General features: G+C 41.8%; 1 protein-coding gene across 2 annotated transcripts; it reads left to right on the top strand.

Moving 5' to 3' along the window:
- The first annotated feature begins 56,378 nt into the window (after positions 1 to 56,378).
- On the top strand, positions 56,379 to 129,657 carry LOC148034810 (uncharacterized). 2 transcript variants are annotated; one of them, XM_087679786.1, is made up of 8 exons: positions 56,379 to 56,609; positions 102,754 to 102,884; positions 102,976 to 103,053; positions 127,950 to 127,994; positions 128,461 to 128,505; positions 128,613 to 128,664; positions 128,768 to 128,857; positions 129,150 to 129,657. In XM_087679786.1, the coding sequence occupies exons 1-8, from the start codon at positions 56,501 to 56,503 to the stop codon at positions 129,233 to 129,235; spliced, it is 636 nt and encodes a 211-aa protein (XP_087535912.1). In that variant the 5' UTR covers positions 56,379 to 56,500; the 3' UTR covers positions 129,236 to 129,657. The 2 variants fall into 2 exon arrangements, with proteins under 2 accessions (XP_087535912.1, XP_087535911.1); XM_087679785.1 differs by having other exon boundaries at positions 56,386 to 56,609; positions 128,761 to 128,857; positions 129,150 to 129,637.
- Positions 129,658 to 144,179: the final 14,522 nt, after the last annotated feature.

Here is a 144,179-nt window from a genome sequence, read left to right as displayed (position 1 = left end):
CCTTAGGTTCATTTGCAGCAAAAAGACAAGTTTAGTTGGTGTGTCTTATTATATTTTCCATTGATATCTCAAAAACACCCAATTTTCCCATATTTTGCATATTTACGGGTTTTTCACTACTAATTTCACCCACAACACTTATGATTTTCTGATTTTCTGAGCATAAACAGTTGAAAGACATTGCAAACAACATTATAATGCATAATCATCTCATGGGAACAAGAATTCATGAAGCAAATTGCATAAAAACACCATTTTCCTTTGTAAAAATGAGATTACCGTTCTTTGCGGGTTGCGGGTTTTTATTTGCCATATCTCGGGACTGATTTCCAGCCACCATTAATGCTCATGACAGTCCACAATCAGCAATCTTCATTTCTCTTGAACCACGAAGCAATCCGGTCTTTATTGGACCAGCATCCGTCATCCATTCTTCTTCTTCTTCTTCACCACATGAATCTGCCCTTAGAGGAGAGAGAGAGAGGGAGGAGAGAGAAAGACTAGATTTCTATCTCAGCATTCAGGCCACCATTTGACAGGCAAGAGGCGGCGATATGACCAGCAGGGAGAAGGAAGACAAGGCCAATGATCAGTTGGGTGGGTTGCTTGCAGCCCCCCATCTCCCTCATCCTCCCACATGGCGCATTTTTCGGGCGCATCTTCTCCTCCTCTTCTTCACGGTTTTTTTCCTTCTTCTTCATGCCACGATTTTTTTTGGGCATAAAATGCCTCCCAAGACCCCAAGGGTCACTTACCATTTGGCCCAACTCATGTCCACCTCTTCAAATCTTGACCAATTCTTGGCTATTTCCCCGTCCGGACTCGGAATTGAGCTCTGAAAAATCCTGGGCGTCCGGCTCGGTATCCCACATTGTCCCTAACTCTTGTCAACCCACATGACTGCCTAAAAAATTATAAAAAATCAACAAGTGTCGCTCGGGCGCCTTTAAAGCACTTTGGCGCTTAAAATCGTCCTAGATCGAGACGCCGCCTTTGACATTGAATATTTTTCCCTTGATATTCATAATTTTTAGTTGTTTTTAAGCACTTCTCGGCACCAAAATTCCACTCTCATTCACTAACCAACTGAGGGGGTTGAGAGATAGAAGTGGTAGGAGATGGAAGTGGAATAAGTAAAAGTGGATGAAAAGATGGGTAGGCAAAATCATAAAAGGAGGAATAGGTTAAAGAAGGAGTGGCTGAAATTTTTAGGGAATCACTTAGGAAGGGTGTTAATTGATAAATAGACCAAGCCCCACTCCAACCATCCTCTGGAAGAGAAAGATCCATTATTGAAAGCTTCATGTAAAAGGCCAACTTGTGCAATTGATAGTGGACAAAGAAAGAATGGTCCAGAGGAACATATTCCTGGAAATGCTCAAATGTAGACCATAGCAGATCCATCTTGGACTGCAATCTTTCCACTTTATCTTGGAATAGAGGACACAAGGTAGCCTGTCTCTGGAGAACTGCCAAGTCCTGCTGTGAGAGAGAAGGAATCAGGGGAACATTAGGGCTTGGAGAAACAGACCGTGACTGTGCCAGTTGGTCTTGCAACTGTTTGATTTGGGAAGCTTGTGATTCCACTGTGTCATTAGCAGTCTGTAAGGCTAAAAATTTGACATCATAGAGAGTTTGAAACTCTTGCGCTTCCTGGGACATCCTCTCCTTCTCCTTTGAGATTCTAGTAACCTGTGATTGAGCCTCTGTTAATAACTGAATCTTCAAAGAAGATATCTCATCTCGTTGGGTTTCAATCAGTTGGGTTTTTTGCTCCATCTGCTTGAACAGATCTGCCATGGTGTCCTTAGTAGAGGCTAACTCGGATGTTGCCTTATGCAACTAGTCTTTAGACTACATCAGTTCTTCATAAAAGGAAGCATACAGCTGTTGAAGACAGGCTGTCTGACAGTTTAATTGAACTCTGAATGTCTTTACATAGGAAGGGAATGGCATCCCCTAAGACTAGACTGTTCAGTGAGGGGACTGATATGTCCAAGGAACCTTCTCGATGTGCTCTGAACAGGTTGTTACATGTGAGATAAGCAGGGAGATCACTGCCAGATGTAGTAGGAATTGTCACAGAAGGAAGAACTGAAGGAGCTTTATCTACCACCCGCTTCAAGCGTTTGTGCTGTATGACCAGGGGAGGAGGAGAATCCAAATCCTCTATATCAATTGGTTCTGACTCATCTCAAGGTGGAGGAGGAGGTAGGGATCAGATGGAGGAGGTGGAGGCACACTCTTCTGTAAACCTGAGTAGGTCAAGAAGGCAGACAAGTAGGATCCATAGGTGACATTAGTAACATTGCCCCTGGTTACTTTAACGAAATGTTGATCCATCTTAGTGAGTAGGTAAGTGCTCCAATCAATAGCTACTCCTTTTAACACCATCCTTGAAGCTGTAAAGAGCTCTTTGGACAAGTAATGGGACGGCGTTTTTGCAGGCATAAACCTGTCTTGGAGGAACTGGCAGACCAACTTCCACACAGGATCAATGATCATGGAAAAGGAGACTCCTGAAGTGTTGATCACCTTCTTAACATCCAGAATTTCCTTGGTCTGTTTTTGTAACAGCTTCAAAATCTCATCATTAGAGAACAGCTGGCGAGCTGTAACAAAGGGTTCACCTTTGTAGGGAAGAGAAAGAGCCTTCCCTAATCCTCGAGGTGTCAAAGTCATGGAAGTACCATGGACCAGTCCCGACTTCTTGCTGTATGAGGCCAGGAACTCATCACACATCGATGGATCCTCTGGAAGCAAGGGAAAGGAGGCAACCATAAAAGTCGCAAGTCTCGCCTTCGTGAGAGGCTCAAAAGTGAGTAGGGAAGAGTAATCCCTACTGACCAGTGGGACATACTGGATAGGGGGAGGAGCGTGAGGCGCCATTCAGATGGTAAACACACACACCACAACACAGAGAGTCACAAAGAATGCCTGCAAAGCAATCAAAGGGCTATCAAAAAGGAATCAATCCAAAAAGAAGGACACACATACATACATAGACGTAACTAACCCAGTTACCATCCCAGACAATACACAGCCTAGAAAAATTTCGGCATGACCTCTACACATATGCGACTGAAAGCTTCATGCGATGCAACATGCAAGCACCCAAATCCCCGTATCAGGCAATAAAAGAAAAAAAACTACACACCATACCCGTAATCGTAACACATAGACAAATCAGACTACCATAAAAATGTACAGCGAGACTGAACCATAACCGTGACCATCAGTGTCAACTAATAGACTTTTATGCGCCCATCCCACGAAGCGAGTTCATTAAAAAGGGAAAAAAGTGCAGTGAGGGGGAAATATTTTAATGAAGGGTTCATTTTAATAAATTATTAACAATGGGTGACATGTTATTAGGTTATAAACCTTAATAAGAAAACGGCGATTCCTTCTTAAAATTTTAATTACAAATTATTAAGTTGAAACAGAGCGTTAACGCAACCCGGACTACGATGCCCAGACTGGGTCTCTAAATGCAAATTCCTTAATTAAAAATTAAGAGTGAGGTGGAGTGCTTTTTTGCCAGCGCTTGCTCTTGTGACGGCTGGTTCATTGTTAGTACAAATTAAAGTGCCTCTAAAGCGCACGTAGCGCGTGCAAAGTGAACGGCTGGTTGATTTTTATTATTATGAAATGGTGTGTTTAGCACGAGTGCACGTGGAAAATGTGGGTGAATAAATAGTTCATTTTAGCAATTAATTTGTGATTAAGGAAAAATGAAAAGAAATAAAGCACACAAAATAAATACCTAGAAGGGGTGTATATGCAATGGCCTGAAGAGCACGGAAGAGTCCCCCAAAAGCAATGAATCCAGTCAAAGAAAAGTAAAGACCACTGACTGAACAACAAAGACAACACCTTAGTGGATGTGTCGATTTTTATTTTTTTAAAAAAAAAATATTATGATTTATTAATTTTTTTTATTTTTGAATTTTATATTTTGTGTGTTTGATATTTTAGGGGTATGATGTGTGGTGGTTGGAGTTATGTGTGTGTTTCTGAATTTGTTTTTTTTAATAAGTTGTATGTGGTTGTTTTTCTTTTTTAATTTCTAAAAGAATAATAATTAAATATGGATAGGTGATAAAGGAAAAATAAAATTTCAGCCAGGAAGGAAATATCCACAATTTATGTTAGGAAAATAAGATTTGGATTTTTATGTTTAATATGTTATGTTTATTTGTTTTTGTTTTTGTTTTTTGTTTTTGTTTTTTTTTGTATTTTTTTGGGTTAAAATATTGGTGTCTTGTATGAAAATATTGTAAAGTGAAAAATGAATGGAAAAAAGTCGGGGGGTGGGTGGAATTTTCTAGAATTTTTCAAAATTTTTTCTAAATATTTTACTAATTTTAAATGAATTTTCTGCATTTTTGTAGGTAATTTTGAATAAATTGGCAAATATTTAATTTTCTGTAATTTTGGGGGTGGAAATTTCCACCATACAAATTTCCAAAAATTGGCAAAAATCTAAGGAAATATTTAGAAATTTTTTTGAAATTTTTCTGAGTGAAAATGAATGTATAAATTAATTAAATCAATTAAATCAGGAAAATCAGGTTAGTTGGGTAAGTAGGGTCAAATCAAGTCAGCTAAGTCCTGTTAGTCTGTGTAAATCAGGTAAGTCGGACTAAGTCAAGTCAAGTTAGTCAAGGGGGACTAGGTTAGTCTGGGTTAGTCTAGGGCAGTTAAGTAAGCTAAGTCAAGGCAGGTCAGGTTAGTCTGGGTTAGGCAAAGTTAGTTAGGTAGGCTAAGTGAGGGCTAACTAACCTAGGTTAGACTAACTAACCTAGGGTTAGTTAGTAAGGTGGGGACTAACCTAAGGTGGGTTAGTTAGATGAGGGTTAGGTTAAGGAAACTAGGGTTAAGTAACTGAACTAAGGTTAGTTTGACTAACTTAGGATAACTAACTAAACTAGGGTTAGCTTAACTAACTTAGGGTTAGATTAACCTAAGTAGGGTTAGGGGAACTTAAGTAAGGTTAACTAACCTAAGTAGGGTTAATGTAACCTAACTAAGGTTAGTTTGACTGAATTAAAGTTAGGTAGCTTAAGTAGGGTTAATTAACTTAAGTGTGGTTAGTTGACTTAGCTGTGGTTAGTGAAATTAGCTGTGGTTAGTGAACTGACCAGTAGTTACAGGGAGGAGGAGGAAGAGGAGGAGGAGGAGGAAGGGGGGAAGGAGGAGGAGGAGGAGGAGGGAGGGAGTGGCGGCAAGGACGACGGCGCGGGGAGGTTGACACCAAGGAGATTGCAGAGCTGGGAGAAGGTGGCGGAGCCTGGGCAGCGCGAGCGCGGCCGGCGGGAGGTGACGGAAAGGAGGGTGCAGAGCCGGGGCAGCGGCGAGGAGGGGAGATGCCTCGGTGGGGCGCGTGGGCGGCGGCGCAGGAGGGGAGGGAGCGGGGGAGACGCCGAGTGAGGGAGAAGTGCCAGCAGTAGGGGAGGGCGCCGGCGTGGAAGAGGGCGCTGCGGAGCGGGGAGAGGGGCGCCGACAGGGAGGCAAGAGGGAGGGCGTCCGGTGGAAGAGGGCACTGCGAAGTGGGGAGAGAGTGGGGGGAGGTTGCAGGAGGAGGAGGAATGGGGGGCAGGAGGAGCAGAAGGAGGAGGAGGAATGGGGGAAGGGTGGAGGGAGGAGGTGAGGAGGTGAGAGGGTGGGGGAGATGGTGGGGAAGGGTCGGGGAGAGAGAAAGAGGGGTAGGAGAGAGAAAGAAGAAAGAAGAAGAAGAAGAAGAAGAGAGAGGGGGGTTGGTTGGGACGCGGGGAGGTGCCCGTTTGGGCTATTTTTAAAAAAATAAAAGTAATTAATAAATGAATTAAGGATGGAAGAAAGAAAAGAGAGGGAAAGGGGGCACGGCACGCGGGGCGGGGGTAAAAAAATTTGTGTTGATGGAACCCGACGGGGCGGGGACGTCGAACACAAGTCACAGACGCGACGGGGGTGTCTCGAGACACGGAAAAATGAAAACGCACGCGTTCACGCGCAAGGTGAGGCACGCGAGAACACGAAAAAACAAAGAAAAATTAATAACTCATAAACCGTTCGTCGAAACGAAAATTCGTAAAAATAAAAAATGGGCCAAGAGAGGAGGGGAAAATGATGGAAAAGTAAGATGGGGTGTCCGGAGGAAAAGGAAGGCATTCACATGGGAAAAATGCAAAAAAATGTGCAGAATGCAGGACGAAAATCCACGCGCCGGAATGCAGGGCGGAAAGAAGGAAAAAGGTGCAGAACAATGTGTCCAACAACTCGATCACGTCAAAACACAAGTTTGACCGAGATAGGACGTGGTCACATGGAAAAAACCCCAGAAATGGGCCCAAAAATGGACTCGGAAATTAATACGTGAAGAACCGTGCGTCAGAATAGCAAGCGGTAAAAAGGAAAAATGTCCGAGAAAAAGGAATTCACAAGACTGGAACATCAAAACTCAGTGTGGGGGAAATTAGGATGGGTTCACGTGGAAAAAATACAAAAAATACATTAAAAACGCTCGAAAAAATTAATAACTAAAAATTGGACAGTTAGAAGAGGGAGGAGGAAAAAGAAAAAAGTGGGGGAAAGGCTGGCAGGACACGGTTGTCAAATCAAACTGGAATTTAGATGAAAATAGGGCAGGTGCACATGGAAAAATGTAAAAAATAGGCACGAAAAAGGTCCGAAAACCCACAAAAATTAATAACGGATGAACCGTGCATCGGAATGATAGGGAGTAAAAAGAAAAAGTATCAGGGAAAAAGGGTAGGACAAGGATATCACATCAGATCACCGTTCCGAAGTAATAAAGGTGCGTGCATATGGAAAACCGGTCAAGTTACGCAAAATACTTCAAAAATTAATAACTTTAGAACCATTTGTCGGAACAAGGGTCAGTAAAAAGAAAAAATGGTCATGTCAAAGGGATGAACAGGGATATAAGTTTGGATTGGAATTTTGGTGAACGTAGAGTGCGTTCACATGGAAGGACAGCAAAATCAGGGAATGAGAAAAACTGCAAGGGAACGAGCCCAAGGGTGGGTTGAAAATGGACGGGTGGGTGGGGAAGGGACCCCATTAGGGTAAAAGTAGGGCACGCATAGATGCATTATCAAGTTAAGGCAAATGCAGAGAGGTATGCAATGTAGACGTGCATGGACGTGTCCCCACACTTAAAACCTTAACGGATAGGGTTGACCGAGCAACAGGGACCTAGTACCACACAACAGACCAACCGCTAACGTCCCCACACTTAAAACATGACCGTCAGTGACAACAAAAAGTGTAGGGTTAGAAAAACCTGGCCCATGTTATCGAGAATCAAGGTTGACTGTCGATGGCACGTCCACTGTTGTTGTCGGCTGCTGCAGGAGGTACCAAGGTATCTTCACAGCACACATCCTTCATGGCAGGGACCACGCGGCAGCACCCAGGGAGGTAGTGGTTGAAGGAATCGCAGGAAATTCGTCGATGATGAGAAATATTGCACTCAACTCACGGTCACTTAACTAGAATGAAAGAACCATCACTCGCCCCCATTACTGACATCACTCGAGTGTATGATGAGGAAACCCATAGCTCACACCCGATTTTAGGAATTGACAAAAGAATGATACAGAGGAAGTATGCCAGAGTGCACAATTGATGGTGCATCAGTGCATCTAACCCATCTGGCATAGGTGCAAGGAGAAAGGCCAGGGAGCCTTGTAGGGCAGTGTATAGAACAAAGTGATGTGTCCTGTACTGATGGCAGAAACCCAGCCCATGGGTGCATAGGGAAACGGGAACGTACCTGACTCCAAAGGTCGTAACGTCCCTCAATCCTCACCTCTCGGTAATTGATTGAAGAAACTCCAGTCACACTCAACCCACCCTCTAGCTCACGCTCTGTTGAAAGATACAGAGGGCAGCCATGTCCTGAAACCCGTTGATGTAATCCTCACGGTCACTTGTGTAAAGGTTGTATGCCTTGTACGCATTTGATGGTGCAACTGTGCATCCCGCCCAGTGCCGACATACAGTGCAAGAAGGAAGGCTAGGGAGCCTTATAGTGCAGTGCACAAGAACAAATCATGCTTTGTGCATTGAGAGGCCCATCCCGTGCGTGCAACACTCCGTTCACACTTCTTACCTCTCATTTGATTTAAAGGGAAAGACTGGTCACTCACCCCACCCTCTGTCTCACTCTCTGATAGATACAGAGGGCAGCCCATGCTCACATCCCCATCCTATTAGGATGAAAGCTCACATCACTCAAGGGGTTGGTGATGAAGATCATGTTGAGTATTGGTGTTATCAGGATCTTCAGGAGGAGGCATACCCAGGGAGGCAGCCTACAAATCGCGTACGTCAATGATTTGTAAGAAGAGGCGTTTGTTAAGAAGGGCAGACGGACTAATATTGAAAAGACAGCGCACCAAGGGAGGTGGCTTCAAATTACTTGCTGAAGAGGTTCTGCTAGTGAGTCAGCTATCCTGAACTGCGGGGTGTTACTACCTTTTCCACAGTCAGCTTCTCGCCCAAGGGTCTTTCCACCTTTTCTTGGAATGAGGCCTGTTATGACAGGGAATTTCTTCATTTTCTCCCATAACAGTTTTGTTTGTTTTTCTTGTTTTTTTTAAAAAACTTTCTCTTTTCTTTTTTTTTCTCTCTTTTTTTTTCTTATTTTTTCTTTCGTGTGTTTTTTTGTTCTCTTAAGAAAGAGAATGGTAGACATACCATATATCAGGACCAACCTCGCCACCATTGTTGGATCAGACGATAAGAGAACAATGTTGGATTAAGATGTTTTTGCGAGGGGGTAGCAAAACAAGACCGCCTCATGAGGAGAATCATAAGGGCTATCAGAAGCACGACCAGAAGGACAGTGCGATGCCCAAAAGGGAAAGGGTAGGTCGACTGTGATTGTCAAGATCCCCAGGGAGGGAAGTACTTCTTCAGGCAATATCCATTAATCAGGAAAGGATCATCAGAGGCATCAACGGTCTGCACCTGAATAGAGCCGTTAAGATTGACGGCTAGTACCTTGTACGGGCCCATCCACGTTGTTGGAGCTTGCCAGGAAACTTGCCAAATCTCGAATCATAGGCTAGAACAAGATCGCCTTCTTTGAACTCCTTGTGCTTGATGAAACTGTCATGATAGGCCTTGCGTCGCGCTTGAGTGGTTTCCATGCACTGTAGAGCCATCCGCCGGATCTCATCTAAGCATTCCAAGTGCAGGAGACGACGTTGCAGTGACTCACTATCTCCCAAGCATTCTTTAACTGCCACTCGCAAAGAGGGCAATTCCAACTCAACAGGGAAGACAACTTCTGTACCATACACTAGCTGGAAAGGGGTTTGTCCTGTAGCTGCCTTATGGGAGGTTCTGTATACCCAGAGGGCCTCTGTAAGTCGATCGTCCCAGTCGTGACGATGTGCGACAATCGTTCTTGTCAGAATCGAGCAAAGGATGCAATTGGTGACTTCAACTTGGCCATTGGCTCTGGGGTAATAGGGAGTGGACTTACGATGGCAGATCTTATATAGTTCCATCAACTCCTCCATGATTTTGTTAAAGAAATAAGTACCTCTATTACTTACTAGCTCGAGGGGACTGCCAAAAGGGGTGATAATATTCATATGAACAAGGCGACACTATTATCATCATCCCGCTTTAGGGCTTTAGCTTCACACCACTTTGTGACATAATCTGTACATACTAAGATGTATCTGTTCTACTTCCGTCAGGTCGGTGGGTCAATGGGACCCACAAAATCAATCCCCCACTTCTCAAATGGCTTTAGGGGGAGAATGGGTTGAAGTGTCATGGCACTTGTTTTGGTGGATTTCCCCATTCGCTGACAAGCATCACATCTCTTGCAGTAATCATATGTGTCCTTGTGGAGGGTCGGCCAGTATCCTGCTAACAGAGCCTTCCTGGCTATCGCTTCTCCTGTGAAGTGTCCACCACATGGTTTGTCATGGCATGCTTTCAATATTATGCCGATTTCATCCCCTGCAATACATCTTTGCAGCACTTCATCTTTGCCTTTCTTGTACAGGGCTCCGCCTAACAAGGTGTAGGGGGCCGATTCTAACAGAAGCTTCTTCCTCTCACGACTTGAGATGCCAGGAGGATACCATTGAGTTGCTAGGAGATTGGCTATGTCTACATACCAGGAAGTAACTGTTTCAACTAGAAACAAGGAAGCATCAGGAAGGTCTGGATCATCCTGTTCCTCTTCTTCTGTTTGAGGGATCCGTGATAGATGATCGGCTAAGACATGGGAACGACTAGGCTTAGTGATTACTTCAAAGTCGAACTCCTGGAACAGGAGCAACCATCTCATCAGTCGTCCTTTAACATCTGCTTTGTTCATCAAGAAGGACAGGGCTTCATGATCGACATAGAACTTGAAATGTGTGGACAATAGATAGTTCGAAACTTCTCCAGTGCAAACACCATTGCCAAGCACCCAAGCTCTGTCACTGTGTAGTTCCGTTCCCTATCAGTGACCTTTCAGCTTGCATAATATATCGGTTGATCTAATTTAGAGGGGCCCTTTTGACATAGGACAACACCTAGCCCTTCAACTGATGCATCTGTATGCACATGAAACTCCTTTCTCCAATCAGGAGGCTGTAAAATAGGTGCTTGGATCAGGCATTGTTTTAGGGTATTAAAGGCTTCTTCATAGCCATCATTCCAAAGGAAGTCAGCTTCTTTTCTTAAGAGCTTGTGTAGAGGGGCTGCTTTAGTTGCAAAATGTGCAATGAATCTTCTGTAATAGCCCACATGGCCAAGAAATCCTCTGAATTTCTTGAGGTTCGTCGGTGCTGTTAAGGCGGTAATCTTTTCGGGTCTGTTGCAATTCCTTGTGCAGAGACAATATGGCCCAAAAGCACGCCCGAGGAGACACCAAAGACACATTTGTCGGGGTTGAGAGAAATCCCATACTCTCGGCATCTTTCAAAACATTGCTCTAGGTGTCCCCAGTGCTCTCGGATCAAACTATAGACACAAAAGTCATCAAGATACACCTCAATGAAACCATGAAGATGATTCTGGAAGGCCACCATCATTACTCGTTGGAAGGTGGGAGGAGCATTACAAAGTCCAAATGGCATCACTCTATAGGCATAGATCCCCCATTCTGTGGTGAAGGTTGTTTTAGATTGGTCCTCTTCTGCTATTTGGACTTGGTTATATCCGTTGAATCCATCCAAGAGAGAATAAAGCTCATAGCCTGCCACTGTGTCCAACAGTTGGTCTGTAAAAGGGATAGGGAAATGATCCTTCTTCATCTTCGAATTGAGCTTCCGAAAGTCAACACATATTCGAAGTTTCCCATTCTTCTTGGGCACTACCATAATGGGTAAAACCCATTCACTGTTAGCCACGGGATAAATGAACTCGGCTTCAAGGAGTTTCAATAATTCGACCTTCACCAGAGCAGAATAATTAGGATTCATCCGTCTTTGCCTTTGCCTTACAGGTTTGGCATCGGACTCTAGGTCAATGTGATGTTGGCATACTATGGGATCAATCCCCTTTAGGTCTTTGTAGGACCAAGCAAACACATCTAAGTTCTCCTTTAGTAGGTCTCGAAGGACCACTAATTCTTCTTCTGGAAGATTGAGACCCACTTTCAGGTGACGTTCAGTATCCTCAGCATCCAGGAACATTACTTGTCTTTCACCTTCCACTTCGCAAATAAATGTCCCACGGATTACTTCTGGGTAGAGGTCTGAATCTTTCAAGAGAGTCGTATCCTCGTCTGATGTCCCACTAGAACCAGTGTCCTCCTTCTGAACAGCTGACTCATTTGTCTGTTTAAGGCGCTGGAAGGGTATCAGAGCTTTGTTTGCTTTTGTTTGAGTGGTGACCTCTTCAAGACTCAAGGCTTCATCTTCTGAGGATGCGTCCAGGAATGTCACATAGCACGGACTTGCTAGGGGCCGTGGCTTTGAGGGCTTGGGCTTCTGTTGGCAGGGTGCATCATCATCATCTTTTCTTTGGACGACACAGTCAGGATGACAGGAGCCACTGGTGAACTTAATTTTTATGCTTTTAATCCATTGCTTATATAGATTCTGCATACTTTGTGGTCCATTGACCAACCCAAACAGAACCATGGTCATTTCATCCAATACCCTGAGATATTTGGCCTCTAAGGTTTCTGTAGGGACATCAACCAGATCATCCTCTATCAGAGGGAATTCTTCATCTGCACTTTCATAGCCTACTTCATTTTTTTCCTCATCAATTTCATCCTCATCCCTTGGAGGCTCTGTCTCTGCTTCTGTAGAGGCTCTGTAGGAGAAGAACAGATCTTCTACCTCTGCATGCGCTTCTGCTTCTGTCACCAGTTCTGACTCTGCTTCTGCCTTTGGCTCTGGCTCTGTATCTGTTACTGTCTCTGTAACTGTCTCTGTATCCGCTCTGTCTCTGTTCTGTAGCCGCTCTGTATCTGCTCTGCCTCTGTACTGTCTCTGCTATATAATTGTACTGTCTCTGTACTGACTCTACTATGTCTCTGCGACTATCATGTAACAGGGAGAACAGTACATCCATGCTTCTATTTCACTGTTAGAGGTGATTTCAGAAGTTAATTCTAGTTGAGGCAGGAGGTATTCACCCATGGACAAGGATTTTACATCCCGTGGCAGTTGGCTTACAGTGCCCACTATTAGGGACTGTGCCTCTGTTTTCTTAGGAAAGATTTGCTTAACAGCTTCTTCATCTCCTGATGTACCATTTGTTGCCACGTTAGAGGAGTCAGTTATGACTTCAATGGATATGGATCCATTGCCTTTTTGCGATCCATACAGCTTTAACACCGCTTTGTTGGGTCCTCTTCCTAAGGTTAGGGTTTCTTTGAACCAGTCCGTCCTGGCTCTTGCTTCAAAAAGCCAAGGTCTTCCCAACAGCAGATGGTATGAAGTCCCATAAGAATTTGGTTTGACCACCAAATATGTCAGCCAATAGTCTCTTCCTGCAAGGGTTGTTTTTACGTATGGGAGGATGCCCAATGGTTTGACTCTACTTTGGTCTGCCAATCTGATAAGCCACTGTGTAGATTGAATTCCTTGCAACCCTAAGTCCTTCATTGTGACATCCGTCATTATGTTGACTGATGATCCTCCATCAATCAATGCATCTGAAATAAAGCATCCTTCTATCCATACACTAATCTCTGGGGTTCCAGAATCTAGGAAGGCATTAGCCACATCTATTTCCTTTACAAGCTCCAGGGCCTTATTGGTCTTGGTTGCTGTTGAAGGAGCGATCCTTAGTCCATGCCTTCTTGTCAAGATGCTTTTGAATCTTTTTCGACAGCTGGGAGATAGCATCAACAACTGCCGGAATGTTAAGTTTGGTTTAAAAGTTTCTAGGTCTTTGACCAAGTCATAATCTTTAATAGGATCCACATGCTTCTCAAGCCGGCTGAGGAATGGGGCTACACCCATTTTCATCTTTTCTTTTTCTGCTAACAATTACTGCATCGGCACTTCTTCTATTTCTGGAAGTGCTTCTGTATCATCTATCTCCTGGGCCTCTTGTCCTGTCTCTAGGACTGTCTCTGTAGCTCTCTATGGCACTGTAGTGCTCTGTACTGTACTGTTCTGTTCCGTACCGCTCTGTCCCTCTGTAGGTAGGTTGAACTTCACAGTCTTGGCAGGAGAATCATTTCCATTCTGAACCACTGGTTCCTTCTTCTTGGTGCACGTAACAGTGGCAACTTCCAACTCTACCAAATTGGAAGCAGGTTCTTGTACCTTCTGTTGGCTATCAGTGGCATTGGCCTTTACAGGGGCTGGACTGGGACAGTCCTTTACAGTGTGACCTTCTCCCTTGCATTGGTTGCATAAGGGCTTGTAATCCACTGATCTTCTAGGATTTGGAAAATTTGGGGAGATATATCCCTTTTCTCCACACCTATAACATTCCACATCTGATCTCGACTGTCGTCCTCTGTAACTTTGAGAGGGAAACCTCCTTGGACCAAAATTAGGACCAAACTCTCTAGGCTTTGGTCCAATATCCTGTGTTGTCATTTTGGATTCTAGCAAGTTGAATCTTGCATTTTCATCCTTCTATCTTCGTTCATGCATCTCTTTCAGAGAGCAAATATCCTCTGTATGGTTCTTCCAAACAGTAGGAACAGAAGGCTCCAGAAATGGTTGGTTTTCGAGTACATTCAATGGCTAAATGTCCCGCTTGATGACACTTTCCACACCATGTATTAGAGTGTATCACATCTCTTCCAGCTCCTGCAGGAGTGGATATATTGGCGGTATTCACCTTTAACATCTGTAGCTGCTCTATAATCACATCCAGAAGCTCTTTCTTGATACTTGCAACTGAGTTGGATAAGTAGTCCTTTAGATTTTCACCTCCTGAAGTGCTTGTGGTAGGGTTTTGGGAAGCTTCTGTAATTACTGCATACACTAGTTGGGTAGATCCAGAAGGTCCTCTACTCTGGCTCTGATTCAGAGCTTCTGTTGAGACTTGGGATTGTTGATTCCAGTTGGTAGGATTCCACTATTGTTGAGTCGCCATTGGAGGAACTGTTTGAGGCCACTGTTGTTGTGGTTGAACCATCATTTGAGGCACTGTCGTCTGCGGTGACCACACTAGATTAGGTGCACTATACTGTGGCACTGTTTGCATCTGGGGATAGGGGTAGGAAACTCTCCCTTGGACTGCATTTGACGGGTATACCATTCCAGGCATATGAGGGGGTAAGACTCCTCTTCCTGGAGTCATTGACAGCCTTGCTTCAACTTCGTCATACAATCTTGCACCTTCCACTGCAGCTTGTAGATTGACTGGTCTTCTCAATTCCACGAACTTGCGAACTTCTGGTTGTAGGCCCCTGAGAAACACTCCTTTTTGTATTCCTTTGTCCAAATGATGGTTAGTCTATCTCTTCAGGATGGATTCCATTCGTGAGACATAAGCTTCTACTCTTTCTCCAAAGGACTGACTTAAATTCATGAACTCCTCTCGCATCCGCTTTTCAAAACCTTCACGCCTGAATTTAGTGAGAAAGGCCAACTTTAGGTCGTCCCATGTGCCAAAAGTTCCTGCTGCTTGTCTCTCATACCACTAAAATGCCGCACCCTTGAAAGTGGCAGGGAAGATTGCTAACCAATGCTCAGGGGTTCTTGCATTGTTAGCCACACATGCTACCATAAACTCTGCTACATGAAGATCAGGGTCTTCATTGTACTCTCCCTTAAAAACTGGCAATGGGACTACCTTTGCTAGCCTGTCATCAATATTTCCAATACGAATCTGACTAGGAAGGGGACCTTGAGTTGCCATGGGGACTTCTGTAAAGAGTGCTTTTAGGGCGTCAAAGGAGGCTTCTGCTGCGAGCTCGTTCTCAGCTTTGATTTTTGCCTTATCTCTTCTCACGTACCTCTGGACTCGTTCCAATGCTTGCCTCTTTATTGCATCATTCATCAAGGGGTTGGCTTCAACCGGTTGGTCTAGACTCAACAGGATAGTATCAGAGGGGGCTTCAGTCTCTGATGGATTCTCTGGCCAACATCTCTTCTACTTCCTTCTTTTCAACATCTCTAAATTCAACTTTCAAACCACTACAGAGGGGAAGATATTCTGTTCTGAAAGTATCAAAACTCATTCTTCTTAGGATGGTTGTTACGTCATTATAATAATGCCAACTTCTGAGGGTTTCAACAGTGTATATTGTGAAAAACACTCTGTCTACCAACTTTCAGTGGGTTGCTAATTGAACAAACAGAAGATTATCAGTGCACCAAGCATCCCACGTATCTTGCTATTGAGCATCCATGAACAAATTCCAACTCTTTTCCTTCTTGTCTTTGTGAACCTCCACAAACCACGACTCCTGAAGCTTCTTCACAATCTCCCACTTGATGATGTCTGGAAACTTCTCAATGAATGCCAAATCTTCCATGGATGGTCATTCTCTCTATTTCTGCTCTTTAGTTTATTCCCAAACAGTTTGCCACCAAGATGCAAGTTTCAGTTGCTTCAACAGGAAGAGGAAACAGCCCACCATATAGAGCATGCATCATGATGGTGATATGTTTCCGCCATTGTGGGATGAACTTCTTGTGGAAAGTGGCTTTGATTATGAGAAATTCCAACTCTTCAGTGGAAGAAGGAACTTTGCAAACATCCATTGAATTCTTTTCTTCTTGGCAATGCCATTTCCTTCATTTTCAGCCTCTTCTGGTGCTTGTTGATGGCAAGTTTCCCCGGCTGTGCACCAAAAACATGGAGCCCCAAAAGGAACACCAAGGAAAAGGGAATTCTCTTGCAATAAAATCTATCTTGTAACATCAACAAGCTTTTATTTCATTGTTTTGATCATCAAAACAAAGAAAACATCAATTCTTCACGCAGCATCATAGTAAATATCTCCCACGGATTTGATAAAATCAACCATAATCTTCAATATCTTCATAAAATCCATCAATAGAACAAAGAACACAAAGTAATACACCATCTTTGAATGGAAATCAATCACATATTATCCATCTTCAATGCCTTCGTAGTTCTCTCTCTCAATACAGTTACACTATTTTAATAGAATTGACTATCTCTCTCTCTCTCCATCAATAGTACATCATATCCTCACTACAATGCTCTCATAATAACTCTCAATAACTCTTCTTAGGTCGTGGATGCACCTCCCAAGAGGTATGTCTGATATGAAGAGTCACCAGAGCCACTACAGTGTCTTTTCACAACTCACTACTGTCACTGTCACTTAGTCTTCTCTTCAGTCTTCAGCAGCTATTTCTTCCACTTGTTTTAACTCTTTTGAACTTAGATTCATCCTTTCCAAAGGTTAAAAAACTTTCCCAAAGTCACACATACATTCTACAGAACACCTACAGAAGGTCTACAGAACAGTCACAGTACAGCACCAGAACAGCTACAGTACAGTTACAGTACAGAGACAGAGTAGAGACAGAGGCTCTACAGAGGGTCTACAGAGGGTTATCAAAACCTCATAACTCATACTCAAACCATTCCAAACTATCAAAAACTATTCAATAAGCTTTCACAAGATCTCAATCTTCGTCAATCATCATCAATCCATGCTTCATACAGAAGATAATCAAAACAAAACAGAAGCTATACAGAAGGTATACATAACCAATCAGAACCTATCAGAACATCACAAGACCTCATATCTCCATTGAGAATCATCATGAACTTCTAAAACATAATTAATATCATCCAAAACACTCTCAAATACTTCCATTAACAATCATACATCTCTCTAGATCCATCAAAAATCAATCATTCAGACCTCAAAAACAACAAAAATCAGTCAAAAATTCAGCCTTTTTCCACTCTCAACACGTCGCCGAGCTGCTCTCCCAATTGGAGAGGGCGAAGGAGGAAAAGAGAATGGCAGTGCTAAGTTGGTGGGTAGAGAAAGAGTTAGTGGCCGCCTTCCAACTGGAGAAAACCCGCATCATAGCCATGCAACAACGTCAAATATTTGACCTCAAGCAAGAATTGAAAGCAAAAGAAGACATGGAAGAAAGCTACAAACAACGGCTTGAGGACGAAAATCAAGAACTTGTGCAAATGCAGCAGGAATACAAGCTCCTCTTGATGCAACATGGGGAACTGGAGGCAAAAACCGCCACCATTGAGCAAATGATGAAGGAACTAAACGCCAAAGAAGAGGAGAGAAGACAAGAGAGGGAGCAACAGTGAAAAGAGATCGAGAGTCCATGATCGATCAACTACACCTCGGAAGGAAAGAGCACGAGAATATGAGCAAAGAACTCAGAGCCCATGAGCAGAAGCTCATAACCCTAGCACAAAAGCAGGGGGAGAGCATGGAAGGAACGAACAAAAGGGCCGAAGAATGGGCCACGCAGAATGAGAAACGAGTGAAGGCACTGGCGCAGTGCCTCGCTTGGGTGGAAAAAGAAAAAATCTTGGCAGAAAGCAAAGTGGACGCCGCCCAGATAGCCTTCACTACCCAGCAAACATGCCTTCCTCAACACATTACTGGACACGACCCGGCCGGAGGGAAAGGAGTCGTTGGAGGTAGTGTAGAAGAAACTGAGCATCGCAAGCAAAGCCCTGCATGCGGGGCTACAGATGCCACCCCAACTTGTGGAGGTTAGGCTGGGCTTAGAAGAACAACGAAAGTACCTGCTATTGGCAGGCCTAACCCCCCAGGAGGCGGATGCACTCGGCTTTGAGGAAGGAGCGCAACTAGACAACCGGCAGCAGGGGGAGGACATTGACATTGAATTTGTCATAAGAAGAACCAGCAAAGAAATAACCCCACAACCCCCCTCGCCGCACGATCAGGAACAGCAACAACTCGACCCACCCTCGGACAAACAAACCACGCTCAAGGAGCGACGGAGAAAATTAGTGGAAGAAACCAGAAGGCAGTTGCAAGCCAAACCAGTTGTGCGTCCATCCGCATCCCTCCCACCATGCCCTGATGACCTCCCAACGCAATTCCACGCGGAGCTGGTAATTTGGGAACAATAGGAAAACGAAAAGGACCCTTTTACTTTCAGTTTTCTCATGCCTAACAGCCTGAGAAGGGTCCTGCCAATTAAGGTAATGGAGGAGGTGATCGCCAGCTGGCAACCGGTTGGGCCAAAAATGGCTGGAAGACAGGGCAAAGACCCCCACTCTGTGGGACACAGAGAAATCAGAGTTTTGGCAAGACAAGGTGTTCGAGGTACCACACACTGTAAGGGGCTACAACTGCCAACCTCTCTGGAGAAGGCGAGTATGTGATATTAACATGCTCGCCTGGATGGCGTTTTGTAATACCCTACCCTACGAGAGGAACGACCCCACATTCATGGCATATCCTTGTAGGATAGGCGTGGATTTTGTTGCTACCCTCCACAGGCGGTATAACTTCCCCATCATCTACAACTCCAATGCCACCTCCTTTGAGCATGCCCTTCCTTTTGATTTAGGAAGCCTAAGTGACTCCATGATGCGCTTTCTCGCAGACTTCTCCTCCTGTCTAGATTCCGCCTTTATAACTACATGTAATTACCTTAGGATTCTTAAGCTATTACTCAAGCAAGATCCGACACCACAAGAGAATGGCTTGCCCCCCCTCTTTTTTGACCCCAATGCTATTGATAGCTGTGCTATGGCACGCCTAATGATGAGAGCTAGCCTACTCCCATCCTTTTGCCTAGCCCTCTTAGAAGACATGAATGACAGCCAGTTTACTAGGTGCAATCACCCTTTCCTCTCCATCACCTCTCTCCATGTCTGCATGAATCTGAAAGGATACATGCAAAGTCACCAATTTTTTAGCAAATCCATCTGACCCCCTTCCCCTCCTCATTCAGAGGAAGAGAATTAGACCCTGGTGGCTGTCATTCCACTACTGTAACTTTTTTAAAAAAAATTAAGTAAAGAGAAGTAAAAGTGAAGAAAAAAACAGCACGAAAAACACTCTCCACTGATTGGACAACATAGCCCACTTGCAAAAGCACTTACCACCACATAAAGCACGATCAATGCACCTAGGGGTTCTCAAGTTAGCCCGGTGGCTTCGGTCGGCCGGCTCCACTCCCAACCCCCTAGCCCTTTTGCTTCCCCACTTCACACTTAGGGCACATCAAGGGCAAGACATATCTAGGGAGGTAACACTCGCCTATGGTTAGACCTGTCACCCTAAGCCACTTGCACCGCACCTCCCTTGGCATAAGTGGGGTCCTTAAGTGTGGAACATCACCCAAGCTTGCCCGCGGTTGAACCCACCTCCCCATTCCACTAGCACGAGCACAATACACTAACACAATGAGGTAGGCACTCCCCTTAGGAACAGCACCGCACCTTCTTCCTTCAAACATCACAAAAAGCAACAAACCACCGACTTCAGAGGCCTCGTCAACCACGCAATATCTATTTGGCTTCTCCGACAAAAATCACTTCACAGCTTCCACAAGCACCTAAGTCTCCAAGTGGCCCTCAACTTTACACCACTTGGTCAATTGCCCGCAAACCTACAACAACACAAAAGTGCCATGGGACTGGCACCCGTCTAGGAGGGGGTAATGTTAACCCCAAGTCGAGATGGCGAAAAAAGGAAGGAAAAAGCAAAAAAAAACATGGAAAAAGAGCAAAGACACGTAGGTGACCTCCAAAGCTAAGCCGGGACAAAAAGCGTAATTTTAAATGAAAGACGCCTCAAAAAACTTGGAAAACTCTTGTAAAAGAGTGCCAGGCTCTCTCCTGTGCCAATTGTAGAATATTGGATGGGTGTAGGCTAGAGGCATAAGGGTAGAAGAGGGAAATGAAAAAAGGACCTTGCCACAATTGGCCGGTCATGTAAAAAAGGGATGGGTGCCCATGGGATTTTAGGGTTTGTATATATAAAGTTCAAAAAGTGAATGAGAGGTCATTCTTTGGTGTGTGGCTAACAAGAGCTCTCTTCTTCTTCTCTTCTCCTCATCTTCTTGCTTGTGTGTGCTCTTGAGAGAGGGAGTGTGAGAGTGTGAAGGAGTGAGTGTGTGAGAGTGAGGGATCAAGAGGGTGAAGCTCTTCACCATATCCTCTTCTCTTCTTCTCTTCTCTTCTCTTTTCTTGCACACGCGGCTATGGAGGATGGAGCTTGGAGATGGAGGAGGCTTGAGGATGCTTGAGCTCGCATCTAGGATCATGGAGCTACCGGGGTGTGCGAGAGAGGAGGCAACTCGTATCGGCATCAAGGTAAGCTCACTACACCCATAGGATCAACGGCGCGTCGGCTAGGTGAGAGATAGCCATTAATGCTCGGCTTGGAATGCTTGAAACAATAAGCGGTCCATGGGTCTTGGCAGTTGAGCGAAAGCTCCAATAGGAGATCTCTCGAGAGCAAGCTCGCACACAATGACTGATCATATATTATCGAAGGAGCAAAGTCTCTACAATAAGCAAGGAGCTAGAAGAGTTGACAAAGCTAGCTAATTCTGACTCTTCCTTTTTGCCAAAATGATATGCTCTCTACATCTCCAATGGGAACAAGAGGGTTGCCAAATTATGACCAACACCAAGCAGAGACGCACAATCAAAACAATTGAGTATGACCCTACCTATGTGGCTCCTACCTTGTTCAGAGTCTTGGCCATCACGCACAAACAACCTTTAGAGGAATATATCATGGCCTACTCCTATTTCAATCGTATCTTGATCGAGGAAGAACTGTATAATACTAGCAAGATGAACTCCGATGACTTCCTCACTGATGTCTTGACCTACATTACACACGTAGGCATTAGACCTCATTGTTGAGATATCGAGCTCCACTCGTGATATGCCAGGGTGATCGTTGTGCATTTATGTCACCGACTTATTAATTGCAGATGCGGTTGGTACACCGGCTATGAATAATAGCTAGATGACAGCTATCCTTATCTACTCTAGTTCGTGGCTCGGTTAGTATGCCACCTTAGTTAGTTGAGTTTGGTTTGAGACCCATATATAGGGTTCTTCTATTTCTCTGTACTTGACTTCTTTTTGGCTTATACAACTAAGAAGAGGAGAACTGTTTTTCAGCCTCCACCTGTGTGTGTATTCCCCTATTGTGTAAGTGAGAAAGCTACAAGTGAGACTCCTTCCTTCTCTCCCACAATCTTGACATGGTATCAGAGCCTAGTTCGTGGTAAGGAGCTCAAGAAAGCAAACCAAGTTCGCGATGTTCTGGTAAGAGTACCAGTGTTGCTTTCATTTTTTGAGTTTGGGAGCAAGTCTCTGCAGGTAACATAGCCGGAAAGTGCAAGAGTGCATTGTCTCAGATTGAGACACCCTTCGCGGTGTAGCAAGAGGGCAGTATATGCCGCAGGTAAGGGCTTTAGCCCTTGGTTGCCCTGTTTTTTTTATTCAAGGCCATTTTGGGACCTGTTTTGGAGGCGGAAGTTTTCCGCACGCACTCAGGAAAAGGCCCTGTTTTTTGTTGTGCGACCACTGTTCTACAGGTCGGTGAAAAGTTATCGTAGAAATTGCATCGTATGCCTGTGTGCAGAGACATTGGGAGTTACAGAATCATCCTTGTTGCCTGTTGATGCAAAATCGTCACTAGGAAGTAACTGTGTGGTCAAATACCACTTTCGTCAGTTTTGCAGATTTGCCCTTGTAAGGCTGAAGCTGTGTTTTTTGCAGTGACAGAATTCTTTGCAGTGTTCATTAATGGCGTCTGATTCTCTTTCACAGATTGTCACTGAAAAGCTTGACAAGAACAACTTCCAAGCATGGAAGTTTAGAATGACGAATTTCCTTATGGGAAAAGGATATTGGGAATTCGTTGCAGGAAATGAAGTAGAACCAGTTCTTCCTAATGTTCCCACAATCAACAGCAAATGCAGGCATTTAAAGGATGGCATGAGAGAGCCAGAAAAGTTATGTACTGGCTGTCTATCAGTATTTCAGACTCTATGATTGTGCATATTCAGGATGCAAGTATGCCAAAGGAGCATGGGATACTTTGTCAAAAATGTATAGCACAAATATGCAAGCCAGGAAAATGCAGCTCAAGCAAGAGTTGCACAATGTGCAAAGAGAAAGTATGAGCATCAATGACTACCACATGAAGGTGAAGAAGATTGCAGATGCACTTGCTTCCATTGGGTCGCCAGTGGAAGATGATGATTTAGTTTCTGTGACCTTGAATGGTCTAGGAAAGGATTATGCACAGTTCTGAACATCCATTTCCGTCCGTGAAAGATTTTCTGATTTTGAGGAGTTGATTGCTCTTCTAATTTCTGAGGGGTAGAGAAATGGTGGTGCATCTTCTTCAGGAGGAACTTCAAAAGAAACTGTCTTCTACACAAATGCTAGAAGAGGTAGAGGCAGAGGTAGAGGAGGCCGATTTGGAGGCCGTGGTAGAAATCAGAATATGCAGCAAACTCAAGAAAACCAGTCCTATGGAGGAGGATGTGGTAACTCTAGAGGCAGGGGGAGCCAAAGAGATCGTAGTGGATGGCAAAGAGGCCAAAATGCAAACAGCAATGTTGAATGCTACTACTGTGATAAAATGGGTCATATGGCTAAAGACTGCTATAAAAAGCAGAATGACATCATGAATGGAAAATTGCAACAAGGGAATTATGCATCTTCTAGTAGACAGGGTGATAACAGAAATGAGCATTTGTTTATGGTACAGCACATGAATAATTCTGTGACAAGTGCAGAAGAAAGCAACGAAGTATGGAATGTTGACTCAGGTGCGTCAAACCACATGACAGGTCATGCAGAATGGATGCAGGATGCAAGGAAAATGGAAAAACTAGGATTTGTGGAGACTGGTGATGATACTGCACATCCTATTGTGCAGATTGGAAAAAATCATTTGTCTATGCAGGATGGAAAAAAGAAATACATGTCAGATGTATTTCATGTCTCGAATATCACCAAGAATCTGGTTTCTGTTGGTCAAATGGTTGAGCAGGGCTTGCAGGTCAGATTTAATCCTCATGGAGGCTTTGTTGAGGATATGAAAAATAAAGATCGCTCGATAGCAAAAGGAAAGAAGAAGGGTAGAATGTTTACGTTGGATGCAGACATGCCTGAATTAAGTGCAGCAATGTTTGCACATGGGACCGGTGTAGTTACATATATTGATATCTAGCATAAACACATTGGTCATGTTAATGTACAGCGACTTAAATCAATGCAGGCCCAAAATATTGTTACAGGATTGCCTAAATTTAAGGTTGCAGAAATGCATAAGGTATGTGAAGCCTGTCAATTTTGAAAACAGGCAAGGAAACCATTTCCTAGACATGTTCAAGAGAGTAAGAAGCCATTGGAATTAATCCATTCTGATGTGTGGACTACTAAAGCTGCATCTATTGGAGGTTGTCATTATTTTGTCACTTTTATTGATGACTATAGCAGAAAAGTTTGGGTGTATTTTATGAAAAAGAAAAGTGAAGTGTTTGGGCATTTCAAAACTCTTAAAGCTATGGTTGAAAAAGAAACAAGCCTACAAATAAAATGCCTAAGGTCAGATAGAGGGGGAGAGTACCTCTCAAATGAGTTTGCAAGGTTCTTGCAGGAGCATGGCATAAAGCAGCAATATTCATGCAGTCATACTCCACAACAAAATGGAATTGCAGAAAGGAAAAACAGGCATATTGGAGAGGTATCTCGTGCCATGCTCAACGAAAAAGACTTGCCAGATTTTTACTAGACTGAGGCAATTGCTACAGCAGTCTACATAATGAACAGGACTCCCACTGCAGCAATACATGGCATGAATCCAGAGGAGAGGTATACTGGTAGGAAACCAGATATTTCTCATTTGAAAATTTTTTATTGCATTGCCTATGTTCATGTGCCAGATGAGTTGAGATCCAAGTTGGATCCAAAAGCTGAGAAGTGCATCTTTATTGGTTATTCTCTGTAGTAGAAAGGGTATAGATGCTATAACCCTTCTACTCGTAAGTTTACAGTGAGCAGAGATGTTTTTTTTTATGAGATGAGTAGCTGGTATAAACCAATAAATGTGATTGATAATGTAGATGCACAAAATGGTAATGTTGCACAGAATTCACAGCAGCAGTCACAAGACATTAGTGGACCTGGAGTGTCCTCTAGCAGTGGTTCACATTCTTCGCCATGGACAGGCAGATTGAGATCAGGAGAATCTCCTCAAAGCAATGCAGATAGTGGTATGCAGGTATCACGAAAAGGAAAAGAGAAGGTAGATCAGCCCATGTTTGATGTGAATGCAGGTCACTCTTATGTGGATGGTGAATCCAGTGGCTCAGAACAGAGCATTGATGATGAGTTGGATATTCCTTCTGTTGTTACACCTAGAGTAAGGAAGACCAGGGATGTTTTGAGAGCACCTGGAAGTGAGCCTACTTTGTACAAGTCTACCAGAGCTAGGTATCATGTGGATAGGCTGAAATATGATGGATTTACAGCCATTCACTATGCTTATATAGTCAAAATGATATAGGAACCAGAACCCACTTCTTCTGTGCAAGCCATGGAAAAAGAAAAATGGGAGAAAACCATGGATGAAGAAATGGATGCCTTGGATGCAAATGCTACATGGGAATTGGTACCTTTGCCTAAAGATAAGAATGCAATTGGTTGTAAGTGGAGGTCTATATGGAGCAGCCACCAGGTTATGTGCATGCTATTCATCCTGAGTTTGTTTGCAGGTTGAAGAAAGCCTTGTATGACTTGAAGCAAGCACCTAGAGCATGGTCTGACAAGATAGGACAGTATCTTGTCACTATTGGCTTTCAGATTTTGAAGGCAAATTTCTCACTTTATGTGAGAAAAGCAGAGAAAGGTATTATGCTACTTGTCATTTATGTTGATGATTTGATTATGACAGGTGATAGTGATGAAGATATTCTTCATGTGAAAATGCTATTGAATCAGAAGTTTGAGATGAAGGATTTGGGAGAGCTGCGTTATTTCTTGGGCATTGAGGTGATTAGATCACCAAGTGGGATACGACTCTTGGTTAGAGGCAGTATAGATTGGACATGCTATCCAAATATGGGATGACAGGCTGTAAGCCTATTTTAGTTCCTTTGGAGCAGAATGTGAAGCTGAGCATAGATGCAGGTGAGCTTCTGGAAGACCCTACTATGTACAGATGCGTAGTAGGAAGTTTGATTTATATGACTATTACCAGGCCAGATTTGAGCTATGCTGTGGGATTGGTAAGTCAGTTTATGCAGGCTCCAAGGAAACCGCATTTGGATGCGGCTAGACGCATACTCAGGTATGTGAAGTCCACATTGCAGTATGGACTATTCTATGAGACTGGGGTTCATATACAGTTACATAGATACACTGATGCTGATTGGGCTGGTAGTATTTCTGATAGACGATCTACTAGTGGATATGTGTTCTCTTTTGGGAGTGCTGCAGTCACTTGGAGTAGCAAGAAACAGCCTACAGTTGCCTTGTCGAGCACAGAGGCTGAGTACAGGGGTGCAGCAATGGCTGCGTGTGAGGTAGCTTTGTTGCATAAGCTACTTCATGATATGCATCAGCCTACAGATGGGCCAGTTGTCATTTATTGTGACAACATGAGTAGTATACACTTGGCAAATAACCCAGTCTATCATGCTAGAACAAAGCACATTGAGGTGCATTATCACTATGTGCGGGAGAGGGTTTTACTAGGTCTTATTGATCTAGTTTATGTCAGCACAAAGGATCAAGTAGCTAACATATTTACGAAAGCATTGGATGCGGAGAAGCTGCGCAAGTTCAGGGACCTGCTTGGTGTGCAGGAATTGGGATTGAGCTCGAGGGGGAGTGTTGAGATATCGAGCTCCACTCATGATATGCCAGGGTGACCGTTGTGCATTTATGTCACTGACTTGTTAGCTGCTGCAGATGCGGTTGGTACACCGCCCATGAATAATAGCTAGATGACAGCTATCCTTATCTACTCTAGTTCGTGGCTCAGTTAGTATGCCACCTTAGTTAGTTGAGTTTGGTTTGAGACCCATATATAGGGTTCTTCTATTTCTCTATACTTGACTTCTTTTTTGCTTACACAACTAAAAAGAGGAGAACTGTTTTTCAGCCTCCACCTGTGTGTGTATTCCCCTATTGTGTAAGTGAGAAAGCTACAAGTGAGACTCCTTCCTTCTCTCCCACAATCTTGACACTCATGAAATGGTCCATCATGCCCACTTGGAGTATAACCCAAGTTCTATGATTGGCTCATGACAAAGTAAAGCACAACTTTCATCATGTGCTTCATGCCCTTCACTCTTCATCATCCAATCCTAGGAAGGTTTTTCATCATTCTTGGGGGGGGGTAAGATGGAAAAGAAAACATGACTTGAACTTTAGAACTTCAAACTGAATTTCAAAAGCAAAAAAGGACGAATAAAGGGAACTTGTACTTGAAGAAAATCTTTTATGGAATTCATGCTTGGAATGTGTGAATCGCTTGAAGTATAAAAAGTTCCCATTCCTTCCTGGAACATCTCATCATTCCATAATGTTTGATCTTAAACTTTTTTCTTTTTTGCAAAAAATACTCTCTCAAAGGAGCTAATTGTAAACTATTGTGCCATAATAGGAACTCGAGATGGTAGTCCAACTCCCATTCTCAGATGAAGAGCACAATAAGTACCGATTGGCTACTAAAACGCAAGTCTACAACCAATTTAATTATAGTAGCATCAACAATTTGAGAGAGCTAGTGAACAAGGAAGGTGCAGTGACACAAATAGTCGGCCAATGCAATATCCACAAATACGTGGAGAAGGTTGGCCAGAAAATTGACCACCACAGTAGATGCATAGAATTCCTAAGAACTTTTGACATAAGAAGGAACATTAGCACAGTGACTATTAAGCACCCCAACATGCGCATGCAAGTTAAAATGGTCCACATCCTTTTCTCAAGCCAGGATAAAATGCTCTAATGAAAAAAATAGGCATACCATTGCTGGAGAGTCTTGCAACCAATGCCTTGGATGAGCTTAATCGGAACGCCTACGTCCAGAAGATCAGATACGTGTGGCCAATAAAAATCTTCAATTAGTGTACGCAAAGTAGAAATAATTCCTCTATGGCCTTGGTATGGGGGACAGTGAATTTCATCTAAAACAAATGATCGAAATGGAATAGTTACACATAATTTTTTTTCATAAAACATAAATCCATCAGTGTAAGACAATGAATCAATGGGAATCCAGTTATTTGCAACTAATTTATTCCAATCAGCTTGAAAACTAGGATCTTGGTTATAAGTATCTTTCATAGGGAGAAGAGAGTCAAAAGCTATCACAGAAATATTATGGATAGTCGATCTTTTACTTAAAGCTTCAGCAACAACATTCTCTTTTCCGGGTTGATATTGTATGAGTGGATGAAAACTGTGAATAAAAGCAGCCCATTTAATGTATCGGTCAGATATTTATGGTTGACTAAGGAGATGTTTAATCCTTTGTTGGCCAGTTTTGATCATGAATTCAGATCCCATTAAATAGTGTTTCCATTGACGTAAAGCTTGTACTACAGCTAGCAATTCCTTATCATAGGTAGAATACTTAAGTTCAGAGGGTTTAAGCTTGCAGCTAGAGTAGGCTATAGGATGAGAATCTTGCATAAGGACTGCTCCTATTCCAGATCCACTACCATCAGTGACTACTAGGAAAAATGGTCTATCGAGGTCAGGTAATTGCAATACAAGAGCATGAGTTAAAGCATGTTTCAGTAAATCAAAGGACTTTTGTTGATTGTCGGACCAATGATACACAATGCCTTTCTTTAATAATTTTGTCAAAGGTAAAATGCAAGCAATGAAAAATTTCTCACAAAATTTTCTATAAAAGCTAGCAAGACCTAAGAAAGAACGTAATTCGTGCACATTTTTAGGTATCGGCCACTTCAAAATTGCTTCTGTCTTTTTAGGGTCAACTTTAATACCTTCAGATGAAACAATATGTCCTAGGTATTCAATTTTTGTTTGGAAAATTTCACTCTTTTTAGGATTAGCATATAATTGATTCTCTTTCAATAATTGATTCTCTTTTTAGGATTAGCATATAATTGATTCTCTTTTTAGGATTAGCATATAATTGATTCTCTTTCAATAATTTGAAAACCAAAGATAAATGTTTATAATGCTCGTTCTCTACTGAAAACCAATATGTCATCAAAGAAAACAATGACACAATGCTGATGCTTCAAAAATATGTGATTCATCATACGACTGAATGTGGCTGGTGCATTAGTTAAACCAAAAGGCATAACAAGGAATTCATAGTGTCCAAATTGTGTTCTAAATGCAGTTTTGAAAATATCAGATGTGTCCAATTGTACGTGATGGTATCCAGATTTAAGATCTATCTTGCTAAATATTGTAGACCCTTGTAGTTTGTCCATAAGATCTTCTACCCTAGGGATCGGATATCTATTTTTAACACTGATCTTATTTAGGGTACGATAATCAATGCACATGCAATAGGTATTGTTTTTCTTCTTCACTAATAGGACAGGCGCCCAAATGGAGAACTACGAGGTCTAATGAGTCCTCGGGTTAACAATTCTTCAACTTGGGCTTGAATTTCTTTCTATTCAATTTGGTTACGTCTATATGGTGCTTTACATGTTGGTTGTGATCCAGGAATTAGGTCTATTTTGTGATCTTCGGGACGTATAGGTGGTAAGCCAGGTGGTAAGTCAGCACCAAAACAATCTTGAAATTGTGAAAGAAATTGTGTATGCCTAGGATGCATCTGATTTTCTTTAGCTTCAATTTCATTCACCCATATTAAATAAGATTTGCTACCTTTTCTTAATGCACCTTTAGCCTGTGTATGTAACATTCTCCCCCCCCCCTGTGTGCCCCGTGCCTCCCACCATAGAAAACCCCCCCTTTTTATTTTTTTCAAAAAAAGAATTCCCTCTCCCTCCCCCCCGACAGTACGTCGGGGAGAGAGAGAGAAGGAGTGAAGTGGGGAAAGGGGGGGCGTGTAGCCCAGGTGGCGGCGGACAGCTGCGCCCCCCTTATAAAGACCACCCGTCCTCCTCATCAGGCACAGGTTCCCCCCCCCCTTTCCTGCAAACACCACCCCCTGGCCGTCATCCTATCTAGCGGCCCCCCCTCCAGCATCCATGGGCCCCCCTTCAACGACTGACGATGCCCCCCACCCCAACTGTGATCGTTGTTAAGAAGGAGGAGAAGAAGAGAAGGAGAGAGAGAAGGGAGAAGAAGAAGAAGAAAAAAAAAGGAGAGGAGAAAAAGAAGAGAGAGAAGAGGGAAAGAGAAGCAAGAGAAGAAGGAAGAAGGAGAGAGAGGAGAAGAAGAAAAAGAAGAAGAGGAAGAGAGAGGAGAGGAAGAAGGAGAAGAAGAGGGGGAAAGAGAAGGAGAAGAAGGAGAGAAAGAAGGAGGAGAAGAGGGAGAGAGACAGAGATTAATATGATAGGGGAAGGGAGATATAGTTAGTGGGAGATAGAATCAGACCGTCATGCTGATAAAGAGAGAGAGAGAGAGGGGTGAAAGCTAGAGATTATCTCCAGCCAAGGCGATTTTCAAAGTCACGAACACTATCGGACTTTCATCTCCCTCATCAATTTGGTGACCACTTGCGAGCTGCCCTTGAACAAAGCCACCACATCAAGGACCCAGGGTGAAGGATCGTGTATGCAAGATGGCTCCAAAGAGAAAGCTTACTAAGAGTACTAGCGTGAAAGCCCTGGTCGAAGATAGAAACGCCAGTGGAGTCACAACCAACTGTAACATCTCGTCACCCTCTCTCCACATCCAGGTGACACGTAAAACTCGAAAGGAACTTCTATCTTCCATTGTACGCATAATTTAATCTATAAGTATGATTTATCACATGAAATGAAAGGAATTTCTAATCTATTCCCACATAGGATGCAAACTTATTAAGGCTTAGTATGAGTCATATAATGTTCAGTTGAGGTTATGACTTAGATTGCATCCTAAATAAGTTTATAATCAATATCAAAAATGCTCTCTTAAACATCTAAGTTGTCCTACACTATGATGTATCCATTTAGGAATCTAATACATACTTAAAAATTTCCTACGACACAATAGTTGTTGTGATATATGTTTACCTTTGCAAACACCCGTATAAAGGTGGATACACTAGGGTCTAGAGGTTATCAATGCATGAACTTCTCATTGCATATAATGGGGCTAATAGAGTGGAAAGGTGATAAGAGTGGCTATTGCATTGGTATGCTCCAAGCGCATGAGGAGTGAATTTGACTAGAAAAATTATGCATAGTATCACACTTAAAGATAGAAGGTTAGAAGATGTTGCATTTACTTAAAGTTGATGACCAACAAGGAGGGTTTATTGCCATACCGTGAAAACTTAAGAACCCAACTCCAAGGACTTAATCGTTTCTTTTCCAACAAAGGGTTGTCTATGGTTGTGAAACTCAATGAACTAGACACATTATCAAGTAAGTCACAACCGTCGAGGGCCACGCAAGACAAAAGGACCTAGAAGGAACCCTGCGAAGCCCTAACCCAAGGGGGAGAGAGAACTTTAGGGTAGTTGATTCATGCTAAGCATGTTGCTCGAAACTGTTTAAATGGTAACGAAGGTTGGTCTTATTAAAGATGGATTGTTGACCCAAGTTATGCTTGGTTGTTTGGAAAGGTTGTAAAAGTGTTTTGATACATACAAGTTAAATTCTGGTTGTGCATGCAATGGGATCGCGATGCCTTGAAGTAAGAGGTTGTGCATTCAATTGTTTGTTGATGTGGTTTTGGATGCTAATCCAAGTTGTTTGTGATTGATGATTGCATGGCCAGGTCTGAGGTGACTGATTGCCATGGAAATAAAAGGGATGTTTTCCCTAGTAATTGTTATTAAGCTGGTTGCTTCAGCTGTGGTTGATTTCCTAAAGGGATAATTAAGGAAGGATGGTGCTAGCTACCCCCCGCGAACCGCCAAACCATAACCAAGGGGGTTGTGAATCCGCGCCGAGAATGTGGACCAAACCCGCCGCGAGAGGTCAATGGGGGCTCTGGCCATAAATCCCAATGCCTCCGGGCCCTACACAAGTGTTCTACGTGACTCGACATGGGATCTCGAGGCTTTGATACTAGTTACGAGGCAGAATCTTGGTAGGATAAAACCTTCAGGGTTGTTGCCGGGAGACGGAAGGGTTTCTCTGCAGTGGCAGAAAGGAGCACTTAATTCTCCTGTATGGGTAGGAGACACACATTAATCCGAAGATAAGTTAAGGAAGTTTTTGATCTTGTTTTATCTTGTCTTTGTGTCTATGGCCTAAATTACATAAAGGAACCTGTGATTAACGGGTTAATTAAAGAAGCTGCCTTTATATGTCAAACATAATGTGGTAGGTATTTAGATAACTAAAACAACCCTCGAGGGAAGCGTGGTGGATGGACCGATGGGTCTATCCTACGGAAGGGTGGTCTCGGTTAGCCAAGAGCTTTCCTCAAAGGAAATGTTAACGAGAAATGTTAGGAAAAGTCGGACTTCAGGTCGATCCTAATGGGAACAGTTGGATAAGTTACGTTGCAGGGCTGACTCGAGAGACCCTAGAGTGCCAGGCAGCGTCTTCTAGATATATCTCTCGATGGACTGCTAACATGTGTCTCGTGATTTGAGGAGCGGGCACATTACAGTTGGTATCAGAGCAAAACTTCCTAATGATACATGATTAATTAATGTTCGGTTCATGGACATATCCTAAATAGAAATAACCTAAGTGGTATGGCTTGATTGTCAGGCACCCTCTGCACCCACAAATGCTGACATGCAAGAGAAGAAGTTTCTTCTCAAGCAAATTAAGCCACCTGAGTTTGATGGCAAGGGAAGGACTATTCAAGCCGACACGGAGATCTAGATTGAGTCCATGCAAGACTATTTTGAGGCAGCAGGAACTGCACCTGCTAACCAAGCCATGCTCGCCAAACTTAAGCTTACAGGCGAAGCGAGACTTTGATGGAAACAGTGGTGCAGAGACCAAGCGATCTCGGAGGGGACAATCACTTGGAATAAGCTTAAGGAAGCTGTACAAGGGAGGTATCTGGCACCTGCCTACCGTACACAAAAGATGAATGAATTCTATGACTTGAAGCAGCTAGGATTATCCCTTGAAGCATATTATTCAAAGTTCGTTTCACTCCTAAAGTATACACCCCCAATGGATATGGCACAATAGGTGTCAAAGTTCTTTGCTCGATTGAATCCACCCATAAACACTCGATTGGAATCAATGCACCCAACGGACTTGCAAGACGCATTACTCTGAGCGAATCCAATCATCCAAGAACTTAAATCAGGCAACTATGATGAAGATGACTCACAGGATCAAGACAAGAGGTGCCACAAGTGCGGAGAGATAGCACACATCCGTACGAGATACCCCAACCATCGATGTTTCCACTGCAATGAACTAGGACACATCCAAACAGATTGTCGTGAGTTGGATCCTGAGAATCAGGAACGTGCGGTCAAACGAAGCCGTCTAAACTCCACTTTTGGCTCATATTATGAACCACATGATGATGAAGCCTTGGAGCCTATTGTAACCTTTGAGGATGACTAATTATCCTAGGAAGATCCTCTTGAGGTAGTAAGTCTTGTACTTGGAATAAATCCTATTGAACCCTATGAGTTGTGACAAGTTGTTATTTTAAAGCGTGATGGGCCCTAACCCATAGGCTCTAAGGCCAAGTAGTGCTTGTCTCCCCCATGTCTTTTTGAGATGAGGACATCTCGATTCCTCTAAGGGGGAGAGGATGTAACATTCTCCCCCCCCCTTGTGTGCCTCGTGCCTCCCCCCATAGAAACCCCCCCTTTTTATTTTTTTCAAAAATTTTTTCCCTCTCCCTCTCCACCCGACAGTACGTCAGGGAGAGAGAGAGAGGGAGTGAAGTGGGGAAAGGGGGGGCATGCAGCCCAGGTGGCAGCGGATAGCTGCGCCCCCCCTTATAAAGACCACCTCTCCTCCTCGTCAGGCATAGGTTCCCCCCCCCCCCCGTTTGCTGTAGACACCACCCCCTGGCCGTCATCCTGTCCAGCGGCCCCCCTCCAGCATCCACGGCCCCCCTTCAGTGACAGACGATGCCCCCCCCCTCTATGATCATTGTTAAGAAGAAGAAGAAGAAGAAGAAGAAGAAGAAGAAGAAGAAGAAGAAGAAGGAGAGGAGAAAAAGAAGAGAGAGAAGAGGGAAAGAGAAGGAGGAGAAGAAGGAAGAAGGAGAGAGAGGAGAAGAAGAGGAAGAGAGAGGAGAGGAAGAAGGAGAAGAAGAGGGGGAAAGAGAAGGAGGAGAAGAAGGAGAGGAAGAAGGAGGAGAAGAGGGAGAGAGAGAGAGATTAATATGATAGGGGAAGGGAGATATAGTTAGTGGGAGATAGAATCAGACCGTCATGCTGATAGAGAGAGAGAGAGAGGGGTGAAAGTTAGAGATTATCTCCAGCCAAGGCGATTTTCAAAGTCACGAACACTATCGGACTTTCATCTCCCTCATCAGTTTGGTGACCACTTACAAGCTGCCCTTGAACAAAGCCACCACATCAAGGACCCAGGGTGAAGGATCGTGTACGCAAGTTGGCTCCAAAGAGAAAGCTTACTAAGAGTACTAACGCGAAAGCTGCGGTCGAAGATAGAAATGCCAGTGGAGTCGCAACCAACCGTAACATCTCTCACCCTCTCTCCACATCCAGGTGACCCTAAAACTCGAAAGGAACTTCTGTCTTCCATTGTACGCATAATTTAATCTATAAGCATGATTTATCACATGAAATGAAAGGAATTTCTAATCTATTCCCGCATAGAATGTAAAATTATCAAGGCTTAGTACGAGTCATATAATGTTCAGTTGAGGTTATGACTTAGATTGCATCCTAAATAAGTTTATAATCAATATCAAAAATGCTCTCTTAAACATCTAAGTTGTCCTACACTATGCCGTATCCTTTTAGGAATCTAATACATACTTAAAAATTTCCTACGACACAATAGTTGTTGTGATATATGTTTACCTTTGCAAACACCCGCACAAAGGTGGATACACTAGGGTCTAGAGGTTATCAATGCATGAACATCTCATTGCATATCACTTTAATGGGGCTAATAGAGTGGAAAGGTGATAAGAGTGGCTATTGCATTGGTATGCTCCAAGCGCATGAGGAGTGAATTTGACTAGAAAAATTCTGCATAGTATCACACTTAAAGATAGAAGGTTAGAAGATGTTGCATTTACTTAAAGTTGATGACCAACAAGGAGGGTTTATTGCCATACCGTGAAAACTTAAGAACCCAACTCCAAGGACTTAGTCGTTTCTTTTCCAACAAAGGGTTGTCTATGGTTGTGAAACTCAATGAACTAGACAGATTGTCAAGTAAGTCGCAACCGTCGAGGGCCGCGCAAGACAAAAGGACCTAGAAGGAACTTGCTAAATCAACCCTACGAAGCCCTAACCCAAGGGGGAGAGTGAACTTTAGGGTAGTTGATTCATGCTAAGCATGTTGCTCGGAACTGTTGAAATGGTTTTCTTATTAAAGATGGATTGTTGATCCAAGTTATGCTTGGTTATTTGGAAAGGTTGTAAAAGTGATTTGATACATCCAAGTTAAATTCTGATTGTGCATGCAATGGGATCACGATGCCTTGAAGTAAGAGGTTGTGCATTCAACTGTTTGTTGATGTGGTTTTGGATGCTAATCCAAGTTGTTTGTGATTGATGATTGCATGGCCAGATCTGAGGTGACTGATTGCCACGGAAATAAAAGGGATGTTTTCCCTAGTAATTGTTATTAAGCTAGTTGCTTCAGCTGTGGTTGATTTCCTAAAGGGATAATTAAGGAAGGATGGTGCTAGCTACCCCCCGCGAACCGCCAAACCATAACTAAGGGGGTTGTGAATCCGCACCGGGAATGTGGACCGAACCCGCCGCGAGAGGTCTCTCCATGGAAATTACTTGGCATAGGAGGACGCTTGGGTGCCAGTGGGGGCTCTAGTCGTAAATGCCAATGCCTCCAAGCCCTACACAAGTGTTCTACGTGACTCGAGATGAGATCTCGAGGCTTTGATACTAGTTACAAGGCGGAATCTTGGTAGGATAAAATCTACAGGGTTGTTGCCGGGAGACGAAAGGATTTTTCTGCGGAGGCAGAAAGGAGCACTTAATTCTCCTGTATGGGCAGGAGACACACATTAATCCGAAGATAAGTTTGATCTTGTTTTATCTTGTCTTCATGTTTGTGGCCTAAATTACGTAAAGGAACCTGTGATTATCGGGTTAATTAAAAAGCTGCCTTTATATGTCAAACATAATGTGCTAGGTAATTAGATAACTAAAACAACCCCCGAGGGAAGCATGGTGGATGGACCGATGGGTCTATCCTACGGAAGGGTCGTCTTGGATAGCCGAGAGCTTTCCTCAAAGGAAATGTTAAGGAGAAATGTTAGGAAAAGTCAGACTTCAGGTCGATCCTAATGGGAATGGCCGGATAAGTTCTGTTGCGGGGTAGACTCGAGAGACCCTAGTTGGCAAACCCCTTGTCATTCCTTGCGAGTACCGGGCAGTGTCTTCTAGATATATCTCTCGATGGAGTGCTAAGACGTGTCCCATGATTTGAGGGGCAGGCACGTTACAGTGTATGACTAAGCAATGGAAAATTATTGAAAGTGCGCATACCATGCAATGTGATTTGTTTCCCATTAGAATGAATCTTCATTAAATGCGTGGAATAATCTATATCAGGATTGTACTGATGACGCCAAGGCATTCCTAAGATAATATCGCTAGATTGCAAAGGCACAACTAAGAAATTTCTACGTTCAACATAATCACCAATTTTAATTTCTAAGTCATGCACTTCTTGTGTTCCATTGTATCTAGTGCCTAAGAATGCAGCCTTGATGCGATAATGTATAGAAACGGTATGTAAATTCAATTCTTTGACCAATTTTGCAGAAATAAAGTCGTGTGTGCTCCCATCATCATGTAATACAGTCTTTTCTTTACTATGCACAAGACATTTCAACGTTAATAAAGAATGAGGATTTGGCATACCTGGTAAAGTATCTGAAGTAGTACTGATATCGTCATCGTCTTCTGTGAAATCTGGCATTTCTTTATGTTCTTCATCTTCTGTTGCTCCCAAATAATTGATATGAACAATTGGCTTTTTGGATTGACAATTCGCCACTAGATGTCCAAGTTGATGACATTTGTAATAGACTATGGGTTTGGCTTTAGATACATTATTGGTAATAGTAGGAAGTTTAGGAATGTTTGGATTTGGCTGGAAAAATGGCTTAGAATTTGGATTTGTGTTTGATGGTAAAGCAGGGGGTCATGTCCAAGATTTACGAAATGAAGATGGAAGGAAACGATTTTGATTGAATCTTCAAAAATTTGAATTGAATTGTTTTGAACCAAAGTTACCATTAGTTTGAAATTATTGTGGTCGCTTCTCTCGTCCTCGAATTTTGTCTTCAGTATCATGGGCCAAGGAAATTGCATCTTCGAGAGTCGTTGGCTTGAACATGTTGACCTCAGCATAAAAATGTACAAGTAAGCCAGACATAAACTTGTATTTATGGGTTACCTTAGGTACATCTTTGAGCATTCGTAGTTGCAATAAAGCATTCCAAAAACGCTTAGTATATTGTGAAATAAGCTCACGATCCCTCTGTTGCAGAAGATCCCATTGTTTGATTGCTTTTTCATGGAATTGGGGTGGAGGAAAATTCAGCAAAATTTTATTTTGGAAAGTCTCCCAAGTAGTAGGACAATCAATGCTCTTGCGGACAACAGTCCACCATAGGGATGCTCTGTCCACTAGATGATTAGTGACATGCTTAATTTTGTCTTTCTCAGCATATTGTTCTTCATGGAAATAGTCATCAAAATGACTGATAAAAGCAAGTACAGTCTTTCCATCGCATGACCCATTGAAAGTACGAAATTTGAAATTTCTTTTACTTATCTAGATCGTTGCAGATTGGCCAATTGAGCTTGCAAAGTTTGACGTGCTCTTCGTTTCTCTTGAAGTTGCATCATAATCAAGTCTAGTTTTTGCTCCATCGTTGGTTCGGATAGGTCACCTTCAACCATAAAATCTTCCATGGTTTGATCAAACATCCTGTAAAATTCTAAAAGACCTCACACACTCAAAATCTTGTTAGCGGGATGAGCGTAGCTTAAAGTCGGGTTTACAAGGCTTATTTCTTTTTTTTTAAATGGCTTTTTGTAGTATTTCTTCTTTGCAGATGCGGAATTTGATATCACGGTCGTCTTCCAAGAAGATAATTCGTACGTGCAGACTGTGTATAGCAATCTGTTTGCTAGAATTTGGCTCTGTCAGTCCACAGGTGTGAACAAGGGCTTCGATGGAAGTCAAAACCCGTCTAGGACTAACTATATACGAACAGTCGTTATGGGAGAGGTTGAATCTTGAGATTTTGACCTTTGTGACTTAGTAGACTTGAAGCTTTAGTAAGCTTAAAGCTTTAAGCTTTAACTTAATCGTTTTTTTTTAAAACCAGGACGACGGTATGTTTCAAACGACGTCGACGGTAGGCAGTACGTCCTGCCGCCATGGACGTTGAAATTTGTTGAAGATAAGCTTTTTAGAAAGCTTATTAAGCTTTCTAATGAAACTTTATGAATTTGACTTATCTACTTCTCTGATCTTTGAAAAAAAAACGTGTTGATGAAGAAGCTTCTCGCGTGGTCCTCCGCCTGTAGAGGCCGGTCCTTCGCGATCCAACAGCGTAGCAGGGGGTTCTTCACTGCCAGGAACACGCTAGTATTGACGGATTTCCACTAGATTGACTGTAGAGCTCAATTGTTCCAAGAGCTCTGCCTTCGCACGAGATGGTAAGCGATTGGAAGCCCTCGATCTCAGCTTCGCTCTGATACCACTAGTGCACACATCGGATGTTGTATGCACGCGTAGTGAGCGCCAAAAGGTCCCCAAGAACAAAAGAACTCTACTTTTGCACAAAAAACAAGAGAGAAGACTTGCACGGCATGAAGCAAAAGACCAATTGAGTACAATCTCCCCCCATACCTTGTGTGAGCGCTCCATAAAGCATGTATTTGATATATTATTCATCTCTAAGCTCAAAAAAATAGCCCAATTTACAATCAGCACGCTTTAGCTTTTGTGTTTGCTTTTATCCCACCAAAGATTTAAAGCTATTGGACGCCCAAAGAGTCAGGCTGTGCCCAAATACAATGTCCAATAACAAATATTTAAATCGTGCATCCATGCATGTACAAAATAATAAATAAATGTTAGGCACTTCAATAAATAAGCGCATCAAAATAAATATTGGCACCACGCCTAAGATGTGCGCCCATCAAAAATAATAATTTCTTCTAAATAACTTGAATATACGCTATCGCCCGATGCTTCCCAACGCCACCGTTGCCTGCTCTACACATCAACAATTGAAGCATTCACAATTGTTAAAAAATAATAAAATTAAACTGACAAAAGTGAATACCTAGTAGTCTTCAGGTACAAAATAAATGAATTGGTTAGAACTCAATCCTAACATTAATTTATTACGAGTGCGCACTCTAAACTCATAACCATCTATTAATTTAAATATGTATTTTACAGAATTGCCCACTATGGAATCACCCATTTGCATATTAAATTAACAAGACGCCCAAAAAGGACAGGTGTCCCCATCGACTTTTCGCACAAGGAATCCACCTTGTGTATGAGCCCCGGCCAACAAATATAATTTTACAGAATCCACTGCAAAACCTCACGGAATCCACCGTGGAATATGCCTCCTGGCATTAGGGAAACACTAGACAAAGTATTCTTTTATTGTGATAAAACAAAGTGGAATGATGATGATCTCAAAGACTTCAAAAACCAATTGAACGTTTTTAAAAAAGCAATGACAGAAGCTTGGGGTAGTCAACGCTTCACTCACTATATGGTAAGAAGTTTGCATATGTATGTCTCTTTATTGTCTAACACATATAGGGTTTTCTAATTGAATTTCTTTATTTGTTATCTATGCAGCATATTATATACAACCATGCTTCATATTTTATCAAGAAATATGGATCTCTATCTATTTGATCAACCACTCAAGGTATAGAAAAATCACATTATCAAGCAAGAACAAAATACTTTAGACATACAAGATATAGAGGTGGAAGATACAAAGCAAACAGTTTATTAGAGGCCTGTCAATGGTTCTACAAAAAAATTTGGCACAAATTCAAGCTCAAAGGCACAATCGCATCATGTAATACATCATCTTTGACAAGGACTATATCCACTATTATCCAAAGAAGAAAAGAGGGATATTTAAACTCTTGTGCAAAGCAAAGATATTCTGAATGGTTACAAACTAGACAAAGAGATGGAAAAAGATGGGTTTCAAGAAACCCTTAACATCTTTTAGTCTGACTCTGTTACAGAAGAGTCTTTAGTTTTAGGGAATTCACTCGGTCCTCTAAATGAATCTTTTGTTTCATCCCACTCGATGAGACCTCTACATTTCAGGAACTCTTGTTTCCTATAGCCTAGAAGGAGCTTCAAATTCTTGGCAACTCCTACATTGGAGAGCAAATAAGAGGCAAGAACTCCAAAGTATCCTGATCTAGATCCACTGTATCCTAGCATGAAGCCAAAAACTCTTACAGCCCCTTTCTTCTCCACCAAAATTATATTGTCTAAACCTCTATTGAAAGCTTGGGATCGAATCACCTTGGAGATAGCTTTCAAAGCCATTATTGGTAAGCTTGGAGAAATTGACAACCTACTATGATATATTGCAACTGTTTGATTATTTAAGCTTCCAATATAATGACCAAGGTCTTGACTTTTACCAATTGATTTCTGCCAAGCTTCAATGGCCTTGAGCCCTTGGCTCTGCATCTTCAATTTCTATCTGCACAATAAACCACAATAGTATAAGATGTCAGTAGATATGCATAACATACTCTAATATAAATTACAATGGATAACTTAGAATTATCTTTCATACCTTAGGGTTTTTATCTTCTTCAAGAAGATTATCATCATATAGATTTATTGAACTTTTGGATTTCTCCTCTAATGGAAACTTCAATTTCTCTTCATACCCCATGTTATCAATACCAAGTCTATGTTGAATTTGTAAGTACTCTTCCTTTGTAGGTATCCCCCCTTTTCATATTCCATGATCTGATTAATACAAGAATGCAAGGCTACAAGACTATCTTGAAAATTCTCTCCCTCAACATCAAGAGTTGCTAGCAATTCCACTTCATAACCTATAAAATTCTTATCATTTTGACCCCATGCAACAAGGATTGCCAAGCAGTAATCTTCTCTAATATCAAAAAGGTGTTGAATATCATTTCTATCTGCACAATAAACCACAATAGTATAAGATGTCAGTAGATATGCATAACATACTCTAATATAAATTACAATGGATAACTTAGAATTATCTTTCATACCTTAGGGTTTTTATCTTCTTCAAGAAGATTATCATCATATAGATTTATTGAACTTTTGGATTTCTCCTCTAATGGAAACTTCAATTTCTCTTCATACCCCATGTTATCAATACCAAGTCTATGTTGAATTTGTAAGTACTCTTCCTTTGTAGGTATCCCCCCTTTTCATATTCCATGATCTGATTAATACAAGAATGCAAGGCTACAAGACTATCTTGAAAATTCTCTCCCTCAACATCAAGAGTTGCTAGCAATTCCACTTCATAACCTATAAAATTCTTATCATTTTGACCCCATGCAACAAGGATTGCCAAGCAGTAATCTTCTCTAATATCAAAAAGGTGTTGAATATCATTTAGCAAAACATATCTCTTTTTGTTGATGAGATAACTAGGAAATGTTGGGACACATTCAAGAGGACATGTTCCAATCTCTGCACTTAACTCTATCTCCTTTTCTTCCACTTTTGTAATGTTCTCAGTTTTAAACAAAGCAACATCAAATCCCTGCACTAACTGGTTCTCAATATCCTCCTAAAACATTTCACCATTCTCTTCAACTTCTTTGTCTTTGCATGCAATATCCTCCATCTTCTTCTCTTGTACTGTATCTGAAGAACAACTATCCATATATTGAAGATATACAAGAAATCCAACATCCTTCTGTACAAGAAGACATTGTTGTTGATTCTAATAAAAAGGGCAATCTACTTTCCACTTCTTGAATTCTTCATCAATAAGGCTAAACCTTGTTTGCAAAGTTATTCTAGCAACATTGGAAGCTTCCATTACATCCCTATAATGGACAAATCCCTCAATTTCTAGGCCTTCCACATGTCTATCATAAAACTCCCTGAAATCCTTCAATTTATCTTCAAGATCCTTCAAAAGCTCTTGCAAATCAAAGGGAACATTGAGCATATCTCTTATGTAAATAAATCTAGATGAATTTCCAGTTGCATGAAGAAAATCAAACAGTTTTTCATCACATGTATCCTACAGATCCTCCTCCTCCATTCCCTCTAAAGACAACTTCCTTTTAGTCATCTTAATTACTCACAAAACAAAGTCCAGTAAACAAAAAATTGAATTTGGGGGATAATTTACAAATAAACATTCGCTCATATCTAGTAGATTAAAGAAAGATTGTTAAAAAAATTTGGCATGAATTGAAACTTTCTGCAGCCCTACAAAACCTATAATATACAAGATGAAATGATTGAAATGAATGAATGAAATTAAATTTAGTCAAAACCTATAATATACATGATGAATGAAATGAATTGAAACTTTATGCAGTAGAGAAAACATGAAACATTCATGACTCATGAAACATGAAAACAATGATTCAGACGGCCTCACAGCTCAACAAAAACAACCAAAAACTTTGAACTAAACAATGCATCAAGAAAATAAAAAAAAACTTAATGAATTCGTGTTTTATACAACCAAAAATTTTGACCAAAACAACGCATCAAGAACATAAAAAAACTTGATGAATTCGCGTTTAACATGTGTACCAAACCGATATTGATAGAAAAACAAAGTAAAACCCTTACAGAATTTCTAAGTCCATGATGTAGCATTGTCCTCTTTAACCAACTAACATCTTCAATGCCACGAAATTCAGGATTGTAGAGAAAAATATTAAGAAAAGTGTGATACCTGATATTTACAGGCCTTGCTCTTCAAAATAAATGGTTTTTGATAAGAATGTGCTTGGTATGGCTTGTGATGCTTACAAGATAAACAGCTGGTTGAAGACAAGACAAGATACATGAAAAAATAGTAACCAAAACTCGAACCTGAGTGTTCATATATATATATATGCCAATGGTCACCACACGTTTGATCAGAAAGTACATTGCACTAATTTTGAGGAGGTGCATTTAAAAATAAAATATTAAAAATTTAAAAATTTGAGCAATAAAAGTGCTATCATGCCAAAAAAGTAAGTGACATATGGCACAACTTCCTAGGAAAAAACGGTCTGTAGTCGCACGTGTGAAATTAACTACGCATTACAACAACCACACGTGTAAACAAACATCCTTATAAACCCAATTTCTGAATCATAAAAGAGTTTTTTCGAAGACAAAGCTCTCTCTCTCTGCTCAAGCACATCAACACAACGCTAATTTGATCATAGTACAAAACTATTCTTCCGCACAAGGCTACTAAAGAAGGTTTCATCGCCCAGCATACGCATCGAACACTCGAGAATGTAAGTTTTTTGCTCAAATATAAGTTACCTTTGAATCACTTGAGAATTCCTACTAGACCATCCCTAAAAATGCCAAAAGTATGAAACGTGACAAGCCATGGCTCTTCACATCAGCAAGAGCTATTTCGCAATTCATACATATTAAACACGAGATTGTGTTGGTTTCTCTTCTCCTTGTAAGGCCTCCTCGCATATCATGCGACTTAGGCCTGCATTTATCCTTTTGTGACGTATGAAACACGATGGATGTGAGATTTTTCTTTTCCATGTGAGGGCTCCTTGGGTTTCATATGACTTACACGTGCATCGTTTCTCTACTAACGTATGAAAAGCAATATGGTTTTAAGTACTCTTGTCAAAAAGTTCCCTCGCGTTCCAACGACTTAGGCATGTATCATTTCTCCTTTGATGTATGAAACATGATATGGTGTTTAGTTCTCTAGTCCAAAAGGCCTCTTGCATTTCATACGTCTTGTGCACTATTTTATTGAATTTGGATTTAGACTATGTGATTAGTGCTTGCTTGCTTTTTACTGATTGGGTATCTTTCCTAATTTGTTTGTATTATTTATTTTTTTGGATGTTTCAGATGGCTAGAACTAAGGCCACGGCAAGGAAGCAAAAAGTTGATCCTAGAGGTCTTGCTTCAAAGATCCATCAGTCCTCCAAGCCTTCCAAGCTTACGAGAAAATCAAAGCCAAGAAGAAGGTTCTCATAGCATGTGAGGTGCCTTAAGGAGATTAGAAGTGCAATAAAGGCTCTGAATAATGCAATTCCAAAGCTATCTTTTCATAGGCTTGTCAGAGAAATTTGTGACAAGCATAGTCTACACAGTTTTAGATGGACTAGGGCAGCTCTCAACTGTATTTAAGAGGCTACATAAGTTTTTTTGATTGAGTTTTTCCAATATTCTTAAATCTATGCTGCTCATGCACATAGGCTTACACTTATGGATAAAGACATGATAATTCTTAGGAGATTGAAATACAGGTTTTCAAAGGTCCCTGAGCTAGTCCCTCTTTCTGATGTGAAGGCTTTCAATATTTTAAATGTGCCTCCATATAGAAAGAAAAAAAAAGATCCTAATATGAAGCTTGAAGATGTTATGCATGTAAAGGGCACAAGACAACATGAGAAAGAGGAAAAGGCCACAGAAGAGCATGCAGATAAATGAGAGAGTATAAAAGAAAGAAGAAAGAAGAAAGAAGAAAGGAAAGCAGAGCAACTCCCATATTTTGAAGAGGAGTTATCTACCCTTCTTGAAAGGGCTGACCCTAAGGGATTCAATGTTTGTTGCTTTTTGCCTGGTGATATTAACAAAAGATGTGATATGGTATTTTTGGACTTTGATTGTGTTCAAATTCTCAAGAATAAAGTGAGAGAAGTAAATGACTCAATTCTTCTTATTGGGATGAGGCATAGTATACCAAAATTTATTTTTACTCACCATATTTTTCTAGCAATAGACTTTCATGTGGATGCTTACTATCTCCATTCCTTTGCTAGGTGTGTAATGCATGAGCTCCCCTTTGATATACAACAAAAGATTGCGGTTCTTGATCCATCCATCTCAAATGAGTATGGTAGTTCAATATCTTCATTCTGTAAATCCATCCTCACTTAATGTAGCGTACATGATGATCTAACCCTTAGGATTGCAATAATGTCCTCATTATACCAAACATCAAGATCCACTATAGGATCTTTGTTAAAATTATCAAGATTTTGGTCTAAAGCAACCAGACTACCATCAACATAATGCCATCTACTATAATAAAAGCTAAGGATGAAATATTGAGTAGCAATCATATATTTACAAGCTATAGAGTCTTGATCTATCTTACGCATAATTTTCTCTTCTGTCCTAGTGTCCCATTCCTCATCAACAAATTGTATAACATGATTATAAGTTAGTCTCTTCACTGAAAGCATAGCCTTTGATTTTCTTATCTCAGCATTAGAAAAAAAGTCAACAAATATATTAATAGGCATGAACAAAGTAACTTTGCTTAGCTGACTTGAGATACTAGGTTTTAATGCTCTCTATATCTTAGAAAATATTTTACATCTATAGCCCTCACTAGTAGCTAGACTTGGCAAAGGCCACTCAAAGCTTGAAAATTCTAGCAAAGGAAGGGGGGATATTGATTCCCATTGGCTATGTTGCATGGGGACAATATAAGAATGGTCATAGAAGAATATTCCACTCTCTATAAGGCCTGTCTTCTTTCTACCTTTGTATATCTCTTCTCCAATCAAGCCATGCATCACATCAATCACATCAACAATAGACTCGACCGGTTTCCATTCCTCAAGATTAGAGGGATATACATCTACAAGATAAATGAACAAATGTTATAATGGAAAACCTTAAACCAAGTTCAAGAAAAGAAAGACTTTAAGAATCAAATCCTGGTTTATGCATTGGAAGATTTGAACTTTCAGGTTCTAAATATAGCTCTCTATGCATAAACACATGTTGCACAGAACCTCTTTTATGCTATTCTTATTTACTCCAAGCTTGAAATCTCGGATTTTACCCTTCCAAGCAGAGATGAACGAGCTCTCATATCTTCACCTTTTCCCACGTTTTGCATGTTGCATGATGATCCAACTGCCTTTGCTAATGATTGTAGGAATCCATCTTCCATATTTTTGGAATGAGTTAAACATTGATATGGATGTGATTTGAGAGCTTGGACGCCTTGTTGAAGGTCAAATTTATGTATACATGGCACACACACACACACACACACACACACACACACACACACACACACACACACACACACACACACAAAATGAGAGAGAGAGAGAGAGAGAGAGAGAGAGGACTAAGCTACCACAATAAAGGATAGAAAAACACGAGAGGGATAAAAGAAAGGAGGGAAAAAAATAAGTGCAAAGCTCTTTATTAAATTGAATTTAGATTAAACATGTCATTATCATTAATCTAGACATATCATTAAATAAAAGTAGCAGGGACTGTATATCATTAATGCAAAGAGTGTCATAATCACAAATATAAGAGGCTAAAAATAGATAATGATAATACAAAGTTGTAATAGTATTATATATATATATATATATCTTTTTGTAAAATAATTTTGGGTATTTTTTAAAATAGAACTTCTGTTACAGAGGCTCTACTCCTATTGATCTAGAGCACTCTCTCTATATCTCCTAAAAGGCATTTTTGAGACCTCAAAGCTCCCCTAATGTGAGGTAGACATACCCCTAAGTAGTGCACTTTCTTTTTTCTTTTCAAGTACACTCAATAAACTGCAATCAACCACAGATATTGGAGGCCCCCATTACCCAATCAAATCTATCATCAACCTTTGAGATCTGTCATTTAATTTCGTGATGCTTCTTTTTCCTATCCAATCTCCACCAAGCCCCATCATTGAGCCACATGGAAATCCTTCAACCACCCGAGCCCTCATCAACAAGTGGCCCGGAGTGCCATAGAACTAGCACTCAGCTAGGAGGGGATAATGTTAACCCCGGTTCAAAGAAAGCAAAAATAAAATTAAAAAGATGCATGGCAAAGCAGCAAAAGGTGGCCCCTGGACAAAGAAATAGAAGGAAAAAAAGCCAAAAGCACAAGGACAACCTTAAAAGTTCAAGGCAAGAGCAAAAGAGAAAATGCACATTTTAAATATAAAAATACACCCTAAATCCTTGTAAAAGAGCATTAGGGTCCCTCTTGTGCAATTTGTAAATGTAGACGGGCATGGGTGAAGGCACAATGCAAATAGGAAGGTAATAGGAAAAGAGGACCTAAGCCAAAATGGCTGGGTATGTAAAAAAGGAATGGGCGCCCAAAGGGGATTAGGGTTAGGGTTTTATATAAAAGGCAAAAAGTGAATGAAGAAGCTCTTTCTTATGTGTGGCCAAAACTAGCTCTCCTCCTCTTTTTCTTCTTCTTCTTATTGTGCTTGCTTGCTTGAGCTTGTGCTTGAGAGAGGGAGTGAGTGTGTGAGGGTGAGGAACCGTGGTGGAGAAGCTCTCCATATTCTCCTCTCGTTTTCTTCTTCACTTCTCTTCTCTTGTCTCACGCTCGGCAATGGAGCATGGAGCTTGGAGCTTGAGAATCGAGCTTGCACCTTGGATCATGGAGCTATCGGAGTGCTTGAGGGAGGAGGTAACTTGATCAAGCATGGAGGTAAGCCCACTACACTCATAGGTGTGAGAGCTCGTACAGCTATGTGAGAGGTAGCTATCGCACTTGGCTTGAAACGCTTGAAATAATAAGCGGTCCGTGGATCTTGGCAGTTGAGCGAGAAGCTCCCATAACATGGAGAAGAGAGCACAAATAGACATGGAGGTTGAGATCTTCTTATCCTCCTCTTTCACTCAAACATGATAATAAAGGTGTATATACTATAAGTGAGAATACCACATAAAAATGAGACTATGTACAGTAGCAATGTGGAATTGTTGGTGAGTGAGCTAACAAAGAGAAGTGTATCATCGCTCTTGGGTGGGGGGGGGGGAGGGGGAGGGGGTAAACCAATTTGATGTAGTCCAATTATAGTATCATTGGTAAATATCATCTTATTTGTTACCATGTGCTAGTAATAAATCTAGGTGAGAAGTCTCCTAAGCAAACCATGTATTGAGCTTGATATCTCAACAAGCATATTTAATAAAACAGACACAAGAATATGCATAAGATCTCTAATATTTATTTATTTTTATCCATTTTGCATGGATTACTTTGTTGAGTTAAAGTATTTCAAGAAACTCTCTTAACATTAAGGGGAATATGGACTCAAAAAGGGCCTCATAAGAAATTGATTAGAAATCCTTAATCTTGGATTAGTACCTATTTAATAGTCAATATTGCATGCCTTTTTGTTCCTTGGCTCCCTACATTCCTAAGCTTGACCCACTTTTTGTGATGGACCCTACCTAGAAAGGAGGGGGGTCTTCCTTTCTTTTCACCCTAGTAACTAGCCCTTTTCATCCTCCAAGTTGGGACCACTACTCTTCCAAAAGTGCACATCAACAACTCGGATTTATTTTTACCCTTGAAAATGAATTTTTATGAATTTTCACAAAAAATAAATTTCTCTTTCTTAAAAGGTACCAATCATATTGAAAGTTGAAATATTCACTTTTTATATACTTTTTTGTATTAAAGGCCCTCTACATCAATTCATCCTCCAAGAAGGGACCACCACTCTTCCAAAAGCACCACATCAGCAACTTGGATTTATTTTTTTCCTAAAAATATATATATTTTTTAAATCACAAAAATAGGTTTTTTTTTTCTCAAAAGATATCCAATCATATTGCAAGTTGAAATACTCATTTTTTATACACTTTTTGCATCGAAAGCCCTCAAAATCAGCTCATATTTTTTATACACTTTTTGCATTGAAGGCCCTCAAAATCAACTCATATTTTTTAACATCCATACATGTGATACCTGGGATCTTATAGAGGTAGTTTCACACCTACTTTATGCTTCACTACTCCTCCTAATTGCCACGTCAGTAGGGCGGACTAATTTTAACCCCAAAAAGTGACTTTTTCCTCCCTTCTCAAAACTCGGTCTTTTCCATCTCTAGTGGTACCTAACTATATTATATATGCATCTAAGCATTTTTAATGCTCTCTTTTACTCTCTAGCCCTTCCAAATTAGTGTATTATCCCATGAAAACTTAATCTACTCCATTTTCTCTTCTGATCTAATGGAACCACTTTGGGGCTTAAGTAATTGTAAGAGAAACATAGATTTGCATGTTTGTGTAGATGAAGAGTATGCTACTACAAAGTCCCCTTATAATAAGCGTGGGCTAGATGTAACAACTGCTTTCCAATATCCTTTTAGAGGGAAATAAAAATATTGAGCTTTGGGTGGATGACTCATTGTATCCTAATGATCCTAGCATTAGGTGAAATCCACCTTTCAATTCCACTTCTTCGTTGCTTACATTTGTCGAGGATGGTGGAAATGGTCTACTAGGTTACTACAAATGCTTAGATGGAAATATTCATATGCATCACTATTATCAATCAATGTTATATAGCACTCATCAATCTTTTTTATAATTCTAGGGTTCTTTAAATGTGTTACAAAAAAGACTTACAAGATTAACAAATCAAAGTGTAGAAGCCTGAAGAAGAATTGAAGCAATATAAAGACAAGGGACAAGACATGGCAATGGATACATAAAGAAATTCAACCTTGGAGAAGGAGAATACTTCATTAAAATCACTTTAAATTTGAGCAAATGAAGAAGGATAAGAACATTGCAAAAGCAAAGTTACAAAGGTGCAAGCAAATTTCCATGGGTTATAAGGAAAGAAAGCATTGATTTATTCCAATAATATCATGGTGGAGCACAAAAAAGACATGTGCAAGCATTAAAGTTTGCCATTTTCTATTGAAAGACAATCTGAATCTACTTTATTTCCTAAAAATATATAATTTTTCTTAGAAAATTTTTTGATGATGGTAGAGGCCAAGGTGAGGGTCAACAAATGGCACTTTTAAAGGCATTCTTAAAATGGAAGCATTTGATTGGATTTTTGAGAGACCCATGGTATTGAGCCATCTGGCTTGTTGCTTTGAATGAGGTTCTTATAGATGTTCTTAATAATTTATCCATAGAAGGAGTTCAAATACCATGTGATATAGTCGGGTTTAGTTGACAAGGCTATGAGCCATATACAACTTTTCATAGGTTTTTGAGGTTTTTACTTCTTCTCTCCTATCAAATATTTTTCCTTTGAATCTTGTTGAGGACCAACCTTTGGAAAGCTTATCTAGGACATACAAAGCTCTGCATGTGGATGTGGATATGAGACAATGATGATTGGAAAGTCATCACAATATCTTTTACATTGAAGATTTTCTTCTATAAGTTTATGTATATAGTGCCTACATTAGTCAATTCGTATGGTTCTCTTGAATTACTTCCTTGTCCACCTCTCAATTCTTTGAAATGGCCCATTTCAAATGAGTGGATGCTTCAGTCATTAAAAATGAAGATTGTACATGACATTCATAGCTTATTGAGATTTAAGAGAGCTTCAAGATCAGTGGTCTTTCATAGTTTATACCAATTCATATTTTTGCATATATCTTCAAAAGCGCTAATGCACATCAATGTCCCTCCATGTTCATTTGTAAGGATATAACCAAGGACTTTCTTAAATCCAATTTTGAAGAAGGATGAAATGAGATAGATGGGGTGCACAAAGGTGACATCTTTTCATCATGTAGAGTGGTGATCTCTAGTGTTACATTTCATTACTTGATTGCACATTCATCATTGTACATGCGCTTCTATTACTAATGATGTTAGATGAAGAAAGTAGGCCAATAGATTCCTTTCGAGTCCACTAAAGACATGGGACAAGCATTTGATATTCAAATTCATATGCCAGGTGGAGTATCAAGTCAATCACAATGAGTGATTGTTGAAGTCTCCTAATTCTGGAGCATCTTGTTTTAATGGAAAGTGTTCGTACTATAGGGAGCTTCAACTTCTATATTGGTGATAGAAAGGTGAGCCTGTTTAATATTGGAATTTTTTTATTTTGGTTGGGACATAGTAGTTTGACTTGTATTTTGTTTTTTTCTTTCAATGGGCAAAATAATAAAGAAAATTTATATGTTATTGAGTCCTTTGTAACAAGTCAAAATTTATTTACAAAATGATATAAAAAAATTAATGATGAATATATAGATCATGGAATTTCATTTTTTTATGCTTTATACATATTTTAGATTTTGTAACATTCTATACTTTGGATTATCTTGTGATTTTTTAAACTTTTTAAAACTATATTAAATTTATCTAATGGATTTTAAAAAGCTAAAACTCTAAGTTTATGGCCTATAAAAACCATTTACTTGGTCTCATTTTCATTTTTCAACTCTCCAACTGCTTCTTGTCTATGAAGCACCCTTGCACTTGCCTCCTTTATCCCTTCTTCCATGATGGATCACACTCTTAATAGCTTCATGCAATTCCTTCAGGGCACAAAATTAGCTGGGAGATTAGATCTTTACAATATCTTTTGTCCCAATATCAAATACTATGATACAATATTGTGGCATCAAGCCTATAATACTCTATCAAGTACATGAACACATACTTACAAGAATATACTATTGGGTTCCACGATTCTGATGAGGAATGGGTGCCATGCAATATCTTGAAGTATATCAATGGGACAGAGGTATTTCAAAAATGACTAGGTCATTTTTATGCAAATCTCACTCTTGCCTACTTCAAGCACCTCACTCCTCCGCAAGCTAGGAAATATGGCTCTAATAAGCATGGCATTGACTACCTCTCATGGAGTGCCACTTTCATTTTGTTACTCAATGAAGGTGAGGACCCACCTACAATCATAATGGATGTTGAAGAGCATATGGGAAGCTTATTGAAGGATGTCCCTGATCTAAAGCCTTCACCAATGGACAATGTTAGAGAGGAAGTAGAGACTATATAAGATGTAAAATCTCTAGACCTTATGGTTGATAGAGCTATAGCTGATATGGATAACATCTTAGGAGGTAGCTCAGATGAGTAGCAAGTTGCACCCTCTATGGTTGATGTAGATTGTCACATAGATAGCATGAGTGGTCTTCATTGTGACGATAAAAAATTCATATTTCTCCATGATGTGGAGAAAATTTTTGGAGTGAGAGAGGATGAGGTGTTGTCAATGCTAGCAATTTCCAATAACTTTCCCCTCATGTTTTAATGATCTACCTATGAAGTACAACAACTCGAAGCTAGAAGACATAGATGGCACACTCATAGCTCTTGGAGATGCCATGGACTTGGTGAAACATGCCATGGTTGGTACCCAAGAGTTTGAGGTAGTATAGGATAGTTTGGTGGTAGGACAAGTGTCCTTGAAAGAGTAGTAAGTCCCCCCTAATTGACGAGTCCAAGTCAAGTGTGGACTTGACCAAACCCTCAGATGTTGCTATCGATGTCAAGACATAAGTTTATCAATAGTCTATCTACACACTTTATTTTACTATGTATACTTTTTTTAGCTAACTTCATGTCAATGTAGACCATGCTCGACATTGATGATTTTGCAAGTTGGTGGAGCTTGTGACGGAGGCTATTAACCATCCTATAGCTCATGATCCCTCCAAGCTTTCTTCAAATGAGAAAGCCAAGTTGATGAAGGTACATGCACATTGGGACAAACTGAATGCCACATCCGTTATTTTCTCTTTCTCTCATGTACTCCAACCGTCACTACTCACATTGAGCACTTGATTGTGGCTCAAGACATATGGTTGGAGCTTGATAAGATGTATAATTAGATGGCTGTGATGAAGCCGGTGTCCCTGGAGATTCAGATAAGGACTTTAAGTCCTAACAAGTCTTCTTCTATGTGGGAGCATGTTAATAAGCTTTCTCAATTGTAGTTGTGGGTCAAAACACAAGGAAGGCCAATACTCGGAGGACATGGCAATAACTCTTCTTTCTTAGTTACTGCCTTGATTCAATGCATTTTACTTTGTCTTAATTGCTTTAGGGCAAATAGAGACTTTTCATTGGGAAGAGTTGGTTCCTATGGTTTTGGACCAAGAGGAGCAATTGAAAGGAAATAATGCTTCCAAATTAGAGGCATTGAGATAGGTTAGTCCTCTCCAAAGAAGGGGAAGGACCAAAAGAAGAAGGAGGAGGACAAATCAAAGAAGGACAAAGAGAAGGATTCCACTTGTCACGTGGTAAGATAGGTGATTGGAAGAAGGATTGACCCAACAAGGAGAAGAAGGATTAGGAGAAGAAGGAGAAGTCTTCAAAGGATTCATGAGCGGTGGCTGCTCCCTCATCAACTACCTTCTTCCACTTGGAAGTGATTGAGGCATCAATCCCTAGGGCTTTTGATGCTGCATTGACAACCCCACATTCTCGTGAGTGGATTGTTGACAGTGCTACAACTCAAGTCCTAGGGTTGCCATTTGCATGATCCCGTTAAGTGAGATGCCTACATGAGTCAAAATATTTAGTTTGTGGAAGTTCTAGCCTTAGAGGGGGGTAAGGAGCACCCCATGCTTGGAGATCCAGGAGATAGTTGGGTGCCAATGACAATACCTTTGGAGTGTGCACCTTGTGGAGATGCTTCATCTTCGGATGAGGATATTACTTTCCCACTAGCTTCCCTGCTTCCACCATCACTGGTGGATGTTCTAGAGACTTCAGTAAAGATGGTGCACGTAGAGGAGAGATCTAACCTCCTCCTCGTTGGGCACGAGATACACTCCATGATTTAGGGATTGATGGAATCCTTTAGGAGTAGCAAGTACAGGATGGACCACAGTGGTCTTGGAGGAACGAGGCACATGATACCAAGCTTGTTTGTACTAGCTATTGTTTGATGACTTGTGTCATCATACAGGAGGGAACCCACCTCCGTGAAGGAGGCTTTGCAATCACTACATTGGAAGAAGGCTATGGAGCAAGAGTCTGATGCTATTGAGCAGAATGGCACTTAGTATCTCGTGCCTTGGCCCATTCATAAGAAGATGATTTGTGTAGAATGGGTATTCAAGACCAAATATCATAGTGATGGTACTTTTGATAAGCACAAGAGGCTTGACTCATTGCAAAGGGCTTTGTACAATAGTCAGGGGTGAATTTCCATGACACCTTTGCATCTGTAGCTCGGATGACTACAATTAGAGTCGTTCTTGCATCAACTAGCCATAGGAGATGACCGGTTTATCAACTTGATGTGAAGTTTGCCTTCCTAAGTAGATCTATGTTCAGCATCCTCTTGGCTTTTTCTCATCACATGGATAGGTGTACATGTTGAAGAAGGCCCTTATGGCCTCAAACAAGCTCCACATGCTTGGAATGAGAAGATAGACTCATTCCTGCAAGGGAAGTTGGGGTATTGACGCTCCTCTTCTAATCCCCAGTTGTATGTCCGCACCTCAGCTAGAGGGCACATGTTGTTTGTGCTTTATGTGGATGATCTTATTTTGACAAAGTGACCATGCCCAAAAGGTTAAGGAGACTAAGGTGACACTAGACAAGGTGTTTGAGATGACGAATATGGGTCTTCTTCGTTTCTTTTTAGGCCATGAGATTTACCAAATTTTGAGGGGGATTCATCTCCTAGTAGGGATATGTGCAATAGCTTTTGGCCATGTTTGAGACTATAGCCTGTGCTTTCCTAAAGATTTGTTGTGGTCGAGCTCATGAATGAACCCAAGATGGTACATTGGAAGGTTGCTGTGAGGGTTTTGTGATTCTTGGGGGGGACCCCCGATCTTGGTATTCATTATCCAACAAGTACTCAAGATTCCTCTTTGGTTCTTATAGGTTGGATGGATTCAAATTGGGTCAGAGATGTTGACCATTGGAGGTCAACGATAGGATATTGTTTTACTTTGGGTGCAAGTATTATCTTGTGGAGTAGTAAGAAGCAATCCAATGTTTCCCTTTCTTCCATTGAGGCAAAGTATAGAGCGGCATCTTCTACCACATGTGAGACAATATGGCTTCAAAGGTTACTAGGAGAGCTTGGCTGTACTCAGACAGATCCTATGACATTTCATTGCGACAATGAGAGTTGCATTGCTTTGGTACGGAGGCCAATGTTTTGTGCTAGCTTGAAGCACATTGAGATTCGGTATCATTTCATTTAGGAGAAGATCTTTGATGAGGCCATTGATATGATTTACTGCAAGATGGAGGATAATCCTGTAGATTTTTTCACAAAGGTGCTTCCTCAACTTCTTCTACAACAGCACTCCAGATCCCTGAGCCTTATGCCATATCTAGGATCTAAGAGGGGGTGTTAAAGATTATTCATCCCCTACACTAGCATTTTTCAAGTTACCATTGGTGTAGTAAGTTCTCTCGGAGGGCATTATCAATGGGTATTTTCAGCAAACAAAGTGTATGGGTAGTTTGTTAGGCAAGCGATGGTGCCATGTGGCATTTGGAGGACTAATCTCACTAATTATTTTATTTATTTATGTTGTAGTTGGCAGTTTTCTGATTAGGCTGGCCAATTTCTTGCTTGCCAACTGCATTATTTTATTGCATTCTTTTCTCCTATTTAGCCCACTTGGCACCCTGCCCCACACACTTATTTTAGGTGCTGGTGGGTGAGATTTGGCTTGTGAAGATATGTCTATAGCTCTTGTATATCTGCCCTTTGAATTTCAACATTCATTGATTGCAAATTTGTGCATTCTTTTGTCTCTTTTCTCTCTCCCTTTCTCTTGTGTTCATTTTCTTTTAGTCTTGGCCATACGCTTCTGCATTCGCTACACTCTAACAAATAAGGCCTTTATATCATAGAGCTCATCCTTGCAAGCATTAGCTTCCAAGCTTGGCTAAGAGTTAAAACCAAAGTATTCCTCAATTCTTCTCCTTCAACCACTAGGATAATTACTCCTTCAAACAGAACATCCAAATTTTGTAATACTTGCTTTTTTGCTTCCATCAATGGCATCGGTCTTTTGCTCACTAACTCCTATTCTACTATTTTAAGGTCTTTGTAGACATCTTATCCTTGACCAACTATTTCTACATATCCTCAAGCTTCTCTTGCACTACATGCATCTCTTAATTATGTTGCACATCTCTTGATTCAAACTCATGACCACACCAATTACCTATTCAATGCACCATGGTTTCTTACAAAAATTTGTAGCCCCTTTTAAAGCCAAAAAGCAATTTGGCAACCTTTTCCCACTTCATGTGTCACATCATGGAAGGGTTATCCTTTTGTGCATGAGCTACTAATTTTACAGGGTTACCTTTTTTTGACATGTGGACAATGAATATGTGCCTTTAAAATATACATGGAATTTTGGGCCATTGATCCTATCACTTTGGGGATCTATCACTTGTGAGGTGATGAGGGTGGGCAAGAGAATGGACACAAACTTGAGAATGTTGCACATGCTTGTAGAGGTTGGGGTTAGATGCCATCTTCCAAGTGTCTCTCCCTTACTAAAGGGGGAGAGAGGAGAACTTTTTCAGAAGTATGGGATAAGTAACAAAGGTAATCGACTTTGTTATTAGATCTATCCATATCTAGATATAACTTGTGAAAATGTCTCATTTGGCTAGATGTTAGTGGGGGCGGGGGAGGGGGGCAAGGGCGGGGTGTCCAAATGCTCTTTAGGGTGGTGCCATGAGTGGCTCTTATGAATTTGAATGCTATTTAGGGTGGTGCCACACCGAGCCCTGAGCACCTTTAGTGGTGCTAGAGTTCTCACCTCCTTTAGTTGCTAGGCATTTGAAAGTCTTAGTAAAGTACCTTTGAAAGTCTAGCAAAGTGTGCCTAAACTAATGTTAAAGGCCAGTAAAATCTCACAAAGATCCACCTCGGTTTAAGCTACCATGTCAGGAGCACGCGATTGGCGAGAGTTGCACAATTTGTCGGACTTTGCCAGCATCGCCGATCCCCAGGGAATGCTCTCCATCGGTGGCTTTGGCTCTCTTCTCTCAGGTAACTTATCTGCATTCGTATCAACCTGCGTGGTTGATTGTCTGTCTACAGAGTGACACCTTAGGGGTGGAACTGATAGCTGCTAGCTCAGAGCTGCTTGTCTTATAAATGGTATCTTAGTGCTAAATTGGCAGCTGATTTTGTCCAAAGTATTAGCTTAGTGATAATTTGATATTGGATTGTCTTCCACGTGGTACGTTAGTGGTAAAAGGGTTGAATCTATGCCTCTTTCTCTGTCTGGAGTTAGCTTGCCATTGGGATTTGTGTGCCTCAAGGGCGTGGTGGCTTGCACCCCAATCCTATGTCAAAGAAGTTGCATACGGTGTGGTGGCCTTGGGGGTGCTAGAGCTATGATCATCTCCAAGACATGAGGTTTTCTCCAAGGCACTTTGGTGATGGCTTGATCACTTACTGTTTGGGTATCCACAGGCCTATTTGATGGCCATTGTTGTATGTGCTATGATGCATCATTATCATTGTATGTTGTATTGTATCTGATCATGGGTGATCTAAGAGAGGGTGTTAGTAGATTAGTCAAGTCATGAGTAAGTTTGAGCATTTTGGGAGCTGGTTATTTTATTATTTTGTGAGATATATTTTTTTGGTGCCAATTTGTTTGGCTGACCATCATTTTTTATTGGCTGATGTGATTTATTGGGGTCCTTTATTGCTGGCTGATGATTACTAATGTAGAGCCTATTTATAGACTGATTGCTCCCTCCTCTTATCATTTGAGTATTCACCATACTTGCAGGATCTCGTGAAGAGAGGGAGCCCTTGCCCACAGCTAGTGATTCAATGTCCAGTCTTGTTTAGTCTCTTGTCTTCATATATGGATTCCATTCCCCAGCATTCTTCTGAATTTTCTTTGTAGTGTTCTTTTTTTCGTTGCAGTCTGTGTTCCCTCTAGTGTTGTGGAGTCTATTACAACAGTTTCACATGCTTCCATTGTTGCACCCACTTGTGACAAAACACCCCCTCATGCTAAAAAAGGATCGTACTTGAGACGGTGAGCCATTTGATCCACTTTGACTCTATAGAAAGTGGGACATCTAGACCAAGAGTGACTCGATGAACTTGCCAATGACCTACAATGATTATAGAGACAATGGATGTTTTCTTTCAAGTAGCCCAATTTGATGGGCCTTAATATTTCTCTTTTCATCACCACAAATCACTTGCATCTATCATGACTCCCCTCCTTGCCCTGCTCATCATTATGTAGCCAACGCTAGTTCACATTATGCATGTCACCCTAGCTCATGCTGCATTTGCAGCCCTCGCTCATGTTGCACTTGCAACCCTGTCTCGAGCCCCTCCATGTTGTTCTCACACCACCTTGCACTACCTTCCATGCCACTTGCGCTCTCCTCTCCATGCTACCTGCTCACTCTTGTTAAATACACCTTATACTCAAGTCATTCTAGTGTCAACACACCCTATCCACGTGCACTTTTTACCCTTCCTTCGTCTTCTGCTCCTTCTTCCTGGAAGCCGCTAACTTCTTGCAGTCCTTCTGCAAATGTCCCTTCTTGCCACAATGGTAACACTGGGCCTTCGACTTCTTCTTCCCGTTACCCCTCTCTGAAGCTACATAAGCCTCGCCTCCATAATGTGCCGGAAGCCGCCCCTGTAATCTCAAGGATGCCTCATGCTCAAGAAGCATCGAGGTCATATGTGCAAAACTGACAGGAGTCGATGATGTCTGCGCCCGCAAAGCATTGGCCACTCCATCAAACTCCGGGGGGAGCTTGTAGGAAGTGCACGGAGGAGCCATATGGAGAGGATAAGAAGAGAAGTAGAAGAAAAGAGGGTCGTTGGGAGAGTGAGCACAGCCAAAACGCAACCAAAAACACCAAAAATAGTGAGTTCACATGCAATATAACCCAAAGGCTGACCAGAATAAGCCAAAAGCTGCTGCAGAAAGTCAAAAAATCAGTCAAAAACTGCCAAAAACAGCAAAAACGGCCTGAATAATCAGAAAAACAGGCAAAAATAATGCTGTAAACAGCAAAACACAGGCTGCAAACTGAAGAAACAGGGGCTAAAGACTGTTGCCAGCAGGTTGATGAAGGAAACACGGGCAGCAAAGAGTGGAACAGCAGTAAACGCAAATCTGTCCAGAAAAACGCAAAACGCAAATGCTGAAACACTGTCGCCAGCAGCAAATCAGCAGTCGCCAGCAGGAAGGACAGCTGCCTGATCAGCAAGAAGGGTGTAAATCCTGAAATCAGCAAGAAAACACAGCACAAATAGGTTGCAGCCTGAGCTCTGATACCATGTTAGAAGTGGTGCAGCAATGGAAGCGTAAAGAATATGCTGAAATAAATGCTGAAACACAAGACAGAAGAAAGAATGAACACAGTAGACAGATGAGAACTCAGATGTATGCTCGGGAAATGGAATCCATATCGAACACGAGACAGCAGCATACAACGGTGAGTCACTAGCTGCGTGGGCTCCTCAGCACCGGCTCCTCTCTCCCAGAAGGATCTCCACTGATGGCTGAAGCACAGAAGACTGTGGAGGAGGAGCCCTATAAATAGCCACAAAAAGTGGGGAGCATAAAATGCAGGTCGGCCAGCATTTAATGCTGGTCGGCCAGCAACAAATGCTAAATATACATCATAAATGGCCACTAAAATGTGCCATAAAATACTGCATAAAATGCCACATAAAATGCCCAGCCTCTGCACACAGACTCACACCATGAGCTGACTAATATCTGCTAACAACTTGATAAGGCATATATTGGTCGTGAAAGCATTTTGGGGAATTGTCCTAGATTCAGAGGTATGGCCATCAAGCCCTAATGCACTCATAGGTGCTAGTGCTTCTACTTCAAGTGGTTCTAATGCCACTTCCAGCTCTTCAGGAGTTACTACTGGTGCTCCTTCTACTACCGATTAGCCATGTTGGGATATATGTGATGCTCAAGTACACTCTTTGATTGCTTTTTCGATCAAGATACTCATTATTTCGGCCATTTGCTCATGTTGGACTATGAAGTGTGTTTGGGATAAGCTCACATCTCTTTATCAGTCACTCTCTTCAAACAAGAAGCCTTTTAGTTGGAGTCAACTTTAGATCGGCCTCACTTAGGTCAGCAGAGCTTAGAAGGTACAAAGCATTGGCTGATACTAAAGGGGGAGGTAGCACTTCCACTCCTCTATTGATGGACAAGTCTAGTATATTGTGGATCTTGGGTGTATTCAACATGTATCCAAGGCAGTGTTTATTGACAGTATGTTTGCGAGGAGGTCACTATTCAGTGTACTAGTCACTGTGGCTGATATGCAGATGGGTGTGGTTTTCACTGCAGCTTTGAAACTTTACATTTGCATTAGTGCATGATCATTAGAGTATGGTCATCAAATTATGATCATCAAAGGCTGATTATTAGTTGCTGGTTTTCAGCGTATGATCATTAGTTTTTATCGGTATTCAGCTGGTTTTTATGGACAGTAGTATGTGAAGTAATGCTAGTGATAGTACATCCATGGTTTATGCTTTACTATGGTTGTTTTCTCAAGACACTCTCAAGATAAAGTTAATGAATGCATCCATAGTGGTTTTGACAATAGTTAATGTTTCTTTTTGGTTAGTTATGACTTAGTTATGAGGGCTGGAAATTTCAGCATGAGTTGGGTAGTAGCATAGTAGAACAACAACGCCTGATGTTTTTTGTGTACCAAGGTGCAAAGTGGTAGTCAGTTGTAGGTAGCTAACATGTGGTGCTAAAAAAGAAAAAATGCTACGAATTGAAATGGATGATCCTAATTCTGTTGTGCTAGATGCAAATATGGGACGTAATTCTAAGCTATTGAAAGCAAATGAAAGAGAATCTGCAGAAGAGGGCAGGATGAAAGAGAATTGGAAATTGGCAATACCACTGCAGAAGAGGGCAGGATGAGAGGAAATTGTGAATCAACAATACCACCTCCATGCTCAAATGAAACAATAGATACAATGTCAAGTATACCTATAGATGTATATGTCTGTGTCTAGAGTCTCCTCTATTGAAGTTAACATAATCAAACCTTTCATGATCTGGATCTTACACACTAGAAGAAGAAACAGGGAAGGGTTTTGTTTCATATGACTTAGAAGGGTTATATGAACTTGACACTGGTGGGGCTGTGATGGAGAAGATGGGTCGCAAGTTGTCCTGAATAAAGCATGTTCTCCTTGACTGGATAGGTGGTCAGCCTCACCAATGGATCTTGACTGACTTGCAAGGCTCCTAGGAGTGTCTCAAGAGTAGTGGGAATATTTGATATGTAAGAATTCACCGAACTCCGCTTCTGACATGAGCCCTACATCTAGCCAAGAAGAAGAAAGAGATGATGCATTGTCCTTCTCATTGAGGCCATAATGTCTTTTCAAGGCCTCCAATGGTGGAGAAGCTTGAAAAGGCATCCCAAGAGGAAGGAGTCTCAAATATTGTGAATTGGTTATGTGTTGCCTGTACATCTCACACAAACCAAGCCTCCACTATAGTCGCACGATACTCTTTCGAAGAGCATTGGCTTTGATACCATGTGAAGATATGTTGGGGTTTGCATGGAGAAAACACATAATGTATGAACATGACTTAAACACAATAATTCAGACAAAAGTGCAAATAGAGATGAAAGATAACTCGGAAGTAAATGAATGAAAGAGTGTATAAAATGCTCAAATGCAGAGCTGTCCAACAGCTGATGACTCTTGTGGGAGCAGGCTTAAGGAGTAGTTGGAGAATGACGTCCATCGGAGAGATTTTGAGGGCTGTAACTAGTTGGAGCTGAGCAAAGTGAGCAGACAATGAAAACCGAGCTTGTAGGAGAGTATGTCAAGCTGTAGGAGAACTCCAAGGGCAGCAATAATAGGAGCAGACCTGAAAAACACAGCATTACTAGCAGTTTGTGTGGTCAAGGCAGCAGCTGGAAAGGGCAGATCTGATGCTGATCACTATCAAGGAGTCTATCTGGGTCAAAGGAGAGATGTAGCAGCCCTGTCACTTGACAGCAGATACTGAAAATGTAGGCAGCAAGAGAGGTGGAGACAGTGCAGCTGCTGAATCTAGTCGTCCTTCAATTAGCCTGTATCTTGTGACGGTCATCTCCTGGTTGGGCCCTGCCAGAGTGCGATGGAGATAGAGGAGCTTTGGCTGTTCTAGCCGGGGCCCATTTTGTTTGTGTGCATTTCTTTCTCAGTGAGTTTAGGGTGTGTTTGCATTGGCACCAACACACTTGCATTTCCTTTTCAGTGGTGGCAGCCTTTAGTGTCAGATTATGAGCGGCCTGTTAAGATGGTTGCGACAGCATTTTTGATTATTTTATCTGCTGGTTGGCCAGTATTTATTATGGCTAACTGCAGCAGATTATTTGCCCAGATTTGTTTGGCCAGTTTTGGGCTGGTTAGGCTATTCATAGCCTGCCCCCACACTTGGCACATTATCTTCTTTATTTTCAGGTTCAGCACACTTTGTCTTCGGCTTTCCTCCATCTCTGGTGCTGCCACAATCATGAGCCTGATCTAGTGCCCTCATTGATGCCTTGGGCTGCTTGTAGGGGCTGATCAGTCCACCAGTGTATTGAGCGTTCCATTCAGAGTCAATGCAGATTATCACTTCATTCTCTTCTTTCCTTATTGTATCTCTCTTCTCTTTCCTCTCCTTGTTCGTGTTTCTTTCCATGGTGCACTCACATGGTATCATCGCCTAAGTGAGAATACAGAGGATTCTACAAGAAGAGACCACATCTAGGCTGCTATTTGGAGCATACTTGTCGCAAATAACACAAGCTTGTTACTGTTTTCGGGCCTTCTACCAATCATGCAGGACATCTACAACTCCTCTCTTGTGTTGTGTAGTCTATTACAACAGTTTTGCATGCTTCCATTGTTGCACCCACTTTTGACATATGTTGCTGTCCTTTTTCATTCACCTAGGACACAAACTGTATGAGTAAACATAATTTCTCCAACTCATTGTGAAGCAAGGCATGCTGGAACAAGTATATGATATTGAAAGCATCAATAACTAGGGACTAACTCTATTGTCTAGTGCTTAACAAGAACCTTGTAGAAAGGAACTCATTAGATCTACATTATCAACAAAGAGGGAATTTCCATTGTCATAGGGACTATTTTGCAACTAAAATTTGTGTGCATTAGTCAAATCCCATGTCTCCTTGAAGATCCACAGTCGTAGTCAGGCTTCTTGGGATAACTCTACTAGGAATCAGCAATAACATGCATGCCAATTAATGCTCCAATTACACCTTGGAGGATCCTACAAAGGTACTCCCACCCTTCATCACTCAAGATAGTGTATTCACCATTTTCTCTTCTCCTTTCATAGGTGCTGCTGCCCATCTCCACACCTAAGCTCTTGGGGATAGTACAATCATCTTTGGTTACACTAGCATCACCAATTCCTTGGGTCTCTTTAGCCTTGGTCCTAGAGACATGGAATGTAAGATGGCTTTGTAAAGACAGAGAGAAAACTCATGAAACCTCTGAGCACGAGTGATTCTTCTCCCCCCCAACCACGCCTAGATCCGTGCTGGCCCTCTTACTCGGATTCCTTTGCCAGCCGTCAACTTCCTGGAGTCCTACTATTCCTGGACTCTCTTACTCTCTAGGCTCCCCTTAACCCCGTTCGGGCGCCCAAGAGCCCGGACGGTCATTCTCGTGCATGTTCCCCTAGATTTACCTTAATGTGACATTAAATGTCACTTTTAATGTCACATTCCATATTTATGACCTTAATGTGACATTAAATATCACTTTTAATGTCACATTAATGTCACATTTCCTTCCCCTTAAGAATCGGTTTCGTCCTCGAAAACGATACTTGGAAGGTCTAACTGTAAATCGGGAAACCTTTTCTTTAAAGTACTTACTCGCTCCCATGTTGAGCTTTCTTCTGAACAATATTTCCACTTAACCAAACATTCTTGATAAATAGTATTCCTCGTTCGTCTATTACGAACATTTAATATTTTTTCTGGTTCATGTGGATTAGATTGGTCATAGAATAACTCCTCAATATCATCATTTAAGATTAGATTATCCAAATCACCCAGCTTCTTCCTTAATTTACTTACATGAAAAACTGGATGTATTTTACTACCAGCAGGTAGTTGGAGCTTGTAAGCCAATTCTCCCACCCTTTTAAGTATTATGAAAGGACCACAATACCTTGGTGAAAGCTTTGGACAGTGTTCCTTTTTCATAGTTTTAGTTTGTTCAGGCACCTTAAGATAGACCAATTCTCCTTCTTCAAAGGAGATGTCTCTTCGGTGAGGATCTGCATATGCTCTAGCTCGATTTTGAGCTTTTTTAATATTTTCTTGAGCAAATTTTAACATACTATTCATATCCTCCAAAAAGTCTTTAGCTGCCTGAACCTTTTCCTTATGCAGTCCTACTGCAAAAGGAGCTCTGGGCTGAAACCCATACATTAACATGAATGGACTATATCCAGTGGAAGAGTGCTTGGCACTGTTATATGCAAACTCTGCTATCGGCAAATACTCTTCCCAATTAGTTTGCCTTTTACTTACATATGCCCTAAGCATATCTTCAAGAATTTGGTTAACCCTTTCAGTTTGCCCATTTGTTTGCGGGTGATCCGCCGTACTCATGCTAAGTTTAGTATCCAATTTCCTAAATACCGCACGCCAAAAATGGCTATCAAATTTTCTATCCCGATCAGAAACTATATTTGCCGGAAGGCCATACAATCGGTATATGTTCTCTACGAACAATCTAGCCAATTCTGGTGTTTTAATATCAGTTGAAGTTGGAATGAACCTAGCCATTTTGGTTAACCTATCCACAATCACCCACACAGAGTCGTGCCCCCTCTGTGTTCTAGGTAGAGCAACAATAAAGTCCATGGAGATACTCTCCCATTTTCCCGAAGGAATTTCTAATGGATGGAGAAGTCCTCCCATTTTTAATTTTTCAGCTTTATTAACCTGGCATTTATTACATTTGACCACATAGTCAAGGACGTTCTTATTCATTCCAGGCCAATAGAACTGCCTTTTAATAAGACTATAAGTCTTATTAACTCCTGGATGTCCCGCACTAGGGGTATCATGACACTCAAAGAGTATCTGGCGCCTTATTTCTGTATCTTTCGGGACACATACCCTACCCTTGTAGAGTAAATAACCATTATCAATGGTAAAATTCTTCCACTTGAATCCAGTTTGAGCAACCCCTGATGCTCCACTTCCTTGTTGAATATCCTCAGATATTCCTTCCTCAGTAGAAGCACTTTCATTTGGATCCCCATTTTTTATTGCTTCCCATATATTGGAATATGCCGGATCAACCTGGCATTTCCCTTTTAAAGATTCAAGCAAGTTGGAAGTGAACGGAGTAAAACTCAATTCATTAATGATGGGCATTCTGCTGAGTGCATCAGCTACTATATTATACTTTCCTTTTCTATATCTTATCTCATAGTCGAACTCTTGGAGGAGTTCGGCCCATCTGGCTTTACGCCCGTGTAAATCTGGTTGATCATTAAGCCACTTAATGCTTTCATGATCCGATAAAATCAAAAGTTTGGCACCATACAAATAGTGCCTCCATTTCTTCATTGCATGTACTATTGCATACAGCTCTCTCTCATAAACAGAATAATTCTGTTTTGCACGATCTAATTTCTTGCTTTCAAAAGCAACTGGTCGACCTTCTTGTAATAAGACCGCGCCTATTGCCTTATCACTGGTATCAGCTTCAACCACAAATGGTTTGTTGGGATCCACTATTACTAGTACTGGAGCTGTAGCAATAGCTACCTTAAGTTTTTGAAAACTTTCATTTTGGTCTGTTCCCCAATTAAAACTTTTCCCTTTCCCTTTAAGTTGGTCTGTCATTGGAACAGCTATTTTGGCATAATCTCGAATGAATCTACGATAAAATCCAGATAAACCTAGGAAGATCTGCAGCTCTTCCAGGTTCCTTGGAGGTGGCCATTCAATAATTGCCCTTACTTTTTCTGGATCCATGTTGATTCCTTCTTTCGAGATAATATGCCCCAAATATTTGACCTCTTGTGCAAAGAATTCACATTTAGTTTTCTTCGCATAAAGGGAATGTGTTCTTAACAGTTGGAATACTAATTGTAAGTGTTCCAAATGTTCTTCTCTTGATTTACTAAAGATCAAGATATCATCCAAGAAGACTACTACAAAATGTCCTAGATAGGGCCGTAAAACACTATTCATCAGCTTCATAAAGGTAGCTGGTGCATTAGTGAGGCCAAAAGGCATCACCAAAAAATCATAATGCCCGTATCTAGTACGAAATGCCGTCTTGGAAACATCTTGTGCCTTAATTCTTATTTGGTGATAGCCTGATCTTAAATCTATCTTTGTGAAGAATTTTGCCCCTTGCAATTGATCAAAAAGATCTTCCATTCTGGGCATAGGAAATTTATTCTTCACCGTTATTTTATTAAGTGCTCTATAGTCAACACAAAGTCGCATAGAACCATCTTTTTTCTTTACCAATAAAATTGGTGAAGCCCAAGGTGAATTACTAGGTTGAATAAACCCTTTATCCAGGTAATCCTTAATTTGTCTTTGAACTTCTTGATGCTGTGTTTCACTTAACCTATACGGTGGTTTTGAAATTGGGTGTGTATCCTTATTTATATCAATTGGGTGATTTATATCACCCCTATCTGGTGGAAGGCCACTTGGTAAATCAGAAGGAAACACATCTTTAAAATCATCTAACAAACTATTCAATTCATTATTAACATTCAACTCACAAACATAAGAAAATTGTTGCTTTATATTACAGAAAGTAAAAGTATTCTGTACAGGAAAAGACCATAGCATATATACCTCACAAATTTCCTTCTTTATCAGCTTCTGAACTTCAGTAGAACACAGCAAAGGATTATCAGATACTTCATGTTCACCTTGAAGTCTTACCATCCCTTTCAAATTCCAGTGTATTATGGTGATAGCTACGTTTTAAGGATGGTTCCAATCCCCATAGCCACTCCCTCCCTAGAGCAATATCAACTCTTTCCATGTTCATTATTTGGAAATCAAGCTTATCTTTATATCCTTGAATCTCAATTTCCAAATTGGATACCATTGTATCCCATATTTTATTGTCTTGGCCTTGCATCATACGAACAACATATTGATGCTCACTGTTTTGTTGGGGAAGTTTCAATTTTTTGACAAGTGCATAATTTATAAAATTATGTGTGGCAGAGTCATCAATCATGACTCTAACCCGTTTTCCAGCTATCAATCCATGTACTCTAAGTAAATCATGTGGCCCAAAAGTAGGCTGCCACATAGAAGTTGACATACAACACTTATGTTGTACATCCATGTGCAAGACCTCTAAAGATTTATACTTTTCATAGCCCTTTAATTCTAAGGTCTGCACTACATGGATTTGTTTTTCTTTTCCCTTGCCCTTGTCCTTATCCTTTCCTTTGTCTTCCCCCTTTTTCTTTTGAGGGCAATTCCAAGCAGCATGGTTAGGGGATAGGCAATTAAAACACAACTTTTCTTTTTTGGCCTTATCAAAGTCATCAGGACTTAACTTTGGCCTCATATATGGTTTCTTTTCAAAAGGTTGTTTTTTACCCTTGAAAAATGGCATTTTTCTTTTAAATTTGCCCACAAATTTTGAGGTTTCCAATTCCTTAGACTTGGGCTCCGTATCAGTGAGACTAGTGAGTGTACGTGGACGCATACTATCTTCATAAATTAATGCAAATTTAATTGCCTCTTCCAACGTCTTAGGTAAACTCCGTTTTACTTCCTTTTTACAGGCTTTATCCAGTCCCCTAATGAATCCTCTTGTTTTTTGGAATTCATCTATTCCTTCCAGTTTGAGGATTATCTCACGATATTCCTCCAGATATGTCAACAGGGGTCTTCCCTTTTGTCTGACATAATCCCAATCTTCCCAATTTCTTTCCATTTCATTTTCAAGTTTCTTCTTTCAAAAAGACGGATTCAAATTGAGCCCAAGTTTCAGGTATTTTATTCGCCTCCTTTAAAGTTCGCCACCACTTACATGCTTTGGGTCCCAAAGTTAAACTAGCCTCCAGTGCTGAGATGTGGTGGAGTATTTTTTAATTTATGTAAATCTTCCCATTTTTGGAGGAAATTAAAGATTGTGTCTTTATTCCTATCTTTTTCCTCCCCGTAAAATTGAGGTGGTTTCATATCCTTTAGAACTGGATTATTCCTCAATTTATGGTAAGTTTGGGGTTCCTTAGGATCTCGCATAGTCACATCTAAATCTTTCGATGAAGATGGGACATCTGAGATTTCTATTTTATTTTTATCTCTTTCCAACAATAAAGTTAATTGAGATTTTATTTCAGTAATAAGTGTTTGAGTTAAAAATTCTATTTGAACCCCCTGAGTTTGCACACGAGCAGTAAGATCATCGAATTGCTCTCGCGTAGCAAAAAATTCTTCCCATTGTTCTTCTTGTATGTCTGGTTCATGGGGATCTACCATAGGTTGATCCCCGGAACTAGAACTTTCCATTACCCTTTCTTTCCCTTTTTCTGCCATTAATACACTGGAATTGGAAAGCAAAAATAAGAAATTTGCATACAAAGTAAAGTACTTCCCTGATTTTTAATGGCAGGCAGTGGCTGTTGATTTGGAAAGAAACTCGAAGAGTAAGAAACAGATTGTATCTTCCCGGATTAGAACAGTGAAGTAATCATGTTGGAAATTCAATTTCCTGACTTCAGTCGTATATGACATTCTTCTATCCCTCTCACAGCAGTCGCAGTCATGTCCATCTCAGGAGCAGTGGCAGTTACCCGTCAACAACAGTCGTGACAGAGTCACGTTTTCTCATGACCCCACGTCTGATCCTCGCGACCCCACGCCTGGTCTGGTCCTCGCGACCCCACGTTTAATCTTTTTTCTGCCCGTAACTAACGTGTCACATTAATGTGACGTGGCACGTCTCTTTTCTTTCCCTTCACGGCCCGTCGCGTTTTCACGGCGCCTGGCACGTCTCGCTTTTCTTTTCCCTCACGGCCCGTCGCGTTTTCAAGGCGCCAAATACTCACACGACCTTACGAAACGTTGACGACCTGGCGGGCGACTGACTATCTGACGAATAACTGACGATTTCTGATAGACGACGGATCTGATCGCTGAGCCATAGGCTCTGATACCAATGTAAGATGGCTTTGTAAAGACAGAGAGAAAACTCATGAAACCTCTGAGCATGAGTGATTCTTCTCCCCCCAACCACGCCTAGATCCGTGCTGGCCCTCTTACTCGGATTCCTTTGCCAGCCGTCAACTTCCTGGAGTCCTACTATTCCTGGACTCTCTTACTCTCTAGGCTCCCCTTAACCCCGTTCGGGCGCCCAAGAGCCCGGACGGTCATTCTCGTGCATGTTCCCCTAGATTTACCTTAATGTGACATTAAATGTCACTTTTAATGTCACATTCCATATTTATGACCTTAATGTGACATTAAATATCACTTTTAATGTCACATTAATGTCACATGGAAGCTTGAGTTCATTGTATCATCATTGTCTCTCATTCATCAATACTTTATTCATGCTCGGAGTTGTTGAGTTCATTCATTGTTGGTGATTATTGTATACATTCCATTTTCTACACTACAAACACTACCGTTTCTTTACATGGTATTAGAGCAAAGATATGCTTGAGCTAAAGATCCTCATTCTCCATGAAGGACACAAGGCCTTACAAGGAACAACAAGGCCATTGACATTTCTGATCATTGTTCTTTATTCCATCCTAACATTTGGGAGAGAACTCTATCATTTGCTTCCATTCCACTTTGTAAAGAAATGCTTGACTTCAGAATACAAACACAATTGTACAACAAGCACACATGCTAATAAATAAACATAGTTACACACACAGGCAATGAACACAGGATATAATAAAATTGAACAATGAATGATTAAATACAATGCTCAATGCAAAATACATACTATGCAAGGTGAAAATTGACTCCAAATTCTCGTGTCTCAAGGATTGGGGCAGGGAGTATGAGCGGAAGAGTGTCGTACTCTAATGGATCTTGAGATACGGCAAGCAGCCTCCGAATGTATCTAGTAGTAGCAAACATAGCTTGTGATGGCCAGATTAGCGAGTGATAGACGGGCAATAGAGAGTGCTGAACAACAAAACACAAATATGTTGATGACGTGGTAGCTATATGGAACTAGTTTGCAGCAAAACATAGATCTAGGACTGATGTGGTAGGTAGGGTGGTGCAATTTGCAGCAAAACATGGATTTAGGGCTGACATGGTAGGTAGGGTGGTGCAATTTGTTGCAAAATGTAGCCTCCAAGGTGGCTTGGGTAGTAGGGTTGTAGTTGATTAGGCTATTCCTTCCAGTCGGGATGTTTCATCCTCACCTTCATCATCATGGTTCTCGGCACCACATGAAGACCGACATCAAGCTCCTCTTTCTTCGTTGGCATGGACATCTAGGGTTGAAAGGGAGGTCCTACCCTTTCGTGGTATTCTATAGGTTTCGGCACTTGTCTTTGATGTCAGCCTTCCTCCCTTGTTGTACCTCTTTCTTTGCATTGCATGATTTTGTTGGAAATGGAGGGAGAGAGAGAGAGTGAACACAAGACAATGAGCAAGAGTGGGCAACAACTCCACACTCAAAAGATGCAAGTACTAGAACGACAGAATGAAAGTACAATAGGTCTTAAGTAAGTTAGATCTATCCCTAACTCAATTAGAGTTAATTTAACTCTAGAGTCTAGTGTCACTACTTTTAAAGTCCTAGACACACTATACTTTGAGACATTAATAAGTGTCCACACCACACAAATTATATTGGGCAGTGGCCATAATTGACCAATACTAGCACCCCCTTGTAGTGCCAATGTGATGATGTAGGAGTGAATCAATCACCAAAAGGTAGTAAGTTCCAGGATTTTTAAAATTCCTCAAAATTTTCACGTGATAGTGCCTTCGTGAAAATATTTGCAACATTCTCCTTGTGTAGGGATGTAGATCATGCTAATCTCCCTTGCATGTGATCTCTCTCTGACATAGTGATAATGCTAATCTCCCTTGCACATGATCTCTCTCTAACATAGTGATAATGTATCTCAATGTGTTCCATATGAGCATGAAACACAAGATTCCGTACTACTACAATACACTCTGACTATTAGAAAAAATAGGAGTGGATCCCTCCAAATGAAACATGATGATCGGCCGATATACAAGGCAATGAAACACATTCAATTGTTGGTGTGAAAGCTGCCATGTAGTGGCCTGATGTATAATGCCATGCTTAAGCAAGGATGTCTCAAATGCATGAGACATATACTCCCCCCTTGATCCTTATGTAGGATCTGTACATTCATACCTGTTTTTGCTTTCAATTTTGCAAGCAAGTGTTTGAAGTGCATAAATACATCCGATTTGGCCTTCAAACCACACACCCAAGTGTACCTAGAGTAGTCATTGATAAATATAACTAAATACAAATGACCACCGAGTGCTCGTCTGCATACGACCACACACCACAGAGTGTATGAGCTGCGTTTCCCAAACAACATGTATTGCACCATCCTTCTTGAAAGTAATTCTATGCATTTTCCCAAGAATGCAACCCTCACAAGCATGGGGAGGTGGAGTATCCAAAGTAGACAAATCATCTACCATCTGACATCTTTGGAGAGTCATGAGACTACCAAAGCTCATGTGACCATAGCAAGTGTGCCGAAGCTCTACATTCTGTATAGTGGGTGTAAGAGTGCTAATTGCTAGAGCATCATGAGAACTCTCATAACTGTCCAATAAAAATAGGACCTTATATGAGGTACGTGACAATCAAATAGCTTAGTCCATCTCTCTGTCTCCAACAATACACTTATCAAAGATGACCTGAAGTCTACGCTTATTAAAAGCTGAAATGAACAATAAGTTCTTTGTGATACGAGGCACAAACAAAACATCAAGAAGCATGAAATCTGAACCATGTGCAACAATGGTCAACATTGAACCAATACCAGATACACATAGCTGCTATTATTGGCATATGTAACATGCTTCCTTGCAAGGGCTGAATGCAAGGATGTGAACAAACACTTCCGTGAAGTGATGTGCCTGGATACCCTACTATCAAAATACTAAATATGCTGTGTTAGGAGCATTAAATGCACTATTAGCCATGGATGTGTCATAACAACATGCCAAGAAAGCATAGTCCTCTATATAGTTGGTTGTAGCATCCCCATCCAAAGACCGAGTGGTGGATGTCTCCTGAACAGCCAAATTGGAGTCCTTTTTCTTCTCTTTGGCCATCCTTTTCTTGGATTCATCAATGTAATGTCTTGGTTTCTTGTAGTAGTGGTATTTCTCCTTGTTCTTTGTCTTCTTTGACCCTTGGGCAGCCTTGTTTGATTGCTGCTCCGGAGTAGCCTTTTGCTGATTTTTAACAAACTGCTTCTCTTTGCCCTTGCCCTTATATTTAGAGAGCATAGCAACATTCTGCCGAGTTTGTTCCACTTCTAACAAGAGGCCTTCGAACTCCACAAAAGTAAGAGGCTGATAAGACTCAGGGAGTGAGTTCAGAGTGACATTCATCAATTTTGCATCCAAGTGACCTCATCAGTGTTTAATAGCTGCTCATTGATATCCTACAAGTGTGTGAGGTGATCGGTGATGCTGTTACTCTCATCCATATGTGCATTAGCCAATTCTCTTCGTAAGTAGGAGATTCTAGCTTCATTATGAGCTGCAAACATGTGCTCCAAAATATGCCATGCTGTGAAGTGACGGGTGGCGATGGAGATGCGATGGTCAGCAATGGTAATGATTGAGAGAGAGAGAGAGAGAGAGAGAGAGAGTGTGTGTGTGTGTGTGAGCAGCAATGGAGATGCGATGGCCAGCAATGGTAATGGCGTTGAGAGAGAGAGAGAGAGAGAGAGAGTGTGTGTGTGTGTGTGTGTTTGTGTGAGCAACAATAGAGAGTAGAGTGTGAGATGCATGATGTGTGGGTACAAAATGAGTTGTACCTCTTTAGGTTTTTGTGATAGATGTATGTAAAGTACAAGTGCTAAGGATGCGTTCACACCTAAGCACGCATAAAATGCACAGTGGCCCTTTATTCCCAACAACCTTTCACCTAAAGATATTGTGCCTTAAGATTGAAGAAAAGAATCAGCTAAGTCTAAGTATGTACAAAGCTGAAATACATATACTATATAACTCCCATCGTTTGTCGGCAATGAGCAAACCACTTTGCTGGAAGACCCTCTGTTAGAAGATTTGTAGGTTTATCATGTGTATATACCTTGATAAGCTCAATGCTCTTGTTGTCAAGTATATCTTTGATAAAGTGATACTTCACCTGTATGTGCTTCGTCTTTACATGACAGATGGGTTATGTGCTAGCATGATAGCACTTTGACTCTAGTGTAGTTGTATAACTAGTCCTATGTATCAACAAAAAGAGACTAATAACTGTGATGGCACAAAGGGGAAAGTACAATTGAAATAGAAACTAGAGACTATAGCTAGGCATAAAAGGTATAATGGCCATACAAGAAGATACCTCAATAATTGACCGATCACCACTAAATCCCAAAGAAGAATCATGTTCCATCCCCTTCAACTTTATATTCACCTCAGGAGAAACTTCATTAAGCATAGCATCCTTGTCACCAGTTTGAATACTGCAATAGAGAAGCAACCATATTCATCACTTTTCCTTTTAGCATCTAAAGCATAATCCAATCTTTTAGTCAAGTCCAAACATTTAGTCTCCAACTCATACACCTTATGAACCAGTGCTTTCTTTTCTTGCAATAATGAATCATTATCCACTGGGACAAACAAATCCTTGAGCATGGTATACAGACGAGATATAACACTAGTAAATCTGTCAACTACCATGTCCCATGAATTTTTTACATCAATCAGTAAATCATTCTCACAATGGAGGATACGGGTCTTGGTAATGCCAAGCTCTCCCACGAGACGTGAAAGCCATAAAGCCTCCTTGCATGCCTCAATGGTAGCTACATACTCTACCTCTATAGTAGACATGGCAATACACTTCTGTAGCTTGGAAATCCAACAAATTGTTCCCCCCTGTGAAGATGAATACATACCTTGAAGTAGATTTCTTATGGTCAGCATGACCAACATAGTCTACATTCGTAAAGCTGACGATAGATGCCTCATGCTTTCCAAAGCAGATGCACAAGTCCTTTGTGTCCTTAAGATATCTCATGATACCTTTCACTACGGTGGATAACGATGACTCTAGATAATGGAAGATGAGCCGGGCTGCATAAACATAGTTCTTAACAGCCTCTATGAGAGACGAGTGACACTAGGTGATGGAGAAGGAGCTAGGCTACAAAAACGTAGGTCCCAACAGCCCTTGTGATAGACGAGTGACACCAAGTGATGGAGAAGGAGCCACATTGCAAAAGGCAGATCCCAAGAGCGTGTGTGATAGACGAATGATGAAATCATTGTCGCTCAGTAATGTAGATTGTCGCCAGAGGCTAGGATGCTGAGGCCAAGTTGGAGATGATGGTGCGAGGCAAGGAGAAGACATCTAGACTGAAAAACCCAAGTGAAGGTGGGGCTTGAAGGAGAAAGGTGCTGATGCTATGCAAAGGACGGTAAGGCCAGGTGGAAGATGCTCCAAATGCAAGGCCGAAAAATGGAACAAGGTGCTTGAAGCAGAAGAGGAAGGGTAAAGGCAGCTGCGAACCACGAAACGCAATGTTCTCTTGAAGGGGCGTAAGGGTAGTGGAAGGGTTTGGTGAGTGAAGGGAAGTGGTGGTGGTGACCGAAGGTGTTGAAGAATGACTAAAGAGTGGTGGGGTGGTGAAGAATGAATGAAGGAAGTGCCTATTTATAGGCATAAGCTGTCTAGGGTGGCGCACCATTGTGTGGGCGCCCATTGAAAAAGTGGCCAAAATGTGGACACCAGTCCTTTTTGGGATTGTCAGTGTGAAACACTAAACAAAGTGTGTAAATTGAAGGAGTGGTTTCTCAACACCCCCTCTCAGCCCCACAAAGGAATGAAGAAAGAGGAGTGAAGAGAGAGATGATGAAGAAGAAGAGGATCTTGAAGATCCAAGTTTCCCACTTGAAAGGTAACCTGTAGTAAGGAACAATAGACGGGATGAACTGTAGAACCCGACTCCACCTCGGGAGAGAAGCCACTAGCTTCATAACTTCATGCTGGAAGGAATTTGAAGGTCTCGTCACCAAGTCGCAGCTGAACCTCCAAGGCTCCAACCTAATGTCTTTGAAGATCCTGGGTATCAGTAGGGGAAATGACTACACAAAGACAACCATCCCCAAAGAGTAAATGATAGGTGATGAACTTCATAATGAGGAGGTGCCTCCTCTAAGAGTGGTGGGGAAGGGGCCCCCTTTGAAGCCAAAGAAGAAGTAGGAGCCTCCTCGGAGAGCAAAAAACGTACATCCCCCTCTGAATCTCTATTGGCGAGAGATAGGGAATCTAAAAACTCATGGATCATCGACTCCAAATCAGCTGATGATGAAGGAAGTACCGTCGGACATGCCGAAGAAGGTACTTGGGGTCTGGAACTCTAGAGGTGGCCTTTCGAATTTGAGTAGTCGAGGGTGGAAAGATGTGAGGCACAAGTAAGAGCAACAATCACTGTCTCTTGGTGGAGCTAATTGCGGAGCCGAAGTAATAGAAGAGGTCAAACAATTACTGTCTCTCAAAGGAGCGGATTCCTTAAGGGGATGGTATCCAACAATCACTGTCTCTCGGGGGAGCAGGTTGTAGAACTGTGGGTTGTCGAGCTAGCATTCCTGAAACCATAGAGATAGGGAAGGCCCGTTACAGCACTTAGGAATGGATTAACGCATTCCGGGAGGTCTGAGCCTAGGAAATGCTGGTGGAACGTTCCCGCCCATTCCCGCCTCTGTTCTGCCTTGTTCCTTGGCCATTCCTTGTTTGGAACGGCCGTTCCAGTGGGACATTTAAGAAAAAAGGGTAAATACTAAAAACGTCCCCACCTGTTGTGCGTCTCCCACTTGTCTATGTGCGCTGTGTCTTGAATCCCCTGTTGTCCGCCCCCGTCGCTCTCAGCGTGTCCTGCTTGTTGCCACCCCTGTCCCCGCGATCTCCTTGTCGGACTCTCTCTCTCTCTCTCATTGTTCGGAGTCCGGACTGAGCAATGAGGACTGTCTCTCTCTCTCCCTTGTGCGCACCTTAGATCAGTCCTTTCCCCAAAATTAAGGGGTGATTCAGTAGGGATTTGCAATTTTGCCCCAATTTAAAGCATCTACGATTTAGGCTGCAATCTCCCCCAAATTTGGGGCATTTTAGATCAGTTGTTAGCAGTTGCCCCAAAAATTGGGGCTTTCTCAAGAAGGATTGGGGCCCAAATTCGGTTGCAATGTCCCCAAATTTGGGGCATTGGGATCCCAGGATTTGAAAGAGCCCCTGATTTTGGGGCATTTTGAATCAGTCATTGCCCCAAATTTGGGAGTTGAAATGCCCCAAAATTTGGGGAATTATCAGCAAGGGAATGCAGGCTGGAATGCCCCTAATTTGTGGCATGTTTAGTAAAAGAAATGCAGGCTGAAGTAGCACCAAAGTTTGGGCATTTTTAGCAAACACTTAATACACGCATGTTGAAAATTTGGCTGCAAATTTCTGCAATTTCATTGAACTTTACTGATTATTTGTTACTTTTATATAGATGGCAGCATTGACATCTATGGGATCTTCATCATCCTGTTAAAATATGTGGATCTAGAGCATGGCTATGGCGGCTTGTAAGCATAGACTAAACTCATGATGACATTGACTGAAGACCACAACTGTTACACAAGTGAATTAGGTTCCAAGATGGAAGCTTGGACTCATAAACACAATCTTGTGTAGGACTGACAAAGACAAGACACTTAACTGAAAGTACAAAGCATCATGACATTGTATTCATTCTATATAAAAAGTGGTAGTCAAGTATAATGCTTTATAGTTGTTGGATGGCTACAGTTTTCCTCTCTGTATATATGGGATTAAGTCTGCCTGCATGTCTTAAGCCCAGAACTGCCTCATACAAAGAGGCTACAACAAGTGTGATTGCAAATATCTCAACACCCCTCCTCAATCACAACCAGAAAGTACAAAGTGTGTACATTATAGAGGCTTTAGTGAAAGTAACACCTGCAAAGTGTGGGCACACCATAAATATGGCAAAACAGCAGAGGCTGTCGCAAAAAAGGCTAAGTGTAGGTACCACAAACATGATGGTCATCCAGAGGCTGTAGCAGGGGCCTTACAGAGGCTGTAGTACAAGGCTACATGAGGAGTTTACAAGCTTATGACAAAGACATTTGGGCTAGGCAATACAAGGCTAAAAAAGTCGGTAAAAAATAGGATCAAAGACCGTGAGGCCCTTGCGGTTTTTAGCATTTCTTTTGACATAGATCTTCGATTCATTGCAGTTCTTTTTGTCTAGCTTCTTGTACTTATACTTCACTTTGTTTGCCACTTCAAAGTCTTCATGATTTTTATGCTTCTTCTTCTTATTCTTTTTCTCTTTGATCTTTTGGTCCTCTTGATCTGCTTCTTCATTGACTTTGCTTGCACCAGTTGTATTAGTCTTTATGTCCGTGTCCCCCTTAAGCAAAGGTATCATTGTCTTTAAGGCAGCGGAAATGACTTCAAAATCTTGCACTATCTTCAAGGTAGGAGGCATTTCTGCAAATAATGATAGCACTTGAATGCTCTCAACTTCATCATTCTCTGCAAGTAAGACAAACAAGTCTTCCATATAGTGTTGATAAGCAATATGAGTCATGCTACTCTTCATGAAGTGTATCCACATAGAAATCTTATTGCTTGTCATTGACATGACCCGAAATTAGTACCCACAACTAACAATGAGTTGATCTTATTATGTGTCAAAAGACACAAGCCATGATAGTGTGAAAACACACTCTGTAGGTGCTATGTTTGAATTAGATGTTAAGCTCAAATGTCTTGTTGCTCGCTTCAAGTCTGCAAGATCTCTCCTCCTTACTGATTTGTTGATCTGGTTAGGCAGTAGACTTGAGTGGTAGAAGCTTCAGTGAGCTTGAGAAAGTGTAAAGGATGAAATTTGGAGCTTTGGCTATGGAGTTTGAATTAGGGTTTCTGACCCAGGCCTGTTTTTCTCTTCTGTGTGCACTGTAGGCTGAACTATTTCAAGAGCTTTTTATATGGCAAGGAAGCTTAGGTGATAGGCTACCAAAGCCCTATCATGGCGGCTAGCATCGCATCGTGTAGAGAGAGTAGGAAGCGCATAATCAGACTGCGCCATTTTTTTGACAGCAATCGTGTGTTTGTGCAATGCTGGGCTGAAACAACGCCAATGTTGGGACGTGACGTACCAGGAGATGCGCCTGAAGATGAGGAATGATTCCTCAAAAGGAAGCGTGAGGAATATTGGCCTGGAAAGGGAGATCTAGATGCTCAAAGTTGGCTGGGTCTGTCTGGCTATGGTAGACACACAGGGCACAACTGTGAAGAATCACAATGCTGAGCTTGAAATGGCCTAATCTTGAGCTGTGAGGTGACACAGAGGAGCTCCAAGAGTAGGGCTACACTTCTCCAGAAGAAAGCTTGTCAAGATCTTGTCTGGTTGAAGAGATAAGAGCTTGAGGCAGAATAGGTGCAAGGTGGCTATGGTTGCCACAAGGTCAAATGGAGGAGAAGGAGTAGGAGATGAGCTCTTAGACTTAACGTGAGCTGGACTAAGCTCAAGTTGAGCTAGATGAGAGTAGAATGGAGCTGGAGAAGCAGTGCCATGCTCGACTGTGCTCTGATACCATATTGAAATGCATGGATCTAGAGCATGGCTATGGCAGCTTATAAGCATAGACTAAACTCATGATGACATTGATTGAAGACCACAACTGTTACACAAGTGAATTAGGTTCCAAGATGGAAGTTTGGACTCATAAACACAATCTTGTATAGGACTGACAAAGACAAGACACTTAACTGAAAGTACAAAGCATCATGACATTGTATTCATTCTATATAAAAAATGGTAGTCAAGTACAATGCTTTATAGTTGTTGGTTGGATGGCTATAGTTTTCCTCTCTGTGCATATGGGATTAAGTCTGCCTGCATGTCCTAAGCCCAGAACTGAAAATGTAGTGCGATTTGTGGTAGATGGTGAATCTACAAACAGGGCAGCAGGAAACATTTTAATGGCAATGTATCCATATATCACCTTTAGTCCATGCATGGTGCATTGCTTGAATAACTTGTTAAAGGATATTGGGGACTTGCCATGAATTGCATCTCTTGTTGCGAAAGGCAACAAGATTGTCACATTTATATGTAATCATCAGTACTTGCATGCTGAGTTTCGCAAGAGAAGTGACAAATAACTTCTCAAATACTTGGATACACAATTTGCATATAACTTTCTTATGCTTGGTCGATTGCACTATTGCAAAGGTGCAATTAGGGAGCTATTTGCTAGTGATGAGTATGAAAATTGGTTTGGGGCTGTCACTGCTATCGCTATGTTATGTAATGCATATGTCTCTGATAGAGATTTTTGGGATGAGGTGAATCGCACAAACCAAATGGTTGATCCTATCATGCACATGTTAAGGCTTGCAGATGGCATAGATCCATGCATTGGGAAGATCTATGAAGGTATGGATCACATGATTGAGAAGTTGGAGAGTTTGGAACCAAATGCAGACAGGTATGAGTAGATCAAGGAGTTATGCATCAGCATTTGGAATGACTATGACTCTCCTATGCATGCTGTAGCATATGTGCTTGATCTTGAGTTTCAAGAAAAGATGTAAGAAAGAGACCTTCAGGTGGTCAAGGCTTGGAACACCTTGCTTGCAAGACTTTATCCTAGCTGTGAAATGCAACACAAAATTAAAAATCAGCTCTTTGTGTATCGGTAAACATTAGGGATGTTTGGTACAGAGGATGCCCTAGAGGACAGGACAAATATTGTGGCTGCTTTATGGTGGGAGGACTATGGGGCAAAAGCTCCAGAGTTGTGGAGTTTGGCTGTTTGTATTCTTAGCTAAACAATTTGTTTTTCTTGTTTAGAGCAACTATGGAGCTCATTAAATCATATTTACTCAAAGAAGAGAAATCGTTTGGGTTAAATGAAGATGAATGACCTAGTTTATGTGAGCTCCAATCTTCACTTGCTAGCTCGTACATCAGTTGCAAAGGTTGATTCTTTTATACGTTGGGAAAAATATGACGATGATGATGGCGATGACCAAGATGCTATTCAGCAGGATGAGCATTTAGGCACAGTGGAGCCATCTTCCATGAATGAGAGTACTTAGCAGCTAGTCTCTTGGAACTCGGAGCTCTTGTAACTTGGATCTTTACACTTTAAAGTTTAGTGCATATTTTGTGTCTTTGCAATGCACACTTATTGGACTTGTGTAACATTGTTGATTACAATGTTTTGAATCTTTATTATTGTTGAAACTTGATTTTATTATCTCTAATTTCACGAATTATGGTTGATATCTCTAGATTCTAAGACTTTAAGTATCGATTGTCTCTCTCTCTCTCTCTCTCTCTATATATATATATATATATATATGTATGTACATATATATATATATATATGTATGTACATATATATATATATATATGTATGTACATATATATATAAATATATGTATGTACATATATATATAAATATATGTATATATATACATATATGTATACATATACATATATGTATATTCCAGGGGGTTCCGTTTCTGTTCCCGTTCCTCGTTTCTGGTAACTATGCCTGAAACCCTAGAAGAAGTAGAAGCAATCTCTATTATGCATTGCAGTGGTTGCGAGGAGGCCGTGATACCAGTTGGTCCTCCTATGGCTTGAAAGGGCTTAGTGCGCATCAGATGCCTCTTATTGCCTTGGGCATAAAAATCTAAAAGGTGATGCAGAATAAACTCTGTGGCCCAGAAGGGAGAGGTGGCACATCGAGTACTTGGGGGTAGACACATATACTCCGGTGGGGTAGAGAGTAAAGGTCCATGTCGGCAAGCATTAGTGGGGGTTCTGGTGATGCCGGAAGAGGAGCACCCAATGGTTTGTCCATTTGCCTAGGGAGAAGCCATAGCATCAGAGTGTCAACCTGTAAAAGGGTGGCTGGGAGGGAGAGGAAGAAAGGTATCTCTGTCTCCTAGTGATGCAACGGAAATGAAAAGGGAAATCATTAGGTGATGCTGAATCCACAACCTATCTTTGCCTTCTCTGATGATCAGGATCTTTAGCGCTCTAAGCTCCTGCTCTCTGATACCATGTGAAAAATAATAGATATGCTCTAATACCATATAAAACATAAGCGATGGTGCAGAGAGACAGTAGGATTTGTGGGGAGCAACACAGAGTGTGTATAGCAAACACTGAGAGAGAGGAGAAATTAAGAAACACAAGAAGAATACGGTGATGATGCATTGAATCATGCTATGAGAAGAAAAGTTGATACAACGGAGCCAAAGCTCAAAAGACAACTACACTGTCCTGTCCGAATCAGACGGTAGTACACCTGTGGGAAATTTGCACAGTGAAGGGAGCGAAACATGTTTTTTGGGCAATGGGCTATCAAAGTAATCACTGGAAGATGAAAGACGACTGTTGAGGGAGCGAACTGCAATTCTATGATGCTGTGGAGATGTGCAAGATGATGACCAGTTACCAAGGGAGCGAATTGCAGTCCTCTGATATTGGGGAGTGATTTGGGTAGTAAAATGTAAATTTTAGAGCGTCGGAGCTATCAAATTCAAGGAGAGTAGGCTAGATACTGATGCTAGATGGATAATGATGATGCCAGATGATGGAAGATGAGCCAGGTTGCAAAAACGTAGGCCCCAACAGCGTTTGTAAGAGACGAGTGACACTTGGTGATGGAGGAGGAGCCATGCTATAAAAACGCAGGTCTCATCAGTCCCTATGATAGAGGAGTGACGCCAAGTGATGAAGGAGGAGCTAGGCTACAAAAATGCAAGTTTCAACATCCCCTATGATAGACGAATGATGAAATCACTGATGCTTGGTGATGTAGATTGTCGCTAGAGGCCAGGATACTAATGCCAAGCTGGAGATGATGACGCTAGGCAAGGAGAAGACCTTCAGACTGAAAAACGCAGGTGAAGATGGAGCCTGAAGGAGAAGCGTGCTAACGCTAAGCAAAGGATGGTAACGCTAGGTGGAAGATGCTCCAAATGCAAGGCCTAATGATGGAATGAGGTGCCTGAAGCAGAAGAGGAAGGGTGAAGGTAGCCATGAGCCATGAACCGCAATGTTTCCCTAAAGGGGTGTGAGGGTAGTGGAGGAGGCTGGTGAGAGAAGGAAGTGGTGGTTGAAGGTGTTGAAGAATGACTAAAGAGTGGTGGGGTAGTGAAAAATGAATGAAGTGGCTACCTATTTATAGGCATAAGATGTCTAGGGTGGTGCAACATTGTGTGGGCACCCATTGAAAAAGTGGCTAAAATGTGAAAACCAGTCCTTTTTGGGGTTGTCAATGCAAAACACTAAATGAAGTGTGTGAACTGAAAAAGTGGTTTCTCAACAGGTGGATCCTCTATTACAGGTTTCAATGGTGGAGGCTCTTTATAAGGCTTTAGAAGATGATATGAAAAGCATTGTGAATTCTCCAATACTCAGGAAGTTGTAACTTGTAACTAACATCATTATTCTTTTCAGTGACTTGAAAAGGCTCGTAATTTCTTGTTGTGAGCTTAGTGACTTGGGATGAAGGCTTGTTAGAGCTTCTTAGATGAGCTTTGTCAAATTTCAGTCACACCCAATCTCCTTCTTGTAAAATCAATTACCTTCGATGCTTATCTGTTGCTTTATTTTTTTTTCTTGAGATATTTGGATAGCTCATCTAACTTGGGCGAAAGCTGTATTCATATCACGCATGAACTCATTGGCATGAAATATCTCCTCCTTGGTTTTGAGAATAGGTAATAAGAGTGTTTTTCCATGTATGATCTCAAATGGTACTTTACTTGTAAAAGCATGAATTGTGTTGTTATAAGCATATTCTACCAAAGGCAAATACTTTTTACATTGTTGGTTGGCTTCATGGCAATTGCACTTTAGCATATCCAATATTGTGAGATTGGCTATCTTACTTTGACCATCTGTTTGAGGATGATAAGAAGAAGAAAATGTAAGCTTTGTATCCAAGTTTTCAAAAAGAACTCACCAAAAGAGACTATTGGTTCGTGGATCTCTATCATCCACGATGGATTGTGGTAACCCATGATACTTAAAGATTTGTTGAATAAATATTCTAGCCATATGCTGAGACTTAATAGTCTTCTTGATTGGAATAAAATGAGCTGTTTGTTGATTTTAGCAAGCCAAAAATAAAATCCATAGCAATGCTTTCCCAAGGTTGGCTCGGAATTGTAATGGTTGCAAAAGCCGTGTAAGCTTTTGGCACACAAGGCATTCTTTAATAAATTATTTAATGTCTCATGGAAGACTTGGCCAAAAGAAATACATTTTAGCGTTGGTTGTGGCTAAAATACCATGATGAGCCATGTAAGAAGCCACATGATATTCTTCCATTACTTTAGGCTTGAAATATTTAGTAACACGTAACTTATTCTCCATCAAAGAAATCCATCTTTGATAACATAAGAGTTTATTCTTTTACCAAGTTATAAACTCTCCCAGATGATTTTAAAATCTTCATCAAAAGCATACATATCTCTCATACTAGTGAAATTTGTAAGATGAATCTTAGACATTGTATGAATCTGAGGTCTTCTTGACAGGGCCTCAGCTACCTTGTTTTACTTTCTAGGAATATGTAGTATTTGAAAGATAAATCGAGCTTAAAAAATGACCCATCGAATATGCTTTTCAAAAATCTTTGGTTGGTTGAGAAAATGTCTCAAATTGTCATGGTCTTGATGAGAAATTCTCCACCTAAAAGATAGTATCTCCAATCTTTTAAAGCTTAAATGATGGCCATTAACTTCTTTTCATAGGTAGTAGCATTCTTTTTGCATTTCACAACCTTTTGCTTGCATAAGCAACTAGATGTCCTTTTTGGTTTAAGATTGCACCAATGCAGTTTCCTAAAGCATCACATATCATAAAGACAGGTTTTGACAAATTAGGTATAATAAAAACAAGTTCTTTGTTGATGTAGAACTTTAGAGCTTCAAAAGCTTCCTTATCCAGTTTTGTCCATCGGAATGTCACTGCTTTCTTGGTTAAATCATGCAATGGTCCAACAACCACTACAAACCATTTAATAAATTTTCCATATCCCAAGAAACTTAAAACTTCATGAACACTAGTCGATTGTGGCCACTCTACAATAGCCTTGACTTTTTCTAGATCCATCTGAATCCCATCTTTGGATACAATATGGCCGAAGTAGAAAATCTCTTCTAGGAAAAATTTACTCTTTTTGCCATTCGCATAAAGTTTGTGTTTGTGGAGTTTTAAAATACCATTTTCAAGTGTTGCTTATGCTTTTCTTCATCTTTTGAATGAACCAAAATATCATCAAAGAAAGTACTTGTAAACTTCTAATGTACTCTAAAGATTCTTTCCATCATTCTATTAAAGGTTGCAAGAGCATTGGTGAGACCGAATGGTAGTACAAGAAAGTCATGCAAATCAAAAGTTGTCTTGAATGCTGTTTTATGAATATCTTGAGGAGCAATCCTTATCTGATGGTAGCCATTCTTCAAGTCAATCCGGCTGAATACTTTGGATCCATTTAATCTATCCAAGATATCATCGATTCTTGGAATTGGAAACCTATTCCAAATTGTAATTTTGTTAAGGGCCTTGTAGTCCACACACATGCGCTAAGATCCATCTTTCTTCTATACTAAGAGGATTGGGGAGCAAAAAGGTGAGGAACTAGGTCTTATCAGACCCTGCTCATTCACTTACTTCATAATCTTCTCTTGTTGTATTGGACTCACACGATAGGGTGGCCTATTTGGAGGTCAGCTCTCAGGAATGAGATCAATGTGATGATCTTTTGGCCTTTCTAGTAGTAACTTGTTAGGTAAAGTGTCTGCAAAACAATCTTCACTCCTTTAAGAAATTAATTTAGTCCTCGTTCATATCTGGGATGGACTCTTCAATTCTAGACTTTTTGTTAGAATCTTTAACAAAATCAAGTATGGGAAAATAGACTTTTTCATTGCTTTATAAATTTGTACATGGGATAAGATGGGAATAGAGTTTTCTTTCACTTCCACATCAAAAGATACAATTTTACTCTTAAAAAAGGATCTAAACTTATTTTGATTCCAATCAATGGCTGGATCTATTCTTCTATGCCAAGCTATTCGTAATATAAAATCATGATGATCAATATCTTCCATGACGAAACTCTTATGATCTACATAATCTCCTATCTCAATTTGTAGTTTCCCAAGAATGGGAGTAACTTTAGACTTTATTTCTTGAAAAGCAGCACTTGATATTTTTGGTGTTCCTAACCTCTCCTTTGGTAGATGTAGAGCTTCAACAATCCAAGGATGGATATAATGATATATAGCCCTTGTATCAAAATGAATGAGAACAGGTTGATCTTATCCCAAGCCATAAAAAGCCTTCTTTTCTTTGACGGAGTTTCATCCTATTGCAAGGATTCCTTAGGCTCCATCTCTGACAGCATAGCTTTATGCCATTTCTTGCTATCCTCTCTCTCCATTGCTTGTTTAAAGTATGACAACTCACCATAATTTGTCAACATGACATAATTAACAACATAATTTGCACTAGGAACTAACCTATTTGGTTGTTTGTTATTTTTAGTCGGCCTACGGACCCAATGATCAGTGTTTGTTGGCTATTTAGCCTACAAATCTGCATTAACAGCTTGTTGTTCAAATGATTCAACATGTTGTCCTGCCTATTCCGGCTGTTCTACTAGCACATTTTCTTGCCGAAGCTGTGGTATGTCATGGGCAACTTCTTGCTGATCAATTTGAGCATTACTCCCCACATTTATAGGGTCATTTACAACAGGTATTTGTTGATGTACAGTGGGCATTATTTGTTGTCCTATAAGTATCTCTTCTTAAAACATAACTCTTCCGACTTCCTCAGTCTTTTTGGGCTGTTTATGCATGTGATCTTCCTGAACGATTATGTCATTGCTTCGTACAATTTTCTTTTTCTCGGTATCTCATAATCTATACCCTATTTCACCCTCGTCACCATATCCTAGGAAAATGCATTTACAGGACTTTGGCTTCAATTTGCTACGCTGTTCCTTGCGTATGTGCATAAAAGCCTCGTAGCCAAACACTCTTAAGTGTGCATATGAAGGTTGCTTGCCCGACCACACTTCTTGAGAGAGAACTTGTTCGGTAAGTGATTTATTAAGTGTACGACTGTCATAATAGCCTTTGCCCAAAATCCATGAGGTAATGTAACATGAGACAGCATGGTATGGACCTTCTCTTGAATAGTCCTATTCATACACTCTACAACAGCATTTTGGGGTGGATTATAAGGGGCAATGAGCTTCCTTTTTATCCCTTTACTGCCACAAAAGGCCTGAAAGGCTTTTGATACATATTTCCCACCATTGTCAGAGCGAAGACACTTTAATGTTTTGGTCGTCATATTTTCACCAAGTGTGAGGAATTTTTTAAACTTATTGAATGTCTCGTTTTTACGATGGATCAGATAAAGCTATACTTTGTGTGTGGCATCATCAACAAATGTGATAATATTTTTTTTTCTCCCTAGAGACAACCTTGGTATCTCATATACATCTGAATGTACTAACTCGAAGGGTGAAGATTTTATTGAAAGAGACTTTTTGTGTGATGTTTGAGGATGCTTACTAAATATGCAATGATCACAATGATCAAAATCAGCATATCTTAAACACGGCAAATAACCCAAACGAGAAAGCACTTTCATTCCAGTTTGACTCATGTGCCCCAACCGGCTATGCCTCAAAGATACACTTGGCTGCTCGGTTATGGCAACAACATGATCACACACACTAGATACATGTAATGGATACAGAGTGTCACTCTTAGAGCCTTTAACAACAATCGTAGATCCCTTACATATCTTCCATTTGCCATCCCTAAAAGTGGTGTGATATCCTTCATCATCTAGCTGTCTTGTGCTTATCAAACTCTTCTTGAGTTGGGGTACATGCCTCACATTATGTAGGGTGAACACTAAACCATGGTGAAATGCCAATTGCACGTTGCCAATCCGTGTAGTGTCATATGCATAGTTGTCCCCCAAGCGGACAACACCATGTCTACCACCATTGTAGTTAGAAAACCACTCACAGTATGGTGTCACATGGAATAAAACACTTGAATCAAGAATCAATTGTGCATGTCATCATCAGAATTTGCAATCAATGATTGTGCACTAAAGGAAGAAGCAAAGAGTACATCATTGACACTCTCACTCTCGTGTGACTGACTATATTGACTTTCTCTGTTTTCACATTGCTTTTCTTTGCATGTTGGTTATCCTTTTTCTCATCTTTGCTATCATCAATGCTTTTGCCCTTGCCCTTCTCTTTTTTCCACTTAAAGCAATCCTACTTGAAATGCCCTTTCTTGCCACAATGATGGCACTTTACATTTTTTCCACGAGACTTGCTGCATGCTTTGTTTTTAGAATTACCCTTCTGCTAGGATCTACCTCTAGTATGCAATGTATTGGAAGATTTGTTTGCTGAATTATTTTGCTTGTTTAGCTCTTCCATAAGTAAAGAGCTCTCCACATTTGAATATAATAGCATGGCATTGGTGCTACTTGTTGTCCTAAAAGTGCCCCAACTTTCAAGCAAAGTGTATAGCCAAAATTTTGCCTTGAACTCCTCATCAATGTGGAATTCCAAAGCAATCAATTGGCTGAAAATAGAGTTAAACTCATTTAAATGTATAGACATGGTTGTACCTTCCTTCATACGAAGGTCCATTAAAAATTTCAACCAATAAACCTTGCTTGCTGCACTTTTCTAAGCATATAACTCCTCAAGTCTTTGCCACATATCATAAGCAGATTTCAATTTTTCTATGTTAAAGAGTAAAGTGTTTGACACTGAAAGCTATATGGTAGAGCGTGCAAGCTCATCTAACTCATCCCACTCATCTCGATCCATGGTTGCTAGTTTTATTCCTTTTGTCTTATGGGCTTTAGCAGTTTCTTTTGCACCAAGACATTATAGCACTACTTCTACCATATAGCAAAGTTGTGGTACCCTTAAGCTTCTTAATGTGCAAAAGATTGCTACTATCACTGCTGCCAGCCATGATTTGCAGCTCAAAAGTGACTCAAAAGTCAACAAATGTAAGCCCAACTATCATAAAATTAACTAAGGTACAAAACAAGTACCAACCAGCAATGAAAGACCAAGTAATTGCAGAAATTTCAGATCTGCAAATCAATTTTCAGAGTCACAAAATGTGTGCTACATTGCACCACAAGTATTTGCAACTGTGCCATGGGCTAATACATCAATTGCATGAGAAAGCCCCAAAATTTAGCTGCAATTTCCAATATCATTATGATGTTTAACATTGCCTACCAATCATTTTCAAAAAAGCCATGTTTTTTGGTGTCCCCCCACCCACCCAAAAAAAAAAAACGGTATCAGAAAGACGTTTCGTAAGTTCAAACTCAAAGAAACGTGTGTCTTTGCTGCTATATTGAGGATTGGGTAGAGAGTATGAGCGGAAGAGTATGTCATACTTCGACGGTACCTTAGACGTAGCAGGCAATCTCCAAATGTGTTTGGCAGCACAACAAATATATCTTGCCATGGACAGATTAGTGACAAATAGGCAGCCGAGAGTGCTAAACATCAAAATACAAATATGTTGATGTCATGTCACTTGTATGAAACCAGTTTGCAGCAAAACACAGATCTAGGGCTGGCATGGCAGGCAGGGTGGTGCAGTCTGCAACAAAAAGCAGCCTCTGCAAGCACTGTGAAAACACAGAAAGTACAATCACAACTGAAACACAAAGATTTCGACAATGACGTGCAAAACTTAAACCCTAAATGCGAAACAAAAACAGAGAAGAGAGAACTTTGAAGTGAATGAATGAGTGTTGAAAATGAAGAATGTACAATATTCTCAACAACAAAGCTGTCACAGGTGGTGGCTCTCGTGGGAGCCGGCTAAGGGAGGTGTTGATGTGTTCCACAGCCACAGACAGATTCCAAGTGCAGTAACCACCAGTTGGAGCAAAGACTAATGAAGAAACATAGTGAAAATGCAAAAATGATATGATAAAGATGATGGCAGCTGATCATTGGCAGTAGTGGGAGACTAGGCAACAACGTAGACCATGTAGTAGCAATTGTTGGGGATTGGACAACTAGTGGAAGATTGGTTGATGGCTGAAACTTGCAAGACAAGGATGTGGCTGAATGGTGGGTAGCTTATCTATTTATAAACGTAGAAGGATCCTTCCAAATTAGGGTTTTACATGTGGAATATATAAACTCTCTAGAAACGCTCCCCATTTAATAAAACTTTTGGTAATTTACTATTTTGGGGTTGTTCTAAAGAGCTAATCAGTGGATAATGAATTTTTAGCTCAACAAAGTCCCTTTGAGCACATTGAGACATTGTTAAGAAGCCCTCATGGAGACAAAAAACACAATTAGGGTTAGGGTAACTCAAAGACAATGAACACAGAGAATGAATGAAATGATATGACTATTGAATATACAATGCTCATGCAACAAACACGCTATGCAATGAATGAATACTGTACCTCAAACTCTTGTATCTCAAGGATTAGGGCAGGGGTAATGAGTTGGAGAGAGTGTTGCACTTCGAATAGATCCCGAATCATAGGAAGGCAGCCTCCAGATGTCGGACACCAGCAAATGCAGCCAAGGAAGACTCAACCATGAATTGATATATTTGCTAATACTAGATGGCGGTGTTCAAATCATCATCAAAAGAGATACAGGAGAGAGGCATATCACCTCCATGTTGAGCTTAATGGCGAGTATGAGCCATTGAGTAAGAAAAACAAACCGTTCTCATGTTTTCTACATCCAAAGAACTTTGTAGATTGCAAGGAAAGAGGAATATAGATCTATGGATTGATGGGAATTTGTATTCAAAAGATCCTTTGCATAACTTTGTGCCTTCGTTCAGAGATATTACACCCTTAGTAAGCTTCATTGGAAATAGTTATAATGGCCTCTTAGGATACACTCAACATTTGGATGTCATTAGCAATGTACACAAGTTAGAAAGAGATTTGTTAGAGAAGAACGCCTCTTTGAGGCAAACATTAGAGCCATGTAAGCACAAATTACTATAGAACAAGGATATACGATGATAATGGCCCATCATAGTACACACAACAATATCCACGAGAGTAGAACCATGGATATCCAAGCATTGGGTACGTAAGCCACCACCAAGGTGCCTTGGAGAAAACCTAATGTCGATGTCGATTGTACCAGCTCCTGAAAATAGAGAAGAATCATAGAAGCCCTCAATGTTTGTCAATGTCTCGTAGTAGCATACAAGACCATCTTGTTAAAAATGCCTCTAAACAAATGTGACCATGGATTCCTCGCCTTTTGCTAGTTCGCCAAAGTGTCCCCTCATGTGAGCACCAAACTAGGATCCAATCCTGCTCGCTATCACTCACCGACCTATCATGAACTTGGATATTAATCCCAGTTCTAGGATTTGAACCTGCCAGACTGCGGTTGATGCGTTAGGAACGTCCCTTTGTGGAACTTGTGCATTGATATACCTATATAGATGAGACGCAACTGCCCCACCTCACCACTCTCTTACACACTCTCTTTGATACTAGAGAGTAGTGAGGGATGACCGCATTATCTGTTATAGAGAGCGACAGAAGAAGGAGCTGCCAAGCCCTTCCCTCGAGCTGAAGATGAGGATTCCTTCCGTGCCTTGGCCTTGGCCGTGGTTAGAGAATTTGAATTGGAGTCTGAGAAGATGACTTGATGGAGGAGTCCACATCTTACCTCTTTTTCTCCTCCTTCTTCCTAGAAGCCACTAATTCTTTATCCTTCCGCAAGTGTCCTTTCTTGCCACAATGATAACGCTGGGCCTTTGATGTTTGCTTTCTGTTACCCCTCTCCAAAGTTGCAAGAGCCTTACTAGAACTTATATAATGATATGGAAGCTTGCCCTTTAGACACAAAGATGCCTCATGCTCAAGTAGCATCGAGGATATATGGGTAAAACTGATAGGGTTCGAGGATGTCTGGATCATCAAAGCATTGGCTATCAAACTTTGAGGGGGCTTTGTAGAGGGCCATTCCGACAAGATGTGCCTCTAGAAGAGCAAATTGCATGTGTTGAAGCTAGTCGTGTACCTGTGTAACACTGAGTAAAAATGATTGAATAGTGTCCTTAGGCTCAAACTTCATATGTTGGAGCTGTCTAGTCACTATCACAAGGATGTGAAATTTTATTGCTTTGCTCAGCATTTGGATAAACATTAATCAAATATGCTAATGTCACTTGCACATGTGAGGTGCAAGTTAATTATCACAATGTGGAACCCAAGATTCCAAGATATCATTTGATGTTAAAGGAAAAAGTTATAATAAGTTATGTCAGATTTGGGCCTAGACTAATTTATTGGTCAGTAATGTCAGTGGTGGCAGTAGAGACTAGATATAAATAAATTAATTAATGCGAGTCTAAGGGTCAATAACTACTTAGGGATACTTGGAAGACAAATTGACCTCATCAATTTAATTATTGGTTGGTGGAATTAAAATTTTTAGGATTAGAATGATTATTAAATTAAATTAATAAGATGGATAATGGTAAAAAATGGGATTAGAAGGTTGCCACTTGGCAAAACTTGCCCATACAAGTGAAAAAAACGTTTTAAGGGGCTGATGGAAGTGTATTTTAGCCATTGTGAGAGAGAAAGAGATTGATAGAGAGCAGATTGAGGTTACTGATGTGATTTGCAACCACCAAGGATCAGTCCTATAGCATGTGAGAGTAGTTTGAAGCCCTCTAGGAGCAAGCATCCCAAGGTCTTTTGGTACATATGATAGCATACAGAAGGAGATAACAGTCTTCATGGTGGTCCTAAGCTGTAGACGATATCTTCCATGGCTGTTTGAGTAGGGCAGCAGTAGCTTTTCAATGTTTGTCACAATAAAACTATGAAATTTCTCTCTCTACAACATTCTCTCTTATTGTTAGTCATCTCTCAAGTTATCTCAACATTTTCAAGTAGTTTAAGCCATCAAAGAAAGAGATTTTAGTCAATCTCTACTGTAAACCCTAATTACAACAGAAATTAGGGTTTGGCAACCACCTTGGGATGCATGGTCAGAATTGAGGGCTTGGGACTTGAATCCCAAGAGCTGAAATTGAGGAATTTCAGGGAGATTCAAGAGGCCATCTAGCCAATATCAGATTTGGGGTTGAATTTATCTTTCAGAGCAAGGTAAAGACTAAATTGATTTGGAGACTTGCTGGTCAATTTTGAGTGAAAGAGACACTTGGATTAGCAAAGGAGATTAGAGGATCTCAGTTGTATTCCTTCCATTAGCACTATAAGATAAAGAAATACCACAAGGAGCACCAGTTTTGGGGCCAACAGCGTGTTGAATGTCTAGGACTAAAGTGGTGAAGTGTACATTTTCAGTTTATTTGAATTTTATGCTTGCTATAATTAGTGCTTAATCAAGTTATTTACCACCCTATCCGAGGAGGAAGGTTGGTTTCATAGTTTCATTGTCAGGATACGATCGATTCCCTCGAATTGGTGGGGCCCGAGGCACTTGATTGAAAGGTCAAAAGCTTTGCTCTAGTACTAAAATTGTATTTAGCTTAACATTACAAGAATGTCTTCAGACAGTGAGATGGGATCAAGCAAGGATGATGCTTCTCAATCTGAAAATTCAAAAAGTGTTGGGAAAAATGAAATGCTTGATCTTGGGTAAGGCACGCAACATGGATAGCAAGTTGATAATGTTGGTTTGGACCAAAATGTGGGTCTTTTTAGGCCTTTAGAAGCTGATGATCAACAAGAGAAAAAGGAACTTGATGACCAGTTTAAAGATCCATCGAGTATAGCAGCTGAAATGTTTATGCAATTGGCAAATGTTTCTCAATTCATGTGCTTTTTGAACCTTTTAAAGGAGGCCAGCAAAGGCAATAAGAGAAAATTGTATTCGAGAGCTTTAGGACAACAAGATGTACTGAAGGAAGAGCCAATATAGCACCGTGATGTTCCAAACGTAGGTAGTGAGTATAAGCAAACGATGCTAGTGGGGCAATGGATGCATATACAAGGCCAACTTGGAAGTGTTAATCCAATATTTTTTGGATAGCAGGGCATGCATGCAATTATGGGGCAGTCAGGTTACTTTGGTGGTGGTACTAGTCTCAGTGCTATGGTGGATCAAGGACCGTATACGGGGATGTATGATACAACTCCTTATCATATGCAACAATCAATGTGTAGTGTACAACGTCCATGTAGCCCACTGTGTTTGGGACTCATGGTATTAATGCTGATCATGCAAATGCTCTATACAGTGTTGGTCATGAGGAAAAATGTAGCTAGTAATGCATGCAATGTATGGGAAAATGTATCTTTGTATGATTGGTAGGATGCAAATTTCCATGCATAGTCACATTACAATGGTCCCAAGTATGCAAACAAGAATGTTTCCTAATGCATTTGGTGCTCCTAGCATGCCAGGTACACATAAAGAACTAGTCAACTAGATGCAATGTTGTATATTAGTTAAGTTGGAATTTCAACAATGTGAAAGTATAAAGCATCGCAATACTTAAGGGGGAGAAAGATCTATAACCTACTGGAGATTTGAGGCAAGTGAAGTTAGAGGTAAAGCCTCCATATGCTTCTTGGTGAAACTTCAGCATTGTTTCACCAATATATGCAAAGTGAATGGAAGAGGATGACTTAGTAGACCATCCTCAGTTGTTGCAACTTTACTGAGATGCCTTTCAGTTAGAGCCGGCTCAATTATGTTCAATATAGTAGGGGTCCATAGCATTGCCTGATGCTCAAGGGGAAGGTAGCACTTTCACTCTACCAGTTGTGGACAGCTCTCATATGTAGTGTATCTCAGATATATTCATCATGCATCCAATGTATTGTGCTGACAGTATGTTTGCTACGAGGTCACTACTCAATGTACTAGTCACTGTGAGATGTATGCAAATGAGTATGAGTTTCACTCGAGCATTGAAACTATACTTTTGCATTAGTTTATGATCGGTTTGGCATGAGTTTTTTGCCTCAATTTTGAGACAAAAAATCTGATAAGTTTCAGCTCAGTTTTTAATCAGTTTGAAAACCATTTATGGTCACGTTTGGGATCAGTTTTGCATTAGTTATTGATCAGTTTTTGCAATCAGTTTCTGACCCGTTTGGGATCACATTTACAGCAGTTTGTGATCAATTCTCAGATTAGCAAGTGATCAGTTTATGATCAATTTTCAATGGTTTATAGTTGATTCCATAGACAACAAGATGTTAGTAAATTCCATGGACAGTTTCAGCCATGGTTTATGCTGAGAATATACTTTACTGTGGTAGAACAATTGAGAAACATGAGATATGGATGCATCCAATGGGTTTCTAGCAACAGTTTCGGACTAATTTTCAGTTTTATGTTATGTATATGCTGGCTGGAAATTTTCAGCAGCTTTAGGGGATATGGCATGGTTGGACAAGAGTGGCCAATGTTATGACTGTGATACCTTATGGAAATTCTAGTGCAGTATGCTTTTTCTTTGGCACAACGCAATGCAATTGAGAACGATTGTTGCAGAGATTTCAAGAGGGTGGTCTATCACAAGGACGTAAAATTTTATTGCTTTGCTTAGCATTTGATTAAAGTTAATCAAATATGCTAATGTCACTTGCACATGTGAGGTGCAAGTTAATTATTTCAGAGTAAGGATCCAATATCTTGAGATATTGGTTGGTGCCAAGGCAAAACTTGTAATAAGTTATGCTTGATAGATGCTAGACAGTACCTAGTGTCAGATTTGAGCCTAGACCAATTTATTGGCCACTAATGTTAGAGGTGATATTAGAGATCAAGCATTAATTAATCAATTAATGCGAGTTGAAGAGTTAGTAATTACTCAGGAATACTTGAAAGACAAATTAGCCTAGCTAATTTAATTATTGGTTGGTAAAATTAAATTTTTGGGTATTAGAATAAGTATTAAATTAATTTGAGAATATTCTAAAAATTAATTTAATAAACTCGATAATGAGATTAGAAGGTTGCCACTTGGCAAAAGTTGCCCATTCAAGTGGAAAACACGTTTTTAGGGGCTCTATTCCAGCCATTGTGAGAGAGAAGGAGGCTATTAAAGAAAAAAGAGAGACTATTGATGTGATTTGCAGCCACTAGGGATGAGTACTACAGCATATTATAGTAGTTTCTGTTGAGAAACCACTTCTTTAGTTCACACACTTCATTTAGGGTTTCGCATTGACTGCCCAAAAAGAGACGGTGTGCATATTTTGGCCACTTTTTCAGTAGGCGTCCACATAGTGGTACGTCACCCTAGACAACTTATGCCTATGAATAGGTAGTCACTTCATTCATTCTTCATTGATCTCTCTCTCTTCAATCATTCTTCATCACCTTCTTCGATCACCACCACCACCTCCCTTCTCTCACGAGCTCCTTTTACTACCCTCACACCCCTTCAGGAGGACATTGCGGTTCAGGGCTCGTGGTTGCCTTTACCATTCCTCTTCTCTTTCAAGTGCCATGTTCCAATATCAGACCTTGTGTTTGGAGCATCTTTCACTTGGCGTTACCATCATCTACTTCGCATGAACATCCTTCTCTCTTAGGCTCCACCTTTACTTCTGTTTTTTAGTGTGGAAATCTTCTCCTTGCTTGGTGTCATCATCTCCATTATTTAGCGTTATCTGCATTTGACAGCTGCAACACTCTGAGATTTGTGTTTTGCTGCATAGGTTACTCTCAGGCATTAGAGGACTGCGATTCACTTCCTCGAAAGCTAGTGATAATCTTCCACATCTTTGATGATATCAGAGGATTGCGGTTCACTTCCTTGATAGTTGTCCTTCACCTTCCATTGATTACTTTGATAGTCTACTGTCCGGAAGACCGTGTTACGCTCCCTTCACTGTGTAGATTCCCACAGGTACTGCCACTCGATTCAGTCAGGACAATGCAATTATCTTGTCAACTTTGGCTCTGCTATATCAGCTTTTCTTCTCATAGCATGATTCAGTGCATCCTCATCCTGTTCTTCTTGTGTTTCTGAGTTTCTCTTCTCTCTTAGTGTTTGCCGTACACACTGTGTTACTCCATACAAACCCTATTGTCTCTCTACACTGTCGCTTATTTTTTATATGGTATCAGAGCATATCTGTTATTTTTGACATGGTATCAGAGCATACTTGTTTATTTTGATAGTTTGGAACCCTCTAAGAGCAAGTGAGAGCAGCCCAAGGTCCTTTTGGTGCAGATGACCGTATACAGGAGGAGGGGGTAGCAATGGCTTTTCAATGTTCTCGTGATGAAACTCTAAAATTTCTCTCTACAACATTCTCTCTCATCTCCCAACTATCTCTCAAGTTACCTTAGCATTTTCCAATAGTTTGAGCCATTAGAGGAAGAGATTTCAATTAATCTCTACTATAAATTCTAATTTACAACAGAAATTAGGGTTTGACAGCTATCTTGGAATGCATGCTCAGAATGGAGAGCCTAGGACTTGAAATCTAGCAGTTGAAATTGAGGAATTTCAGGGAGACTCAAGAGGCTAGCTAGCCAATATTAGATTTGGGGTTGACTTTGTCTTTCAAGGAGCAAGGTGAGGCCAATCCCCAAGCAAACCAAGGGGCAAATTGGTTTGGAGGCTTGTTGGTTAGTTTTGAGAGGAAAAGGCACTTGGATTAGCAATGCAAATCAAAGGATCTCAGTTGTACTCCTTCCATTAGCAATGTAAGATAAAGAGATATTGCAAGGGGCACCAGTTTTGGGGTCAATAGGTTGTCCTTTGTCCAAGATTAAAGTGGTAAAGTGTGCATTTTCAGTTTACGTGAATTTTATGCTTGTTGTAATTAGTGCCTAATTAGGTTATTTACCACCCTATTCGAGGAGGAAGGCTGTTAGTCAATGCACGCACGGTGAAAGGTGCCTCCTACAACATTTGAAGCTTCACTTGTACTTCTAGGGATATCTTGTAGGAGGTAACCATGGATAGAACTTATTTAGAAATATAGCAAAGAAGAGCAGAATAAGCACGTGCATTATTCGTATCTTATGTAAGCATAGTTTCCTCAGGGTTGTCCTAGTCAAAATGTTTTGAAACTGGAAAAGTATTTTGCCCTATATCAGGCACTCCTCCACAGTCATCATCATTCATTTGTCTTCTATAGGTTCTTGGTGGAGAGAGGAGCTGGTGCCAATGCCTTCACAGCCAATGACTGACATTGGTTTTGTACTATCTCATATCTTGGCATATGGATTCCATTTCCCAAGCATTCTTTTGAGTTCTTTTCTTTGGAGTGTTCTTTCTTTCTCTTTTGTCTTGTGTTCAACAGTCTATTTCAGCATATATATACACACTTCCATTGCTCCATTGTTGCATTCAATTCTGATACTACACCCTTTGCATCTTGTCTAATACGGAGATGGGACAATACAGATTACATCACCAGATGCTTGGCTTGACTATGGGAGATAGCTGTATGACCTGCCAGGACAGCCACCTATGCAGCCCCCACAAGCTTGTAGGCCAACACAGTGGTCATTCTTCACATGGAAAATGGCTAGGGATGCAATTTATAGGTTACAAAATGGAAGGGCATAGGATGAAGATGGACTAGTAGCAGAACATTTCTCACATGCTTGTGACATATTAGCACCCATATTAGCACATATATTCAATAGAGCAGTATGTGAAGGTTTCCCTATGAGTTGGTCAGAGAATACTATAATTCCGCTATTTAAAAGTGGTGATCCCCTGATTCCTAGCAGCTACAGGACTATCATGATCGGTCATACTATGGCCAAGATATATGGTTCTATATTGGAACATGAACTCAGTGAGTGGGCTGAAATGCAAGGCAAGAGAGCACAAGGACAGGCAGGTTTCAGACGAGGATATACCATGCTGGACCATATTCTCACACTTAGAGCCATTATTGAGGAGGGTCAAACCCGAGACAAGAGGATCTATTGTTGCTTTGTAGACTTTTGCAAAGCTTTTGATATAGTGTCTCATACACACATCATGCGGAGATTGCAGGACATTGGAGTACTAGAGGGTATACGATGGGGTGTCTATGCATTATATAAGGCAGTGACAGGTCATGTACGAGCACTTGGGGGGCTATCAAAGAGGATTGACAGTACCATAGGAGTGAAACAAGGATGTCCACTTTCACCCACATTGTTTGGTCTATATATAGATGAAGTGTTTGATTACATAGACCGAGGAGGAGGACCTGGAGCGAGCGTGGCAGGGGTGCTGATACCGATATTACTGTATGCAAATGATATTGTTTTCATTTCAGAATCATCGGACGGATTGCAGCGCCATCTAGATGCTTTGCACATCTTCTGTAGAGAGAAAGACCTCATAGTGAACCTTGGGAAGACCAAAACCATGGTTTTCAATACTTCAGCAGCATGGGTTACTAGATCTATGTACCAGTTCACATTTGGGGGAGACATACTGGAGCATGTGAGGGAATATGTCTATTTGGGAGTCACCTTCTCTGGCCCACGTTTTTCGTTGAGAAGGGCATTAGAGGCACGTCTGGCACGTGGATACAGAGCACTAGTGGCACTCGAGAGTCAATGTGCTCACATACAGTTTCAGGAGCCCTGCACCAAACTCTAGTTGTTTGATACCCTAGTCACACCTACATTACTATATGGAGCAGAGGTATGGGGTTGCAGCTTGTACCACAAGCATCCTAGCCCACTCACTGATCAGATTGGAGTAGAGAGGGATTATTATGATGGTTGGGATAGCATGGAAAGGCCATTGATCATGATGATAGCATGTATGATTAGGAGTAAGCCCTCCACCCCACATCCCATTGTCAGAGCAAAGCTAGGGGCAACATCTATAGTTACGGAAGCACTCTTCAGGGCAGTGACCTTTTGGCACAGACTATGGGAACTTCCACGCCATAGATACTCTAGATTGGCACTAACCTCATCTAGACAACTAGTAGCAAGAGGCGAGAAGAATTGTTGGTTTTCACAGATGACTATTTGGATGAGCCTACATGGTTTGGATATTGACTGTCTTCCACCTTTGGATTATAGCCTTGACTGTCCTATGCTTTCTCTCAGTTGATCAGCGTTGAACCAGGTGATCAGAGCTGATATCTTGAGGATTGAGACAGCAAGGACATGGATCCATCCACCACTCCCTCTAGGATCGAGGATGGAGTTCTACAAGACTCATTTCTTGTCTCTCTCTGATGATGGTTTCACTATTTGGCCAGCATATATGGACACCCATCTCTCCCATAGCGTACGGGTTGCTATCGGACGGATTCCCACCTCCTCACATAGGCTTCAGATGGAGATAGGCAAATGAACAAATACCCTAGCAGAGGATAGGACTTGCTAGCTTTGCGGTTGAGAGCCTGAGACAGAGGAGCACTACATATGCAAATGCACAGTATACTATGACATACGAGAACGGTATCACTACCTCTTCCGTAATGGATTTGGACCCCTTCATCGCGTCATGGAGTACGAGGACCAGAGATGCCTAGGTCTCTTCCTCCTGGAGCTCGAGAGGCGCCGAACTGCACTATTGCGAGATAGGAGGTCAGCTCACCTAGAGGGACACACATAGAGAGCAGTGACAGACTTCTTTTACAGAGCTGACCCTACTGACACTACCAGCCTAGCAGAGACAAAGCCACCCCGCCAGACACCTTACAGGCCACATCGTGGAGTCACATTGGATAGAGCCATTTCCCTTTGTCGAGCACGACGACCCCGTCTACCAGGACCACGTTCGAGGAGGCCACACCACAGTCGGATTAGAGCCATTATCACGAGACACCGCAGACTCACCACCAGGCATATTAGTGAAGCAGCTAGGGACCGCATCATAGCTGAGATCATGTGCAGATCTTGAGATCAGCTACAGCCCATAGTCCCCACCACACTTTTGTACATGGTTCTATCAGATCTGGTTCTCGTTTCCTTTCCTTTCCTTTTCTATCGATGGAACAACACTACACATGGTTCAACCCTAGTATAGTCCCATCGTATAGTTATTTTCAGTATTGTTTCATAGGCCACCCACTTATTTGTAATGTTATCTTTTCCTTACTGATGGGATTTTGTCTCATAGGCCACATTGGCCTTATGTAGACGTTAATATATCTTTCTTTCTTTCTTTCTTTCTTTCTTTAGAGACCTAGGATGAAGCCCACCTTCAAATTGTTACTAGCAAAGAGATGGAGCTAATGGTTTCTCTCTTGAGGTCGAGTTTCAAGAAGCTTTTGATATCACCTTGGCTACCATTATCCTCTCAGTTTTCCAGCTATAATGCAAGTGCTGCTTTCGCTTTTTCTTGGCACTACAGGCCGGTACAAATCTCTGCCCCTTTTCCCTTTCTTGCGCTGCTGTGGTGGACCGTGCTCAATTTTCATCTCAAATACCAATAATCTGCGTCATTGACACTCTTGCCACAAAACTATTCTTTATGGGGGATCCTACTGTCTAATTATTTCCTTTATTTTAAAAAAACATAAGGCTTATTCCCTTGGGCTACCCAAAAGATCTCCATCACTTTGGAGCTAGGTAGGCCCTTGAGAAATCTGTCAGTGGGACCTTTTAAGAGGATGGAATTTGACTCTCCCTCCTCTTCAACACCTTTTTGGGTGTGAGAGGAGGTGTTGAGGCACTAACATTAACAGCCTGCATTAACATAAGATTATGCATTTTGGCCTAATTTTAGTCCACACAAACAGCCCTGGAAAGATTTATTTATGGAGAAGGCATTTAATTTATTCAATCGGAAAATGCCCAAAATTTCCCTTTTAAAAGGACATGTTGTTGGCATTCATCCTCACTATCACCAATCATTATCATTCCTTCCACTCCTCTCTGGCATGCCCACACCCCTTGCAGGAGCTGCTGTCCTGCTGCCCAGCATGCCACCTGCAGTCTGGATGCTGCCTTGGAGGATGATCTTTACCCTTCTTCCCTGCAGTTACCGTCAGATTTGTAGTAGTGCAGCTTGCATTTTTCTGCTCCTGAGGGCTGCCAGCTGACATTATCATCAGCCCTTCTTGCTGATCATGGAGCTGCTTTGCATCCAGCAAAGTTTGCATTTTTTCTGTCTGGAGTCATCATCAACATCTGGCTAGAGGATGGTGTTTCACTTCCTCCTCCACTGCTGCTCACATCCTTGCTTTTGCTACATGGAATCTTGATTGACGTCCTGTTGCTTGGAGGATTGTGTTTCGCTCCTTCCATTGCTACCCACGGGTTGCTGGCATTCCTTTGAAGGTTGCTGCCTAGTCCCTAGAGGATCCTATGGAGGTGCTGCCACCCTTCATCAGTCAGGGCAGCATAGTCATCTTCGTCTCTCCTTCCATAGGTGCTACTGCCCGTCTCCACACTTGAGCTTTGTAACAATGCAGTCATCTTGAGCCACTCTAGTGTCAGTGAATCCTTGGCTCTCCTCAGCTTTGGTCCCAAAGACACGGAGGCTTGACATTATTGTATCATTGACTCCTCAGCTCTCCTTGACTCAGTCCAAGAGACACGGAGGCTTGAGGTTATTGTATCATCATTGTATCTCATTCATCAGTACTTTATTCATGCTTCAAATTTCTGAGTTCATTCACTCCTAGTGTTTTTCAGACACACTCTATTGTCTCCACTCCAAACCCTATTGGTTCTTTTACACTCGGCCATTCTTTCTCCACCATCATCTCAGCCTACTCGGCTCTATTTCAGCTATTTCAGTTTCATTCTAGTCCCACCTGAGCCATCCATAGGAAATACAAATTTTCATTTTATAAGCAGTCCCACCATTGTCCCCATTCCTTGGGTTTGCTTGTCCCCATCCAAGTCCCTGGCCCCATCCCATGGATATGGGGAGAACAATGAGATCTCAGACATCATTATGAAAAATGTGTGTCGTGGTTGACACCCAAGTTGCAGATCCAACTGTTTTGTATGCCAACTGACTGCCATAATTGCCTGGCTGAGTGAAAGTCCTGGTCTAACCATGTCCAACACTTCTACAACTTGTAACACTTGTGGAACTGTACACTGCTTTTCCCTCACGTCTTATGCCAGCTGCTCATGAACCTCAATGGGGTTGATATGAAATGCAATGGCAATCCATGAATTAATCTGCAGTAATGAATGTCATTCAGTACAGTTTTTCTTCATAGGTGCTTGCTGTGTAGTCTTTGATACCCTGAGTTGCATGAATCCAGGTGTTTCACATGTGGTTGCTAATTAATATTCACAGACATATAACCAAGGTCCTGCTTTTGTCATTCACATCAAATAAAATACTTTACTGAAAGATCAGCTTTTAGAGTTATATATTTTATCAATTTGCTCTAGAAAGTATTGTCCAATGATCAAACATTTATGAGTTCCAACTTCAATTTTAATCGTAAGTAGGTGGTATGAGCCTTTTATGTGCTGCTTGATGTAGGATAACTTGCAATGTCATTGAAGCTTGGACTTACCATTGTTACGATTTTTGGATTATGGATGTCGGTTCACATTATGTGATATTTCCATGTTAAGAGAAATCATTTTTATTGCAAGTAGGGTTAAATAAGCCTTTTGGGTGCTAGAGGATAGAAATGCTTGCTTGATTATGATAACTTATCTGTAGATCAGTTACTCAGAAGTCTTTTCTGACATCAATGTGACTTTGTCTGTAGATAAGTTACTCAGAAGTCTTTTCCAACATCAATGTGACTTTGTACCAAATCATACAATTTCCTGTATATTTTGATCTGCAATCTTTTTTCATGTTTCCGAAAAACTGCTGTTTTCACAACAGCATGTGAGACTGGTTTTTGTCTTTTCAATTAGCTTATTTTATGATGCAGAAAAAAGTGCTCGATATACATTTCCAAATCTCAAAAACTTTAGAACTGCACGGCTGCATGGCTTTCGGCGTGTTTTTGGTCATGTAGCTCCTATTTTTTTTGAAAGATGCATAGCCAATCTCAAAACCAAGGTGTGTGCCTTAGAGGCAGTTCCTTTTTATAGTTGCTGTTTTATATGTTCACTTACACGGTCTCATTACAGTTTTTCCTATCTGACTGCAGGAAATTTCCAGCCTTAGCGTGGAGCCTTGTCTGGGGGAGTGCATTATCATAACTGTATTTGAGATAGAGCTATGTGAGGTAAGATGCACTTCATATTCTTTGCAATTCTTCACACTCTTCAACATTCAAGTACATGGAGACATCTGCAACCATGTTCATGAAGGTGGGCATGCGTAAGGGGTTTAGGATGTGGGCACTCATTCTCTAGATAATTGAAAACAACTCTTTTCTACCTTGTTCAGTGATAAGCTCACAACCAAGAGGTGTCATAAACTGCAGTTTGACAGACATGGCATAAGCCATACTAGCATAGAGAAATAATATAGATGGATGGAAATCAAAGTCACTTTCTTGCCATAGAGGCAATGATTTTACCTATGAGTCTAGGATTAGCAACATAATGGGCCATACTCACAAGGGGCTGGAGTCCCATATCACCAGTCCACACCATCTTAGTGTGCAGATGAGATGGCCTATTGGGCCTCAAGTTCAAGTATGGTGATCATTATGTGACCCATGGTTAGTGGCAAATGTTGTAGGCGCTTGTCTTGGATATCGAAGGATGTAACAATTTCCCCTTATGAATTATTATTGACTTGAGAAATATCTTGAAGATTAGGGAAGCAACTCTTAAGTCCATGAGCCAACTCTCTTATGGCGTTTGCATTAAGACAACGTGTCCACTTGACTAAATACTAGGGATAAATGCTTTTTGGGGATCTCCTAGTCCTATAGCCAACAATTGATTCAAGGTTCGAGTGAATGCAACAAATAATGCCCTCTAGATGCAAGATTTCGTTGATTGGGATTGTAAGATACTGCTCCTAACTAGGCAAGGGGAGGCAACTCTCAATAGTCATTTAGACCTCTCCACGAGCCACGCGGTACTTAGGCATAATCACACCTTCATACTCATAATCCTCATCCAAGAAAATCAAACTCTCCACCCACTCGCACACCAAGAGCATCAACATTACAATCCCCTACAACTCCAAAGCAAGTGGGCAAATAGAAACTCTTGAATAACTATTTAGGGAGATCTCAACTCTAAAATCTCACAATTCGCAAGGACAACTCCCAAATGTATGGGCGACCTCTACACCTCTAGAGTCCATGTCCATGCTTGTAGTTACTAGTTCTTTGACATGAATATGTGTGACCTCTCACACACTCCAAATCCACAAACTACTTTGGTTTCTTCACACTACCACTTCAACTTCAACTCAAACTTCACGACCTTAGCTAACCACCATACTCAGCAACTCCATAATTGTCTTCACACTCCTCATGTCCACATTGATGCTACCTTGATTTGCTCAGCATGTCCTCCTCTTGTCTTCATACTCTCTTCCCTTCTTTACAGCTACTACATCTTCTTCAAATAGATTTAGGGTGGCATAAAAGCATCTTACTTTCTCTTTGTTAAAGCTTTTAAAGCTTTCTTCATTTCCAAAAGCTGCTACCAATATACTTTTAATTTATCAAAATTAAAACATATATATAAACTCTAAGTTTGTCTAAAGATTCATTCTTTTGATAGTAATTCATTCGATAGTAAACAATATGATACAAATTATCGAGGACATGTCCTCTTGGAGCTCCTGAGGAGTATGGTGTTGATTGGCATAAAATGCGAGACGACCTTGGGCCATCTTAATGCATTTCCTAGCAATTGTCAACATCTCTTACACATCATGTAGAAAGTCAACTATGGACTGTATTTTCACCCCTTTGAGCTTTGTGGCAATTGGTGGTTTGGCTCATAACTATACATAAGCAAAAACGGGCCATAACCGGTAGTTAAATGCTTAGCATTGTTATAAGCAAACTCAATCTGAGGAAAGATAACGCTCTTAATCAAACTATCTATGGAAGATATATTTGATTTGTTCTTTTGATCTGTCCATCGGTTTTAGGATATTCTGAGAACGACATGGACAATTGAGTTTCCAGTTTTTGGAAAATTGTTTGCCAGAAATGGTCAGTGAACTTAGAATCTTGGTTACTAATTATTTCATCGAGCAAGCCATAAAGTCTATAAAGATGTTCAACAAAGAGACCAATCAACTCGTGGCTTTTCATGATCGTCTTTATAGAAATGAATCAAGCCATTTTAGTCAATTAGTTGATCACAATCTAGATTGTGTTGTGACCTCGATTCGTATGGGGCAATTCTACTACAAGATCCATAGAAATGCTACTTCGCTTTCTATTAGAAATTTGTAAAAGATGCAATATTCTCACCTATTTGTGATGTTCAACTTTATTAAGCTGACATTGTAGGCACTCACGTTCATAAGACTCAACCGTAGTCTTAATATGCGGCCAATCAAAGTAGCGATTAATCAAGTCCAAAGTCCCAATATATATGTCAAGGTGTCCAGTGCTTGATACATCGTGACACTCCGATAAAATTTTCTTGCAAATATGGTGATCATTGGGCACACACACATTTGCTTTGTTTAAAAAGTAATCCATTACAAATTGAATACTTTTCCGCCATATTTATCTCAGTAGCTAGCTTTCGGGCATCCGGACCACCAAAGCTTCTTGGGCTACTAGATCCTTCTTGAACTAGTTGCTAAATCTTATCAAAGGGAAGATCATTTTGGCAACACTCTTTGAGTGAGAGATAGAAATCAGTTGTATTTGAGAGAAGGATAAGCCATTAACTTTAGAAATTCGACTAAGAGCATTGGCAACCATATTAGTTGATGACAATACTTTGAATTTAAGCGACTGTCTCATCCATCACGGCAAATCGTTACGCCGTCCTACCAGATCTCTCTTCCACTCTCTCTTGCATCCTACCATAGTTTGTCTATTTGAACTGTAGACAAGGAGAGGCCACAGAGACATCGTCTCTATCTCTTTTTTATTGTCACAATCATTAGACCGATGTATAGTCAGTCTTTTATTCTTTTTCTCTCTCCCTGATCAAATATCCTTCTTGGTTAGAGAGAATGAATTTTTTTCTCTCCCCCAAATAAGAGAAGATGTCTTTTTCTTGCACCGACTTTTTCTAGTATTTCTTTCTCCATGACTATTAAAGTTCATGTTGACAATAAAATTAAATAGAGTGTCAACATTACAATCAACACTAACATTAATGTTACATTAAAATGTCAAGATTACAATAACATTTATTTAATGTCACATCAATATTAAAATAAATGATAACATTAATATCAAATATTAAATTGATAAAAATTAATGTCAATCAAAACTCTCATGCTTTTTTTTTGCAAGTAAAATGTGGCTGATTATATTACTCAAAGAAATTGATTACAACAGAGTGCTCGTGCTCAACAGACTAAGTGGAGCTGATGCAAAGTCACCTATACATCATGTATACAAGCCTCTCAAGGCGGTCTAGGGGGGGTGGGGGCAAGAAGCCATGGGGGAGGGGGGTAAATCGCCAAACGGGGCTGCCTGCCTGCATCACAAAGAACAGGCCCTGGCCGCCCCAGGTATGCATGAAGTGACCACGGAGCTCCTAACGAGCCCTAGACTCGCCCTGCACCCGATCCCATCGGCCGCGGAGGGAATGGATGATGGAGGTCCATAGCTCTGCTAAGGTCGCAAGTGCTGAAAGTCTCTCTCCGCCGAAAGCCACCTGGCATCGCGCCTTCCAAATATGCCATCCAGTAAGACTCCCTATGATCTCCCATATCTCCGAGCAGTCTGCTGTGGGCTCCAGTACCTGGCGGATGGGTAAAGCCTCCAAATCGACCACTGCGCATGACCCTGCCTCGATCATGAATATCGTGTCCTGCATCCCGGCCTCATACACAAGGTGACAGCCCTTGCTGACTGCCTGCCAACAGAAAGCTCCCCATGAAATACACCCAAGGCTGGGCGCTATACATCAAAGGAAACGGAATGCTCCTCTCCACACGAGCTGTGCCTCCTCACAAGACCAAAGGGAGTGCTTTGGGGTTTCCAGAGGCTGCTGTGTGCAGCGCTTACAACCTCCCTCCTTCTGCATCTAGGCAAGCCAGCTTCCCACCGCCAAGCCTCCATGTGCTACCAGCCATAAAAAATACGACACCCTTCTCGGCCTCCAGCTATCCCATAGGCGGCGCCAGAAGGTCCGTCGGAAGGGCTCTGTGATGATATGCTCCGCCCAGTGCCTGCTGCGTGACGGCGCCCAGTCCATATCCTCCTGCATTAGTACATGACTGCCAATCCTGGCAGTATACTCTAGGAACCTGGGTGGCTTTTTGGTGACTGCAGAGGCTGGCCATAGGCACTCTCCTGGATCCCACTCCAGCTCATCAAGTGGTCTATCCTCCCAGATCCAAAGGCGCCACTCCTTGAACTCCTTCCAGAAAACATAGGGTCCAGTCACCAAGTCTTCCCCTGAAGACCCACCACCCGAATCCTCCTCCATGAAAGGGTGGCAATCCCCTCATCCTGTTGCTTCAGGGACAGACGTCCCCCCTCCTGAACGGCGAAGAAGGTCCCCTGGGGAGCGCTACCCACTCTACCTGCCACCTGAAGAGGGATGCCTGCTGGAGAGAACCTAGCTGCCCATACCTCCCCGGCCTCTATCGGCTCTCGTATCGAGGGGGCAAGCCACTCCGGAGGTATTGGTGCATCTATCTCTCTTCTCCTCAACTCCACTCCTCTTGTGCACCCTGATACTCGCTGCAGCACCTCCTCGTCCGCCATCATGTACACCTCCCGCCATGTCCTAATGGAACGAGCCGGGCCGGCCTCCCATCCAGCCCATTGGATGTGGGGGTGCTCACCTATCTGTGCCCCTTCCCTATCTTTGACCTAGAGGTTCCAGATCAACGGCTGACGGTCTATTTCCTCCTGGCAACCTGGGGGGCTCTGGATTAGGGCCTTACGGAGGCCCTGCCACATGTGGAGTAGGCTCCGCAAGAAAGGTGATCTGGGGCGGGGGGGGGGGGGATCTGGGCTGAAGTGAAGATCCATCTCAGGGACGGCCTCCACTCACCACCAAGCCTCGGTTTACAGTCCTGAAGGCCCTCCTGCAGTATGACCTTCCAGGTCTGCCCGCCTGGTGTGAGACCGCGGACAACTAGCTTGCCCAAGAGGGCCATACTCTGATATTCTGGGTCTATGATCCCAAGCCCTCCCTCTGATCGATGTCATATGATGGTCGCCCACGCCACCTTGGCCCTGGAGTCCCTGGAGCCATCAAACCCAGACCAAAGGAAATTCGGCACTAGGCGGCAAAGCTGCCCTATGCACGATGAGAAGCACCAACACGAGGCGATGTACTAGGCTGTCGCTAGGAGGACCTGGTTAACCACCAGGGCTCGACCGGCTAGTGAGAGGCGAACCATGCTCCAGTAGGTCAGTTTCCTCCAAATAGAATCTAGGACAGGAAGAAACTGCTGGGCAGGAGTGATGTCAAGTCCCACCTGGAACCCTAGGTATCGCGTCTGCCCTCTGCTCACCCATCTAAATCCCAAGTGGACGCCCCACTCCGTGCTGGAGTTCGGGTCTGTGAGGAAACCAACCGACTTTCGCCAGTTGATTTTCGCACCCGCTGCAACGCAGAACACATCAAGAGCTAGCCTCATTCTCTCTAGCATCACCTCATCGTCCTCTATGTAGAGGCCTGTGTCGTTTGCGTACTCTGAGTCTAACAACTCAGTCTCTCCTCTCACTGGAAGTCGGAGGCTGCGTAGTCCGCTCACACGTGACCTGAGGAAGTGAGACATCGCCTCTGCGAAGAGTAGGAACAGGTATGGGGCCAAGGGATAGCCCTGTCGGACTGATCTCTCCAGTCGAAACTCCTCCCCTCGCCTTTCGCCTATGAGAACCCTGCTGGTGGCTGATCTGTCGGTCTCCCCCTTTGGGGAGAAGACTGATATGGCCTGCCGAGAGCCTCTCTAGCATGTGTCCTGAGGTGAAGATCTCCTAGAAAGCCCTCAGTAGGGGGTCCTTCATCACATCCCGGTAGGTAGTGAAGAAAGCCTTAGAGAGGCCATCCTCCCCCGGGCATTTCTGCCCATCCTGTGTATGGAAAGCCTCCTCTAGTTCCTTCTCTGTGAAGGGGGCTAGGAGGGCGTGTCCTATCTCCTCTGTGACGAGGGACGGGGTGTGATCCCATACCTGCTGTCTGCATCTCTGTCCTCTAGCTGAAGCTGTCTCCTGCTGGAAGAGGCGCGTGTAATAGTCGGTGGCAATCTCCATCACCTCATCAGGGCTAGAACGGGTCCTTCCATACTGATCCCTAAGGCTGCGGGGCTGGTGCACCTGGAAGAACTCCCTGCACATCGTGTCCCCCTTCCGCGCCCAAAAGGTTGTTGAAGTGTGGAAAGAGAACTCCGAGCACCTGTCCTCTAGGCCAGCAATGGCTGTACGTGCGCGCACCTCCTGTGCGTGGAGGGTGGGGTCCCCTGGTGCTTCCTGCAATAATCTCTGCGTGGCTACAAGGTCCGGCCGGAGTGCTCTCTCCTCCTCCCAGCACTGCTGCCTGGCATGTACGGCTGCCTCTTCGCAGATTCTGCTTGACTCGGCTAGGACCTCTGTAACCTCCTCTGCTATCCTGTTCCTCCTGACCCACTCTCTGGTCCAAATTTGCTCTATCTGTCTCGACACCTCCACCCTCCTATAGATCGAGTCAGGGATCCGACAAGATCGTGTATCTAGGGCGGATGCTGGGGGATCAAGTGCCTGGAGAACCAGGCAGTGATTGGATAACGTGGCGCCTGCCAACTGCTCAATCTGGCCTCCATGAGAGCCTCCCCACTCTCCCACATAAAACCTGTCTAACCGCTCCAGCAAGGCTCCACCTAGCCGCCTGTATCCCTAGGAGAAGTCCAACGACCTCTCCCTCCTGTGGAAGGCAGGGTCTTTCTAGGCATCACGTGCTCCGACTGCAAGCAAAAAGGCCTCCCATGCCTCCTGCTCCTCCCTAGCCATGCCCTGGTAGTTTCTTCCTCTGCCCTGCTGGTCCTCCAATGCCTCCAGGTTGTTGAAATCTCCTCCAACAATCCAGGAGTCCACCTCTAGGAGTCCAGCTGCAATCTCCACCCAGAACCCGCTGCATGCCCTAACTTCCGAAGGGGCATAGACATTGAGGACTCCAATACACGAGTCCCCAATATCCAATTTGATCCATAGAACCCTTCCTACCACTATCGTCCCGTGGTCTCGTACATAAGTGGTGAGACTCGGGCCAATAGAGGTGCATACGCCTTCTCTCCTGCCGTGGGCACCTATGGCGTGCTCCCAATAAGTATGCGAGCTGCCCGAAAGTACCTTCCCAACCCGCTGAGCCTGGGCGAGGTGAGCTTGTGCTCCTACAGAAGCAAGATGTCTATCCCTCCGGCAAGGGCAGGTTGCAACTCCTGCCGAACAATCAGCTTCCTCGAGCTACGTGCCCCACTGTAGTGGAGACTGTTCACATTCCAGGATGCAAGATGTAAGCTCATGGGGAAACCTGTGACTGATCGAACAAGCATCTGTTCGGTGTGGATGCTGCAAATGAGGAAGAGAGACTATGAGGCATGCAAGTGCGTTTTGCCGCCGGTCTAGATGGTGAACTCCAGTGCCCCATGTTGGCGGACAATAGGGGTGATAGATGCTCTAGGTGGTACTATCAATGCATCTATCAGCCATGCTGAAAAACGCGACTTTGTATACTGGTAGAAGCGGGCCGTCTATGTCAGGGGCCACTTGATCACGTCCCTCGGCGCTCTCCATTGTGGGGGGGCTCAAAAGATAATGCTCAAGTGCGGGACGTCGGCACCAGCCCACCAGTTAATGTCCATCATGCAACCTGGCCACTGTTGTGCAAACAGTGCTAATCCTTCATCTCCCATCCACTGGGAGATGTGATGTGATCCGCCACCTGACTCTTCAACTCCTCCTCAATCTGTGTGGTCGTCCACTCCTCTGAGTAAGATGACTGAAGAAAAAAGGCGTAGTTTGGTCCATCCGGTGGTGCTAGTAGGTGGACCTTGCCCCTCCTTAACTTACGAACCACAAAGATCCCCACCTCTAGAGGTAGTGGAAACTCTCCGCGCTCCGCAACTCGCAGGTAGGACCATGGGCCACTGCGGAAGAACTCTTGTGGCAGCAACTGTCTCTGTCTCGGGAAAGTATGGCGGGTGGCAGGGGCAGATGAGTTGGTGGCTGTGTGGATGGGGAGAGACTGCTGGTGTGCAGAGGAGGTAGGTGTGTGTGGCTCATCACCTCCTGTGGGAGGAGGGGGGCTGGTCTGGGGGGGCTCACTTGACCTGGGTGCGGATCAGGGGGGGTGCTCGGTAGGGGGGGTGATGGGGGTGAAGAGGATCGAGATGGCTGGAGATGTATGGCGGGTGTGGGGGAGGGGGGTGGCCTTGGCAAGGGGGGGCTATGGGCCAAGGTCAATGGAGGGAGGGGGGCATGGGATGTGGGTGAGGGGCCTGTGGGAACTTAGACGAGGCAATCTGTGGCGCATGTGGAGAATGTGGGGGTTGCGGTCCTGTCGAGTGGGGTGGACAGGGGGGGCTGTGGAGTGCTCTGCCGAGGGGGCCGCTCGCTCGCCAGCATCCTACTGACAAGGCTGGATCTGAGGAGCTTGTTGCGCCCCCCCTTGCTGTCTCCCTCTCTGTCGCCTCTGGACCCGTGTGAAACCGTCAGCGTCCACCTGTGGACCTGTGGGCGGAGCCGCCTTGGCTCCAAAATGCGTACAAACTGTTGCCTGATGCCCAAAGTCATGGCAGCACAGGCACTGCCCTGGTTGCCCAATCACAATGACCTGTTGCCTAAAGGAGTGCCTGCTTGCCTCAATCTCTAGGAACTGTGGAATATTCTTGACCTCTTTCACTGCCGCCCGTACCTTTGGGACCCCTGTAGCTATCACTGCATCCGCGAAGGACGCGGGAAGGACAATGCCGAAAAGCCGCCCAAAGTCTTCCACCAACTGGCGATACTCAATCGCCAGGCCGGGGAAAAGAAGGGTGACCGGGTGCCGAAGAAACCTATTGTGGAGTGCAAACGCCTCCACAGTAAAGCCACTGTACCAAAGGACCATATATATGGCTCCCTTCGTGGATGCATATGGTGAACTGGCGAGTAGCTCGCGAGCTGCGTCTGCCGAGCTGAGGCGGACCATGAAGATCCCTTGGCTCAATAGGACCGCCTCCATGATCTATGTTGTGCCAATGCGCAGCGTGGAGTGAAGCCAATCCCAAAGCTGGGCCCTGGTTGGGGAATGTCCTACTACCTGACCATAAATCGTTGTTTCCATTAGCTCCAGCTCTTTAGCTCGGACGGCTAAGAGCTACTCCTCAGAGAGGACTGCGCACAAGGTGTTCGATTTGGGGGGGGGGGGATACTCGGTGAGTGCGCGGGCGTCTGACCATAGGTTTCCATTGTGCGTCCCTTCTAGGAGAACCTACCTATCGCGCTGCTGTGCTACTGGATGGGGAGTTGCTGCAGGGGAAGGGGGGGTGTCGATGGCAAAGGGGGGGGGGGGGGGGGAACAGGGCGGACGCAGACGGCGCGCAAGGAGCTGGCGAAGGGCCTTGGCGAAGGCGAGAAAGATGGGCGCTGGTGGCTGTCGATGGCGAGGGAGGGACTCAATGGCGTTGGTGGCTGTCGATGGCACTGGAGCACGACAAAGCAACAGGATGGGGCGGGCCGGGGCACAACGAACAGGCGGGCGGGGGCACAACGACGTGATGGGCAGGAGAGCTCTCATCGTTGGACTAGATGCTAAGAATAAAAAACTTTAAAAAAAAATCTCTCATGCTTATCCTAACCACAAGGTTTTAGCTTCCGACAATGGTCTACCATATCCTTAGAGTGGCAGCTCCTTGGAATCCAATCATTAGAACCATTGAAAATCCTTGCGTACAAGCATCGCCCCAACACAAAACCCAAGCACAAGTATTGGACAAGAAATATACTTGCCACCCTACCCACCACCCGCAACATGTGTCCCCCCCCTCCGTGCATGCCCCTCTCGTTAGCAATGTCCCATACCACCCTTGACGAGATAAAGGCATGCCTATCAAGCGTGAACGATCACAGTTCCGTGAGCAAAAGTAGCTTTGTGCATGTCATCGGATCTCACATCCAATTGCAAGTTGATGCTCTAATACCAATGAAATGTTCCCCTGGGATCCAACTTGCATGCAAGACACGACACAAGCCATATTCTCAATGAAAGGGACTGGACATCAGACTCACCTCCCAGCCATTATGCTCTTTTGCATAGCTTCGCAGCCTATGCTACTCGTTTAGTACTACCTTCCATTGTCAGCTTCATCTAGTGCCCTCATTGATGCTTTGGGCTACATGTAGGGACTAATTAGTCCTCATTGTATTGAGCATTCTTTTGGAGCTTAGTGCAGATTTTAATCTTCCATTCTCTTCTCTCATTGCAATCTTTCTCCCCCTTCTCTTTGTGTGTTCATGTTCTTCTTCCATTGTGCAGTCTCACATTGTATCATTGCTAAAAGAGAGGATTGGAGGTTCTACACAGAGAAGACCACACTCTACTTGCTGTTTGGTACAGATTTATCACAAAAAATGCAAATTTTCTGCATTGTTAGGGCCTTCCATGAAGTGTGCGGAGCATCAAAAGCTTCCTTTTAGGTTGTAGCTGATTTCTCCTCCATTCGGGCAGTCCGACACCAAAACGCAGCAGTTTCTTTTGTGCTCCCAGATTTCTTTGGAGAGCTATGGATTATTGTTTCAAAGTGCATAGAGCAACATGAAGATTGACATGAAGAGCCTTGGTCATAAAGAGATCACCACTCTGACCGATCCGAAATAATGGAAGAGCATAGTCTCCCCCTACTTCTCTCCATATTTCCCACATTGTCTTGTACTTCAGGTCCGTGCATGGCCATTCTAGTAGCATCTATACAAATGCCCATTCCTCCTTGTTTTCCCAAAGAAGACCCCCCTTGATGGCTCAAATTACTCCCTTTGTTCTTGCAAAGTGAAGTGCATCCTTGATACTTTGATTTATGTGTCTTTGTTACCACTACTATACCTTGTCCAATAGAGGATCCTTGCATTGGTTCTACGATGGACCAAGCAGTGTCATGAGGACATGTATTTTAAATTTTCAATGCTTAGCTTTGACATTATTAAGTCGTGCACATGTGAGGTGCACATGTGAAGTGCAAAGTTACTTAAGTGACTATGAATACCTTAGTGACCTAAGTGATTAGGTGGTTGACATTGGCAAAATTTGTACAAAGTTATGCTAGACGTGTATTTGTGGGTGCCAAGTGTCAGTTTAGGTCTAGGCCATCAATTGGGCCATTAAATGTTGAGTGGTGGCATTGAGACTGAGCATTAATTATTTAATTAATGCTAGTCATAGGCCACTTAATGTGTGGGACAATTGAATGTCCAATGGTTAGCACAATAAATGTGAATGGGCACTAGCTAGTTCTTGGGTTGGGTCAAATGGATACTTAATTAATTTTCAGAAATTAAGTTCTGAAAAATAATTAATTAAAGATGAAAGTTACTTTGGGAAACTTGCCAAGTGGCAAAATAGGCTGCCACTTGTCAAAACTTCCCGTGCAAATTTGGAGGAGGGTTGTTTGGGGGTTGGTTGAGGGTTATTCGGCATTCAGAGGTTGAGGAAGGAGCCATTAGATGAGCTCTAAGAGAGGCGACAGCTAATCATGCAACACGACAGGACAAGGGCAATAGGTTTCCTTCTTTGATATAGTGACAAGCAATAATGGAAGAGGAGGGCTCACCAATCACACTAGTTGCCCCTCCCCCCGGGGAAAAGTTGTTGGTGCTGTTAGAATTGCCATCAAAGCTACCAATTAAAAGATACTTCTTTCATCCATTTTCTCTCTTGTCTACCAATCAACTATTAATAGTTCTCAACCAATTCCAACTCAGGGTGAAGAGCAATTGTAGAATTTACTGCTGAAACGCTAACTTATAGTAGAAATTAGGGTTTCCACAGCCAGCTTGAGATTCATGCCCAATTCTTGAAGACCCAAACCGTGGAGTAGCAGCTTCAAGATATTTGCAGTTGAACCGAGGGGTACCCCATTTATAGTACATCATCAAAGAATGGTGTGGTGGAGCACACCAAGTGGGCCATGCTTGAGATGGCCCAGTCAATGTTAGCGGAGCATCATCCAACATCGTGGGCTTCCTCATTCCCTTTGGTGTGAGGTAGTCTCTACATTGATTCATATCCACAATAGGCATCTGACATCTACTTTGAAGGATATGACTCCATACCATGCCTTCTTTGGAAAGAAGCCTTTAGTCACCTACTTTCGCATCTTTGTATGTGATGCCTATGTCCATGTGGACAAGAAGAAAAGAGACAAGATTGATGTGAAGTTGAAGAAGTTCATCTTGGTTGGTTACGATACGATCACAAAGATATATTCACACTTATGACCTGATGAAAAGAAAGATAGAGGCAAGTTGGGATGTGATCTTTGATGAGGCTTCCAATCTTTGTGTTGCTCTTCACGATAATCTGGCTGATGGGATCATCTATTGAAGCAAGACTAAATGGTTTCCTCATTTCAGTCATCAAAAGTATTGCCCTGGTGGAACTCCATAACTCTGGACTTGCAAACACACACAAATCTGCTGTGTTTTGGTGTTGGGCTGCCTCGTAGAAGGCTTGAACAAGACAGAAAATCTGTGTTCTTTGCAGCAAGTTTGCTCTCAAAAGCAAGTTGAGTGTGGTTGCTAATCCCTATCTTTTGGTGATGATACCATGTGAGAATGCACAATGGCAAAAGAACATGAACGCGGAGAGAGAAGGAAAGAGAGAAATTGCAATGAAAGAAGAGAATGGAAGTAGAAAATCTGCCCTGAATTTGAATGAAAGATGAATACAAAAGGTGGACTGATCTATTCTTGTGCAAAACTGAAAGTATCAATGAGGGCACCGGATCAGGCCGATGACAAATGAATGGAAGTAGAAAATCTGCCCTGAATTTGAATGAAAGATGAATACAAAAGGTGGACTGATCTATTCTTGTGCAAAACCAAAAGTATCAATGAGGGCACCGGATCAGGCCGATGACAAATGGTAGCACCGAAAGATAGAGGAAAGTCTTGAATGTTCGAGTGCGCTGAATTTGCAAGAAGATAATGACCAGCCAAGTGGAGGAGTAGCTATAAATAGCTAAACACTCAAAAAAACTAGCCAACCTGCATCAGGATATGCAATTAAAGATGGCCAACTTGCATTAAGTAACGCAAGATGTTGGGAATAAAGGGCCACCGTGCCTTTTATATGTGCTTGGTTGTGAACACACCCTTAGCGCTTGTACTTTAGTCCTTTACAATACAAGTCATGCTGCTATGCAATCTAATTGGAAACAATAAAAATAGACGTGTGGAATCTTACTACTATAGGCATTTCAAACTTGGCATATCCACAAATAGCATTCACAAGAATATTCCAATGAGACAAATAGATTGCTAAATATGTAAATATTGTATTTATTGATTCTCATGCCTTACTTGCTAGAGATGAATCATCTTTTTTTGTGGTAACAAGTATTCCTACATATGGCTATAGCAATGCAACAACGTGAATGGGCACGGTCTCATATCTTGCCCATAATTCAAGCCACTGTCACACAGAGATTATCACAGTTTGGGAGTGCCTCTAAGATGCATCATTGCATTTTCCACTCTTGCAATGTACTGAAGAAGACCACCCCATTGAGCATTTTACACAATCATTTCTATCCTTGCTTTGGGCCACATGTGCTTCCATTCAGAGGTGATCACAATTATAAAGAACCTTTGGAGGTGAAGTTCCGTGTTGATACATAAAGCCCAAGTCATCTATTCATGTCTCTATGCGACCATTTTTTGCCTCAATCTTCATCAAGGGAACATTCCTATAACTCTATGGGGAATGTCTGGCCATCTTTTTAGCGAGTAGAAGAAAGCAACTACTATGGCTATGAAGTTGGCCTTTGGAAATAACCTTGCACATGACGCTAACATGTTTGGATGTGGCCACTCCATTGTCACAAAGTTTCTACATAAGTTTGTGACAGCCATAATGCAGCATGATTTTCACGTGATGGAGTGGCCATCCATTGCATGATCTGGCCAAGGTTAAAGAAGACTTCAAATCCTTTTACAACCTTTCTAATTGTTGTGAAGCAATAGATTGCACCATGATTTTGCCATTTGATGAGTTTGGGCATTACTCGAAATACACCATTACCATCGAAGACCTAGTTGATTCAAACATGAAATTCTTAGATGTAGATGTTGGATGGCTTGGTTGTGCAAATGACAAGCGGGTGTTGAAGAACTTAGGCTTCTATGGAGTATATCAGAGCCATCAATACCCTTCTGGGGAACCTTTTGATTACATGAGTCTCATAATTTTTTACTGCGTTGTGGGGGATGGTGGCTTCTTGCTTTGTTCTTGGTTTATGATCCCCTTTCCCCAGGTAAAGTCATTAGATGAGTGCATAGCATGTTACTACTTTTTCCAATTAATGAATCACATCATTATAGAGCAAGCTCTCATATGACATAAGTGTTGGAGCGCGCGGGTAGCGGAAGCGTGAAGATTTGCAGCAGAGGAAGTGAACAGGTGAGTGAGTGAGGTGAGTGAGTGAGAGTAAGAGTGACGAACAGATTTGGGTGTACCCACAATGTGTTGGTACACAAAGAATAAAATGTATTTATACTTAGGGCCCGTAAGGGTGCATTCACATGTACAACATAATACACGTGTAAAAATACACGGAGGTGAATAAAGGACCTTTACATCCCAACAACCTCCCACTTAAAGGTCCGGAGTGAACCTTTAACCAACTCCCACTAGTCGTATGCAATGCTCATGCTGAGCCTTGCCTAGACTTTTAGTGAGAACATCTGCAGGGTTGTCCTGTGTTTTGATCTTGGTCAATGTGATTAGACCATCCTCCAGAATCTGTTTGATAAAGTGATATCGCACATCAATATGCTTTGTGCGTGAATGATACATGGCATTTTTAGCCAGATACACAGCACTCTGGCTATCACATCCCAACACTGGAGTACTCATAGACATGCCGAAATCCTTTGCGAGTCTGCTCAACCATATAGCTTCCTTAGAAGCTTCAGTAGCTGATATGTACTCAGCTTCAGTAGTACTCAGTGCTACGATGTTCTGCAACCTGGAGCACCAAGAGACGGCCCCTCCAGCAACTGTAAAGACATACCCGCTAGTGGACCTGCGAGTGTCTAAGTCACCTGCCATGTCTGCATCACAATAACCCTGCAGAATAAGTGCACCCTGCCCATAGCAACTACACTTTCTTTGTGTACCCTTCAGATATCTAAGAATACACTTGACAGCCTCCCAATGTGGTTTGCCAAGATTTGACATAAACCTGCTGACAACTCCCACTGCATGAGCAATGTCTGGACGAGTAGCCACCATAGCATACATAAGAGAGCCACAAGCTGATGCATAAGGGACTCCCTTCATAGCATTGGCTTCCATGTCATCTTTTGGGCTGTTGGCTTTACTAAGCTTAAGGTATGGAGGTAAGGGTACTCCGAGAGGCTTAGCTTCAGCCATGTTAAATCTGTCCAGTACCTTTTCAATGTACTTTTCTTGAGATAAGAACAACAATTTCTGCGTTCTATCCCTACGAATCCTCATGCCCAATATATGCTCTGCATTCCCCAAATCTTTCATGGAAAAAGCTGATTTCAGCTGATCTTTGAGAGCATCCAAGCTAGTCTTTCTCTTCCCAGCTAGCAACATATCATCCACATACAAAACAAGTATGATAGGGCTGCCATCTGTATCCTTTTTCATATACAAACAATGATCTGCATGGCTGCGTGTAAACCCATGAGAGAGCATAAAAGTGTCAAACTTTTTGTACCACTGCCGTGGTGCTTGTTTCAGCTCATATAAGCTGCGTTTTAGTTTACACACCAACTGCTCTTTTCCAGGAACTACAAAACCCTCGGGCTGTTTCATGTAGATCTCCTCATCAATGTCACCATGCAGAAAAGTTGTTTTCACATCCATTTGGTACAGCTCTAAATCCAATACAGCAGTGAGAGCAAAAAGCACACGTAGTGTGGTCATCTTCACGACAGGTGAGAAGACCTCCTGGAAGTCAATCCCTTCCTTCTGTGCATACGCTTTGGCAACCAATCTTGCCTTGTACTTGGGTTTCCCATCAACTGTCTTTACTTTGTAAACCCATTTGTTTGGAAGAGGCTTTCTTCCTTTGGGCAACGACACAAGATCCGAAGTATCATTAGCATACAGAGATTTAATCTCTTCCTGCATAGCTAGCTCCCACTTATTGCTGAATTTGCATGACTTAGCCTCTTTATATGTCAGAGGCTCACCCTCATCAGTAAGCATCACATAATGCAAAGAGGGGTCATACCTATGTGGCTGCCTTCTTAGGCATGTAGACCTGCGTACCCAATGATCTACATTCTCAGGAATCAGATCTACATCTGGAGGCATGTTATTTTCAGCATTTATTGGCTGCTGTAAGCCATTTTCAGCATGCTGTTCATGCTGTACAGCACCTTCATTTTCATTTCCAGCACCTGCATTTTCATAATCAGCAAGTCTATCTTGCTGTCCATGACCTCCCTGTGCTTCTATTTGCTGTCCATCATCATCTGGCTCAAAGATAACCGGCTGATCATCAGTTTCAGCCTGTGGTACAGCACCATGAGGCTCATCATTTGAAGTAATAGGTGGCTGCAAATTCTGAAATTTGACCTTTTTCATGTCTTCATCAAAGGCTAAAGTACTTTTCAGCAACTTTGCCTCATTAAACACAACATTACGGCTGCGAACAATTTTCTTGGACTGAGGTAGCCACACTCTATAGCCAAATTCACCCTCATCACCATAGCCCATGAAAATGCCTTTGGTGGATTTCGGGTCAAGTTTATTCCTCAGCTCATTTCTAACATGCACAAAAGCATCACAGCCAAATATTCGTAAATGGTCATATGAGGCCGGTTTGCCAGACCAAACCTCCTCAGGAATGCCATTATTTAGGGACCTGTTTGGAGAGCGGTTGCAAATGTGAACCGCGGTTTTAAGTGCCTCTCCCCACTGTAAGCTCCCTCTTGATCCCATGCAAGTCACAAAAGGACTTAAATTCATTAGACGTGAACTCACCCCCATTATCAGTTCTCAAGCATTTCAACTTTCTACTTGTCTGAGTGGTCACGAATGCATGAAAAGTTTTAAAAACAGCAAACACTTCACTTTTCTTTTTCAACAAATAAACCCAAATCTTCCTGGAACAATCATCAATAAAAGAGGCAAAGTATGTAGCACCACCCAACGATTTCAAAGGCATGCTACATACATCAGAATGCACTAAGTCCAAGACATTTAACTTACGGGAGACACCAGAGTAAAATGAATTTTTTATTTGCTTTCCAAACTGACAGTCGTTACAAAAAACAAGTTTAGAGCCTTTTCCATCAACCCTCTTCAAAGAGGTAAGAACATTAAGTCCTTTCTGGCTCATATGGCCTAATCTCTTATGCCATAACTCCAAATGACAGCCAATTTCAGTAACTGCAAGAAACTTGCCATTCAAGGCTTTACAGTGCAGACAATACAAAGTGCCCTTTTTGGTTCCTTTAGCAATCAGCATGGAACCCCTTTTTAATTTCCACAAACCACCACCAAACAGTGTGGTGTAACCATGCAAGTCAAGCTGTCCAACAGATAGTAAACTCTTCTTGATGCCAGGCACATATCTGACATCTTTCAACACAAGTTCTTGCCCATTATCCAAAGACAAGTGTATGGTGCCAATCCCATCAATGCTGCAAGCATGATTATTTCCAAGGTAAACCTTGCCATAACAGCCTGCATCAAAAGTAGCAAAACACTCCAAGCATGGAGTCACATGGAAAGAGGCACCAGAGTCTACAATCCAAGTCTGAGTGACACCATCATCAATTGACAAAAGTGCATCAATCACATCAGCCTTGGTGATCTGCATATCCTGCATGTGACATACAAGGGCATCATAATCCACTGCACATAATACATCAGCCTCTGCATCTGAGAGCTCCTCTATGACAATACTAGAGGCCACATTGGCCTTTTCCTTGCCTTTACCTGCCTCAAATGCATCTGTTTTTTCCTCTTTCTTCTTTTTGTCTCCTGCATTCTTCTTTCTCTCTTGTTCCTTCTTGTAATACCTGCAATTAGGCTTCTTGTGGCCCTTCCGACCACACTGATAGTATGTAACATCACTCTTTTCTTTTCCTTTGCTCTTGCTCCTGCTTCTCTGTCCAGCATTTGCATTTTTCTTTTCAACCCTGCCTCTAACATTATAAGCTGAGTTGCTGCCTTCTCCACTAGACTTACGTCTAATTTCTTCATTCAAAATCGAACCCCTCACACCATCATATGTGAGATTGGGGTTATTGCTGAGAGAAACAACCAAAGTCTCCCAAGAGTCGGGCAATGTCATGATCAAAAAGATCGCCCTCAATTATCATCAAAATCCAAACTTGCATCCTTGAGCTGATTTAAAATGCCAGTAAATGCACTCAAGTGCTCAGCTGCAGGCTTGGACTCATCCAGCCGCATATTCACCAACTTACGCATTAAATGCACCTGATTAACAGGTGTGGTGATCTCATAGGTAGTCTTCAACTTCTCCCATATTGCATGACCAGTGTCTAAACCCTTAATGTCTGTCAAAATGTCATCAGTGACACCCATCTTTATATAAGCCACAGCCCTTTTATTGACTTTGGCCCAATCCGCCTCAGACATTTGTGCGGGTTTATCCATTTGCAAAGCATTCTCACAATCCTTTAGGAACAGTATGCCCTGCATACGATCTTTCCAAAGATCAAAGCCCTGACCATCAAATCGCTTGATTTCCATCAAACTTTTAATGTCAGAACTGGAAGAAGTTGCAGCCATTTTTTCACAAGTACAAGTGTAAAAGCACTGAACTGCAAGAGCACAAGCTAAATCAGCAAATACACTGCTGTTCTTGCATAACCAGCAATAATCCTCTGCTGTTTTGACATAAACCAGCCACTGTACATGCAAATAATGCAGAAATTTATCAAATTCTGCACAAAATTCCAAATTTCCAGGTCCAAATGTGCGCAAATGTCAGCCAAACTGACTCAGCTGAGCAAAATTACATCAATACATGAAGAGCCCCAATTTTCCTTGGTCCAATGCCAAGAAATTTTACTCGGATGAGCAAAATTCCAACAAATTTTGAAAAATCCCCAAATTAATTGAGGTCAAGGCGCACAATGTCTGCAATTTCTGACACAGATGTCACTGTCAAGCATAAACAGCATCAAATCTGGGAAAAGCCCCAAATTTCCAGGTTCAAATTTGCCCAAATTTGAGAACTGTGCTTGCGCGCGCGAACTCCCGTCAGTGGCAAAGGGGTTGCTTGCAGTAAACCTTAGAAAATTTTAAAAATTTCTGGAAGAAAAATGTGTCGAATCTGTAGCCGTTGACCTGCGCTGCCCGTCAGATGCCACGCAGCCTGTCGCTGCAGTTTCGTGACCTGCGTTGACCTGTGCAGCCTGCGCCTGGCTGCTCGTGACCTGTTCATGACCTGCGTTGACCTGTGCAGCCTGCGCCTGGCTGCTCGTGACCTGTTCGACTGCCTGCCTGGTCAAAAATTGACTTGTCGCCTGTCTATCAGGCTGTCGCTTGCACAAAACGTGACCTGCAACACTGTCGCCTGACTGTCCAGCCCATACACGTGCCTGGAAACAGTGACGACCTGACCTGTATGAGTGACGACTTACTGATTTCTCGCGAGCGAAGAGCTGGTGATGTCTCACGCGGACTTCGAGAAGCGCGAGCACCTTAATCTCAGCTCTGATACCAATTGTTGGAGCGCGTGGGTAGCGGAAGCGTGAAGATTTGCAGCAGAGGAAGTGAACAGGTGAGTGAGTGAGGTGAGTGAGTGAGAGTAAGAGTGACGAACAGATTTGGGTGTACCCACAATGTGTTGGTACACAGAATAAAATGTATTTATACTTAGGGCCCGTAAGGGTGCATTCACATGTACAACATAATACACGTTTAAAAATACACGGAGGTGAATAAAGGACCTTTACATCCCAACAATAAGTGTATTTGGAAAATCTTGGATGATAAATTCATGCCATTAAATGTTTTCGGATTAGGAGTATTGGCTGCTGCAGCAAAGAATGATTCATTTCTTGTAGAAAAAAGCAATCTCTTTGTCTCAATGGAACAATTACATGCTTATAAATGTGATTCATGGATATGCTAGTTTGAAATCCTAATTAGGAGTTTCCATTCAATGACGATGGGAACCTAATTAGTGAGGATGAGCTCGAGAGTATCTTATCATTTGCCTTCGACGAGTAATCTTTAGACTCTCTTGATGAATACTCTGATGCGGATGGCATTGATGATGATGATGATGTTAATCTCATTAGTGAGGATGAGCCCAAGAGTCTCTCACCATCCATCTTTGAGGAGCCCTCTTCAAAATCTCTTACTATGCAGATGACATTGATGATGTTGATGATAGTGATACATAGTTGCATTTGTACTACGTACGGATTGGTTCGTTCCATACAGTTCATACCATACCGTACAGTACATATCCGCACCAATTCGTACCAAAAAATAGACTACTTTTGCTAATGAAGAACGGACCATACAATATCTTCCATTTTCCAAGCCTTATGTTTATTATCATAATTTCAAGCCTCTCTCCCCTAAGCTACCTCCTTCGTTAAAAAAAGTGACAAACAAGTCAAAGCTCCTAAATTCCTCATTTGACTCAGACTGAGACTCACAAGTAGGAGATGACAAGGCATGACAAACATGACTACTAATACCCCCTCTCAGATCCTGGATGTGGTAGAAGGCCAAGGAAGAAACGGATCCTGGGATGGTAAGAGGAAGGCCAATGTCAAAGAAGTCTGTCGATGTAGTCTGCTAATAAAGAAGCTCCTCATGATCTTGGAAAACCCTCTCTGAAGCACTAGGGGCTAGAAAATCCACAGTCGCATCACCGAGATCGTCCCCCTTTAACAGGGATGGGGATATGAGGGAAGCACTGGATGAGAGGGTGGGGAATGGAAAGGAACCTGTGGAAAAGATGGAACTTGTGGGGAATGGGAAGAACTTGTGGAAAAGTGGGAACGAGTGTAGCAATAGACAACTGTCTCAGAGGACTCTACATAAGAGAAGGGGATTGGAGCTTGTAAAGTCTGCTCTCTTGTCAGCCTATTGTGATAACAGCTCCTGTAGAAGAATCCCCAATAAAAACAGCCTCCTTGGTGAAGTATTAAGCTTATTAAGGCCATAAATTGAGAGGGATGGAAAGCCCAAGTCTGGAACATAAAGAACCTATGAAAGGGAGCTCAAAGCGCAATTGGGAAACAAAGGCAAAGTGCCAACACCACTAATAGGCACTGAAACAATGTCACCAACAATGTGACAGAACCCTTAAAAGGGCATAAATTTGAGAATAAATCACCTCATGGAGTTATATGACTAGAAGTTCCACTATCAACCAGCCAAGGCCTCTTAGAAGACGAGGCAACCACTAAAGAAGGCTCCTCCAACTGAACAATATGAAGGAACACTGACTCATGGGTGACCACTAGGAGGCTTGGATGGTTTAGCACCATTCTTTGCTCTTGGACAAAGGTGAGGGTACTTCTTCCAACATTTCTTCTCTAGATGTGTCCCCTTCCCACAGTATGGGCATTTAGGCCTCCCATAGTTAGAGCATGAAGAACTCTCTTGTCTCTTAGCCTTTGACTTCCCTTTCTTTTTCTTCCCCCCTCCCAAACCTACAACAAAAGCTTTGGTGGAGGTGGCCACATCCACTAGCTACCTCTTTAGTGCGCTCATAGTCCAAAACAAGTAGGGCAAGCTCCTCCCATAGAAGCTTCTCACAGGTCCTTGATGTAAAAAGGTCGGTGTAGAAGATATCAAACTGGGAGATGACAACTGAGTCAAAAGAATCATGGCCATATCATGTGAAGAGATCATCCTGCCAAGGGGTGCAAGCTCATCCCTCATATCCTCCAATTTGTTGATATGATCATTCATGAAAGGAGAATCGTCAACAATGAGCATCTGTAATTCCTTCTCGAGAGTAATCTGGTGGGCAAATGTCTTCTGGTGATGCAAAGAAGCAAGCTTTGTCCACACTTCCATTGATTTCCACAACCTACGCACATGCACTAGGACAAAATCATGTAAGCTCATAAAGAAGAAAGATCGGGCTCTAGAGTTGAGCTGATCCCATAAGGTTGCACAATCCATTAATGATCCAACAGTGGGATCCTCCACTGGACAGGGAAGAGGATGGGTAACAAACTCCCAAAGATCGAAGGTATCAAGGATATACTCCATCTTACACGACCAAAGCGAGTAGTTTGAACCATCAAGCTGGTCTTCTTGGGCAAAGAAGGGAGTAGGGGCACTTGTATTGAGGGTCATGGATGGCATTTTGAGGCCAACAGAACAGACCTTCTAAGAAATTTGGAGAGAATAGGGAGAGGGTTCTCGAACAAAATGGGCAAGGTGACCTCCATTCTTCACGATCCACATGATAGTCGTCGCAATAATCTCATTGCCGTTTGGAGGAGTGTTGAGAAGGCTCCTCATCTATATCATCAAAGCCACGAAACTGGTTGTAAGACATCTTCAAAATCCTACAAGACACCCATAGGATATCTACATTTTCGTTGTAGATAGCCCTGAAACAGATGGAAATGGCTACAAGATCACAAGGAAGTCGATGTAGAGGGTCCGCTTGGGAGAGAGGCTGTTGCCTGCACAAGAATTATTTGCATTTGTTGAGGGGAGCAGTCGCCTGACAAAGGAACATTCCATTTGCAGTGGAAGACTATTGACTAACTGAGGAAGCCTCTCACCTCTAGCAGTAGTGGGAGTGGGCAGCAAAACAGGTACGTACACAGAAAAGTTGATGCCTCCAAGCAGAAAGCTGTGTTTTCAGCAAAATAGCTGATGTGGCAAGGCTGCCTAGCAATTTGGGGTGGTCTCCTCCACAAGAAATCAGCTCTCTGTCTCTCTTAGGCAATGATACCATGTGTGTGTGCAATGGAAGAAGAAACACGAACACAGAGACAAAGTAACAAAGAGAGACTACAAGAAAAGGAGGAACAAATTTGCACTGAACAGGGAAAGAATGCTGAATATAGAAGGATAACTGATTAGTCCTTGTACATAGCCCACAGCATCAGTGAGGGCACTAGATTAGGCTGATGATGATGGCAGCACCAGAGATAAGAGGAAGATGATGGGAGTGTGCACCTGCCAAGGAAAGAGGAAGATGATTTGCCAACTGAGTGGGGGTGGCTATAAATAGCCAAATAACTCCAAAACTGGCCGACCTGAAATTTGGGGCCAAAATATGGCTGACTAGCATTTAATGTTGGAAAAAATGCTAGATGAGCTCAGAAAAATCCCGGAAAGGGTGGACAATGTCCAGCAGGTGAGGCAAACTATTGTATCAGAAACTGTTTGGGAAATGGACACAAATCCCGACTGGGGGAGAAAATGCACTGAAAGGCAATAAAGTGAGTGCTCTAGAATGAGCTACCTCCTTTGTCAAAATAAGTGACAGACAAGTTAGAGCTCCTAAAGTCCTTGTTTGACTCAGACTGAGGCTCACAAGCAGGAAATGACAAGGCATGACAAACATGACTGGTAGCACCCATTCGAATGTCCAAAGGATGTGACAAGATGTGCATAGCAAGATGAGTTGTCTGTTTAATAGACTTTGTTGTTCCCAAAATAAGGCGATGGACATCCAAAATGGGTGAAAATGGGGTGGATGAGCTTCCAAAAACTGATTAGGCCCTGCTTAATCTAGGGGCCAGAATGCTGGGTCCTCTAAATTGGTGACTGGCAATATCCCCATGTGACTGGATATCTATGCTCTTCTCTTACCCCTTTAAATGGACAGAAAGGCCTTTGTCAAGATTTCACAGTAGTAATGTATTGTTGATGGATGATGTGCAAGCACAGTAATAATATATTGTTGATGGATGATGTGAAAGAACATGATGCTTAACATGAATGCCTATCATGCCCAAACAAGTCCAGAAACAACACTCAATGCAATTTCATCAAGTGATTTAAATGCATATGCTTGAGTTGAAAATCCATCTGGTTGATCTGCATGCAACACTCTCTTATCATGATGTCCCACATGGGTCCAATCATGCTTTCCCTCTTAGGAATAAAAACATGGCTTTTGCATCAAGAAAAAATGAAAAATCACAGACTTCCCCACAAGGAAGAACAAGTCCACATAAGGTGCCCTCACATATCATGTAATCTAAATTAATGAGAATTTCCAGTCCATACATGTCAACACTTCTCATGAGAAACTGAAACTGAAATAGGATTTTGGAATTCTGATTAGTTCCTAAAGGATGATGTATTTCAGGATCCATGCCAGTAACTGTGTTATCATTTCTGTTAAACCAAGCCCAGTGCTGAAAACTGTTGTTTCCTATTTTTGCAATTTGCTACATCGAGTTCCATGGCTTGCTGATTTCTTAAATGCCTTTCTGTTAATAGCAGAATACTCTGAATGGAAACAGTTAGAAGGCAAGTGCACCCAGTTTGGTTTGTACACATATTGCTGTTTGCTCGAGGTCTTTGCTTTATTTTTAGTAAAAAGATTCATTCTTAAACACTCTTCTTATTACCTGTCTATTTTGGTGTGATAAAAGGATTAATGTATATTGCTAGGGAATGTTGTTTCAGATATGATGTGGACATGACATGCCACAGTTGTGTTCTAGACTTCTGTAACAATAAAGAGTGGTTGTGCTAAGAATCATAATCGAGTACAAGTAAAAGATGTCAATACCTCTGTGTTCTTGTCAAACCAAGGGTATGATTGTCAACTGGAATTACACAGCTCCATGTGCAGGGAACATCAATGGCATTCTTCTTTCTACAGTTGACTAAAGGGTTATAAGAAAATCTACTTGCTCTGCAGGTACCAGCTTTTATGGCTAGGGAACACGAGTTCCGGTTTTTAGCGGTAGGCAAGATTCACCTTTACATATCTATAGCATTTCTGTTTCATGTACTGATCCACTGATCTAACAGTTAATTGTAACTTGCACAAAATGATCTGTAAAAGAGTGTCAGTAATTATCAGACACTACATCAAACACAAGTCTCATCTTTTGAAAATGAATAATTATCCACTTGTGCCAATGCTAGAGAATTTAACTTTTATATGCTCTTGTTTTAAATGAGCCTCGCACTGCTACCATATGAAGAATTAGGATGGAAGCATATTTTTGAGATGTCTGACTTGTCAATCAGCTTTTCATTGATTGTGGTTACCCAGGAAGTTAGGACACAAGTTTGTGAGTGCAATTTTGCATTGCTCTTTGTGTGCTGCTTAAATGATTGACATGCCTATGGCAGGTACTCAGGACAAAAGCTCTAAACAGCATGTAATGTCTATAATCATTGAGTCTTGTCTGAATTTGGAACAGGTCTTTCCAGAGTCTCTTGATGGAACTCCTTTCTGTAGGCCAGTGGTAAGCAGGATGATAATTCTTCAACGGGCTTGTCATATGACACAATCTTTTGGGAGCGCTTGTCATAAGATGTTCATCTACTGATATAACTTTTGAGAGTGCTTCAGGTAGTTTGCTCCCGCTACAGTGATGAAGAGTATCTCAAATACCGCTGCAAAGGTGATCATGTTTTCAACTTCATTGATAAGACCTATAGCTTCTGCATGCACCATGTACACTAGTGTGTAATTGATTAAGCATCTGCCTGTGGTCCAGGGAGCAGTGAAGAATTCTACAGGCATTATGGTCGGCATGGAATTGACAGAATCTGGCGGGATGACATCCTCCCATGTCGTGTCTATCTTCGGCACTGGTGAGCAAGGGTATTTAGGCTTTGATAAGTTTGTAAAATCCTATCCCCACAATAAGGGAATTTCATGTTTGTGAACCTACATGAATGTGAACAGCAAAATCTAGCATTATATTATGAGTAGTGACTTGCATGGGAGTATGTGCCTCAATAGCAACAAGACATCAATCACATATTCTGACCACCACCATAGATGTCTTAGTTTGCTTACCATAAATACAATGCACAAGCAGAAACTACTGAAAAATTGAAGCTGCACTTACTGACATGTAATGTGAGTCTCCTTAAATTGCAGCGTTTTGGCAGCGAAAAACCTTGGCAGTTACAGCCACAACAACTTTCTTGATCATACTTACTTGGGAGACAGAAAGACTACTATAAGGCAGCATCTGGCTTGCTACCCAGAAATTATGGAAGAAGAACCGCCAGCCCTTCTGAAGGAGCGCTATGGAGGATGAACATTAAAAATTGGAATGTGCCACTGGTCGATTTAAAATATTCAATTACGTAATTTATAATTCTTGACCAGCAATGGGAAGCTGAACATTCCATACATGAATTACTGTAGCAATGATCTCAACTCTCAGGTTGCATCAGAAGGAACTACAACACCTGTGTGTGTGTTGGGGGTGTGGGGGTTTGGGTTTGGTTACATCTTTATAGACTCGAACCATTGAAGCTCCAAGAGGTATATACTATATCAAAAGTAGAATTTTAGTATAGTATCTCTGCATTTACTTCATTACAGTCCATATTGTCTTCAACGTTTTTAGTCCCAAAAAACAGGGAAAACAAACTAATACAAGTAGTCATATAATGAAGATATAATAGACTAGTCTACATTTACTCATGGATGAAGAGTCTGAATCTTCCAGAGTTCACATAATAGATGGTGGGTTTGATAATGAGGAATAAGTATGTGAGTACTCAATATTGAGGTATAAAGGTGGAGTCTTAATGGGTTATCTTCAAAGGGTCACATAATTATAGATGTCTGTAGTACATATAGACCTTGTTGTAGAAAAATGCCCATATTGCCCCATTGACTAAACTGAATGGAGTGTGTTACATCTTGAAATAAAGCTCTTTTTGAATACCATCAACCATATAAGTATCATCTTTCTAAAATAAATTCATAATTCATAATGAGTCAAATTAAGAGGGGTTTATGAGTAGACAACATCACCTTTAAGCTAAAGTCAGTTCAACTTTTGGATGTTATATTGAAAGTCTATCATGAGGATTTCTGCTCAGTAAAAAGGTTTGGAAAGTCTTCTATGAGGATATTCTCTCTAATAAGCTTCTTCAATGGCCAAACCCCTCGTTTGATCAAACATTCCACAACAAAGAAGTCCTAACCTTCTCTTGTTGGACAATAATGCTTGTTTTGGATGATAGCATCTTCATCTAAAGGTGGAAGCTCCTCAAGATATTTCAAGATATTCACTTGCAACATAAGGATTAAGTTGGCTCAAATAAAGTATAAATCTGAATCTTTGTGGATGAAGTACGTTTTAACCTATAGCTTGATTCACCAATCCTTTCCAATGTGCTTGAACGCTCCTTGAAAAAGCTTGTTGGTAGAACTATCTCTAAGAGACTGTGTCTTGACTTTGTAACTTACCAAATTACCCTCATTGAAATTTGTGGTTTTTTGTTGTCATCAACATAGAACTTATTTGATTTTGAGCTTTCTCTAAGTTTATCTTACATTATTCAAGAAGGTTTTGCAATCTTATTCCTATTTTCCTTAGGTTAATTTTCTCACGAAACAATATAGTAGGGATGTGAATATTACACCCGTACATTGCTTTAAATGGGAAATTCCTTATAGTAGCATGAGTGGCATTATTGTAGGCAAACTTAGTGGACATGAAGTGATTGATCCCATAAATGTTGTGCATCAAGACAATAGAACTTTAAGTCTCAAGGTATTTATATACTTCTTGATGGACCATCATTTTGAGGATGGTAAGTGATTGAAAAAGCAAGTTGGGTTCACTCAAAACAAATTGTACTCATCCAAAATTGCCCATAACTTGGAGTCCTTTGTTGTGAACTATTGCTTGACAAGGCATGTGAACTTTGAACTTACGCTTTATGAATTGACATGCAACTTTTGGGAGACTATATATTAAACCTTTGCTAGAACTAAGTGGATTGTTGAGTTAAGCCTATCCACTACCACATTAAGGTTAATCATCATTTTGGGTTGTGTATAAACTTACAATAAATTTTATAGTTACATGGGTCCATTTTCTTTTGAAAATTAGTAGTGAATAAAGTAAAGAGATGAACCATTGGGCTTTTGAATGTTATCGTTATTTTGTTGGCATAATAAATACATAGATATAATCCTTGATATCCCTTTATAAAACCATCCAATAAAAGCTTTTGGAAATCATATCATCTTGAATATGGCAAAGTAATCTAATTAAGATTAAGGAACACATTTCTTTGATGATCTTTGGCTAGAATGAAGTAGTAGATATAAGCAACTTTCCTTGTAATCATAGTGAAACACTTTTAAGTTGAAAATTAGAGTTACCCTTATTGTGATTTTTAAATACATGTGAGTAATAATTTAAAATTTAAGCTTATTGTAACTTGTCAATCCAATCACTACATAGCTCCACGATAGAACATATTGTACAACCCCACATTCTTGCTAAATTATCTAGTATTAAATTACCTTTTTTCTTTCCATGTGATATGTAAAAGCTCATACCTTACCATCTTCTTTACTTCAAAGAAAGATTGATTTAGTAAAGGAAATACTTGAGCAGAACATGATTGTGTTTGACACTAAATTGCTTGCCTTAAAGATAGTAGTGCCACTTCTTGATCGCGTCAAGGATAGCCAACATCTCTTGGCCATCGAGGATCATTTTCATCACTTTTTCACTTGGCTTTTAGCTCATGTAAGCCATAAATCTATGTCTTGATAAGCATTGCACCTATGCCTCTTCCATGATCACATTATATAGTAAATCAATTTGAGAAGCCCATACATTTACTGAAGCCCATTTCCAACATTGCATCCCAAAAGAATGCATACTTATTTGTGAGGTATTTGACCCCTAGGCCATCAATCAATCTCTTAATAAGTATCTCAACCCGTTCAAAACCTACTCAACATTTGTCCTAACCCATCCTAGATTGGGGACTTCAATCAACCTAAGTACCTACCTCCGCCTCATACAAGATGCGTGGTCTTTTGTTCTTATAGGTTGCCTAATTGGGTTTATTCTATAGACTTAGGGTCAAGTAGTGTGTTTTTCTAACAAATCAATCTTGTAATTGGTTCAAGGATGAACTCAACATTTTTCCCTCTCAAGTAGGGCATTGTTGATGCCACAGTCCCCTAAAGCAAGATTGATCCAAGTTTTCAATTATGACCTTATTCATAATCCTTCAATCCTAATTATGGGAAAGCCATTCGCTTAATTGTGTCCATCATTCACTTAGATAAGTGGACCCACCTATAAAGAAGAGGACAAGAGAGAGAGAGAGAGAAGAGAAGAGAGAGAAGACTGCAAAGATAAGAGAAAAATAGAGAAAAAACCTAGAGAAGGAGAGAGAAAGGTAGAGATAGAGGATAAAGAAGAGGAGGAAGCCATGGAAGCTTGGTGAAGGTGAAGAGACAACTCTTTTTTAGTTTTTGGATGCCCTAATTGGGTCTCTTAACACCTTTTATACCCAGTCAATGTGAAGGGTATTTATCCGTGGTTCTTATGTGATCTTGTTATTTACATTCCATCATAACCTAAAGGTATCTGGCCTCAAAAACAAAACAAAAGAGATTAACTTATTATAGTGACTAAGGAGTGGGGCTGCAGATACTACTATGTAAGCATTCCAATGAGAGAAATTTTGGATAGGGGAGCTCATTTTTGGGGTGTACACGGATATATAGATGATTCATGAAATGGGCATTGGTACATGGAAACTTGACCACCACTAATTCATCATGAATGGAGTCTCCAAGACTATGGATAGCATCTTATCCTCTAGAGACATGCTTGGGTAAACTTTCCATAACTTTTGATGGCCTATTCTAAACAGGTATGCCACATGTCAAAATGGTGCATATAATGAGTACTTTCAGCCCATGTATGAGGCTCTTGGCTATAATTTTTTAATGCATGTACAGTTTTTTTCTTAAAAAAAGTGCTATCTACATGTAGTTTGGGGTCAAAGCATGCATATCCAACTAGTCTTTAGCCCATTGAGTCTCTCTTAAGTGGAAAAACCCCTCCAAAACAATGACTAGTTACCAAGAGGCCTCTTCCAAGGGTAGCACTTGCCATTTGATGGGATATTCTTTGATGGATCAAGACCTCAAATGCTTATCTCACTGCCCAATGATTGCCTCAGGGGTATACTAGATGATGCCTTCTTTGTCTATTTGGGGGGGGGGGGGGGCATCTTCTCCACATAGTCCAGTGAGGTGCCAATGAAGGGCTTCACCTAGTTGACATGAAACACATTGTGAATCTTGGTTGAGGAAAGGAGTTCTAAGCAATAAGCCAAGTCACCAACTCTCTTTATAATTCGATATAGGCCACAGAACCTGTGGAATGCTTGTTGCTACTGTCATCCTTGAGAGTGGAGTAACAGGACTTCAGCACTTTCAAAAGGATCAACTCTCCCTCTTGGAACTCCATGTGTTGTCTCATCTTATCAACATAAAGCTTCATATGAACTTGTGCTTTGTGAAGATTCACCTTACATTGCTAAAGTAGGGCATGCATGTGCTCTAACTCTTCTTTGCTCTGAGGTTTATCTTGTCATTCAATAGGACCATAGGGAGGGGAACCTTATACCCATCTAGTGCCTCAAAAGGAGAAACTCCAATGCTAGAGTAAGTAGAGTTGTTGTATACAAACTTAACCAAATGGAGCCACATATCCCAACTATATTGTACGTCATGACAAAAGTGCCTCAAATAGGTCGCAAGCCATTTATTGTTCCTCCTCAATCTAGTCAGGGTTGCATGGATACACACTTGCTCTCTTTAGCAAATAGCCCATGCTCTCTCCAGACATCAAACATTGAAAATGAAGGGGTGTAAGATTTTATTCATGAGACTCTAGAATGTGGCCGAGATATTCGTTAATCCAAAAGGCATCACTAAGAAATGATAAAGGCCATGATCAATCTAGAATGTTGTTTTTATCTTATCACTCTCTCTCATGTGTACCTAGTATTAGCCAGATCTCAAATCAATCTTAGTAAAGTAATGTGTCCCTTTCAACTCATCATGCTCATCATCAATCTTTGACATAGGATATTGGTTCTTAACCATAATAGTATTCAATTCTTTGTAGTCTATCAAAGCAGAGTGCACGAGGATCGAGACACGCAATGTTGTGGTTCGCACAATGAGAGAGTGAGTGCAGAGTAGAGAGAGAGAGAGAGAGCACAAGACTCGATGTGGGTACAATCTCCAAGTACCACTTTAGGTTTTTGATAATATATATATAGTACATGTGTAAGGGTGTGTGCACACCTGAACATCGTAAAAGCACGGTGACCCTTTATTCCCAACAACCTCCCACCTAAAGGCAACATGCCTGAAGATAGAGAAAAGATAGCTAAGTCTACATGTACAAAGTTGAAATACACATACTATCCAACCCCCATCATCTGGTGGCAATGAGCAAACCGCTCTGCTAGAAGACCCTTCGTGAGAAGGTCTACATGGTTATCATTGGTATGTACCTACATCCCTAATAAAATAATATGTCACCTGTATGTGCTTTGTCTTTGCATGAAATACAAGATTCCATGCTAGCATGATATCACTCTAACTATCACAATAGAGTATAGAAACCTCTGTAATTCCAAGCTCTCTCACCAAACGTGAAAGCTATAAAGCCTCATTACATGCCTCAGAGGCAGTCGCGCACTCTACCTTTGTAGTAGGCAATGCAACACACTTCTGCAGCCTAGATATCCAAGAGATTGCTCCCCCTATGAACATGAGTACATATCCTGAAGTAGACTTCTTGCAGTCATCAAGATGACCAACATAGTTTGCATTCGAAAAGCCAACAACAGATGACTTCTACTTCCCAAAGCAGATGTACAAGTCCTTTGTACCCTTAAGGTATCTCATGATACCCTTCACTACTTCCCAATGCTTTTTGCCATGATATGCCATGTATCTACTAATCACTCCCACACCACAAATGCAATGTCAAGATGTGTAGCAACCATAGCATACATCAAGCTACCAATAGCTAAAGCATAAGAAACCTTAGCCATCTCAGCCTTTCCATCATTAGATGTAGGGTTGTCCTTGCACTAAGTTTCACATATGGAGGCAACGATACACCAATGACTTTTCCCCCCTCCATATTGAAACATTGCAAAACCTTAGTAACATACTCCTGTTGTGATAGATAGAGAAAACCTTGTGATCTGTCCTTGAGTATACGTATGCCAAGAATATGATTGGCCTCACCAAGATCCTTCATATCAAAGCTATTGTGTAGGCTTTGTTTCAAGGAGTCCAAAGCATGAACATCTCTAACTGCAATTAGCATGTCATCCACATACAAAACCAAGAGAATAAGGCTACCATATGCTATCTTCTTGGTGTATAAGTAGTGATCAACTTGAGATCTATGGAATCCATGAGATTGCATAAATGTATCAAATTATCATACCATTCTCGTGGTGCCTATTTCAGCCCATACAAACTTTTGTTGAGATTACATACCATATTCTATTTCCCCTTTGCAACAAAATCCTCAGGTTGTTGCATATAGATCTCCTCATGCAGATCACCATGTAAGAGAGTTTTTTTAACATCCATCTATATGAGTTCCATATCTTTAGGTGCAACCAAGCCCAAAATGGTTCACAAAGTAGTCATTTTGGCTATAGGAGAAAAAGCTTCATCGAAATCAATTCCATGTTCCTACTTGTCCCCTTTAGCAACCAATCGTGCTTTATACCTTGGCAAAGAACCAGAAGTTACTTTCATTTTGTAAACCCATTTGCATAGTAGCATTTTTTTCCCTTTAGGCAAATGTATCAAATCCCAAGTGTTATTTTTCATGAGAGATTCCATCTTTGATAGCATAGCCTTATTGTTGGGGGTAAAGGCGCCTCCGCCTAGCCGCCCATGTATTACTACACTGACAGTCATCGCCACTGCACACTGCAGGTGGCGGGCACCCATCACCGTTACTTTATTCTTTATTCTTTTAGTGACAGTTTGAATAAACAAAGGCCCGATCACACATTGTGATTGTTGGAGTTCCCATTTCTTGTCTCTCTCTTTCTTGCTCTTGCTCTCCCACCATAGCTCTCGAGTGCAAGCTTCAATCCTTCTCACCTTTCAAATGGTATCAGAGCCCGGCTTCCCAACTCTTGAGCTTGGCTCGTGGCATTCTCAGCTTTCCATTGACTCCCCACTCACATCAGGTCTCCTTCCCGGCAGCCATAGCTCATTCTCTTGAGCTCCCGTCACTCCCCGGCTTCCCGAGTTTCTTCCCGGCCTATTGAGGCACCATCAGGGCATTGACATTGAGGTATTGCTTCATTATTTCAAATATTTATCTCAGTCCACAGGTCTAGGTAAACAGGGTTTTCACAGGTTGTGGGCAGCCATAGCTCACACCTCTTGGAGCTTCCTTCACCTGGATCTTGCTTCCAGCCTATCAAGGCTTGCTGAGGCTTGGTGTAGGCCTTCTTTGGCCCCCATTTGTGCCCCCTTTGGGGCCCATTATTGACACGTGGGACAGTAGACCCCCCAGCCAGCTCACTTTTTTTTGCACCTGTTTCAAAATCTGGCCCAAAAATCACTCTTTTTGTCATATCTCAGGCATTCGGAACCTGATTCAGGCAAGGTAAGAGTCTAAGTCGGGGTTTTGGCACGCTCGGACGCGATGGTGATGTTGGATTTGCCAAATTCTAGTAATAGAATATTCTGCAACAGATTTCAGGTCTGAGACAGCATGTATTTGTATGCCTATGGCTTATGTGATGCTTCTACTGATGTCTATTGATACCGGATCACTTGTGGATGTTATGCCTCTTATGTGAGATGCATTTGGAGCTGATTTAGCTCAGCCATTGACTGTTTTGAACAATCCCAAATCTGTCCAAAACAGGGTAGCCACCTGTTACTTCAATTTTATGCTTATAGGTCTTGGCATTCGATGCCCGATTATGCCCGGTTGGTACCTATACATACGGGAATGTATGCCTATGGTTTGCCTATGGATTTGAGCTTGGATTGAGTACTAATTTGCTCAGTTTACAGATGTTATATGTTGTTGGAAACTTCAGGGCTGAAGCTATTTATGCTTCAATTGGGTTATGCCTATTGGTCACGGGGTGCTCCCGGCTACTCGGTATGATGTCATGATGTATTTGGACTATGCCACATGTCTTGTTTATGCTCCGGAATGCTTTTGAGCTGAGATTAGAGCTCGATTTGGGTTTGACTGTCACTTCTTTGCAACTAGCATTTCATCTATGACATGGTTTATGCCTAGGCTACCCAGTACGGGTTATGATGTCTTGGTGAATGCTTTATGCTTTGGCTGTGGATGGCAGTTGTTTGAGCTCGTCTCGACATTCATTTGAGTATTCCCTTGAGCAGTTGGACATTGACTTGGATTTTTCCATTACGACTTGGCTTTTTCCATTACGACCTTGGATGCTATTGAGGCATTAACTTGGTTACCTGTCTTTGGTACTTTGACTTGGTTTGGTTGAGCTGTTGAGCTCGTTTATCCACCTTTTGAGCCAGTGGGAGCATCTTGTATGCTTGACTGACATTGAGCAGGAGGTTTATGCTATTTGAGCATTTTGCAGATACTTCAGACTTTGGGATCTCTTACACTTACATGTTGTATGGTTCATGCACTGATATCGTGGAGTTGTTTTGACCTGAGCTTGGGCTTTGCACTCTTGTTAGCATACACCTACTGGTGTCAAGTCTTGCCAGTGTCATGTATACTTTGCCCTATTGTCCATGGGGTATGCCTACTCACACTGATGGATGCTTTGGTGACATGTTTGGGTGTTTGCTCAGGGTCTTGATGATTGTTTGGTGCTGCTTTATGCCCGTTTATGGCTGGTCATGTCTTGGTTGTCATTTATTGACTTGGTGCAGTGATTTGGTCAGATATTGACTCTCACGGTATCCTGCTGTCATTTATTACAGCAAGCATATAACTCCGGATTGACATGGATTTTTCATGCTGAAATATTCTGAAATGATGTACTTTCACTAGTACTTGGTGGGTAGTAGCTTTGGTTACACTTTTCTCGCTATTTTCTCTCGATTTTTGTGATTTTTTTGTCATTTTCTACAGTAAACAGCAAGCAGTTTTCAATTGTCTATAGTCCAACCTCCATTATGGCAAGTTCGTCCACTGATCATGCTATTTTCAACATCACTAAGCTTGATGGTACAAATTACTCTTATTCGAAGAGCCAGATTTGGCAGGTATTGGTGCAGAAATCGCAGATCAAACCATTGAGGTTCAGCGGGGCAGCCGCCTGCAACTATGCCAGATGAGGAATGGTTTGAACTTGATGAGTTATCCAAGTCCACTATTGTATTATCTCTCACAGAACATGTTCATTACAATGTATTTGAGGAAGAACAGAGTGCATGGAAGTTGTGGGATAAAATCAAGAATCTCTATGACAAGAAAAGTCCAGCGAGTCAGATGTATTGGCAGAAGCAGCTTATGGATCTACGCATGAAAGAGAATGTGACTATGTCTGCTCACTTGAGCCAGTTCCATGCTATACTCAAGAACTTGACTTCATAGGACATCACTTTTGCAGAGGATATCATTCCTCTTTTCTTGCTTGGTACTCTTAATGAGTCATGGGATGTATTCCGCACTGCATTATGTGCCTCTACTGCTACCTTGAAATTACCTGATGTTGAGAGTGCTCTTCTGCAGGAAGAGGTTAACCATAAGAATTTTGATGCCTCTCGTGTGTCGCATGCTATGACAATTAGAGGCAATAATGACAGATATGGAAAGCATGGCAATGGCAGTGGCCGTGGACGGGATTCTCAGAAATCTCGGTCCAAGTCTCGTGGGAAGTCACGTAACAAATCCCATGGCAGGAATGTAGATGTTACTTGTCACCATTGTGGGAAAAAGGGCCATATTAGGCCACAATACCATGAACTGCGTAATGAAAGGCGCAAAGATAAGGGGAAAGATAAAGTGCAGGATAAGTCTTCTGATCGCAACATAGTGCCTGCAAAGTCCAGTGTTAAAATTGAAGAGATCAATGTTATGCAGCCTGAGGATGTTGATGATGACTATATCCTTGCAGCTTCTTCTAGTGCTTCGCAGATGGCAGAGATACACTCTATGTATGCGTAGTGTTGGCTCTTGGACTCAGGTGTGTCCTTCATGTGACACCTTGCCAAGAGTGGTTTCATTCATACCATACTATTTCGGGTTCTGTGCGCTTGGGTGATGACAGCTCTCTTGATATTATGGGCATTGGTGATGTTAGGCTGCAATTTCCTTCTGGCAACAGTTTTGTTATGCAGGATGTACATCATGTACTTGCTTTGACACGCAGTCTCATGGCAGCTGGATAGCTTGATGACGCAGGTTATCATGTATCTTTTGGAGACTCTGCATGGAAGATCACTCGTGGCAGACTTGGGATTGCGAGAGGTGCCAAGGTTGGATGCCTCTATCCCTTGATTGTATCCGCTTCTTCCCTTGATCATGTTTTGTCTGTGGGTTCTATCCCACATGTATCTCTTTGGCATGCCCGTTTGGGCCATGTGTCTTTGAAGGGAATGAAAATATTTTCTGGTTTTGCAGTACTTACCGCCCCTTGATTATGCATGTTTTGATTCATGTGAGCATTGTCTTTATGGCAGGTAGACTAGGTCTACACATAAGAAGTCTGGTAGGCCACACATGAGTGAGCCCTTGGAATCGGTACATTCAGATGTCTCTGTGAGCCCATGCCTTGTCAGTCTATGGGTGCTGTCAAGTATTTTGTTACTTTCATAGATGATTTTTCACGGAAAGTTTGGGCTTATCCCATTAAGCAGAAATCCGATGTCTTGGCTGTGTTTCAGAGAGATGGCTTGCATTGGTTGAGAACCAGTCTGGGTATAGGCTAAAATGCCTAAGGACAGATAATGGGGGTGAGTATGTCTCACGTGCTTTTGAGCAGTTATGTGATGAGAGGGGTATTAAGCGTCAATTGACCGCCCCCTACACCCCCCAGAATGGTTTGGCTGAGCGTATGAATAGAACCATCCAGGAGCCTGTACGTAGTATTTTTAGCCAGGCAATCCTACCACAGAGCTTTTGGGCTGAGGCGGTTAGTACAGCTATGTATGTCATAAACAGATCACCTTCTAGTGGTTTGGATTTCCAGGTTGCAGAGGAGGTATGGACTGGAAAGCCTCCCTCTTATGCGCATCTCCGTGTCTTTGGATATGAGGCCTTTTGACATGTGCCCAGGGACAAGAGAAGTAAGCTGGATCCTAAGAGTGTCAAATGCATTTTCCTTGGTTATGGGGATGCAGGCAAGATGGGTTACTGTCTCTGGGATCCGCAGGTGTGGAAAGTCATCCGCAGTCATGATGTAGTCTTCCATTAAGACAAGATGCATCGGCAGCCTGAGAGAGTTGTTGAGATCCGCAGGGTCATATTTCAAGAGGAGCCGAGAGCTCCTGCACAGCCAATTGGACAGCCTACAACTACAACAGATGCTCATGGTCAGGGTGTTGGATAGGTAGCTGGGCAAGCAAGAGAGCCTACCGTGAGACGGTCTACTAGAGACAGACGTCCACCTGATAGATTTCAACCCTCGATGCATTATGTCTTGGTTACAGATGCAGGAGTGCCTTTCACTTATGATGAGGCTATGCACAGGGGTGACAATCACTCATGGGAGAGGGCTATGCAATCTGAGATAGACTCCTTGCATAAGAATGACACTTGGGATTTGATTTCCTTGCCTACGGGCAAGAAGGCTTTACCTTGCAAGTGACTGTACAAGCTGAAAAGTACCCCTGGATACCCTAAGCCAGCATACAAGGCTAGACTAGTAGCAAAGGGTTTAAGCATGAGCATGGTGTGGACTTTGATTAGGTCTTTTCTCCTGTGGTTAAGATGGCCACCCTGCGCTTAGTCTTGGCTTTGGTTGCTCAGCTTGACTTGGATTTATGCCAGATGGATGTCAATACGGCTTTCTTACTACATGGGGACTTGCATGATGAGATTTATATGGAGCAGCCTAAGGGCTTTGCAGAACCTGGCAGGGAGCACCTAGTGTGCAAATTGAAAAAAAGTCTTTATGGCTTGAAGTAGGTACCTAGGGAGTGATATCATAATTTTGATGCCTTTATCCAGTCACAGGGCTACATCATGAGTGCTATGGATCCGTGTCTTTACACGAAGAAAGCCCGTGATGGTTCTTTATTGATTTTGGTACTCTATGTGGATGATATGTTGATAGCAGGGAAATCTCGTGATAAGCTAGATGCTCTTAAGACTCAACTCAAAAAGAGCTTTGAGATGAAAGATTTGGGACAAGCCTCTCACATACTTGGTATGCGCATTAGATGCGACAAGCATGAGGGACTCCTCTACTTGTCACAGAGGAAGTACATTCATAAAGTCCTTGAGCGCTTCCGCATGCAAGACATAAAGCCTATTAGCTGTCCATTGCCTTCTTATGTGAAGGTATCACAGGCTGATTGTCCACAGACAGATGAACAGAGGGCCAAGATGGCCAAGATTCCCTATGCATCCGCAGTGGGCAGTCTTATGTATGCCATGATAGCCACTCGTCCAGATATTGCCTTTACAATTGGTGTTGTAGCATGCTATATGGCTACACCTAGCAAGAAGCATTGGGATGCTGTGAAGGGTATCATGAGGTACCTGAAGGGAACTACATATATGTGCATATGCTATGGCAGCCAGGATACAGGAGTCGTGGGGTACACTGACTCTGATTATGCAGGACATGCAGATAGTAGGAAGTCCACTTCTGGCTATGTATTCACCTATGCTGGAGGTGTTGTTTCTTGGATGTCCAGGGTGCAAAAATGCACGGCCCTTTCTACTACAGAGATCAAGTATGTTGTAGCCATTGAGGCTTGCAAGGAGGCCATTTGGTTGGGTCGTTTGGTTGCTGACCTTGGTATTGATGCTACCCCTACACTGCATTCGGATTCTATGAGTGCTATTCAGTTAGCCAAGAATCCAATCTTCCATGCGAAGACGAAACACATTGAGGTGAGGTATCACTTCATACGTGGGGTCGTTGAGGACAAGTCCATTGATCTTGTCAAGATCTCGAGTGACCAGTGTGTGTGTGTGTGTGTGTGTGTGTGTGTGTGTGTGTGTGTGTGTGTGTGTGTGTGTGTGTGTGTGTGTGTGTGTTGTCTTTTATACTATAAAGTCAAGATTGCTTGCAATTGACTAATATATTTAACCACATCCATGATCTAGAAACCACAGCTATCCAACTAGGTATGATAGCAGTTAAAGATATAAGGTGGTTTCTTGGCTTCATTATCATGCTTCCACCATTAGGCTTGAATTTCTTTCTGAGAACTTGCATACTAAGCCAAAGTGTGAGTAGTTATTTTTGTTACTGCATGCGGTTTAGTATTATACATTATCAGCAAATGATACAAAGACTTATAAATATTAAAAAAAGACCTTGTGTTGATGGCCAATTGTCAATAGAAGTTATTGGAGTGTGTGATGTTAGCCTCTTGCCTTACTCTTAGGAGTGGACCAATCTCAATTAGCAATGTGATGTTAGCCTCTTGCCTTTCTCGTAGAAGTAGACCAATCTCATTGATTGGGGAGGCCTGAATTTGCTCACCAACAAGGGGATTGTGGTTGTTGGTTCTCACCTTCTCAATGGTACAATTTTTCCTACCTTAGCAAAATGCAGCTTAGAGAGGCTTGCTCTCCTCAAAAGAAACCTCTTCATAGGTAGCATTCCTCCAGTGCTCTAATGCCAACAAATCAATTATTTATAGTGCGGTTCTACCTACATTGGATGATTGCAAGTTTCTCATCTGATTAGATGCTAGTGGGAATTAGCTAGAGGGCAGCATTTCACCAAAGCCAACCAGTTGGGCAACATGGGATGCTAGGATAACACCAAATTTTCATTTCTTAACAATATGCATATAGCATGGTTTGAGAAGAGTGTTGGCCATGGTAGGAATATGAAAGGAGGTTATAGAGAGATTCATTAAGCCTCCCCCATCTTATTTCTTCTTTGCCAGCTATCTTTCTTTTACATGTCTGGGAAGATGTTACAAGAACATGATGTGGTAGAGTTGTAGAGGCAAAACCGCCAAGACCCACGGACTGTTTATTCTTTCAAGCGTTTCAAGCCGAGCACTAATGGCTACCTCTCACATAGCCGATGCGCTATCTCTCTCTACGAGTGTAGTGAGCTTACCTCCATGCCCGATCGAGTTGCCTCCTCTCCCGAGCACTCCGGTAGGTCCACGATGCAAGTGCGTGCTTCGAGCGAGCTCGATTCTCAAGCTCCAAGCTCCAAGCTCCATTTCCACAAGCAAGACAAGAGAAGAGAAGAGAAGGGAACAAGAGAGGAGAAGATGGAGAGCTTCTTCACCACAGTCCCTCACCCTCACACACTCATTCCCTTACACTCTTACACTCCCTCTCTCAAGCACAAGCTCAAGCAAGCAAGAAGAAGAAGAAGAAGAAGATGAGGAGAGCTTCTTTTGGCCACACAAAAGAATGAGCTTCTTCATTCATTTTTTGCCTTTTATACAAAACCCTAGCCCTAATTCCCTTTGGATGGTCATCCTGTTTTTTGGTCTGGGCTTGGCCCATTCCTCGAACCCTTCTTCTCCTCTTTCCCTATTGACATGTCCCTCTAACCATTTATAATTTGTATGGTGCTCTTTTACAAAATAAATCATGGTGCACCTTGCACTCTTTTACAAAAGTATTGACTTGCGCTTTTTCTTGTGCTTCTCTCTCATTGATTTAGGACCTTTTCTCACTTCTTATGTTTCTAGGTTTTTCTTGGTGTGCCTTTGTCTTTCATTCCACTTTTGCTACCTTGGCCTTGTCTTCTGCTTTGGATTTTTCAGATTTTCCACCTTGTTCGTCTGAGGGTTAATATTACCCCCCTCCTAGATGAGTGCCAATCCCATGGCACTCTCTGTCATAGGAAGCAAGCTTGGCATGCATCGAAGACGTGGGTGGAAGGAACTGGTGTGGTTTTTCGTGGAGGAGTTTTGGTGGTGGTGCGAATAAAGGTCATTGCTGGCACTTTGTTAGCCTGATTGGCT

The sequence above is a fragment of the Lygodium microphyllum genome, chromosome 6 (genome assembly GCF_053477565.2).
Source record: "Lygodium microphyllum isolate KBCC chromosome 6, Lygodium_microphyllum_v1.1.10, whole genome shotgun sequence".
NCBI classification, from domain to species: domain Eukaryota; kingdom Viridiplantae; phylum Streptophyta; class Polypodiopsida; order Schizaeales; family Lygodiaceae; genus Lygodium; species Lygodium microphyllum.
The sequence above is the reverse complement of the archived record's forward strand: the minus strand, read 5'-3'. Positions and strand labels throughout refer to the sequence as shown.

Bases quoted from the DNA above. Each gene is read 5' to 3' on its own strand.
- LOC148034810 (XM_087679785.1), top strand. From the start codon at position 56,501: ATGTCAGGAGCACGCGATTGGCGAGAGTTGCACAATTTGTCGGACTTT. The intron at 56,610-102,753 runs GTAACTTATCTG...TTTATGATGCAG, and splicing joins CTTTGGCTCTCTTCTCTCAG to AAAAAAGTGCTCGATATACA. The intron at 128,506-128,612 runs GTAAGCAGGATG...AGAGTGCTTCAG, and splicing joins CTCCTTTCTGTAGGCCAGTG to GTAGTTTGCTCCCGCTACAG.